The sequence below is a fragment of the Pelecanus crispus genome, chromosome 4, assembly GCF_030463565.1.
Source record: "Pelecanus crispus isolate bPelCri1 chromosome 4, bPelCri1.pri, whole genome shotgun sequence".
NCBI lineage: Eukaryota > Metazoa > Chordata > Aves > Pelecaniformes > Pelecanidae > Pelecanus > Pelecanus crispus.
Window position 1 is genome coordinate 70,108,732 of NC_134646.1, and position 143,403 is coordinate 70,252,134.

Below are 143,403 nucleotides of genomic sequence, written 5' to 3' on the forward strand. Positions count from 1 at the left end.
CTATACGACAAGTCGCAGAAACTGCTGAAGGAGAAGGGGAGTCGAGTCAGTTTGCAGAGGTGAAAGCCATCCAGCTGGCTTTAGATATTGCTGAAAGAGAAAAGTGGCCAATCCTTTATCTCTATACTGACTCATGGATGGTGGCAAATGCCCTGTGGGGGTGGCTGCAGCAATGGAAGCAGAGCAACTGGCAGCGCAGAGGCAAACCAATCTGGGCTGCCGCATTGTGGCAAGATATTGCTGCCCGGATAGAGAACCTGGTTGTAAAAGTTCGTCATGTAGATGCTCATGTACCTAAGAGTCGGGCCACTGAAGAACATCAAAACAACCAGCAAGTAGATCAGGCTGCTAAGATTGAAGTGGCTCAGGTGGATTTGGACTGGCAACATAAGGGTGAATTATTTATAGCTCGGTGGGCCCATGACGCCTCAGGCCATCAAGGAAGGGATGCAACGTATAAATGGGCTCGTGATCGAGGGGTGGACTTAACTATGGACAGTATTGCACAGGTTATTCATGAGTGTGAAACATGCGCTGCAATCAAGCAAGCCAAGCAGTTCAAGCCCCTCGGGTATAGTGAACGATGGCTGAAATATAAATATGGGGAGGCCTGGCAGATTGATTACATCACGCTCCCACAGACCCGCCAAGGCAAGCGCTATGTGCTCACCATGGTGGAAGCAACCACTGGGTGGTTGGAAACATATCCCGTGCCCCATGCCACCGCCCGGAACACCATCCTGGGCCTTGAAAAGCAAGTCCTGTGGCGACATGGCACCCCAGAAAGAATTGAGTCAGACAACGGGACTCATTTCCGAAACAACCTCATAGACACCTGGGCCAAAGAGCACGGCATTGAGTGGGTGTATCACATCCCTTACCATGCACCAGCCTCCGGGAAAATTGAGCGATACAATGGATTGTTAAAGACTACCCTGAGAGCAATGGGTGGTGGGACGTTTAAACATTGGGATACGCATTTAGCAAAAGCCACCTGGTTAGTCAACACCAGGGGATCTGCCAATCGAGCTGGCCCTGCCCAATCAAAACTTTTACGTACTGTAGAAGGAGATAAAGTTCCTGTAGTGCACATGAAAAATATGCTGGGGAAGACAGTCTGGGTTACTTCCCCCTCTGGCAAAGGCAAACCCATTCGTGGGATTGCTTTTGCTCAAGGACCTGGGTGCACTTGGTGGGTGATGCGAAAGGATGGGGAAGCCCAATGTGTACCTCAAGGGAATTTGATTTTGGGTGAAAATAGCCAATGAACTGAATTGTATAATATTAATTGCTTTATAATACTGTATGTTATCTCTTAACTATATGTTATCTCTTAACTGCATGTTAATATAATAATATAGTAGGTTAATATTAAGTATATAATACTATATATTATGATTGCTATATGCCGCATCAATGGTATTGCAGTAAGAATTGCCCAGCTTAATGAAAATGAACTTTGATGAAACCATGTTGGAATGAGAACTGACTTCAGCATGCAACAGTCCAACACTGCACACCACCTCTCCTGCTCTGAAAGACTGTGATAACAGATGGAACCCAAAGTCATGGGCTAAATGAACTCAATGGACATTTTAGAGGGATGGGCCATAGACGAAGGGAATGATATCTGTGTGTATATCAAGATAGGGAAAGCGGTGGTGATTAATTGGAACACATTGGAAAGGGGAGGGCCTGTGCATGACGTAGATGGTATAGAATAAGGGGTGGATACTGTCCTGGTTTCGGCTGGGATAGAGTGAATTTTCTTCCTAGCAGCAGGCATAGTGCTGTGTTTTGGATTTAGTAGGAGAAGAATGTTGATAACATGCTGATGTTTTTAGTTGTTGCTGAGTACTGCTTATGCCAGTCAAGGACTTTTTTCAGCTTCCCATGCTCTGCCAGGCGCACAAGAAACTGGGAGGGGGCACAGCCAGAATAGTTGATCCAAACTGACCAAAGGGCTATTCCATACCATATGACGTCATGCTCAGTATATAAACTGGGGGGGGTTGGCCGGGGAGCAGCGATCGCTGCTCGGGAACTGTCTGGGTATCGGTCGGTGGGTGGTGAGCAATTGCATTGTGCATCACTTGCTTCGTGTATCATTATTATTATTATCATTATTATACTGTTACTATTATCATTACTATTTTACTTTATTTCAATTATTAAACTGTTCTTATCTCAACCCAGGAGTGTTTCTCACTCTTACTCCTCCGATTCTCTCCCCCATCCCATCGGGGTAGGGGGAGTGAGCGAGCGGCTGCGTGGTACTGAGTTGCTGGCTGGGGCTAAACCACGACAAATGTTTAGGCCTGAATTAGGGTCCTTACTTCCCACTTGAGAATTTCTATCTGTACAGGCCTCCCTGGGATCTGAAGCACTGAAGATGGGATCTGTGTGTTGTCTTAGACATTGCTGATCAATGATGCGTCATGGCAGTGTAGAAGTATGCAACGTGGGAAATAAAAGATAAAACGTTTTTGAGATCTTGGGCAAAAGTCTGAAAACTCAGTGATTACTTTCAAGTTGCTCGTGGGTATGACAGAGAATATAGATCAGGGAATGCTAGACTGCATATTAATCCATTGGTGATGGTGCCAATTGATATCTCATAACTAGATTTATCAGAAAATACTGCCCAAATTACCAGAACATAGTATTCGGTGAATTCAGAAGCATAGAAGAACATACTTGACTTGTTGGAGTGTTATTGACAGGAAACCAAGAAGTTAGGGTTAGGACTTCACCTATGTCCTAGTTTTTCTAGTATTTAAATTTATTTTACTGAAGGATTTCCTTGTTTCTTCCCCCATAAATATGCCACTTGTTTTGGAAACTCGTGCTTCCTCTGACCTTTCCCAAGCCCATACTGAGAGATGAGTTTATGTACCCCAAAATGTGTCTTTTTACATGTCTGCATGCAATTTCAGTCTTCTTGAATTCTGCGTGTTTTTCGTTCCCCTCTCCTGGAGGAGTTGTTCTTTTCTTTTCTTCCTTCAGGCTTGCCAGTATTTTGAAACCTTTTTTAAAATGAGGGATATTGTTGTACTAGAATACAGTAACTGCAGCCATGAACATTGTCATTGGTCTGTAGTCAGTTAGAGATGATGGAAGCTGCTGACACAAATATTTTTTTGGCCAGATCGATTCTTGTGTGTTCTTCTGAACATTTCTATTTCTTGTGTCCTAAAACCAGTAGGTAGAACCCCACAGAATATTCAGGGTGCTTAACAAAACAAACCCTTTGGACATGGAGATGACTTGCCCACAAAGAAATTACTGTCATGGTAATTAAAGGGTGTAACAAGCGATGACAGTATCTTCACAGATTTCCGTAATAGTCCTGTCTTCTAAAAAGACTTCTTTGGACTTGCTAATTTGTGGTAACATTATGTTTAGGTTTTATGCCATTTTTCAATAATACAATTTCAGGGAGGTTTTTTAATATGTTAAAAAAATGTCATGCTTCCTGAAGCAAGCTGTACAGGTCATTTCTGGAGATAGGGCACCAAAGCAGGTAAATCATAAGACTCCTGTCTCAAGTTGGACTGCTTTTGTGTTACAGTTCTCACAGTTTTGATAACTGAGCTGATGTATCCTGCTGTTCCCTTTTAAGGTGGCAATGTGAAAGACTAGTAGGAACCTTCTAAATAAGGTGTGATAGTTGTCTTGAAACACTTTTTTTCTACTACTGGACCCAGTATATAGCAATTTGGATATCTGTGGTCTGTAGAAAATGAAATTTGCCTTGCTAATAACTTGAAATGACAGACAGATGTATTGTCTCCATTTTTGCACCAGGAGGTGCTGGTCCTTTTTGAATCCCACAAGAAATGCACAAACTTTATCAAGAAAGATGGTATTTTATTAATGTATTAGAAAAGGTGATAGCAAGTCACAACTTAAATAACTGCTGATGCTGGGAACCCCAAGTTGATGCAGCATCAGACAGACCTCCAGTCAGGCCACAGCATACTGCAGAGATCCTGTCCATGGTGAGGTTCCCAGCATTCCCTCCCCTCAAATCCAAGCAAATAATTTTTGGAAAAGATTGTCTAATCCAAGATTTAATAACTGATAGAACCTCAGAATGAATAGGTATCTATGTATGCAAATAAATGTTTCTTTGGAATTGACACCTTTTTTTCTTTTAAACTAGATATAAAAGAGAGGTTCACCAATTATGTGCTGCTACTAATTGTATGTCTAAGAAATATGGAACAGTTCTCATGGAATCCAGGTGAGTAAACTGGTAGAAAAAATAAATACAAAATGACAAATTCTTGTGCTCTCAACAACTGTATCTCTTGCTTCTTTCCTTAATCTTGAAAGATAAGGGTAACCAGCACTTAATTGAGGAATCTTAATTTGTGAGATACCTTACATTCTCATTTTTCTATTTCTGGCTGTCTTGTAATAGGGAGTCTATCCTTTCTGCTAGAAGTATATCCTGTTATGCTACAAACATAGTTACGTCTCAAGTAGTGTCTTGAATGATTTCTTCCGAGCCCTTCCCTTTCGTTGGAGTACATTGAGGATGAAGGATCCCCTAGAGAGTTTTATTTTGTGAGATTGAAATTTGGTAGAAAATTATGTAAAAAAATTTCATTCATAATTTAATATTGATTATACTTAGGATTGTAATACCATATTGAATAGAATTTGGAGTTTATTTTATTAAAACTTTGTTTTAATAATTTTGACGCCTGATCTGTGTCATGTATTTTCCTTGAATGTTACCAGTCTACCTAAATTTTACCTTAAACATCTAAAACCTCAGGTGCTCTGTCTATTCCTCATACATACACCTACCATCCAGTATGTGCAAAGGTTGTCTTCCTAGTAGAGATAAATCTTTACAAAGTGAAGGCTTTAGAACCTGATCCTGATTGTGGTGTGATTGTATAGTACTGGTAAGTTTCTAGAACAGCAATAGAATGAGCAAGAACTTGCACATTACATGCTGAGTGGTAATGTAAAGTTAGACTCTTCAGGCTCCTGAGGATTTTTCACTGTTGAGCAAAAGCGTTATAATTTTTGTTTTGTATACTGACATAAAATTAAATGGCCTAACTTGTTTCTTCCCAACCTTCAGATCATCTTTGGGTGTTATTCCCAGATGTTTGCATGGTGGTCGCTTCAGAAATTGCGGTGGATATTGTGAAACATGCCTTTATAACAAAATTCAATGACATCACAGCAGATGTAGGTATCCTGTTTGGAATGCTGAGTGCTATTTTAACTTGTAGATTATTTTGCTAATTTTTTTTAAAATATTAAAATTGATTCCAGTGCAGAAAATGTAAAAATTGTTATTTTCGTATTTAGAATATCATTTGGGAGAACTTGGTAATTTCCTGATACAGTATGCTTCTGAGGATATTTATAATGTGGAACAAACACCTCTGCTTCTAAATGAGTAGTTCCAGATCCATAAATTTATTGAAAGTGTTATGTAACAGTTCACATAATAACTACAATTCAAATAACTGGCAGGCCATTTTGTGAAGTGATCACTAGTTAAATTGACAGAAGGTTACTTGTTCTACAGTCTGGACAGAGCGTGTACCTTTTCCTAACAGAATGGATTATAGGTTAAAATTCAGGCTTTAGGAAAAACAGATATTGTGAGGCTGCTGAATCTCTGTTCCTGCATCTATGTTAAAGGTGCAATCTGAAATCAGAGGTACATTTTTCCACTGTCTGTGGAGCACTAATATGAAGTAGGTTTTGTTAGTTTTCCACTCCTGAAATCTCTTAGGCTCTGTGTGTGTATGTATATTATATACTATATTATAATATATTATGCAATCTGTCTTTTAAAGTAGTAGATGAGTTTACTTTTAGTGTGTTGCGGAATGATACGTTGGCCACTTGTCTTGCATGTTGTGTGAATTCACATGCACTTGATAAATTTGAAGAGATGGGTGAGCGTTTTTTCACTATTAAAACCACTTTTCAGGAAATGAGAACTTGGAAGTGCTATCTTTTTTCAGCATCTCTAAAGTAGCTACATGTATGGTGTAGAAACAAGGACCTGGGGGTGTTGGTAGACAGCCAGCTGAACATGAGCCAGCAGTGTGCCCAGGTGGCCAAGAAGGCCAACAGCATCCTGGCTTGTATCAGGAATAGTGTGGCCAGCAGGAGCAGGGAGGTGATTGTCCCCCTGTACTCGGCGCTGGTGAGGCCGCACCTGGAATACTGTGTCCAGTTTTGGGCCCCTCAATACAAGAAAGACATTGAGGTGCTGGAGCATGTTCAGAGAAGGGCAGCGATGCTGCTGAAGGGTCTGGAGCACAGGCCTTATGAGGAGCGGCTGAGGGAACTGGGGTTGTTCAGCCTGGAGAAGAGGAGGCTGAGGGGAGACCTTATCGCTCTCTACAACTACCTGAAAGGAGGTTGTAGTGAGGTGGGTGTTGGTCTCTTCTCCCAAGTAGTTGGCAATAGGACAAGAGGAAATGGGCTCAAGCTGCGCCAGGGGAGGTTTAGATTGGATATTAGGAAAAATTTCTTCACGGAAAGGGTAGTCAAGCATTGGAACAGGCTGCCCAGAGAGGTGGAGGAGTCATGAACCCTGGAGGTGTTCAAAAAACGGGTAGATGTGGCACTCTGGGACATGGTTTAGTGGGCATGGTGGTGTTGGGTTGATGGTTGGACTGATGATCTTAAAGATCCTTTCCAACTTTAATGATTCCTAGTTTTTACTTTCATTAAAAAATAATCCAGCCACCAAGCCAGGAAACATGAAATTATTACTCTGCCCTTAGTTTGTTTAGTGGTGAACTTGGTAGTGTAGATTAATGGTTGGACTGGATGATCTTAAAGGTCTTTTCCAACCTAAACGATTCTATGACACTATGATTCTGAGTTTAATAGATGTACTTAATAAGCTCCCTTATGCCAGAGGCATTTATGCATGCCCTACTTTCATAGAGAGATTGTGGAAAAGAGCAATAACGAAGTCATGATAGCAAAAAATGTAGTATGCTTCAGTGTGCTGGAACAGCTGGAGGATGGGGGTAGTGAGTGACAATTTTGCAAGGTTTATTTAACAAAGTTTGTATTTTTTGTATGAAGTTCTAAAGATCTGTGGTTGCTAGGTTAGACTTTTTTCAGAAGTTTTGAACACCTGCAGTGTAAGTTGCCCTGCCATTTCTCCTTAAAACAGATGCTTTTCTGTCTTAATATGCAGAATTGTTTTAAAGAGAAAGAAAAGCTTCGTTCATCTTCTGATACAATATGCTTTTTTCATGGGATCACTTGCTTAGTATTTAAGTAAGCGCTCTCATTTGTTTAATTTGATCCCAGTGCTACACTTAAAAAAAATTATGAACTGTAGGAAAAAAGTAAACATGATTTCCTCCTTACTTTGTTTCTCACGATCCTCAAGTTCAGTAAATGCTTTATAAAGTCTCATTCAGTTCCTAAACATAGCATGATGTTGTTCATATATATATATGCAAGTTACTTTATTGCAGAAATACAGGCTCATCTGTTGAAGGATGCAGTTAGACCTCAGAAAAACTGGCTTTGACTCCTTCAGCCTGTGCATAAGTGTTTATACTATTTTTACAGAAATATTTCATTAATATCTCTGTTGCTTCTTTAAAGTGTGAGAACAAATTAATCACATATCCAATGTGCTGGATTTTTTCCAGGTCTACAGTGAATACAGAGCCAGTCTTGCATTTGACCTTGTTAGCAGTCGACAGAAAAACGTAAGCCTGAGAATAAAGGCATTTTCTTCTATTAACTAACATAATTGTTATGGGGGGGCCTATTGGAACAAATACTTAAAGAAATACATACAGAACCGTTATCCTCCTACAGCACTGAAATTCTACTCAGCTTTTTTTAATAAGAGATAACAGGAATATTTCCTTCTGACTTCTATTCTTATTTTTATCCAGTTGTTCAGGTCAGTTCAAGTTTTATTTAATACATTGTTGAGAAGTCTCTTCTAAATACACTTATAGTCAGGGGTTGGTTGTAACAACTTTGACATTTTTGAGATATATGGGAAGTACGTAAGCTTAACAAGATGTTCTTGAGATAATTTTAAATTGCTGTTGTTTTTGCTTTAACTGTGGTGGATCAAAATACAGTATTCATTGGGCATTTATATTATTTCTTCACAGACAGCATGCACGGATGTATAGGGATGTTTGTACTATGCATGTTACTGTTGTGGTATGGGTATTTACAGAACACACAGACTGCTTGTGTTTTTCATTAGTACTATTTTTTGGAAGACCATTTACTGCACACCTTTCCTGGATCAGTCTCTAACTATTAGTGAGTGCTCAGGATGAGTGCTCTAACTGTTAAATGAACTTTATTATAATAATTTATGTAGCTTTCTTGGGCATGTTTAATAGCTATTGCTAGGAATGCAGTAGTTATACCTCATGAAGAAGTTACACACCTTCAATTACAAATAATTAATTCTGAATAATTTGTTGATTAAAAAAAACAGTTTATTAGTTCTGAAGACTCCATTACTTTTCCTAAGGATCCTCTGTGGAAAATGGGGTAGCATCATATAGGCACTAACTTCGGCATGACGTTCAATACTGCGTGAAAGCTGTCCTGCAAAGTAGTTGTGTTTTGAGAGTTCAAATGTAAACATATTTTCAAAATGATTTTAACACAGTTATCCTGAGGCTAATTATGGATGTTTGTAGAATGATTTAAAATTGCTAGTGTCATGGATAATAGGTCTTTTATCCCTGTTACGGGTTTTTCTGTACAGTATTTGAGGATCAAAGTCAAATAAATACAAAAAGGTCTCTAAGCTAGTAACAATGTACTGATGAAATATCATAGCGTGTTTGGATTCAGTGTCCTAATTGCTCTTAGTTTAGAGATTTGTATTATATTCCAGTTGGTCTTGATTTAGAACACTGAAGAAACAGCTAATCTTAGTGGTCATGATAATATTACATTTTTGTCTGAGAGTACAGCTATCTGCGTTTGAATTTTAAAATGTGAATAGGTACACTTTATACCAGTATAGTGTTTGTTAGCAGAGACTGATTCTTATCTAGAGGGTGTACCAAGCTGAAATAAGCTCATTCCTTTGCATAAATAGTTCATTATTCTTCCTCTTTTTTTCCTAGGCATATACAGATTATAGTGATTCTGTTTCCAGAAGAATGGGTTTCATTCCTCTTCCACTGGCTGTTTTAGTAAGTTGTATCTTTCCTATCAGTTTTCTGTTAATAAGTTCTCACTTTGAGAATACATGCCTGTGCGATGGCTAGCTAATTTTGAGGTTTTGAGGATGAAAGTACCTTAAGTAACTAAAATGATGCTCCAAGGTTGAGTTAGCATTCAGTATAACCTGTATCACATACTCATTATGACTTCACGCATGTGTTACTGTTTATCAACCTTTCATAAAAATTGAATATGTATTAATTTTGCAGAATTTGTATGGACTTTAATTGTAGCAGTGGAATTAAACTACATCTGTGCTTATTAAACACTTACTCCTTTTGGCAATTATCCTGTTCATTCATTCGGAATAGTTAAAGCAGCTGGTTGCCAGAAGGTTAGCAGTAGTGTACTAGGTTTTTTTGGTTTTTTCATAGGAGTCCTTGTGGTTGTCCCTGTAATGGTATGCGTAATGACTAAGTTTTCTTTTGTATAGGGCACTGAGCTTCTGAGCTGTTGTAGACTGTATGATTCTGAAATAGTTGACCCTGTTACGTGGACATGTTGCTATAAAATGAGTCACTTTATTACTGGAATTGTGTCCACATGCTGTCTGTTCTGAATTAACTATTGCAGAATGTTTTCTGTAAATAGCTGCTCTGACTTTCCCCATAACACACATGTAGATAAGCAGTAGTTACCATAATACTGGGAATGTGTCCTTGCTTTGCCAGCAAAGATGCTAATTTATAATTTTCCTGGAATAATATCAATATGAATTAACTTTTAAATGTAATGTTCTCCCATAGAGATGGGGAAAAATACTATTGACAGGTTTTGCCTAGTTTTTATCCAGAATTTAAAACAAACAAACAAAACAACCAAAAAACCAAAACAACTATGATCATAGTCATGATTTCTTTTATAACTAAGTGAAGTACATCCAGTGAGAATTCGATTGAAATGCATTTTTCAAGTTAATTGTGTTCTGATATGATATCCTGGATACTAATAGGTTTAAAACAAAATTAAGCACTTTGCTAACTTGGAACCCTAACTGTGAAGTTAGGGTTACTGAACTAAAACTGAGGTTTTACTGAAGTAAAACTGAGATGTCGGGATCATTTGTTACTGAAACTTGGGACTCATATGCCCAAGCCACAAAGCAGTTTTGTATTCAAAATGTTAGCATAGTGCAAAACACTGATTCTGTTTTACTGCATCAGCATCTCCTGACATTTTCCTCAAAAACTGTTAACTCAGCTTCCAGCCCTTTTCTGTTGGGGAGGGTTTTTTCGCTTGTTATTTTACTGGGAAGTCAGTGGTGAAGGAAACATTATCAGACTGTGGTTTTGGCAAAGTTGCAACTAATATAATGCTTATTCAAACCAAGATCTTGAATAGTTAGTGCTACCAAGGGGAACATTAGAATAAATTTCCATTAATGTAAATGTTCTACTTTTGTCTTGACTTTACCAAATAAGAAATGTCTGTTAAAATATTCTATTAATAATTGTGTGCTATATGTTTTAACTGTTTAATTTTTATCCTTAAAACAGCTCATGAGAGTCGTAACAAGCTCAATAAAAGTACAAGGAGTCTTAGCTTATGTTTGTGTTGTGCTGTTCTACTGTGGGTAAGTAAATGCACACAATTGTAAAGTATTTACCATTATTTGATCAGATATATGAAAAAAGCTTCTGTTGATACTTCTAGGTATAAGTGTAAACACATTTTATGTTCAGTAGGACATAGATATAAAATGCTTAGGCTCATAAACTGAAATTGAGAGCACAGATTGGTCCCTAAGTACTGTAACTGCATTGGGGGATTATAGCCCTCAATAAGTAACTTCAGTAGTGAAAATAACTAGTGGAAAAATTATTGAAAGAAATTGTCAGACAAGCACCATAACTCTGCATAAAAGGGGAAATTGAATTTTAAGGAATGAAACTTTTTGTGAAAAAAACGAAGATTCAATATGCCAACAAAAATAAGCAGTTTAAGTGCTCTGAGCAGTTCATGAATTCTTCTCTCTGGTAGTTAAATGCAAGGTTTCTTTGTATTAGGAAACTGTGGTATGAAAAAAAAGGAAAGGCAAGGCTCACCTTTCTGGGAAGGGTGGGTTCAGTAAGTAATCTTAGTTAAGGAATATGATGTCCTGTGGTAATTTGTTTTCCAAAACTGATTATTTGCAAGTATTCCTTCACTACCAAGTCAGTTTATACTTGTGTTATCCTTAACTTCTCACCAATCCGTATGTACTTCTGAGATGCGTTTAGTTGTACTTTAAATCCATTCTAGTTTGCCTGTCTTGAGGCATTTGCTGTAGACTATATGGGGATGACCAGTTTCTAGGAAAGCTGCATACTGAACTGTGTCAGCGTTTGTTGTCTCTCAGTACAGATTGATATTGGAGTCCTCCTAAAATGATCATAAAGAAATAAGTGATGCAAATTGCTGCAGCACAGAGAACCTGCTTACAGTAGTGTGGGAATATCTCTTCTAATGCCCTACCATGTTGTGTTTGTAATGTGAAGGCAGCAAGACTTGGGAAGTAAAAGACTTCTGGGTCTGGGGCGGTGGTTCAGCAGGTACACTGGAAGAGAGGAGGCTGCTGTTTCACAATACTTTATGAAAAGAATGGGATTACTACCCATTTTTTTATGAACAGGTAGACTCTCATCTCTAGTCTGACTTCAGGCTGCAAAAAAGTAGAATTTGGTCTGATGTGTCTAGTCCACATCAGCATAGAGACACATCTCTTTAGTGTCGGATAACTAGGACTTTGATATATTGCATATAGGCCAAATATTAAAATGTTAGCGATATTCCTCTGCACCATACTTTGATTTCTTCCCCAGTGTACCACATCTGTGCCCATGTTCTTCCTAAAGCCAGCTCTATATATTTGAAACCACTAGCTTCTGATAATCACATTCAAGCTGTGGTATAGCAAGCTCAGCACCTTCATTCTGCTCGGTGGTTTTTCCCTTTTCCCAATATATGTAATATTTCCCTACGTCTACCATTCCACTGCTGCAGCCCAATCCTGGATTTTTCCCTGTCTCTGTGGCTTGGAGGATGGAGGGCGGGAAGAAGTAATGTGATTAACACAAAGGATTAGATGCTGCTCTTTGATGGCATAGGTCACAAGAGTAAATACATTTTGGTTTATTTTGTTCTTATTGAAAAGTGAGAACAGATTTGTACTTCTGCCATGTAACTCACCTCTTGCGTCTTTAAAGTAATTTGTGTTCTGAACATAAATTTCAGCTTTTCATCAATTGGTATAGCACAGATAGGCGAGAAACAATATGATAAGTATGAAACAGTTAACTGGGCAAAGGATTGAGACTGTAATGTGGAGGACATTGTTTTATATTGATATTTAACAACTGTAATACTGTAAGCTATACTATTAAAGAGTCTTACTCAGCATATGAAACATGAGTTTTCTTTTTCTAGAGTATTGAACAATGGCAAACTGACATTGTTGTTAGAAATTTGAGCCTGGTGTGGACTGGCAGAAAAGAATAAAGGAGAATCGCTAGAAACTCTTGCATAATTATCCATGAGAAGCTGGAACTGATACATTAAAGTGTTGATTTATGGCCTTTTCAACTTCTGGTCTCATTAAATCAGAGTCAAATCATGCTGTAAACACCTGCTCTCTTAGAACGAAAGCATGTAACATAGAAAGTGTAGGAAAAACACCTGTAAAACTTAGTAAAAATGGAGGAGAGCTTCTCAACTTGCAGAAACAAAATCTGTCGCAAGAACCTAATAAAATTGTAGAGAATCACGGCTTTCAACCTGTATAAAATGGTATCTTCTTTGTAGTTGCTTGGATACTAAAATGTCAGTGTCTTCTGAGTACTGAAAGCAGTCTGCTCTCCTCATTCTTCCATTTCTCTAAATTTCTTCTACAAGTAAATGTGTTGCATAGAATTCCCTTAAAAGTGCAGTGTACTTTGGTTTTCTGTTTGACAAGTTCTGATTACATTAATGCAGTGAGAGACAGCGAAGCTGCTGCTGAAGTGTGCTTGGGTCACTTTATGATAAAGCAGTTAGACCCCGCTCCATGGATCTGTGAATGTTCCCTTCAAGTCTTTGTTTTAGTCTGTTAGTGATATACATAATAAACAGATTTTCAGAGAGTAGAGAATGGATTTAGAGTCTGCATTTGGTTTACTTCTGTTACATAGCTTGATTTGTGTAGAGAATATTTATATTCATCCTACAGAGAATAGATCACTTTCTCTTTGTTCTGTAGTGAGCCTTCACCTCTACTTTCACCCCTGGAGTGGACACTGGTCTGCGTGTCATGTAATACTAGTAATGGAACTTAGATTTTACAAAGCTCATTTGAGTTGTAAATCTAAAAGCACTTGATGGTAGATGAGACCTTCCTGTTCTTCAAATGAGAAGACAGGTATAAAAGGGACTTCAGTGATTTGCTGAAGTTTGTGCTGCAAATTAGTGATAACAGAAAAGGAATCTGCCATCAACTGGACTGTGTTATGATGGTAATGCAGGGCTTCCGCTTTGTATTTGTTGAGTTTTATGGACTGTCTTTTGTGATGTTAAAAAAGACTTTTTATCATTAGCCTGTAATTTGTGAAAGCTAGATATGTGCTGTCTTGTGGCTCGAAGTCCACTAGTGATCCTGTGCCAAGGCTGGGCACACTTAAGGCTACTGTTTTAACAGTAGTTATCCTGGTTTCAGCTGGGATAGAGTTAATTTTCTTCCTAGTAGCTCGCATAGTGCTGTGTTTTGGATTTAGTATGAGAATAATGTTGATAACACACTGATGTTTTAGTTGTTGCAAAGTAGTGCTTATGCTAAATCAAGGACTTTTCAGCTTCTCATGTTTTACTGACTGAGAAGGCTGGAGATGCGCAAGAAGCCAGGAGGGGGCAGAGCCAGGACAGCTGATCCAAACTGGCCAAAGGGCTATTCCATACCATATGACGTCATGTCAGTATATAAACTGGGGGAAACCTGGCTGGGGGACGGCCACTGCTCAGGGACAAACTGGGCATTGGACGGTTGGTGGTGAGCAATTGGTTTTCATTTGCATCACTTGTCTGTCTTGGGGCTTTATTTCTCTCTTTCTCTCTGTTATTTTCCTTTTCATTATAGTTGTTGTTGTTGTTATATATTTTATTCCAATTATTAAACTGTTCTTACCTCAACCCACAAGTTTTCTCACTTTTAGTCTTCCAATTGTCTCCCCCATCTCACTGAGGGTGGAGTGAGTGAGCAGCTGTGTGGGGCTCAGTTGCTGGCTGGAGTTAAACCATGACAGTAGTGCATTTAATTCGGACTTGTACTGTTGAGGGCCCTTTTTAGTTCTGTGTTTAAATATTTGATGTATTAAATAGTTATAGTTGCCTAACTGTCCTTGTAGTCCTTTTGTTAAACTATAATAAAATGTGATGTTTTTCTCTAGATGCCTTCTGGGAAAAAAAAAAAGAAAAATTAAAGCATTGAATCTGAAACAAATTGTTAGGAAAAAGTAAATTACCTTTTGATCTTGCTATTGAAGGGATTTAATTTGTTAGCTAATCCTTCCAAGACAGCAGTACCATATGCAATTATTTTAATGTGAATAATTGCAGTATGAATAATATGCATTTATTTTAATATGCTAATGCAAATATGTAAACAAATACTTTCATTTTTTCAGGTTAATATCTCTAAAAGTTCTTAACAGTATTGTATTGCTGGGGAAATCATGTCAATATGTAAAGGAGGCAAAAATGGAGGAGAAATTATTCAATCCTGTCTTGACTGCCACCCCAGGGAAGCCAGCTGGCAAACAGCAAAGCATGTTTAAATCTACCCAAGGTAAGGCTAACTGCCTTGTGTTTTTTTTCAACTGTAATAATAATGGCTTTCAGACTAAACCTAGTATTAAACCAGATGTATGACATTGTTTGCTGCACAGTAACCCTGTTGCTGGACCTTAATTGTGCCATATCACAGCTGTGAAGACAAGTCTGTAAATGTAACAATTTATTGCTTTTAGTTCATGCATCTTTTGGTTATAAATACTTGTCCATCTGGTAAGATCCCACCCACCCTGATATGTGGAGGTGATAGAAACATCAGAACAGTAGCATGCTTTTGTTTGAAAATCATATTCATAGAATGGTTTGAGGTCAAAGGGACCTTTAAAGATCATCTAGTCCAACCCCCTCTGCCATGTCGCTACGTAAATAAGTAAATACTTACACATCATTTCTGGCAGTGCTGCAGTTTAATAAGGAAGCAATCTGTGCATTTCTTATTAAATTAATGTAAAACATGGCACACAATAGATACAATTACTTACAATTGTTCATGAACACATGAATGAAAAGCTTTATGAAGTCCCAATAGGAATTTCAGCTGGCCTCTACTCGCTTCATTTCAAGTCTGTGCAGCGTGTTTTTTTTCTTGTATTGGTCCTCAGCATTAGCGGTTAATACATAATTGGAATGGGGCAGCATTATATTCCTGTGACATGTTATAGGAGGAAACCATAACCTTCGTTGTTCCAGTGAACTGAATTGGACTGTGTATCTTCCTCTGTGAAGAGCTCAATGAGAGCCCTAGAGAACTTAACAGTGAGGCTTTTATTGTGTTCACTCAGTTGCTTGCCAAAGACTTGAACAGCTTGAAATGTAAGGTGCTTATTAGTCGTCATAGTGTCTCGCCAGCAATACTAGAGTTAAGAATCTCTCAGTGTTTCAGTCATAAATCTCTCTCACCTGTGGCAAATCACATCATGTAGAAACTTGGTGCAGACATTTATTTTTAAATAGCTTAAATTCGTGGAGTTGCTTTAGTTTCATCATGAAATAATGTAATATGAATAATTCTGCCTTTTGCATTTCATTAGGCAACTACTGTAATGATAATTTTTTACTAAAAGATTCTAGTACTACACTTGGATATGAGACTTAATAAGCTAGACTTACTTAGATGGACCCTTAAACTTACTCACAGTAAATAAATCCTAAAGACTGTTTTTAGCTGAAGCAGCAGCAGTTTTACCAGGTCAGTCAGCAGAGATGCTTATTTCCTCAAATGTAAGGATTTTGATTAAAAGTAGCAATCAAAAAGCTTTTGCTGATTTTTATTTAGAATATTCTTAACTTCCATTGGTGATGAAAAAGCTCAGTTTTTAACAGTTTTTCAAGGCTTTTTTTATACCTTATAACAGCTTTTTATTTACTAGAAAACTCAATTATGTGAAAGAATGATTTTACCTTCCCCAGCTTCTGTGTGTCTGCATCATTACTGCTGCGCTCTGCAATATCGATTAATCCCTGTGCCCCACTTACCAGCTTTTTTCAATGCAGTCCCTCAACCCATCTCTTACTAGGACGAGGGTGAGGGAATTAATCTGGTCTACTGTCTATCAGCTTATAGTGTAAGTCAATTTATTTTATTAAGAGTTTCCTCTTCGTCCACAGAAACTGTTTAAAATTTTGAAGGATAAAATTTTATACTTGCTATTGAAGGATGGAAGGTCTAATTACTGGTAATCATTTATAGGCTGACCAGCATTCTCTGGAAGCTGCTGGGTTACAAAATACCTACCTCCGTAATGAAGTTCTGCAATTAGCATTACTTGTCTCCTTTCTTGATGCAAGTTTAGTACCTTTGACTTACATAAGACTATAGAGAGTAATCCATGTACCTTTGAGTAGTAGATGGTACACTGTGAAGAGATGCTATACAGAAAGAAGTTTTTGTGGTAATTTGGATAGTGCTGCCATTCTGACAAATAACGTTCCTTTGGGCTGGTCTGCAGTACTGTCCACACTAGTCAGATTTTTTTCAGATTCCTGTAGAAATGATAACTCAGTCTTTATGAGGAGGTAGTAGATAAGAAGAATTTATTTCCTTGTCATTTGCTTCTGCATTTTGATTCTTTAAATGTTTTAACAAAATGTGGAAGCAATACATGGATATTACTTGCAAATATCTTTGGTTAATGGAGCCAGTGTTCAATTGAAGTGAGAGGCAGGAATAAAAATAGACATCTTTAATGGAACTGCTTTAGGAGCCAGTGCTACTAAAGTGTGTAGCAGTGCATGAGTCATTTATTAGCTATCCCTAGAGAAGCCAGGTTTATTGTACATATGTAGAGGATTAGGCACATCTAGTTCCCTCTACAGAGATTCCTTTTCTTCATTTCAGTAGAAAATATTTGTGTGATTCACACAATGACTGTCAAAAAATCTCTTTCCCTAAGCCAACAAAAATGAGTACGTAAACTAGAAGAATGCAGTGTATGTCCTAACATCTGCTGCATATGCTCTTGCTCCTTATCTGAACTTCTGTAGAATTCATTTTCTGTCCTTTTACCAAATTAGAAAAGGAAATCTCTTACAGTAAAACTAAGAAGAGGTAGTGGCTTCCGCAAAGCATTCTTCTGCTGCTTCTGCTGATTTGATGCAGCATACTTTTTCAGGACAGCTTTGGATGAATCTGGATGATATAGATGCTTCATTATTATCTTTGTAATTGTCTTATGTTCCAACAGGAATTTCCACAGATGAAAATGGAGCTACATCAGTTACCAACCAACCTGTGCATCAGAAGGAGAATACGCCATCTTTACTTGTAACAAGCAATTCTGATCAATTTCTGACAACTCCTGATGCAGAAGAAAAAGATATAAGCCAAGACAGTTCAGAATTAAAACACAGGTCTTCAAAGAAAGACTTGTTGGAGATAGACAGGTTTACTATTTGTGGAAACAGAATTGACTAAGATTTTTTTTTTTTTTTTTTAAATCAATGTGCTAAGGATACTGAGCTGTTGGGACAGCAGATGCTACCAGAATGGACAGTTGCCAAAAAAGGCACATAAGTATTTATTTAAAAACTTAAATTATTAATGGCAAAAAAATATTAATTTCTTTCTACAAGTAACTTGGCTTGGTATCTGGTCAGGTCAAGTAAGTGATCTTTAACTTGCCTCTTGGAAAATGTGGTGGATCGTGAGTCTCTAGCCTGGTGGCAGAGCTGCAGTATCACTTTTCTGGAAAACAGACTGGGAAAAAGCATAATCCTGTTCTGCATTATGAAATCATGCTTACAGAAGATACTACTTTTCATGAAGGTTCCTCCAGTGTAAGGATATTCCTGGAAATGTATGACAACTTGACCGGAAGCTTGCCTTTCCAGTTACCTGTTTTATTTAACATCTGCAAGCAGAATTCAAAACTTGTGCTTATATCAACAAACGCATAAAGCATTGGTACATAAAACAGTAAGTCAAGGTAGTTATTATTGTCAACAAAAATCTTTTCAAGATGTATCTTGAAAATCTTGTAATCAGAATAAAATTTTGCCTTTAAATAAAGACTTACTGCATACTATTTTATCGAAATACCAAGGAAAGATCACGGTAATGAAGGTTCTGCTTAACTGGGCAAATATGAAGCATAATCATTTCTTGTGTTGTGTGTCCTGCAAGGCAAATTATTTATAAAATTAAAAGCTGAGGATTTTTTGTTGCTGTAGGAAAAAATAATAAAGGGGCACTTCTATATCTTGAGGAAAGGCAGTGTTAATTGCAGCAAGCAACTGTTGTGTTGGAACTGTATGTATGGCATTAACGCAGCAGAAAAGAATATGACACTGCATTTTGGGTTTAACTCTGAGAAGAATGACATCTGTGTATTAACTTGGCCTGAGAACATGCCTATAAAAGCTCATACTGACAATCAAATCAGAATTATCCATTTTAATTGATTGGTTTTAGCCAAACTTGAGTAGACAGACTAGATCTATAAAAAGCATTTAAGCATTACAATGCATCTTAATTTCTAGTGTGAGATGCAGTCATGGGAGAATTGAGGAAAGATGGTTTGGAATCCTCAGACCAAGAATGGAATACATGTGAGCTCGAAAACTTAGGCTGGAGACTTGATCAGAAGAGACCCTTTAGCTAATGATAAATTCTTGATATATTGTTGAAAGACAGCATTAACTTCAAATGCCTTTCAGATATTTCAGTAAGCGCCAGTTTCACTTTCCAAGGGAAGGTATCATAAAAGTACTTCAGTGCTGAGCAAACGAAGACAAAATTTGCTCTTTGCTAATTTCATAATTTGTCAGAGTGGGAAAGCCAAAGTTTACTTGGTTTATGAACATCTGAAAGTTTAATGTATATGCTAATCCCTGAAACTTGCAGGACTACAGTAATATAGCAAATGGAGACAGCTGGACAGTTACCACGTATCTGAGCAGACTTGGTAATTAGATATCTTTGCCATATAGGTTAGCGTGGTCTGCTCTGGTGGGAACTTCTTGCTGCAGTCTTTCAGCCTCTCCGCTCCCATCAAGAGTATCTGGAGTAACTGCCAAAATCTGTGGTTACTGTTCAGGTATGAGAGTAAAAAGAAGAGGACTCGTGCTGGGGAAAAATCTTGAAATTCTTTAATTTTTCATGTATTTTGTACTAATTGGAGATGTTCACACATTGAAATTCAGATTATCTGTCAATTTGCTGTATCTTATTTTTTAATTATTTAGCAGTTGCTGAAGGAAGCTTGGAATTGCTATCCTTTTTTTCTGTTGAATGACGTTCTGTATCAATTTTATAAGTGCATCTTGTGTGAAACTCAATAAAATTCAATTTTGTAATATTTGTTTAAAAAAGGAAAAGTTCAGTGTCAACATTTCTTTCTTAGTTTTCAGAGTTGGTGAATTTACAGTGTATTTACTGTCTTAAATTCCAATTTCCATAAAGTAAGATTCTTGCAAATGTGGGACATGAATGTGCATAAGAACTGGGTTATCAGTGGCTTTACTTCTGATTTATTTCTGTAGCAGTTGGTTATTGCTGCTTGTAGGAAGAAGGTATTGATGCCAACCTACTATTAATTTGTTTTTTAAAGGCAAAACCCAGGTAAATGAAAAAATATTATGTCTTAAGGGAGTTGTAATTTATGTAGTCAGTTACTACAACCGGACTAGTTATCCCTACCACGGCAAAGCCACGTGTAACTGCAGTATAAGCTTAGGCAAATCCTCTCCTGAGCACATGACAGTAACAGTGAAAGGGTAATGGCTAACTGCGCTTAAGTCCAAGTCCTGGCCCAGATCCTCATCCTGAGGCTGGGAGCCTTTGTTGCTTTGTTTTTACACTTGAATTGTGATAACTAGATCTAAAGCAGTGTATAGATGGGCTTTGGGATATGGCTGTTACATCTCTGTTTGTTGTGTAGGCATAACTTTGTTGATTTACAGATCAGAATAATTCAGAGGTATACCTGAGGCATTGCAAATGCAACACTTCCCATTAAACACTCTGAAAGTCTGGTAGGGGCCCAAGTGGGCATGAAATTTCATTGTTTTCTCTTGCTCCAAGCTCTCTAATTGTTCTCATGTTCTTGTTTGTGATTAATAGGGATTCCTTGAATATCTAGCAGTGCATCTTTAACGAAAGGTCACAGCTTCTCTCACCCTGGGTGGTGCTCTCAGAACTCTAGAGGTGGCTGGAGTAGCGGGGGAGCAAACCACAAAACAAACAAAAAAACCCAGCAAGACCAAATTTCTCATCTGTAGGCACAGTTCTTTATTTCTTTAGGTTTTCTTGAAAAGCTGCTGTCTTAACAGTGCAATAAGCATCAGAGGTTAAGCAGAAAATAAATTGAGTTCTTCAATTAATAAATCACTCCAAAACCAAAATCTAGACAGTTCTGATGCAAGCAGTGATTTTTCAGCTAAAGTCACAGTTGCCAAATTAATTCCAAAAGCACACACTGAGTACAGTGTATATTCATAATTAATATTATTCATTATGGGAGCATTAAGGAACAACCATGTTTTCCACAGGATTATTTAATTAATCTTTTGAAGCCTTTCAGATATTCATCAGCCGAGCAGAATTTCCCCTCAAGCAAAGTAGTTTTAAAATGACAAGTACACTGTTAATTTACTTGCCTCTTAATTTAGAGTGAGTTTGAAACTTTTCAACTTCGTCTTGTTTGATTTTTGTAGTGCAAAACTTTCTATATTCTAAATATTCATTTAGAAGCCAGTTTTTCTAAGTCAGCATAGTTCTTAAGGTCACTTGTTAAAGCCAGTATTTGCCCAGTTGCGGCTGCTACGCCAGCTCAGCTCTTGGGCTACACTTCTGAATCTATTTGGTGGTGGTAAGCAAGGATGAATGCAACTTAATTAATATAATCAAACTCTGTGAAACTCCTGAAACCTTGCAACATTTTGTCTTACAAACTGGGCTACTCCATTGTGAGTAAACTAGGAGTTGTATCAACTGCATCAGCCTTGGGTAATCATGGCTTCAGAAATGCTCTTCACAATTACTAAACAAAGCTTGCTCTTAAAACTTCTTCAGAGAAATTGCTCTTTCTTAGAAATTCGGGCTGTGTTAGTTTTGCTGACTCCAAGGAAGCAAATAGTTTTGTGTGAGTACCAAGCAGCTAGCAAAGGAGGCTGTAACAAACACTGTGAAAGCGGTGCAATGAGGCCATCTTTTATCTCAAGGAAGTTTTTCTGTATATGGTGGTACGAGATGCTTAGAGTATGAAGGCTGTCAAAAACACCCAACGTATCATTCCTGTATGTCTTTTTCTCTAGGAGGATAGTATCTTTCATTGGCCATGCCAACTAAGCCAGAGCCTAGCTAGACTTTTAGGACTTCAGCATCTGTTATACTCTGATTTAGAAAAAAACAGTGCCAACGGGACTTGTAAGAGGGATCATGAATATGTAACACCAAAAACCATGCTTTAGTAAGGTCGCAGCTCTAATAACAGAAAAATCCAAAATTACAATAGTTTTTAAAAATATTTCTCAATTTTGACCAAAACACTATTATCATGTTTGTGATGAAATAAACTCAGATTTTAAAATGTGCCCGTATTGTAGATATGGTGCCCGCCTGTACCTCACCTACTGATTTAGGCTGTGTAGTCTGTCTTTTGTTCCATTCATTACTACCTTGTAGGAGACTTAACGCTGTCAAGCAGAGCAAGGTTTCACCTTTAATTGGAGGCAGTTCTGTCTTACAGCCAGACTGTAGAAAGTGTTGAGCATCTGGGAGAGAGAGAAGAGTCGAGACTGTGAGTACGCAGATGTGAGTTGCAGCAGCACTACCTTGGGTTCTAACTTTTTTAGGGTGACTTTGGTGCAGTTATGTTGTAAACTTTGCTAAATAATTGAATAGGCAAACAGGTTGCATGTATTATACATTATGGTGCGTTTACTACTTTCATGTTTTTATATCAGAATTTTTTTATCAGAAATTACTTCTTAATCTTGGATTGGTGGTATGAGTGTGATGTTGCAAGCTAAGTATATTTTTAATAGAGCAATTTTTGGTGTTCAAGGAAGGCTCAGGTTTTATGTTGGTGTTGCTTCTTCCCATCCATGCTCGGTTTGTTGTACAAAAGCAGTAATAAGTTTCTATGTATGTTGACTACTTTGAATATGAGAAAGAGTGTTTCTGTGGTGCCCAGTCCTGACAGATGCTTATATCTGCTGTTCCTGTTGAAAATAAATTAAGTATCAAGGTAGCTCAGGAATCACTTGTTCGATGCTGACAGTTTAAAACAGGTAATTCAGAGAAGTGGAATTGTGGAGTCTTGGGAAGCGATGCCTCTGATTTATTGAGAAGTGTGGCCGTGAAACTTAAAATCCAGCATTGGACAGCACATTGTTAGGCTCGGTATGCTAAATGAAAATGGGAAGGTATTTGAGTTGATGCTAGCAAGTACAATCCTGGTGACAGGACTGATTGTCAGTCCAAAATTTTCCTGCAGATTTGATTTGAACTTGACATTCTTGTTAAAGGCAGCAGTATAGCCATCGGTCAGCTTTCTATAGCCAAGGCAGCAGGAGGTGTGCTAAACTAGTCTCTCCTGGAAACAGTTCTTGAAGTATCGTGTATATGTATCTAACCTCGAAGCTATGGCACGTTGTTTTCAGGTCAGTTAATACTTTGTGCCCGTTGGACTCCTGCAAGGCTGTAATGTAGCCGTAATGAAAATGAATCTTGCATTGAGGCTTGGCGCTAGCTACTGATTTGAGGCAATGTCCTTACTATGGTAGCAGAGAACCCACCTGTTAGGCTGATCTAAAAATTTGAGTTGTCTTTAGTCACTTGAAACTACTTTTGATGCTGGAGAAGAGCGAATTCTGCTCCACCTGAGGTAATGGTTTATGGTGCTTGTTCTGTCATTTAGTGACCACAGGCTCTTTTGCTTCCATGCGGGCAGGAGTAAATTCTCTAGCTATTTGTGCTAGACCCTCATTTCCTAAAAGCGAGGACCAAAGCCCCAGTGTATATTTAGTAAGTGATTCTTTACAGTAGATGTTCTGCTAATGGCATCAGAGTCATTTTGTGGAATTGATTTGCCTGCTTTGTACATCTTAGGTTCAAAAGGGCAAATTGTGTGAGGTAATCTTCAGCTTCTGATCTGAATACACATGCCATTTCTTTTATTGCTATTTATTCAATCGATTTGACGAATCTAGTTCCTAAAACATTAAAATTCCAGTAGTCCCAATTTTCAGTAATGTGGATTTTTGTCCCAAGGGGCCTGAGGGCAGTAGGTGTGCTAAGCTCTTGGTATGCTAACCAAACTGCAAACCCTAAGAAACAAAAATACAGTGGCTATGTGAAACTATGGAGCTTGTAAGGAGCAGGATAATCTCTGGTTTATCTCTGGCATGACAGCCCATGACAGCAGGAAGAGCACCATGAGTAAGAGAACAATACACAGTATACTCAGTTTGCAGGTCTTACAGTTTTACCTATAAATTCTCCTTACAGTTTAAACACCAAGGAAATGAGCTAGATCTTAAATCTGTTCTCCTTGCTGTCATTTTGGATATGTCAATTTTTCATTGGTTATTCTAGTGTTCATCTAGGCCATAATCTGCAGGTTTTTTGTTGTTGTTGTTAAAGACAAAAGACTGAATAGATCTTGTCTGTAGAGGAAAATATTCTCACTGGAATTTAACTTGAGAAGGGAAGTGCTCTTGGACTATTAAAAAATGTTGGTTGTCTTATTTTTATAGTAATTACCTTTTCTTCCTCTAAGACAATTGCTGGCTTTGGGTTTGCCGTAGTATTCCAAGTAGCTGTCAGCAGCCTGTGGTGAATACTGAGATGGGTATCAAATTATCAGCGTTATGATTTTGCTACTGGATAATACAAGTATGAGGACACCTGGTAACCTTCAAACACAGTCCTGCAATGGCTATAAACCAGAGCTCCCTAATCAACGAGAAGCTGTGGCCTAATTCTGTTTAGCATATTGTGGAGCATTTGAAAGTCTTTCCTAGTGTTCTGAAGAGAAATTGTTCAGGATAATGTTTTTCACAGAAAAAATAAGCAGGGATTTTCTCCTGCCTACTGTGTGGTAATGCTCAGCAGACTGGGGCTTCTAAAGCCTGTGTCATTTACATGGTTGCTAATGACCTATAAAGAAAAAAAATATATATACACACACATGATTTTATTTATTAAAAAAAAAGGAAAGGAGGGAGGGGGCTGATAAATAACTTCAGTGGGGGGAAAAAAAAAAAATGAAGTGTTTGAAAATAGCCTCTGCAGATGCAGAACTTCATACATGAGGTGTAACAGTAGGAATAACATGCATTTGGGTGCACATTTCCAGAGATACGTTTGTGTGTGTTTACGTGGTATGGGCAAAGTAGGGTAAAGTCTTTTTTCGTTGTTATTCCATGCTCCTAAGCTGTGTCATTTTGTCACTTTGACTGTCAGCCTAGCCCCTTCAAATCAGCTGAACGGTCCCTGAACAAAATTCGGCTGTAATGCTAGTTACTGAGTGCTTTTGTTCCCCCAGCTGGCTACCAGGTCTTCAAAGCAGGCAGTTGACTCTGCACAGGTATGTGCTCAGGACTTGGGGAAGGTCTTCCTTTGAGCAGCATTTTCTGAGATGCCAGATGAGAAGCCCTTGTAGAGCAGGATCTGAGTATGTAGATGAGAAGAAGCCCCCTTGTTCATGGATCAGTGGCATCCTTGAGTGACTGAGCTGGAGAGCAGAGGGTGGGGCTGGCTTTGGGCACTTTCTAAGAGCGGGTATTTCCTCTCCTCTGCTACACTGCTCAGGAATTTGGCCAGGTACGGTTTCCTTCTGCTGATGGGTGCCAAGGTGAGGCTATGGCCTGATGTGAACTCTGACAGGCTCCCTTGGATGTAGATTGCACATAGAGAACAGAGCAGAAAATGGAGGCCATTGTCAAAGCCTGCTTTGTAACCATAAATAATGCACCTTTGTACCGTGGTAGAGAAGTTTCCTACTTGACCTCATGTAATAAGTAAACGGTACACTTGCATCCAGAGAGAATCATTTAGAGAGACTTCTCTTGCATCTCAAGGCTGACAGCTGAGCCCCCGGGGGGGTGGTGGTGGTGCTGTTCTGGTGATGATGATGATGGTGTGATTCGACTGGCACAGGAAGAAGGCAGACAGGCTTTGTTCCACTTGCCGCATGTACAATAGGGTGGGTTTGTGTGTGGGCATGCAGCAGTCTGGCATACACTGTGGGAGATGGGGGTAGGAACATCTGAGCTCCAGCCAGCACCTCGTAGAAGGCCATGGAGGCATTGATAAGAGTTATCGTACAAGTACAGCAGCTCCAGCCCTTTTTAAGCTACTTGCCTTATTAGGCCACACATACCACAGTCACAGCTTTTAAAGAATCAGGGAAGACAGTCCAGTACACTAGGCTACAGCAGCTAGAGTATTTTGGGAGGCTAATGTCATAATTTGGATCTTTCTGGTTTTATTCTGCTGTCATTTCCTCCCTGTTCCTCTGTGTTGGTGCTCGTCACATAGTCCAGCACTGATGGCTGGGTTCCTTGCCACGAGAGCAGTGGAGAGCAGCTTGATGCCGGGGCTGAGGCTTGTCCTCTGAGCTGTTCAGCTGGTTTCTCCCTGTTTTGTTCCAGTACTCACTGCTGCACTTCTTCTTTTACTTGTCTATGTTGGGATTGTTTAGTCTGGAGAAGAGGAAGCTGAGGGGGGAGACCTTATCGCTCTCTACAGCTACCTGAAAGGAGGTTGTAGGGAGGTGGGTGTTGGTCTCTTCTCCCAAGTAGTTAGCGATAGGACAAGAGGAAATGGCTTCAAGCTGCATCGGGGGAGGTTTAGATTGGATATTAGGAAAAATGTCTTCACGGAAAGAGTGGTCAAGCATTGGAACAGGCTGCCCAGAGAGGTGGTGGAGTCACCATTCCTGGAGGTGTTCAAAAAACAGGTAGCTGTGCCACTTTGGGACATGGTTTAGTGGGCATGGTGGTGTTGGATTGATGGTTGGACTGATGATCTTAGAGATCCTTTCCAACTTTAATGATTCCTAGTTTTTACTTTCATTAAAAAATAATCCAGCCACCAAGCCAGGAAACATGAAATTATTACTCTACCCTTTATTTGTTTAGTGGTGGACTTGGTAGGGTAGGTTAATGGTTGGACTGGATGATCTTAAAGGTCTTTCCCAACCTAAACGATTCTATGATTCTAACCTTGTTAATCAAGCCTGTTTCACAGTATCAGAAGCTGGATAGAGCTACTCATTCTAGCTTAGGTCCTGTCCAATGCAGCATCCAATTCATGTACCTCCTGATAGATACTTGCTTCACATCTTCTTCCATCTTAAATGACAGAGATTTCACAACCTTCTTGAACAGTAAATATGTACACTGCAAATGCTGTTATTACCTGTATAAAGCTTCTTTTAAGTTTTCCTTACCGAAATTTAACAGCCCCCAACCCACTTTTTGTCCATCCTGGGCATGAGAATAAATTTCACGTCTTCCTCCCTCTCTCTCTTTCTCTCTTACATCCTTGGTAGCTGAGACTGCTTTGTATTTCCCTCCAGACTCCTTTGCTAAACCACCCCAATGAGTTCAGCTTCTCTTTGTGCAGACAGCTTGCCCCATGCTCGTCCTGGGCACAGAACTCCAGCTGATGCCTTCCTACCCAGCTGAGCTGAGCCTCAGGATTACATCAGCCAGATTTTACTTGCCATATTCTGGTATGGGATTTACCTCTTGAAAACAGGATGCCATTTCTGACCCAGGAGAGTTTGTATGCACTGTGAGTGCACAACTATACTTTCTATGGAACTGCCTAATTGTTCCCAAGCCTGCACTTGTGCTGTAGTGTAGTGCTGCCAAAATGTAAAATCCTGTATTAGAGCGGCTTTGGTTTAAGGTTTTTTACCATCTGTTTCTGTGGTTAGTCAAGTTTGTTTTGAACTCTTGTTGTATAGTGTATTCACAGCCCTTCCTTTACCTTTCTCTGGCACCAGTGCAATACTACTGATTAAAAACACTGAATGGCAATGGAGCATGAAGAAACCTCTGCAGAATCTCGCTGCTATGTGATGATGAATTAGTGATAAATACTCCCCAAGCAGGATTTCCCAACAAGCTCTGTCAGCTACTCGAAGCAATTTTAATCTGTACTATTTCCTTAGGTTGAGAATATCATGTAAGGGAGTATCAAAAGCCTCATGAAAATCAACACGTGATATCTGCTGCTTCTCACCTTATGGTGTATTACACTGTTGAAGGGAAATGCACCGGTTTAAAATGATCTGACAAATTTATGCTGGCTTTCATTCATCGTCACGCTACTCTTCAAGCACTAAAAAGAACAAAACCTAAATCTGATTACTTGCCCAGAAAAATTCTGGAAGACTGCAGTTGGTTTGATCTATCATTTCCTTTTTCCCTGTTCTAAGGATTGCTCTTCTAAATCACAAGAAAACTGCTAACAATTCTGTTAGTCGCTTTTTTGAGTTTTTTTGTTTTGGTGCCCAGGATAAGACCCAAGCTGAGTGAAGACATCTGACATACCTCAGTACCGATATGCCAGGATCCCTAAGAATCCCCGTGAAACTGCTGGTGCTATATTGGTAGGGGGAATGGTGGTTTTGTACTGCTGTGCTTTGTCTTCATGTGGTGTTCCCACAAAGAAGGTTGATACGAATCGAGTAAGAAGCTCTCATAATATGTTGTGCAAAGCCTTACTAATGTGACTTCAAGTAGCTATCAGGATAAAAGGCAGAAAGTGCTAACCTGTCACCAGAATCGATGTTTATCAAAGGACCTTAAGGAGGAATAGGGAAGAAATGAGATAAACCTCTGAAGTGTCTTGTGATGTCCTAACATCCGATGGTGAGTCACAAGAAAGCAAAGTCCTGTCGAAGTCAGCCAGGCAAGGCTGTCCCACCATGGCCCTCAAACAGAGGGTGAGAGCTGCAGCTCTGCCTCTGTCCTTGTCCTTTGCTGGCTCGGGGAGAGGGAGCAGTGTGCAGCTCAGGCAGTATTCAGGCATCTGAAGTCTTCAGTGGAGGGATTCCCCCATATTCCTTCTTGTCCTTCCCTTGGGTTTACTATAAGGACCTGATCTCTTCTGGTCCTTAGACTTTAGTCCAGATCAAGCTGTTAACTGCTTACCAACGGGCTCCTGTTACACTTTTCATCCCAAATCTTACTTAAAGCCTCCCCATCCTGGAAAGCTGACAGGCAAAGAGACTTTCCTTGTCAAGAGGGTTCCCATCTTCCTCAACAGCTCATGCAATGTCACCTTGTGGCTGCAGGTGACAAAGCCACCTTGGAAACATCATCTGTGCGCTCATCTCCAGGAAGCATTTGGCTCCACCTGATCCTTGAGCAGAAGGATTAGGATTCACAAGTCTAGAGCAACATCACCGCTACTTTCCTGTTCAAGCCTTTCCTGAAAGTATCCTAGTTGAGCAGCCAGGGTCACTTGGTGACTGACTCTTGGTTGAGTCTGTGCCTCTCCAGTGACTTTGAGGCTTGGGTGCAACAGACCCCCATCTCCTGGGCAGGAGCCCTTCTGTCATGCCCAGCTGAAAGTCACCCGTCCCTGGTGCTTTTCCCTTGCAGTGGTGACTGTGAAACTTGGGGTTTAGGCATTTGTCATTTTCTTTAACAAAGAGCAAATCCTTACTTGCGGGCAGGATATTGGAGCAGCAATTTAAACCATTTGTAATCTGGTGGCTACCTGTTATGAGCAGAAGCAGAGGAAGCCTGCAATATGTTCATTTCCTTTTTCCTTACCCTAGCACACAGAGCGAGCAATGAATCACTTTCTTCATAACAACATATTTAGTGCAGGAGTGTTATCATACGTCTTCTCGATCAGCCTTTTTTTCTAGACAAAAGTAGCTTAATGTTCTTTCCTCTAGACTCTCCATAATTTGTCTGCATCTTTGAAGTGTTGTCCCCAAGAGTGGAGGCAGTCCTCCTGTCGAGGCTTCACTGGGAACAAAAAGGACAGGATAATGATTTCTCTTCCATGTTATGCTCCTATTAATGTACCTTATAGTTGATAAAGCAAATCTTTAATTAAGTTGTCTCTGTCAGCATAAACTTTGGACATTTCCCATGTAGCAGCATAGCCAACTGCACCAAGTCTGGGCTAGACTTTAAAAGGATTTAGATGCTAATGAATTTTATTTAGACACCTGAATACTTTTATAAAACTGATCTCTTGCATATTCTGCTGAGATTGTCACTTCTCTTTATTAAGGTGTAATAGCCATAAATAAGGATTAATGGTTTTGCTTTGGGACCCTGATGCCTTGATTACACATAATCAAAAGTCACTCTTTTTGAAGACCTGAAGCAGGCAATTAAGATGCAATATGGGTTCCACTTACAATGTCACTATCTTGACACGAAATCCTAGATGGAGCACTGTGAAGGACAGATGAAAGATGCAAGCTTTGCCTGATCTCCTTTGCACTTCAGTAGTCTTTACATTTACACTTCCAGTGAGGTGTCAAAGATTTGGATGTTATATTTTTGGATGAGAATTGAAATAAAATACTTCAGGCAAGAAGCCTCTGAGTCTGTGCTCTCAGTGGAATACCAGCAGACCACAAAGAATCAGAGAGACATACTTCACCCTGACAGGCTTCCTGTGCGATGAATGTATTTTATATAGTGCCAATTTAGTGTAAAGACCTCACTCGTGTCTATAATACCTAATTAAAAAAACTAAAGTCAAATACTTGTTTAAAAAACAAAACAAAACCAAAAAGCCGCAAAACCCCACAAAGCCCACCCCACGCTGTCTGTTCAAGGCAAATTACAGCAATTTCGAGTGCATTGCAATTTACATGGGTCTTCAAAATGATGTGGGGCGGCTCCTCGGTTCTAGCTGACTTTTCTACTTAAGACACATTCAACTAGTAATTCCTAGGTTGTAGGTTGAAAGCACCAATATAGCTTGTCCTTCAATGCAGTAACATTTGCAGATACCTTTAATCTGAAGTAATTTGAAGTAATTAATTAGGAAATATACTTTAGTTCCCCCTAGGCAACTCCACTAGCAAACTGGCACTACTTCAAAGCTTGTGTCTGCTTGAAAGTGATATATGTATCAAAACATATAGCCCAAATTCTACAATAGCTTTCACTTAAGCCACAAGCCTTTCTGCTTTTCGAAATGTGCAATAAATCCCTGTGCAAATATAATACCATCCTTTCACATTTCAGCCAATAATCTCACAAACAATAAATCTCAATTAAGCTGCACAGCAGCACATTCTCCCACAGTGGGACATAAAAGACTATTTCTGCTTAAGAAATTCATGAAAAGAAGTAGAGGGAGTCTAGCCCGCTGACCCAAAATCTGTCTCATAGTAAGGCAAAAGGCCAGAAGGACATATAGCGCTGGTCCATCCTAAAGAACAGCATTTCCCTGAACTGAAGGAAACTGTTTGTTTTACTGTCGTTGTGTTGGGCTTCATCAAGGGAATGTGCAAGGGTATTTCAAGCCTAGGCCTCAGGATTATCCATTCTCCATGGATAAAATTCTGAGCAGGTTCACCCCTTTCTGAAGCACCGTAATTGATACACACCATGAGATTTAAAAAACAAAAAGGTGTTGTCCTGGTTTTGGCTGGGATAGAGTTATATATAGAGTTATACTTCCTAGTAGCAGGCATAGTGCTGTGTTTTGGATTCAGTATGAGAATAATGCCAATAACACGCTGATGGTTTAGTTGTTGCTAAGTACTGCTCATGCTAGTCAAGGACTTTTCAGCTTCCCATGCTCTGCCAGGTGCACAAGAAGCTGGGAGGGGGCACAGCCAGGACAGCTGACCCAAACTGACCAAAGGGGTATTCCATACCATATGACGTCATGCTCAGTATAGAAACTGGGGGGGGGGGTTGGCCAGGGAGCAGCGATTGCTGCTCGGGGACTGGCTCGGTATCAGTCAGCGGGTGGTGAGCCATTGCATTGTGCATCACTTGCTTTGTATATTCCTTTATCATTATTATTATTATTTTCTCTTCCTCTGCTGTCCTATTAAACTGTCTTTATCTCAACTCACAGGTTTTACTTTTTTTTTTTCCCTATTCTCTCCCCAATCCCACTGGGGAGGGGGAGCGAGCGGCCATGTGGGGCTTAGTTGCTGACTGGGGTTAAATCACGACAGGTGTGGATACCATCTTCTTCTTCTGGACCTCCAGGACATTTTTTTTCTTTTTTGAAGCTTTTGTCTGTAACCCTAAGAGGTGGAGGCTTTTTCCCTAAAATAAATACATAAATTGCAGATTATTATACAATGAGAAGACCCCAGGAGTTCCAGCCTTAGGAAATACAACAGTGTGAGTATTGCAAGACTGGCAGGACTGAAGTGCAAAAATGAGGCTTGCCACCTTAACTAAACATTTTTGCCCAGGGTGAAATGCTTCTCTATTGCAGAGAACCCGTAGAAGAAGTTTTGTATCATATTACCATATAATTATACGGGCTTATTAAGAGTAATCATAGTAAGAACTGAACAACTCCTAATTCCCATCTCTGTCATGAGCACAGTGGTGAGTGTTGACTGAGCTGCACGTGCAGCTTCATTTCAAGGCAGCAATTAGAACAGGCCCTTTTATGAACAGGGTTAGCTGATATTTGGCTTGCAGAACAATTTACTTTGACTGAAAGGTTGTCACAAGCTGTTGAGTTTACAGTCGTATACAGCTTTCTATAGCTAATAATAATCTGATAATGCAGTGAACGCTTTCTCTCTTTCCTTCTTCGATGCATATCCAGGAATTCTTAAATCTAAGTCTTTTTCATTAAAGAATATGTCTTCCTCTTTCTTGAACCTCACAATTTCTACAGTGTTCTTAAATGGTACAGTTAGAGGTGAGAAGGCAGGTCTGCTCCAGATCTGATGTACCATTGGACCAAATTTAGTATGGAGTCTAAAAAACATTGTACCACTTTGGTGAGGTAAAGTATACATTAATCCTATCTACCAGGTAAGTTCTGATTGTGGCAGCAATACTCTACTGGAGCTCTCCTGTTCATGTGGCAGAAGTGTCACTGGCTGTAGTAGAAAGCTAACAGCAGAATTCAGGTTGGGTAAGTACTGAAAAACCATCTTTTCTCTATTTTCATTCTATTCAAGCAACATTCTCCAAAACACATCAATCTTGTATGTGTGTTGCCCAGTCCTGGCCTAGAAATTGTTCTTAAAAATGTAACGAAATTCAGCACTGGTCACATGCGTGGAGGATGTGCTCTGAATGCATTTCCCTCACTAGCAGGAATATTTGTTATTTGATAACTACAACTGTACTGAGTCAAGGCCAACTGTTGTGCTACAGTTCAGGTCACATTGTGTTAGGTGTCCACTGTCCTGGTTTCAGCTGGGATAGAGTTAATTTTCTTCCTAGTAGCAGGTATAGTGCTGTGTTTTGGATTTAGTAGGAGAATAATGCTGATAACACACTGATGTTTTAGTTGTTGCTGAGTACTGCTTATGCTAGTCAAGGACTTTTCAGCTTCCCATGCTCTGCCAGGTACACAAGAAAACTGGGAGGGGGCACAGCCAGGACAGCTGACCCAAACTGCCCAAAGGGCTATTCCATACCATATGGTGTCATGCTCAGTACATAAACTGGGAGGAGTTGGCCGGGGAGCAGCGATCGCTGCTCGGGAACTGTCTGGGTATCGGTCGGCGGGTGGTGAGCAATTGCATTGTGCATCACTTGCTTTGTATATTATTATTGTTATTATCATTATTATATTGTTATTATTATCATTACTATTTTACTTTATTTCACTTATTAAACTGTTCTTATCTCAACCCAGGAGTGTTTCTCACCCTTACTCCTCCAATTCTCTCCCCCATCCCATCAGGGTAGGGGGAGTGAGCGAGCAGCTGCGTGGTTCCTACTTGCTGGCTGGGGCTAAACCACGACAGTTAGGGGAGCTATAAACACATGTTGGGAATGGCCATCACTCTGTAGACATTTGAAGATAGTACCTGATGACATAGAAATTTGACTTGAGTGAGTACCATTTGTTCCCAGCAGTACTTATCTGCAGAAGTTGACTGGGAGCATGAAAATAAAACAACATAGATATGTCTCTTGTGCTAAACTGGGCAGTTTTCCTATGTTCATTACTCCATTGAAAAATAAGTCAAAACTGTCTAACTCAGCTTTATTTAGGTTGGAGTTTTGATAGGCCAGTTCTCTTCAACAACTTCTTTGAGTAAGTTGTAGTTCCAATTTATTTGTTTTCAAGATAAATCACAAAATATAAATCAAACACTTCTGTTTCAAAATTCAAACGTAATATGCTTGTATGATTCTAGCACATAGAACTGATCAAAGGTTTAGTAACATTGGTTGAAACAAATGCTTTTTCTCAAAAGTTCCTCAATGCAAACACTCTAAAGGTTCCATTAATTTCAGAGAAGTCTATTAAGAGGCTTTCTTAAGAGAGTCTGAAAGCAGAGTAATGCTCATCTTCATTGCCTTGTTCATGATAACGCAATGACAAGCCCTAGAGCAGCAAAGGTCATTGTGCAAATTTCATACAGGAAGTACTTAACAATTTCACTGGTTTCACTCTGGATTGCTGCACAACTCAACCAAGACAGTGAAAGATCAGAAAGGTCTTTCAAACTGTTTTAAGTGCAGGAGGAAACTGAACATGGATGCATCTTTAATGCAATCCTGCTTGTTGACAAAGATTCTGGCGCTGTTTAGCGGAGCATGAGAAAGGTCAAACAGGATGGTGTTTCCTTTCTAACATCTCATTGGCCTTACAGCCACTACGCTGGCCCAGAGCCCTGTCTTCGTAGACTTTCTTTTAGGGTCCTGCTACACGTGCTTTTGTAGCTGTACCTATGGCAGTCCCCACTGGCTTCCTCCGAGTTGTTTTTCCTTCTTTTGTGCTCATGCCTATGCCTACTTAAGCAACACTCAAGTGAGCTTTGTGGCTCAGCTTTGCCCTTAATAAGGGCATTAATAGAGGATTTCCTCTTTGAACAGATACCACTTCCAAAAACACATCAACTTTGCTATAGCAGTCCTTTTCCCTTGTTGGGTATGGTTTAAATGGGGTAAATCCTGGTAACTGATGGAAAGAAATGAGTTCAAATTAGACTGCCAAAGCTTGCTGGGGGGCTTCACACACTCTTTCCTTCCTAAACTGTGACGCTCCTTTTAACATCCAGCCCCTCAACTCGGTGTGTTTGTTTCCTGTTACAAGGCCTTTATAAGACCTGAATAATCTCATTTAACCTAACGGTGTCTTATTAACCCAGTGGTTCCCACTGTGGGTTTACATGAGAACCAACCACGGCAGAAAGCAATGATCAGCAGACAAAAGGATAGTGGTGCCTGAACATACCAACAGCAGCTGCCTTTCCAAAGACGACCCTGTTTCACTGGCAATAGTGAAGAGACAGAGATAAATGCAACTGTGAATTAGTACACAAACAGGGTCATCAAGAATTTCTCGTTTCATCACTTAGGACCGCTTTTTCCAGAGCATCTGGTGTTGGTACTAATAATCTCTCCCTCTTTGATCTTCCCATTTTTTTACTGCTTATTTCTCTCTCGCACAATTAGTGCAAGTTGTTTGTGCCCTTTTATGGCCACCGTATGTTGGAAACCTGAACTCTGGAGGGAGACTCAGTCGGCGCTGTACAAGCTCTGGCAGTGCTTGAACGGGGCTGCTGGAGTTCTGCCAGGGGAGGTTGCTCTGGACCCATCCTGCTGGATTTGTCTGTCTGTTTCCCAGACCCTGTGATATTCCTGATAGCTCTAATGATCACGGAAGACACTTGCGCACACACGAGCAAGAGGTAGTTCCTATAATCCCCACAGATTTTCAACAATTGAGAGACTGAGCTGGAATCTGATATCTGCGAAGGACTCCAGGGAGAATTCTTCCAGGTTTATGTGCTGCTCTGTCCAGTTATTGTTTGATGTCCAACTCAGAAATATAAAACAATACTGTGACCAGAAATTCTTCTGGTGATGAATATCTGAGAGTTATTTCTAGTAGGAAATAGTTGCTCCAAACCACAGGAGGGAGGATGTCATCTTCCCCCTTTAAGCTGGCTACAGACTGGACTGTGAACACCACGAATGCTGAAAACAAGACTTTATTGCAGCGTGATCCAGCTGCCAGCTTGAGGATGGACATTTTCTTTTTTCATGTTCTTCCAAACAGGTAATGGGAGAGGTTTCAGCATTGTCATTTTCTTGGGGAAGAAGTAGTTTTTCCTGCTCAGGAAAGGGAATTGCATGAGTGACACTTATTCCTTTTTTTTTTTTTTTTTCCCCTTTTAAACATTGTTATTTCTGTGCTTTTAAGCAGCTTTGCACTGTGAATCGCATCTATTTTGAAACCTAGAGACTAAGTTTTGTATGAATACCAGTTACAGAACCTGAATCCTTATCAGCAAGACTCAAATCCCATTAGTATTACATTTTGCATAAAATATTAAAAATGAATTCTATATATTTATAGGGCAAAGGAGGAGTAAATTAGTAAATAGGAAAAAAAAATAATTTTATGTAGGAAAGCATGGCCTGAAGTGTGTATCTGAGACTTGGGAAGTTACGAATAATGAATAGGTAAGTGTGCTGTTGAATTTGGATATTTTCTGTAGGTGGATGATGGAAATTGCACAGCACTGATGTGTAAATAATGCACATACACTTAGTAACTCTGACCCGTTGCTTCTGAAACAGATGAGATTGCACCAGGAAGAGCCTGACAATAATGCTCAAAATAAGTCTCTAAGCCACATGAACACATACAGCTCCCAGCAGCCATTACAAAGGCAGACTGACAATTTGGGAATTGTATTTTGATGATTTCTTCTCCCCTCCTGCCCTCATTCATCACAAGGGGTTTTTTGCGACTATATGGATGGGGGCTTCCAATGCATGACTTGTTCAAATACTGAACTTTTCAGTTGCTAGAGGGTAAAGCCACATAAAACGTGTGTCCTCTTTGTGTGCTACTGAAAACAAGTACATACACCGTCTAATTTGTTTATAAAATCTCAGAGATGGACATGTGCTGTAGATGAATCTAAAAGAACAGCTGGCTCAAGCTAGATGCTGTGGATTGGAAATACTAATTAATGTTTTTCTAAAGGCTGTATCTCATACTGCAATTCACCCCAGGACTAGGGGAAAGAAGATATTCACAGCAAGAGACCAAGCTTTGCAAGTGTTTGTATGCTCCTGAAACCTTCACTCAAAAGCAGCACAAATTCACCCTGAGCTCTTCCTCTGCTTCCACATCCCTAAATGTCTCTTTGCAATAGATCATAGCGTTTGTATTGGGGGCAAAATGATCATACATACAGAAAGCAGTAGGCAACTAGTTTTTCTCTATCCTGACATCTTATCTACTGCCTTTCTGCTCTGGTAATTGCAGTGGTCTTGGCGGTCGAGGAAGCCCCAGGTAACACTGCCCAGTGGAAGCATGAAGAACTGTGCCTTCTCAAAGTGGGGCCACATGCTGGGGAGTGTTTCTTCAGACCCTCCCGTAATGTTTTGGTAAGTAAAAGTAACCAGATGGTGTGAAATATGGAGAAAACAACCCCCCTGCATATTTTTCCAACTACAGAGGACAAGAAAACCCCACTCGCCTTGTCTCTGATCTCCATAGATCAACTGGGGGGACTTAGTTGAAGGGCTGGGTCTTCGTCCAGTTGACAGCAGTGTTCTGGTCTTTATTTCAGCCCCCAGCCTCCAAGGCACCAGGACTCCTGCTGTCCTGGCAAGCCTCTCCCAAATAAAATAATGCTGTGGCTTTGGTAGCCTCCCATTAGGCTTTTTATTGCCTCACTGGCCAAGTGTCCCTTCCTTGCTGTTTGTTCAGTTTGTTCAGAGAGCTTCAACAGCCTTTCTCTTACTGCATGTTAGTAAGACCGATGGAAGATCTTTCCACAGTACAGAACCCAGAGCTCTGCCCCTGTCTGAAATGCTGTCTAACAAAAGTGATAAAGGAATTACATCTTCCAGCAAGCATCTCAAATAGAAGTGATATTCGAGTTTGGAGGTGATGTATGTTCTGCTCTGAATACGGAACACTAGCTCCCGTCCAGTGCATTCAGAACGGATAAACAAGTTGTCACGCATAATTTTAATGGTGAAAATAACTTTGCGTGGATGACAGAATGAGGATAAATGCATTTAATATGAAATCTTGTTTTATACATGGACGCATAGGCTGTATTTCTCATACACGATAGTGTATTTTCTAAAGCATTTTTCAGGTTTTTATAGCTCCAGTTCTGCTCAAAAGAAAATTCACCGGACCATGTGGAAACTCTCCCCCTCCTTTAAGTGGCTTAATACATGGGCAAAAAAGGCAGTTGCTGAAGACAGAAGCCTGACAGGGATGGTAAAAACCCTACAAGAGGCAGCCGCTGCCTCCTTTGCCTACAAGAAGGGGAATTGCTGTTGCTGGTGAGGGTCTCAGCTGTGTGGGGCAGGGCTGCTCTGGCAGTGGGACATTCTTCAGTGGGAACTGTATAGGGGAAATGTTCCCAGCTAAGAAGCAGAAGTTCAGCTTTGTCTACTCCATTAAGAAGACTTGCATCGCCTTGTCCCATCCTGACCCGTGTGAAGTTGAACCTCTGTGCAGGATGCGAGCCTGCGTTTGTAACACGACGCTCTGATCTCAGCTGAGCTTCTCCGGTGTTGCAGGGGGAGCAAATAAAAGCATGAAATGGTGGCTAATACATGTTTGGAGTCTTCTGCCCTGATGGCAATGGCCATGATAGCTGTACAGTGTCATGCTGAACGCAGGCTTTCTCTCAATCAAAATACAACAAAAGGAAAAAGCTCTCGATGCCGATGCTGTAATTTCATTTCTAATGGGTATTCTACTATCTGAAACAAAAGCTCAGCACTGCCGGGGGGCTCTTGCATGGATATGGCTAATATAAACAAGTGTTCTTCCTTTGGAAGCTGATCCCATGGTGTATTTACCTAAGCCATTCTCTTCTGGGGGTAGCTTGGTGACACACTTTAAGCATGAGAATCACTAAACTAGATTTAGTCATGCATATTTGAGTCACAGTCTGGTGTTACTTAATTTAGTACAGGCCATTAAATATTTTTACCTCTGTATTAGGGTCAGGACAGGAGAACTAATCGAGTGAGATTCACTGAGGCTTTATATGTCATACAAAGTACTCAAGCTAATCTTCCACACTCAAACTTACTCCCTACCACATGTGACTGAGACAGAAATACACGGGGGTCACATATTTCATGTATATACACACATATTTACTTGTGAGTTTGGTGAGACTAGTGTGAATGTGTGCAAGGGCAATATGAAACATTAAACCCATCTTCATGCAAAAGCAAAGCCTTTCAAGGTGAGAATAAAGATGTTCAAGGTGACAGCCAGAGCAGAGGTGCAGAATCCAGAGCCTGGTCTGACCTGAAGATGTTTTGTTGGTACAGATACACCATGGATGCGTTGCAGTGGCACAAAATACTGCTTGCTTCAGTCTGGCGACCTTGTTGTAGGATATGTTCACTGCGGTTTCAAAGCACAAGATTTATTAATATATTAAAAGATAGTTACACTGGTGGAAACATCCTTGCTACACAGAGGCCTGAAGTAAAAAGACACATTTGGCACAATCATTTTAGAAATCTTAATCTATTTAGCCTCTTTAGTATTCATCTTGTTAACCATGTACAGCACTAAATAAATTGGTGCTACTTAAATATTTATCAGATGTCTCCCTGCCTGTTTAAATAGCAAGCAGGCAGCCAGTCATAAACATCAACATTTTTTTTTACCATCCCTCCAGGGTCATCTACATTTCTTCTTTTCCCCTCAAGGGCTCAGCATCACAATCACCCCTGTGCCATGGAGCAGGGAGAAGCCAGGCAGGGTCCGGCAGGTGGGACGAGAGCGGAGCAGGAGGCTGGGACGGAGCCTGGGACCCCCCTTGGGGCTGAAACACAAATTCCTGGCACAGCAGCGGGTCCCCTTCCCGGGATGCAGGGCCAGTGCTTGGCTCCGCCGCCTCAGTTACCCAGTGCTGTTCACGGCACTGCGCAGACATTTCGGTGCATTTTTATTTGGAACAAATTTTGTTTACCCTCGCAATTCCAAATCTTGCTGCGGCTTCAAGCTGTTGTATTATTGTAACCTTTTGCTGCAAATAAACTTTAAAAAACTGCTTTGCATCATTGCCAGAAAGCTTTAAAGCAGAAAGGAAAGAAGTTAACTATTTCAATACGAATTACAAAATCATAGCAACAACCGTTAACACACCCTATTTCCACTGGTGACTTTGGTACATTTTCATGGTGCAGAAGTTTGTGCCAGGTACACACAGAGAACTGCAAACAGAATTTGTTTCCAGCCGCGTTTCACACAGCGCTGGTGCCAGCCAAGCACAAACACACGTCCTGCTGCCGAACGCTGGAAGAGGAAATCGAAGCAAAGGGTCCTGACAAGAAAACAGCACGCTACAGATCTGGGTTCTGGTACCAAGAGTGTAAGTCCTACAGATTCACTGGACTCAGCGATGTTAGTTTCAGCTAGCATGAGTGATGGCAGGGCCAGATACACAACCATTTATATTCTGCACTTCAATAGCATCTTCCCCCTGAGGAGCCATGCACTTCACAAACATCTTTGTTTCCCTTTTACAGACAAGGGAATCAATGAGAAGAGAGGTTATAGTAACTTTCCACCGTATGTATTAAATTTGGGGATCAAATGAACAAAAGAAGTCAAAACTCTCTGACTCCTAGTTCTGTGCTATTACCACAAATCCATGCTTAACCCTGCTTCGCATGCAACCAAGAAAACCGCTGGCATGTCAATCTTTTCGTCATACACAACAGGGCGGTTAGATATCAATAGTTCAGTGACAGCCTCTGAAGGTCTTTTGAGACCCAGTTCTGTGCCTTCCAATGCTTTTCTCAATGGTACAGATAAGGGAGTGGAGGGTGTCCTTATAAAATATGTAACTGATGCCAATTTGAGACACAGCAAGCATTTTGGAGACAGGATTATTCAAAATAATCTTTATAAACTGGGAAAGTCCTAAATCAAATATATGAAATGAAAGAAAGCAAAGTGAAAAGGAAGAAAAAAATCACACACACACAAAAAAACCCAGGAAATATTTGCCTGGGCAGCAGTACTGCGTAAGAGATTCTGGATATTGCGAGGACTGACACACACACTGAGTACACACCAAGGATGGGATGCTCTTACCAAGAAGGCAGATTCAGCAGTGCATGAAGAAGAGAATTGTATGTATGGCATGGGACGTCATTAGGTTGCTTTTCTCAGGAAGGGAAACATCAGCTGGAGTCCCATGTTTACATAGGGGAACTATATGTTTTAAAGGACATACACAAATTGAAGAGAGGTCACAAGACAGAAGTTAAAACATGACTCTTAGGATAGCTTTGAAGGAACTGGGCTTTGATCCAGAAAACAGACAACCAGGGGAAGGACATGGTAACATGTCCCAGTGCATGTTCCAGTATTTCGAACATGGTAACATGTCCCAGTGCATGTTCCAGTATTTCGAACAATGTTATAAAAACAATGACAATCAATTACTCTCCATGTCCATTGAGGGTAGGATGAACAGAAATGAATCTAATTTGCAGAAAAGAGTATTTAGGTTAGATATTAGGAAAACTTTCTCATTATGAGCATAATTAAGCGTTGGACCAGACTGCCTGAGGGACATAGTGAATCTGCCTTCATGGGAGGTGCTGGAGTGCAGGTTGGGCAAGTGACTCAGGATGCTCTGGGCAGACGTTGCAGCTGAGAGAGGGAACTGGGAACCCTTCCTACTGTGTTTCTACGCCTGCGTGGTATTTCTGAAGTTCTGAGACCCAGTGCCCAAATGAAATGTAATATTCCTGACACTACGATCTGTCTTAGCATTCATCTGGTCTTCGTAGCAGCTTCTAGAGCAAAAGACAGAAGTTCAAAGTTTGCTCCAACTGGTTAAGCAACTCAATTGATAAGACCAAATATAAGTGCTCCAGAGAAATTTTTTTGCTCACAAATAAGTTCAAAATTACTTCATACTATGATCAAAGCACTGCTAAATCTGTGCTAAACCTCTTCTTGCCCACCGAGAAGTGACATTCTGCAGATTTGAAATACGGCAACTGAGGCAGCCTGGATACAAAGGTTAACCTAGACAGATTAATATGAGCTCATATAAAGCTCTTAATGCTATTCCAAATGCTAATAGTGACTGACATTATAGGGTTTCCTGGAACTGATTTAGAAAGACAAGAACTGTTTGCAATAAAAAGCCTGTTTATCTAATAAGAAGAGCAAAAATTCTTTAATTAGACAGCAATTTAACCAGTTATGATCTCATTTAACAGACAAATCATTTCTAAACACGGCATACGTCTGTCTGATTTCCCAAGACACTGTACTGTACTGCACAGTGCTCTTCAAACAGGGCTCCAGAGGCCCTTCTCAAATACACCGACAGAAACCTGTGAAAAAGGCAAGTTTTATTATAACCATTTTGCCAAACGGTAGAGTGAACTGCAGTAAGTCCAATGTTTTTCTCAAGGTGAGAGAGAGGGGGACAGATGGATTCACAGAGAGAGGTTTTAGCTTCACGATGTCCGTCCCCTAGTCTTTTGTTCCAAGCCTTGGGAGACACAGCTCCTGGTTAAGCGGTAAATGATCCTCTACACTCTTCAGCACATAGGTGCTCTACGGAGGTGCTTTGGAAGCTTTTCAGCCATGCACGTGCTTTTGCTTTTTATTTCAGCCATGCACATGCTTTTCCTTTTTTTTTCTTTTTAGTGAAATAACAAATGCGAGACTATTGTGAATCTGGCAAAGGCATAACGGGAATTTTGAGAACCTCGGGGAGCTGAGCCATTTCACTGAGAGTAATGTTAGCTCACAAATAGAACAGCAGCCCCTGGTAGTACTGCAAATCCTGCTTCAGCAGCAAAAACGTCTTAGAATATTTTTTCCCCTCTCTAAAATTGGTGAGAATATGTATACTTAAAATCTTTAAGCATCCAATTATAAAAATACTATCCCACCTTCTCCATCGCAGAACTTCAATATTAAAAAAGAAATGGGGCTTCTCAGTCAAAATCAAAAGACAATATATTTAATTTACTGTCTTTCAGATGTTGCAAAGTGACTGCAGAAAATAAATATCGGAATGATTGTAATATACACAAACTTAGGCTGAAAATTCAACTGGAAGGATTTTTCAAGTGTATGTGGTATGCTGTGTCTCTAAGCACAAATTAATAACATTTGATGCATACCAGAATTCAGATTTGGCTGACGGCTACACACACATATATCTCCTCTTGTCAGGTTAAATGTAAACTGTATTCCCATCCCAGGGCAGACTTTGTTTCCTAGTCTTTCTGGGAATTTCCACAGATTTCACATAGGCAGGAAATATTTTTCATGTGATCTCTCTGCTCTTGCTTTGACAACTCTTGAGCAGAATTACTGTGCACACTTTTTTATAACGTTTTGCTCTGTGTGTTGAGATATTCTGCAAGCTACTTAAATCCAATTACAAAACCACTGCAATGTGTATGTTTGGTAATATGAAACAGCTGCTAAAGAAAGCTTAAAATACATCCAATGTGCAGTTTTTAATTGCATGCCTGTACTGTATCAACTCGCAGATAGCTCATATAGAATACATAAACTAATACGTTTTACTGCAGTGTATTGTGGATTACTTTTTATACGATGATTGCTTCTACAACTGAAGCATGATTTGGGAATTTATTTCTTTTCCTTACTACAAATAGCAGAGGGTAAATACTACAAATCTGCAAAAGCAAATATTTAAGCCTGTACAGTGGCAAATGCTAGGATGAACAAGGTGCACCAGAAACCGAGATCTGGCAGCCTTGAGAAAGCTTTAACAAAATATGGTGAAAATTGCTATTGTTTGGACTTGTAAAGTTAAATACAACAAAAACCCACAAAGTCCTTAAGTTTCTGGGAATAATCTGCCTGGCAGGTCGCTGCCCTTGATTGTCCTGTAAGGTTTTTTGGTGACTGCCTCTTCAGATAGGCAGGATGAACTGCGGAGTTAAATGAAGTGTCCATTTAGTTAGAGGAGTGGGAACAGGAGTTTGCAATCTAAGCTCAGTCTATTAGACCTCCAGCTCTTCAAATGTCTGAAAGACTGCCACAACACGAGTTAGGTTCAGGTTTATAGATAAAGCATTAGAGTAACAAACAATGGCTTCCAGATTTGTCAAAAGACCTTTTCTACCTTAGCAGCTCTGTAGGATTTGCAGGTTTTATATGCTGAAGAGAATACTGCTGCTTTCTCGTTGGAATTGGCACAGAAATCCCCATCTTTTATCTGTCATGTCCATTTTGGACCACTGCCTCTTCCAAGCACAGACCCTCCTTTTCTACACTGTATAGCTTGTACCATACTTGATGGCAGGGAAAATCAACATCCAATCATGGGCACTATTGTAATCAAGGGGCTAGGCAACACCAGTGCTGGTGGGTGTTAAAACACATTCTGTAACACAGTGCCTTCTAATATTTAGTTCAGAAAAGGACAGAAAAGCATAGAAGTTATAGTTAACAAGATTCTCATCAAGAACGGTGCTACACTATCGTTAACAGCTTTAGTTTGTGGCAACAAACAGAGCTGGACTAAGATGTGAAGGGTAGACTTGAAGACTAGTATCACCACTGAGGGGTACCACACCTAATTCTTTGGTATTGCTTGGTGCTGTGGAGCTGCTACATTGTCCATCACCATTACGAGGCTGTTCAAAACAGTAGAAAAGAAATTGGAAGCTGAAACCAGACAACTCAGGTGAAGGCTAAAATTTTAATCTTTAATAATAATGTAGAAGATGGCCATTCAGAGAGCTCACAATCCAACAAAGATATACTGTCACCTGAAACCTAGGTACCTCCCTCCAGAAATCTGCCGCCCCTGATGAGCTTGATGTTGAAACTCGTACGTGAGTCTTCAGGGCTTCATGTATGTTGTGCATATGAATCACATGCAAGGTGATCAGAACAGTCCTCTCTGACTTAAAAAAAAACCCAAAACAAGAAAACCAAACTATGAATCAAGGAGCTTGTGAAACAACACTTGATCATTCATTTCTTCACCAGACACAGAGCAGACCAAAGAGTGCATGACTTGCTGCAGTCCCTTTTATGAAAGCAGGTGATGAGTAAGTATGATGATGAAAGTTGGGCTTTGTTTTGCCCAGATCGTGTGTGCAATGTCTCTGTTTTCTGTGCCTGTGTTGGCCTCCATCCCAAGGCCGAAAGGTGCAGACGCTCCCTGTGGGATGTGCTCAGCTGAACGACCTGCATCCCAGGCTTCACTGTGCCTTGAACCGTGCCAGTCTGGAGACTACACATGAACTAATACTTACGCAGCCAGAGACTGGAAACCTGAGGAAAGAGCAAACCAGCATGACAGCGTGGATGAGCCCCTCCTGTACTCATCAGCACGACGGTGAACTCAAGCACAGAGGGAGGGAAGCTGTAGCCTGCAGCAGGGCAGAACCACGAGGCACACTGCAGCTCTTGGAGCATGAGGCTGATTCTGGCTCTGCTGCCTGCACAAATATAGCTATGTGCTACCTCTTACTCAGGCTAGATTTTAAGACTGTGGTTTAACTTTAAAGCAACAAACCTCCAGTGTCCTCCGATGGTATAAATGTTTCCTTGTTCTCAAATGCTTAGTGTTGACATGAAATACTTATAATATGGAAAATCATTTGGCATTCTGACGTGCAAAAAGGCAAAGGAGCAGAGTTAAAGGTCAGCTTCTCTTTTTTTATGTCTTGCTTGCTTCAACAGCAGAAATACTTTTCCCTTTCTTTGTCTCTCATACTTTAATCAGCAGGGAGGTAGAATGCAGAAAATAATATAATGAGAACATTAGGGGGAAAAAAGCCAATCTCCTCCATAAAATTCTGAAAACATCTTCCTTGAACAAAGAAAACGGCATTTTGCTTGGAGCATGTTATCATCAGGGCTGCAGTCTTTTGCTCAGCTGTAATGAGTTTTTGTGCCACACCCAAGAAGACCAAGGAGGGAGCTGGAGTTGTGAGGTGGCAAAGGGGAGAAGCTGCACTTCTGTTTTGTGTGGTAACAGCTTGTGGATAGTAGGCTGCCGTCACAGCCATTCAGTAGAAAGTGGGAGCTTGGGATGTGGAGGGACAGAAATGGTACTTTTTTTTAAGTGTGCAGTTTAACATGAGGAGAGGGAGGGAAAAGTTCACCACCTAGACCAGAAGCCTGGACAAGGTAACAATGAAAATGGTTCTCTACCCACTCTATAAGAAACTTAGGGATCAGATACTCAGCACATCTCTGTGAAGGGCGTATAAAACCCAGCTCTCTTACTATTCTGGTAATACATTTTCAGCTGAGGTACCATCTGTGTAAGATAAATCGTTATACCTCACATAGTTCATTTGAGGAGACTTGCACTAGGTGTAAAGTTAATAATAGAAACTAGAGCGAAGGGGCCCTGTCAGGTTAATCCTGTGATGTGTGTTGTTTATGCGCTTCCTGCAAGATGTTGTAGGTGGTGGTGTCATTCTCCCTGTAAAAATAATGAACGGATGCCTTCCTTTCTTGTGTTTTGTTGTGCTACAGATTATTTTATACTGATATTAAAAATAACCTTCTTCCAATCTTCTTTAGTCACGTCAGACAGAATTTACTCCAGAGCAAGCAGACAAAAGAAGGTCATTGCAGCAGCTAAGCTCCTAAGGTAGGATTACATTTTGTGGGAAGCACGGGAGAGTTACTCTGTGCTGAGGGGATGTCTGCTTATCACAGGGTCACAAACACAGAAGAAAACTGGTCTTTTTTTTTTCCCCTGTTGAGATCAATGACTTTGCTTCTGTGCTAGCTTTCATGGCTGTACTTGGTTTGGCTGATTAATTACTTCTGTAGTGTTTTGCTCCTACTGACATACAGATACTCTTATTAGATGAATAGCTTGTTTAAACCGTGTATTACAGCCTCTCTTGCCTCTCGGACTGCTCAGGTCCTAGCTCTCAGAAGAGGTGAATAAATGCAATGATTGAACCAAAATGAATCAAATAAGCAAGTCACAAGAGAGAATGAAGAATCTATCAGTCCTAATCTCCAGGTGTTCATGACTGTAGCCCAAGGTGGGGCCGCAGGCTAGGCTCAGTGCTGTACCACACACAGCTGCTGGCCACTTGTGTCACACACACAGGTGACTTCATGAGCCAGGACTCAACTTTGCAACTCTGCCTGTGGGACCCAGCCTGGGTGAAGCCCCTACGTGCCTCCACTAGATACCAGTATACCACAAGAAACAGCCATAGTGGTAGTCAGCAATTAACTGGTCACCAGCAAGAAATTACCAGTAGTTGAGAACAGACGTGCCCCATGGCCATACCTTCATTTCCGAGGGGAAAAGCACCAAACTGTGTGTGCAAGTTTGGTAAACAGGAACATCCTTATTTAAAATCTTTTTTTCTATAAGGTGAAATTACACTTGTGCAGGAGGTTTTCAGGACTTAATTTGAAAGTGTTTATTTAAGGCCATAAGTTGGTTTCTAACAAACTGAAAAGCACTTGCTGACATGGTCACGTCCTCTATGAGACGGCTCATTATGTACAGTTCCCACAGAGGGAGAACCTGGGAGCTGCTGTCCAGGCCCTTTACGTCACCAGAGAAGCATAAGGTGCTGGAGCTGGAACCAAAATCTGGGATGGTAGCTGGCCACTACTCCCCAAGCTGATATCAAACAGCATCAGAACCAAGTCATGCCCCTTTTGTTCCAGTGTCAAAAAGTGGTGTGCCTTTCCCATTTTAATTTCAAGCATTCCTGACATGGTAATTTATCAGGATGTCAAGCATCAAAGCTTGCGAGCAGAAATAAAACACAGAGATGATGGAAAAATAGGGTGGGGGGAGCTCATAAAAGAAGCTACAAGCTCTGAGTACACGCATCATGTAATCCCTGTCATTTCATATCTTTGTTTAGCTGTGAAATCTGTTATAGCAACTACTGGTGGTTTCCTTAGATGAAAAGAGATGAATATAATTTTTAAGTTCTTTGACATGTTGTCGTGCAGATCTATCACAGTTGTGAGAAGGGGGCACAGCAGAGTGTAATGGCAAGACATGTGTAGCTGACAAAACATCAACTCTCTGAAGGCATCCTAAAGTGATATACAGCAGGATAAATCTTCCGTTCAAATGACGGCAATCCTCACTGAAATCATATCCTAAACTGGCATGAATCAAAGGTCTGCAACAAAATGTCATGTTGTTTTCTAAGTTTGAGAATGAATGTGAGTAAGATTGTCCATTTCCTTTTTTTTATTTTCCCTCAGGAGTAAGAAATTAAGCAAATACATGGCAGGCTATAGCACACAGCAATTGTGCTGTTTCCCACCATTGTTATGGATCCTAATCATTCTTTCAAATTTTACGTGTTTTGTGTCTAATACGGCAACACGTTCCTCCTGCATGCTACAACCCCAGTTCCCTGCTTTCCCAGAGCCTGCAGAGCCAGGGCTAATCTGGCTCCAGCCTAGACAAGTTCACAGCTCAGTGTTCAGGCTGTGAACTCGCACAGCCTGTAATCCCTTAAGCCTCGCATCCCACAGGAGAATGAAGGACGAGGAGGGATGCAGCTGTGGATGTTGAAGAGGGCAGAAACAGTGCCGACAGGGAGCTGAGTGGAAGGAGGGCGTGGGGTATGCAGAGAGCTGGTGGGTGCTGCTGGGCAGCATTAGCTAACTGGGAGGGCTGAATCCACGGGGCTAAGCCAGAGCCGAAGGGAAGGGTGGCTTTGGGCGGCTGGAGGGAGGGCAGAGCTAGGCAGAGTGCATGGTGGCAGAGGGCAGGGAAGGACTCAGAGGTTATCACCCACAGAAAACTGGGCAAAGTGGGCAGGCATCGGGCTAAAGGGTAGAGCTGACAAGAAAGATAAGCAGACTGGTTGGATTTTGGGGCGTTGGCATAATTCACGCTTAGGGGCGTTCTTGGCAAAGGGTGTAAATCACTTTTCTCCACAGCTCTGGTGCAGGGAAGGCATGCTGCTCCTCTCCTCCAATTCCATGCACCCTTCTCTCCCTGAACACACACTCAGGGAACAGCCAGAGGAAGACTGAATGCAATATAAGAGGTTTTCTACCTCGACCTTTTTCTTTTTTGGGAGGTGGAAAGGTTAGAGTTATGATTTTAGATCTCTTCAGGCAATACTATGCCTAACTTAACTCCAACTAATGAAAAAGGCTATTTATCTAATAGACCTTTAATCATGAGCTCTACTTAAAAATCAATTACATGATACAACCATTATAGTTAAGCTCTAAATCTCATGTATCTTCCTGTTATCTGAGGATTTTCCTCTGAGATAACAGAGATGATTGATACGCAGCCAGATTTTCAAATGCTCACCACAGAGAACAGGCCAGGTTTTTTCATCCAGCTGTTCCTGTTTTGAATGCTTATAATGCAGGTTTTCAAAGGCCTTAGCACCTACTGCGCTGTGGCTTGAAACACCGCTTCCTCATTTATGTGAGCAATTAGGGGTTTAGCTGTCTCGGGAACCTGACCGCAGCTCTGAGTGGTGAGGTCATTTGAAAGTTTTGGCCACAAAGAATAAACCTAGAAGGCATCTTGATTAATTTTAGCCCAATGGCCCTAAGGCACAAAGGACCACAGATAAAAGATGGTGCAGTCCCTGAAGGACAAGTTTTCTTGATGCTTTCTGAGCCTGCTAAGACTCCACACTATTTTTACACATTCTGCTTCTCTAATGTGACTGCGTTACACCGTGCATGCAAACCACGTACCAGCACACCGTTTGCAGTGCACGCAGCCAAACGTCAAGCAGGTAAGCGTGCAGCTGAGCAAGCCCAGACACAGTTGTGATTTGGATGGCAGGGAGACAGGGAGTGAAGGAAAGGGCTGCAAACTGGTGCAATATTTCCCACTTTACAGTTGTCTGCCTCTACCTGACATGCAGTTAGCAGAGAAGAAACATCAAGGAAAGGTCAACAGCTGCTCAGAGCACTTTCAGGTCAGACGTATACTTGGGGTTGCCAGCAATGTACTGGCAGGCAGCTGAAGAGGTCGTGCTTCCATTTACCATCTCACAGTGACAAGCTCTGACATTTTAACTAGGTGCTACTCAGAGAACACATTTTCAGTACCTAATACGATATAAATTATCTTAACTCAGTCACTTCCGGAGACCTTAGGCAAACTCCTTGTATCAGGCTGGATACCAATACTACAAAGAAACGCAGACGTGACTGGAAAGCTTTCTTATGTCGATGGCATCATCCATAAAAAAGCAGGAAAGCTGTTACACATGGATAATACTAATCAGAAAACACGTGTTGGTTCAGTCTACTGAAGAAATGCCTCCATTAATAGTGTTTGGTTTCAATTTAGTTTCAGTTCTTCTCTGAAAGCTAGTGCCTTTTTCCTGTAACTGTAGTTGCATGCCCTTGTTTATGCAAACTACAGACATTACTCACCTAGAAGTCCTGCCGTAGCCTACCATAAATAGTAGTAAACCTATAAATGGTATAAATTAGTAATCCAAAAGCAAATCTTAGCATCTTTGGCTCCAGCAAGGCAGGATTTCCTGAAACTTCATTCCATGCTGTTCTCTTCCACCTTTCCACATTCTCTTCAAGTTTCTACAGACTGCTCCACACTTGCAGTTATCACTGTAGCCATACGCCTTCACTCTGCAGTTCAAAATCAGTCAGTGAGTCAATGAGGCCGGTGAGATTTGGCCTTTCTGTTTTAACACTGTATGGAAGCAAAGGACTCAAATCCACCAGATCATCTCATTAACAGCGTTGGACACTCACAGTCCATTATTTGGAAGGAATATTCTCTTCTCTTTAGAACAATTTTCATCAAAAGCTTAAGACAGGAGCTGTACTTCTGGATTTGAGGACTATCTGGCTAATTTAACACATTTGTCCTTTGGTCAAGATGTTCTGCGTTTTCCCCAAGACTATAGCATTGCCCCTCTTTGACACACGGCTTAGGGTGCATATGAGAACTATATGAAGAACTAGGTCAAGAGCCTTTCTTTGAGCTCTGTGCCACTCCATTTTGGGTTGTACCGCTACGTATCCTCCTGCTGAAAGACTCCAGGATTAGCTATGGTGAGAATAATGGTTCTTTCTACGTGCAGCCAGCGTAGCAGCTTGTTCTTTGATGTGCATTGTTGTCAAATGCCCTGAGCTGAAATACAGGTAGAGTTCAGCAACCCCAAATGCCATTTGTGGGAAAACTGTTCCATGTTTGGCCAAAGTTGCATTAGCAACAAAAGACTGCTGCCACAGCCATAGCCTTGTGCTCCCTCCCCCACAGCCAAAAAGGAGACTAACCACCTTGTCCATCAGTGTTTTAAGGACTTTCAAGGAACCAGCATGACCTTGGATCTCCAGCACAAATTTTTGCTTTGCCTTGATCTGTGATGCTGAATGGAGGGTCTAGTAAGAGAGGCAAGAATCATGTTTACGTTTTAGTATTGCAATGGTGGAGCCATATTGAAATATCAAAGATGTAAATAAAAATCACAAAGGGCAGAAGGAAAGTGCAGGAGCCTTTGAAAGTGTTAGTGTATTGCAACCTGTAGGAAAGGTGCTTCTTCTCTTACCAATAAATCACTGGTCCTCACAAACAAAACCCACTTAGGAGCACGGATACCAGCCCTAAAAGAAATTATAACCCCACCAGGAAATAAGGACCCCGCTCGGGAAGGGTGAACCGAGACGTTTTTCCAAAAGCCAATGGTGTAAATTCACCTTGACGGGAAGAGCAAACCCGCCTGAAGCCAACGCAAGCCCCAGAAATCGCCAGAGAGGGAGGGCACGGCCGCCCCCGGCGGGGAGGAAGGATGCGCCTCGGCGGAGGCGGCCGCGGCCGGCAGGAGGGCGGGGGCCGTGGAATCATGGAATGCTTTGGGTTGGAAGGGACCTTGAGAGATCATCGAGCCCAACCCCCGAACCTGTGAACTTGGCGTTATTAGCACCATGTTCTAACCAGCTGAGCTAACCCCATGTCCCGCCTGGGAGCCGCTCCAGCCCGGCCCGGGGAGCAACAGGCGGCGATGGCTGCGCGCTCCCGCCCGCCCGGGCGCGGGTTCCGCCTGAGCCGCTCGGCCGCCTTTGAACGGCCACGGCCGCGGCACGAAGCCTCTCCCCCCTCCCCAGCTCCCGCTCGCCCGGCGGCTCCCGCCGGGGTTAAACCCCTCACGCTCCTCCTCTTCCTCCCCCCTCCAGCCCCAGCCCGCCGGGGTGGTCCCGCAGCCCCGGCCCGGGGCAGAGCCCGCCCTCCATAATCCATGCGCGGGCGGCACCGCCACCACCGCCGCCGCGGCGCTCTGAGGCGGCAGGCGGAGCGGAGCGGAGCGGGCCCCGCCGCCCCCGTCTCGCGTCCCCCGCCTGGGCGGTGAGTGCTGCCGGCCGGGCGCTACGTGGGGAGGGGTCCCGGGGCAGCGCTCCCCCGCCGCCGCTCTGCCCGCGGCGGGGCCGGGGGAGGGAGCGGCTGGGGGTGGGGCTCCTCGGCGGCGGCCGCTGCGGGCGGCAGAAGGTCCTGGCCGGGGGTGCGGCCGCGGGGGGAGGGCCCTTCCCCGGCGGGAGGAGAGGTGTCGGCGGGCGGGGGACGGACGTGTGGCCGTCGGGGCAGGCGGGTGGGCGAGGGAGCGGGGCTGCCTGCGGGGAGGGGGTCGGTGGGGATCGCCGGGGGCTCGGTCGGGGCTGGGAGGGCGACCCGCGGGAGCGGCGGGGTGGAGGCGCTGGGGCGGGGAGCCTGGCCCTGAGGGCGCGGGGTGAGGCGGGGGCAGAGGCGCCGGCCGACGGGCAGGCTGTGCTGAGGGCAGCCGGGGGAGCGGGCTTGCGGGCACGGGCGCCGCGGGAGGGACGGGCTTGGCCGGGGGGAAGGGGCTGCGGCACGGCGGGGCGGCGTGTGCCGGTCGGCGGGGAGCGAGGGCGGCTCCGCCCGCTGAGGAGAGCGGGGCGGCGGGCGCGGCCGCGGCGGGGGAAGCGGGTTTGCTGCCCGGGGGGCCGAGCGCGGCGGGGTCGGGGCACGGCTGAGAGGCTCTGGCCGCCGGAGAGAGGGGAGTGGCGGGAGCGGGGCGGGGAGAGCCCCGGAGGGCTCCGGGGAGGGGGGCGAGCCGCTGCGCGGGGAGGAGGGCGGCCGCAGAGGGCACCTGCCCGGGGGGAAGCGGGCGGTGGGGCCTGAGCGGTGGAGGGGGCCGGGGGCACCGTGCCGCCCTCGAAATCGGCTCGCCAGGGGCGGAGGAGGCAGGGAGGCGAAGCGCTGCCTGGGCTCGCCGGTGAGAGCGCGGGTGTGAGCGGAGAGGGGCCCGCCGGCTCCCCGGGCCGCTGCTCGGCGGGGCAGCGCGCTGCGGCGATGCCGCCTCGGGGGAGGTAATGGAGGCGGTGCCGCCGGCGGCTTGCGGCTCGGTGCGCACCTGGGCGGATCGCGCCGGCCCGCCCCGCACGGCCGGAGCGTTTTCTGGGCAGGGGTGAGCCCCGCTGAGAGCTGGGGACCTCCTCCGAGAGCGGGGGCGGAGGGGCGGTTGTGCTAAACGCGGGCCGTGCCTGCCTCCGCACGCACATGCAGGGGAGCGACTGGGGAAACTACCAAATCGGTCGGCATTCCGGCAGAGGCAGAGCTGCGGTACCCGCGCTACTCTGCAGTTTGCAGATCAGGGACTAAGCAGCGTGGCAGAGGAAGAGCTCTCTACAGTTTGAGTAATTGGAAAGAAGACAAAGGAAAGACCTGGTCTCAGCTGCCGGTGGGAGGACGTGGGGTCTGTCGTTGCAGCGCCTTGGTGTCGGGACATGTACTCAGCCCTCATCGGTTCACATGTGCCAAAAAACTGCCTGTTTATGGGCTGGCTTTACAGTGTTTTAAAATTTTCTATGTGATGCTGAAAAGTGCTCTCACAAGGAGTGCTCTATGAATACTAGGGTAAATGCAGCACTTGACATCAAGTTAATTTTTTTTTTTTTTTTTGTGGTGGTGGTTGTTCAGTTAGTGAAGATACACTGTAAACATTTAGGCAGCCAGCTAAAAATCAGACCTGCTGATGTTCTGGGGAAGATCTCACTTGGCATTTTTACACATCCGTTTCTGTTGTTTGCAAACGGCTATAACTTGTAAAACAGCAGGAGTTTTCAGTGTTGCTTTTCTATTTATTTATTTATTTTCAAATTATTAATTAGCCACTCAAAGTGAACTGGGTTCTGAATATCCAGTTTTTCCTGACTTGAGCACTTACTCATTTTGAGCATATAGCAACCATGTCAGATGCATACTAAGGCTACCTTGCGTGGAAGATTCTATTCGTTTGGTTTTTGTCAGTGCTGCCAGACTCTGTTCTGCAGTCCCTAGTGCTTATTAGGTTTATTTGCTTCGTACTCCTCCTATGGCAACAGGTTGTAATTGTTGGTAGGCTTAGGACAGATTTTGTAACAGAAAACTGCACTTCTTTAACCTGCCAGCATCTAACTTGGCTTGCTGTGTTATGTCTCTTGAATGGGAACGTGGTGGTGTGGAGGGTTTTTTTTTTTAATGCATACTTAGGAGTTTTAGTCTACCTGTAACTGTTCTGTGGCTGGTTTAATTCTTATTTCGCTCTTCAGGTGGTTGCTCTCACTGGAGCAACCTCACTCAAGGTGATTATGGACTTGGATTTTCAAATTATTAATTAAGAAAGGTAACAAACATAGCCAGATCCTTTGTGTAGGCTTCCTGTGGACAACTGCATCTTCCACCATCCCATCCCGTCGTGGTTCACTGCCAGCAGGCTCCTACACGGAGCTTTAGCAGTCTAGCCTCTGGTTGATTGAATTTCAGTTCACAGGGTTAATCATCTGCATCACTGCACTGCAGCGTTGTATTTGCATGGATTGCAGTGTTAAACAGAAGGAGGCCAGTCCTCTTGAAACAAAGAGCTGGACATCGTGCTGTTTCTGAGCTCTGCTATTTAGAGTTGATGTATCATGGAAGCAGTTGCTGAACTTCTGCATCTCTTGCTCTGTCTGCTCTCCCCCTCTTAATTGTACAGTGGAGTTGCTGAAGCTTTATTGGTTTTGGAACATTTTACAATATTTTTAATAGTAAGATATATCAGAGATACGATAATACAGCAGTGTAGTTGGTAAAAGGTTGATGGTGTTCTCCACAGGCAGTGGTTACAACCCTGGGAATTATGTTTAGTAACTTGTACATGTAGAACATTAGTGACAACTGCAGAAGAAAAAGCAAAAGCTTTAGTCTTTCAAAGAGACACTTGCAAACCACGCAGAAAATAAATTAAATGCTTTCATTATTTTATATCCTATTAAGTACTTAACAGGGTTTGTGGTTTTTTTAATCAAAACATAGTAATGAAATGGGTATCTTATTTGATAATTAATGTAAGCACTTCAAAGGTTCACACAGCTTCTTTTCATTGGCTATTTATTTGAACTTGGGGAGAGTTGTACTGGCAGTTACTGTAGGTCACAGACTGCAGTGATGCCCCGCTGTTTCTGAGGAAATCAGATGGTCACGTGCTGCAATGAAGAGTACCATAAGCTGCTGTGTAATTCTCTTTTTATGTGTCACTCGTGTATGTCATTCTTGCAGTTCTTGGAATCACAAATTTCATGGATAGATTTTTCTTCTTAGTCCTGTTTGTCTAGTATATTTAACTATTAGTATGCTCCCAGCTAAGTTTCTTTTAGATGTCAAGGATAACTGCTGGGAGCTTATTACATCTGAGTTATTTTTAGGTAGGTTGGCTACATATTGAATGCTCAGAGGTATCCTGAGTGACACGTTTAATAGTGTTTCTGCAAGTTCCTGATCATTATTAATGTAACTTTAAAAATATATTAGTGTTTCATGTAGTATAGAGAAGATTTGGTGTCAGCCTGGAGGAACTGCTCAGTAAGAGTCTCTATGTACTAAGTTTATTGTCATATATTTGCCAACAAAGGGACAGTATGGTCAGAATTCTGCAGATTCTTTGATTTGCAAGAAACCCACCTGCTTTGCTGAAAAATTTTGAGTTTTATAAAAGCTTAACTGAAAATTATGTGGAGTTGGAGACTTCAGTAGTGTCTTTGGAATTGAAAGCTGGTTATGTGTCTCCACTTAGCAGGGTATTGTTTGTATCTGCAGTACAGGTAGTGTCCTTGCAATTTCAGTGGTGTCCTTGTCTTAAAACTGCCAACTTTCTGTCTTGGTTAATACATGACTTCACATTTCTAGCAGGTGTAGTGATTATATTCCTATATTGGGAGGGCATTTTGGTAGTGCTTTATTTGCCTGTTTGTACAATGAGATAAACTTTAATTTGTCCTTGACCAAAAATCTGACTTAAAAAAAAAAAAGTTGTATGTATTTTCTCTTCTTCTGCCCTCTCTCTAGTATAAGAGAACGCACTACAGAGAACATGCCCTGTCTTCTAGCTTTGCCTTAAAAGACCAGCTGGGGAGGCCATCTTCCTCTGAATTTCATCTTTCACAAACGCACCTAACGTTTTCCTGTATTGTACGCTTTTGTATTCATTTCCTAAATTCTTGGAATCAAGGCTCAGTCACCATGTGTGAACGTTTTCTCCTGACTCATTGAAGTGTTGCAACTGTACTTGAGAAATCCCTGGAAAACTAAATTGTACTTAGAAAAAGTGTTCAAACCTTTTTTTTTTTTCCCAAAGAAAACTAAGTTGAACTGTGTTGTATCAAACTTTCACAATCTTCACTGTTCTGTCATTAAGGCAAGATATTTTTATTCACTTGTTCTGATCTTGTGGTATTACGTCCCATAGAGTTTCTGTGGATTTGATAATAAACTGCAGCCTAAGCAATTTTCAGTTTCTGACCATTTCTACATTCAGCCCTAGAGTAATAGGTGCATAAAAGAAAATTCCACTGAAAAATATCTTTTAGGCTGAAGGAAACTAGTCTCAAGAAAAAATTAAAGGAGGAAAAATAGTATTTTGGAGCTGGGCTTCCCCCCCCCCCCCTTTGTTATTCTTTAACAAAACATTCTTTTCCAAGTAGGAAAATACTCATGGTTCGATGTGTTCTAAGTTCCTATGTTCCTCTGTTGAGCATCATATTTCAGAGTGGTTGCTAACATTGTCTTTTTGAATAAGGCTTGGATAATTCTGCTATTCATAGCATTATTACTGTTCATTCTTGGTTTTCACTAGCCATGAGAGGGAAAGGTAGCTTTGAGGTTTTATTCTTAACTAGACAGGACTTCAGGGAAACAAAACTGTCTCTAGTTCTTTGATCTGGTCTGGTATTCCCTTGTTCTGTATTTTTCTTGATCTAGCCTTCGAATGCAGCACAGACTACTAAGCAAGCCTGCAACACAGTTTCTTGCAAGTCAGTACTGGTTTACAGAAAGGTAGATTGTGTTTTACCAGAGACTGTAAAGCATGGGAAATACTGGTCTCACCTTACTACCAATTTTTAAGTCTTTTTGTCTTCAGAATCTCTTTGACCTGGAAGCACCGTGGAGGTCAAGGTATTGCTGTAGGATTGGGCTGTCCGAGGCTATGAGGTGTTTTTGTTATTTTGCTGGTCATTCTTGCAAGTGAATGGTCTGAACACCAAGGTGGAGATTAAAAACGTTTGTGTCAGGTAATACTGCTGAAAAAGGCAACAGAGGCACAACTGTGCTAAGCAAAGGCAGTTTATGCTGAGTGCTCCCCAGTTTGAAGTGGGTGGCTTGTCATGGGCTGTGTGTTCCCAGGCGTCCCCACCAGTGGCACTCTGGTAGATCACCAAAGACACAGTCTGATGGGTGGGAAAGCCAGTGCGGTGATTGCTGGCACACTCACCAAGTACGTGAGACTTCCAAAGTCAGAAAGGCGCAGAAGTTTTTCCTGTTGCCTTTTATTTGTTGTTTTTTTTTCTTTTTTTTGCTTTTTTTTTTTTCTTTTTTGTCTGTTTCCTTGGAGGCCACCATGGCCCATGCTGAAGTGAAGGAGTCTTACCTAGGCCCAGGTGGATGAAGATGTGGTCAGTTGTTTTGCTGGAAACCCGAGGGGGTTTCTGTTTACATTTCTTAAGTGGTAGTTGATTAAACTGCAGTGATTTTCTAAGTTCAGAATGTTCTTAAACATGTGCAAGTTCCCAAGTCATCTTAATGCTGCTCAGCTTTAGCAAGCTATGACTGAAAATTGTTGAGTTGACTTCTTTAGTTCCTAAGGAGAACTTTGAGATAGTTTGAGTTAATAGAAAGTAATTACTGACACACATTGTCCCCTGTCAGGAGGGTGAAGTTTTGTTGTGTTTTTACTCACTTTCTGGTGATGAATAATTTCTTTCCTCGGTCTTGGATGACAATTAGGAGTGGCTGGCATCTTCAGTTCTTCCTTGAGGTGGAATCTGTGGCCTTAACTGTGAAACTGGTGTCAGAAGGGTGCCATCTGCTAGGTCATGCACGGTGAAGGAAAGCAGTGTCCTATGAACTGGAACGTTATAGATTAAAACTGGCAGGTTTTACTGAAAGGTTGAGATTAAAGAAGCTACAGGATATGCCTTGTAATAATTGCCATCAACTATGGTAGCATCAGGTGGCTGATCAAATGCGTTCTGTAACTGTTGTGACATGGCATATTGTATGTAGTCAGAAGTGCAATTCATACATAGTTCCTTTAGTTTTGTTTCCCTTGGAGCTGTCCCAGTGCTCTGCTTTGTTTTTGAAAACTCACTGACCTGGAACTGTGCGTAATTGTTTTTCCCCCCTCTTTCAAGTACAGTGTATGCAGTAGACCTTATTATTCACAGACCTCAATCTTCCCCCCGCCTTCCTATCCTGTTTGGCTTGCTTTTACAATAATTGATGTGTTCAATTTCCACAGAAGATTGCAGGTTATCTTGCACTTTCCTATTTGCTTGCACACACCTTAACAAGCTCTTTCTTGTTTTTGCCAGAGATGGTGCGCTGAGTCATTTCCATGAGAGGCTTCTGTACCACTCCGAAGCAAGAATACATTAAAGAACAAAAGGTGTGAAGGTGTACCAGTGTTTTCCTGGCTAGAAAGCTAACCCCCAAGTGAATGTATTGAAGATTTCTAGACTTGGTGGGACAAATATCTCTACCTCCAGTTTTATGAATACTGCTAGCTATGGCTGTGGAACTCTGTTTGCTGCTGCTGCTGTTTTGTGGAAGTACTATTTCAGAGGTACAGCCTATATACAAACCGCCTCCTGGGACTCTGGATTTTGGATTTGTACCAGCCAAGACCTATGATACAGGTGCATACCATGAACCTGGGCCAATAGGAATTTTGTTTAAAATAGTACATGCATTCCTGTACTTAGTGCAGCCAAATTCTTTTCCTCAAGGTAAGTAGATAATTTTTTTTTTTTTTTTGGTAAATAAAGATTTGTTATTGATATATTCATCCTATTGTAGATACCAAGACCATCATCTGGAACTAAATGATATGAAAGGCTTTGTTAGTAGCATGTGTTATGGTCTGGAAATGTGTACAGTTTCATTTTTCTGCTAAGCATAGCATGTGTGTGGAGTTGTTAATGAAAATGAAATGTTGATGAAATTTCACAGAACTTTGCTTGCATATCTCAAAGCTGTTGCTGACATATTTGAGGCTTTTTTTTCCTTAAGTGAAACTTTTTCTTATGTATGCTTAGAAGCATGGGATAGGAGTAAAGCATACACTGCTTTGTATTTAGTATTAAATCCATAAGAGACATCTCTGAGATTTGCATATTATGATAAACAGTCAGGTGTTTATGAGATTTAGCTTGGGAAATGGAAACTTAGCAACTTGAAATAAATTTCATTTGTTTCCATATCTGTGCATCCACAGTCAAGTTTTATATAAGGGTAGTTCCATTACACAGCCACCTGTAACTTCTTGTTCCTTTTGTGAGCTGAAGTTAAGACTTGAACCTGCATTTGTTTTTTTGAGATACTTTTTTGCATTCCTTTCCTACTAAGTTGTCTCTTCCTCTAAAGGAAAAGTTAAGACATCAGAGAAGTGTGTGCTTATTGAGGTTGCATTGATTAAAAGGTGCTTTTGGGAATTCTGTGTGTTCATGGATGTGGTTGTATCAATTTAACTTTACAACATGCTTTTTGTTTCATTTAGCTCCTAAAAGAAAATGCTAATGTGTTTGAATAGTATTGGCATTTAAAATTATATTGAGGTGAAGTTTTGATAAAATCTTAAGAATGGCTTTGGTTTGTTATTGATTCCTTTTGGTGGTTTAGCTGTAACTATGTGTAAACAGTTTATATTATTTTGTAGTACATCTTTCAATTTATATATTGAAACCTTTAATTTAAAATCGTAAAGTCTTTGGCCATGTACCCATATGATACCTGTGAACTATTATTTGCTTGTATTTTTGACTTCTCTTCAATAACTGTAGAAGAATGAGCTCAAATGAACTTGAACGAATGAATTCTCTTTAGACAAGTGCCCAGAGTCCCAGGTTTTAACCTGGAGAGCAAACTGGCCTGTTCCCTGCAGGATCTGTCTTCTGAGCAGGTCTTAAACAAGGTGTAATGAGGGCTATTGCATGAAGCTGACAGTAATGTCACCTTTTGTTGGTGACATGGACAGTGGCATTGAGTGCACCCTCAGCAAGTTTGCCAGTGACACCAAGCTGAGTGGTGCGGTCGACACTGGAGGCAAGGGATGCCATCCAGAGGGACCTTGACAGGCTTGAGAGGTGGGCCTGTGCGGCCCTCATGGAGTTCAACAAGGCCAAGTGCAAGGTCCTGCACACAGGTCGGGGCAATCCCAAGCACGAATACAGGCTGGGTGGAAAATGGATTGAGAGCAGCCCTGAGGAGAAGGACTTGGGGGTGTTGGTTGACGAGCAGCTCAACATGACCCAGCAATGTCCATTTGCAGCCCAGAAAGCCAACTGTATCCTGGGCTGCATCAAAAGAAGCGTGGCCAGCAGGTCGAGGGAGGTGATTCTGCCCCTCTACTCCACTCTCGTGAGACCCCACCTGGAGTACTGCGTCCAGCTCTGGGGCCCTCAGCACAAAAAGGACATGGACCTGTTGGAGCGGGTCCAGAGGAGGGCCACAAAGGTGATCCGAGGGCTGGAGCACCTCTCCTATGAAGACAACCTGAGAGAGTTGGGGTTGTTCAGCCTGGAGAAGAGAAGGCTCTGGAGAGACCTCATAGCAGCCTTTCAGCACCTGAAGGGGGCCTGCAAGAAAGCTGGAGAGGGACTTTTTACAAGGGCATGTAGTGATAGGACAAGGCTAATGGCTTTAAACTGAGAGGGGGTTGATTTTAGGTTAGATCTAAGGAAGAAATTCTTCACTATGAGGGTGGTGAGGCACTGGAGCAGGTTGCCCAGAGAAGTTGTGGATGCTCCATCCCTGGAAGTGTTCAAAGCCCAGTTGGATGGGCCTTTGAGCAACCTGGTCTAGTGGAAGGTGTCCCTGCCCATGGCAGGGGTGTTGGAACTAGATGATCTTTAAGGTCCCTTCCAACCCCAACCATTCCATGATTCTTCTGGAGGGACTGTTTCCAGATACCTCTGCTTTTGTGGCCTCTTTCCTTTCATTAAATAAGCAGATGAACTATTTGCCTCTCTGTGAGACCTGATACGTTAGGATTGTCATCTGCATTCAGCTCGTAGAAACAGGCCTTTCTTCTGCCTACAGACTATCTTACTCTCTTACGATTGTGGAAACTTGATTTCAGTGAGATGTTTACTGTGTTTTTTATATTAACAGGAATTTGGTCTGTAACCTTGTATGTCAAATTTAATATTATGTGTCCTAAGCATGTAAATAGTCATTGAGAATAGAATTTGTGATCAAGATTATAGTCCTGTGGGACTGCTTGTAGTAAGTTCTGCATCAAGTAGGTGTTGTGAAATCCAGTATTAAAGAGAAAGGAGACATCCAGAAGTAAATCACTTGTTCTTAGCTTGTAAGCTTTGAATGTCTCATACCTCTCCTTCCGCCCTCACAGATACTTTTTGCCAAATCAGGTATTTTTAGAAGTTTGGCTTTCAGTGTTTGCATTAGGTGAAGTCCTTTTCCCATGCCCTCTTATACCTCACTGCAAAATACAGATTTGATGGATTATGTTGGTTTGAGTCATACCATTTACTTGGTTAATCCCCATAATCTCTTTTGCCATATGCTGTTCTGTTTTCACATTCAGTGTATTAATAATGTAGTTACATATTTGAACATTTTTAAACTGCCAACTTGAAACTGTCAACTTGAGTTAATTCTGATTCAGAGATGAAAATAAACATAATCACAAATGGGCACAGAAAGCAAGCCTTCTGATGTTTCTAATGCAAAACTTCATAATTCTGATTGGGCTGGTGCTTCAGAAGAGTCAGCTCCAGGTTGATGCCCCAGTGTATTGCATATAGTCATACATAGAGAAGTGTGATTCGTGTGCAGGGCTTGCCATCAACCACTTAGACCTTTGATCTTAGTAGTTTTATATTTATTTTCCTAATACTTGGAAGTGCTTGATGTTTGGCTTTCCAATCTACTGTTAGTACTCTTAGCTGGGAGGAAAAAAAGTGACAGGATTGTCTAATTGCATGTAGATATTCCTGCCTTTGCAAGACATTTTTGTGCTCACAGTAGTGCTCCAGTGGAGCTGAACAAGTTACAGTATAACATTCATACTCCTTCAGTCCCAAGTATGCCTTTTAGGAAGAAAGCTAGTATGATAAAGCAAAGTATGAAGGATATCAGAGTCTTTGGGAAATGTTCTTAAAGTATTTGCATGCTGCTAAGCCTTAACATTTATTTAAACATTCTTATATGTTACTTAAAAGTTGAAAGAGATCACTTAATTTAAAGAAAAAAAATCAGTCAAGGAATATTTTGTAAGTTTGGTGGTTTTTTTAGTTAAATCTAAGTGAGTAATTATTTAAATTTGTTCATGCCATCCAGTTTGTGGACATACAACTTACTCTTAGTTTAGATTTAATAGGTAAGTTATTAACAGGATTAAATATAGTGCTCACGTAAAGCATAGTAACAGAACCAGGGCAAGGAACTGTAACTTCTTAATTTTTTTTTTTAAATTGCAGAATCTTTAAGACAGCATTGTGCTTTTTGGATATGGCAAGAAACTAGTTTAAAAAAGGGAACTAGGATATCTGATTGCAGTGCTTCAGTGAGCGTAAATAGATTCTGCTTTCAACTCCACCAGTCAAATACTTTTGTCCTCACTAGATGATGTACTGGTGTATATGGGAGTGAATTTACTCCCAAGCATAAACTGTTATGCGGGGAAGCAGCCTCCACTTTGAGTTAATGATACACTGGAGTGGAAAAGACTGTGTTTGATCACTAGTTTCTACTGGAGGCTCAGTAGGTCACTTTAATCTTGCTGTGCCTTGGTTTCTCCATTTGTAGAATGGAGGTGGTGGTGCTACTACTCCTTTTGTTGAGGACTGTGTAGGATAGAGCATCATTATTCTTTCCTGTTAATAGCACCACTTACAATAAATAGATGATAATAGGAAAATTACAAGTTGCTGCTATCACTCGGCTAAGAGGACATCTAACAAAACAAGTTGTCAGTTTTTCTTGCACTTAGAATTTTTCATAAACTGAAGTGTTAATTTATGAATAAAGTTAAGTCAGTTCATGGTTGTGATATGGTGCACGTCACCTGTTGTGTTGGAGACCTTCAGATGTGAACTTGGCGTAGACACGGCATGGTCAGTATGATCCTCTGGCTGCTATGAATATCTTATCATGGCTTTGTCTTTGTCCCCATACAAACGAGTTGTTAGATGGAGTAAGATGATGTTAATCTGAGATTCCACTTGCTAGCAGGATGTGCACAACAAATCTTTGGCTTCACAGCTTCTGTCTTGCAGCGAAAATCTGAAGAGTTCACAAAGGGAGTAAAGCTCTTGCTCCTATTTTTAGGTGAAATAAGACAAAACCTTACAGGCTTGTTCACCTTACTGTAGTCTACCTGAATGTATTGCAGGATGACTGTGCCACTTATGTTGAGTTACAGCTGCTTTGTTCCAGCTTCTGCTTTTTATTATGGATCACCCTGTTTCTGCTGAAGCAGGAATAAAACTTCAACTTCAAAACCAACTGTTGAATGCAGGTACTTCCTGGGCAAAACACAGTATGAAGAGTTAAATGTATTATTTGCCTGTGGGGAACAAGGACAAACTGGTTTTTAGACCTGGACTACACCTCTTGATTCTTTCTCTTTGTGGAGTCTCACTTGTTGAAGAGTTTGAGCATAAGACTGAGGCTCAGAACTTGACTATTTTAATGCACATTCCTGTCTCTGACCCCTTTTGGTCTTCCTTTCTCCTCACCTGGTAAGCCCTTAAAGCAGCTGCAAATTGCGGAGTTCAGCAAGTTAGTATTGTGTTCCCTGGCTCTGCAATTTGTGTCTCACATGAGAGTATTCAGCAATTAAAACATTTTAACTTTTTTTTTTTTTAAAAAATCACATAACTTGGTGTGAAAATAAACAGTGCATCTCTAGCTAGTATAGCTGTAACAGAAAATGCATATGCAAAATCCTGTTGCAGTAGGTAGGTTTGAGCTCCTAGGGTATTGATTTTTTAATATATTAGGTGTGTTGCATGTGAGGTTCTAAAGCAAATGATCAAAACACTTTATCACCCCCTCAGTTAAAAACTCAGTAAGTCAGAATTTTATTATTTTGTGTGTAAAACTAACTTCTTTGCCTTTTGTAGCTATTTAGTTCTTGGTTGTCCGTTTCTACTTTAGTTTTGCTTCCTGTTAGTAATAAATCTTCCACAGCTCCCCTGCAACATAAGATAATGCTCAGGTACCCAAAGCAATTATGACCTTTTGTAAAAACTTAAATTACAATATCCTTTTTCCAGTTGTGTGAAGTCTCAATTTTAGTTTGGGTGTGAAACTGCACTGATGTGATAGACTGCTTTTTGAGCTAGTGTTTGACAGCTGCCCCCCTGTGCATGTGGGTTGGTTTTCTTAAAGCTTATGTCCTGGAGCTGGCTTGGGAGCACGGATGCAATTGCTGGTGCAGGAACTGAGAAGAAGGGAGGAAGAGCAAGACCTGCCCTTTAGTTAAGTTAGCTGTTAGCTTGGCTAAGCTGTGTTGTGAAATGACAATTTCAGTAAGCTGTGGAGTCAGTGCCTTCACCACATCCCTGTAACTGGTTGGTTTTTTTTTTTTTTTTTTCCCCAGCAGTGTGGCTAGAGCTGTGATGTGAATTTAGAGTAACAGCTGAAGTGTGTATATCAAAAATGCAGGTTTCATTGACAGAGGTTATATGTAGCAAGTAGTGGTGGTGTCATTTGGGTAGAACTGGGATGAGAAGGGGGGCTTGTAGTTCTCCTTTGTTTGGTAATATGGTGTATACATTGAAAGAAATGTCTCGTGTCTAACATTTTTTGGAAATACTGGGGAAGATGGAGCAGCAGGAAGATACAAGATAAATTAGCATCTTTTCTCTGCCCACTCATATACATTTAAGGAAATAGTGTTTAAAAAAATCATTGCTCATTTCATGCTGGGAAGTTAAGAGATGCTCTACTTGATGACATACCCATGTAAACAAGGAACACTGAGAAAATTTCTGAAGCAGATTTAAGGCCTGCTTTTTTTATTTTCTTAGGAGTCAGAAGAGTAATTCCTTTTCCCCTGAACTATTCCCAGCTGCAGACTGTCTGACAGATTGCTTGTCAAAAGGATTTTTTTGTGGACAGGGAGGAGACAGAGATTTTAAGGAGGGGAGGCTTATACCGATTATCTGCTAGAGGCTACCACAGAAAACTACAGTTGCAGACATTAACGCTTCTCTGATGTCTTCCTGCCCACTTCTTTTGGATTATGTAAACAAGGAATCTCTTTTGCAGACAGGTATTATGTGGAATATATGCAAGTCATTTTTTAATCAGTGTACCATAGCTGATCATCTGAAAATCTTGCACTATACACACATCTGGAATAATTTCTCTGCAGTATCCTCAATGCTTGCCCCAGTATGTTTTAATGCTGCCTGCCAGCTGTGCCTAGGAAAAAATACGTGCCTTGACAGCAATTGGAAAATGACAATCCAGCTTCACAATTTCAACACTGTTAGGACAGAAGGGAGAAACTAATGAAAATGAACCTCAAGAGGAGTCTGAGGGAGTCGGGTTACTTTCTGTGGGGAGGGTGTTCAGAAGTGGCATTACCACAGACAGCTGGAGGGCACCTCAAGCAGTAGTGTAGTACCTCTTGGAGGCTAGATTATAAAAACAAATAAAATGGGCCTGCAGTTGTGTGGTATTGAGACTCAGCTCATATTTCCCAAACCTAAACTGCCTTCCACCCCTTCCAAATTAGACAGCTATGTCCTTTCTGTCTGTTGGGAACGTTTCCTGGCAAGTGGGTTGGGGATTTTCTGGGTGAGGTACTGAGTTGGCTCAGGAAACCTGCTAACAGTTACAGCATGGGCAATGCCAGGCCAGTGCTTTAAACTTTCCCAACCCTGTTCTGTTTGTCTGTGGACATCAATGGGAGACACAAGGTATAACCAAAGAGCTGATCAGCAACATTCCCTGCCTCAGTGTGCGGGGGATGCATTCTGGGCACAGCTAAATCCAGGGGTGCCGACTACAAGAAAGGGAAGGGTTGGGAGGTACAGGATGGTATTGACAGAACGTAGCCTTGTTGTTTGTTATCATTCTAGGTGAAGAAGCTTCATTGATAGGGTTTGTGTATTTTGAAAGAAAGAAGCAAAGGTACCATGTCCTAAAGATGCATGTATCTAGATAATTAGTACTACTGGGTGGTGTGTGTATTGGGGGTAGTAATGTTAGATATGTTGAATGTAGCATGGTGTCTGTGTACTAGCAATTACAGTAAAACACTGAATTAAGCTCTGTGTGCATTCATTAATTTCTCTAAAAGATTGCCCATCCCGTTTAGTATCTCATAGCAAAGAGAGAAGCAACTTGGACATCACCTTGGTCAAAGCCTAAGTTTTGCCTTTCAGATGCCAGTGCACAGTCACAGTCAGAGTACACCGTGTGAAGGTGGCAGTTCTTTGTGTCCCTCCCTCTGTTAACAGGAAATCTAAACCCCTAAAAGCATGAAAGCTTATTTGAGACTTCAAGAGCATACCTGCAGCATCTTGTATGGTGAGAAGTGGGATGGAGCCGGTTTTGGGTCAGCCACATTCCCTGGTAACAGGTATCATGTGTGAACATCTGAAAATTATCTGTGACTGCAGACATCTTACCGGTTTTCAGGCCACTCTGCTGAGGCTCCATGATTTTCCTAGCTTAACAATGGCAACTACTCTGCTGTCCATCCTCCCCCTCCATTTAATTTTTACAAGCTTATCTATCTGCATAGTGTTAAACCTCATTCTCTTTTCTAACTTGTACTTTATGGAACTGACAGGGAGAGAGAGGGGGGATATGACTGAACTTACTGGAATAACGTGTTCACAAGCCTCTAAGGGACCTCTCAATTCCTTCATCATCTTGGCTGTTATGAAGCACTTTGAGTTAATCATGTCAGATACTGTATGGATACTGCCTGTTACTGGAAAAGTAGTCATTTGACTTTCTTTTGTCTTTGTTATCTAATTATGATGGTCTATAACATTAGCCTAGCCCTCTCATTTTTTTGTCTGACAATTTGTTTAGGTTGTCGTTTACAGAGCAGCAGACTCCTGGGTCTTGTTCAATGATGGCTTTTTCTTGAATGATGTCAGTCAGTGTAATAAGAATTTGATAGATCTTTGCAACAAACCTTCTTTCCACAGTCCTCATATTCAGTGTTTAATTACATTGAAAATTATGAGAATTAGAATTTTTTCCTCTGCCTTTTTCTCACTGTATTTTTTTTTGCTTCTCAACATGCTTTGTGTAACTTTTAGATCTTAACAAAAGCGATGCTTTTATCTAAGTGAATATGTACTATTCAAAAGTTGCTGGAGCAAAATAAATGTGTAACTATTAATTTTAGTGGTTTTTCATATCCTTTTAACAGTATTAAATCTTTCCATATTGGTATTAAAGCTTTTGAGTATACTTCTTCCTTTTCTACAAGTGAGTTACCTTCTTGTTAGAAGGGAAATCAGCTGCCATGAATGTCAGCTATTGTAGTGTAAGCTGAGTAATCTGTCAGTATATACATCTTAGTGTAAGCCTACCAGTTACAAAAAAAACCCTACAAACCTGCTTTGACACTTTTTTGCAATATGCAGATATATTTCATCTAAAACCAGTTCTGTGATTAAATTATGACCTGTATTGCATTGTAACATAATCAAGATCTTTCTTTTCTCTGAAAATATACCAAATTATTTTATTTTTGTGAACTTTAAACAATAATAACTGTTGTGAATGTGAGTATTCTTACTACTACTAAGTATTGCCTTGGCTGTTTAGCTCAGCTGAAAGATGCCTGGGTGTACCTGTACAGAACAAATACAAACTTGAGGCCTAATTAACTTTCTTCAGAGTAGCAGCCTTTACTTTTGCTTTCATTTTTGAGTGAAGTAGTGATCTCTGTAGTACTTTGAACAAATATGCGTGCCACACTTATTGAACATATGTGGAAAATTGTGGCCGTTGCAGAAATGGGAAAACGGAGAGAGGGAATTCTGAGGAATCTCAGTGAAGCTGCCAGAACGCCAGTCACTGAGGTAATTAAAAGCTGCTACCAGCAGGGCTCCAGCGTGTCATTCGCAATTATCTGTGTTCATATTTCCAATAATTCAAGTTATGCACTGAGAGTGGATTTTCTGTGCTTTCCTCGGTTTACAGCAACTTGTGAGGAGAGAAGGGAGTAGGAAAAATGCTGTTGTTCATGCAGTCTAAATATTTACTACCTCAATCAAAGTTACAAGTCCAATATGTCTACACAACCCACACTATCAAGAAGTTGCTCAGTCTCTGCAGTGTGCTAAAACAGACAAGCATACACAGTGCACCAAGTTAAATCTTTGCCCGTAATCTGTTGTAAATCCTTACCAGATGGTGGCCTAGAGAGAACTTTAGGTAGCTACTGCAAACAAAGTGGCAAAAAATAGCTGCCGTGGCACAAACAATGTGCTATAGGAGTTCTGTTGCCCTCAGAAAATGAGAGAATGCAGTTTCTGTGTGGAATACTTCTTCAAAGCTTTCTACTTGACTTTGTGTCTGCATGATATATGCAAATTTATTGCAGCCTCCTAAGTAAAGATTTTTCTAAAGGCTTCTCTCTCTTTGTTCTTTTTCCAAAAATTCAGCAAGAACAGAACTTGCTTTGTAGCAAAGAACAACTAGAAAGGCCCTGCAAAGATTATTTTCAAAGGAGAAATCATTCTAGGTGTCTTGTAACAGTCAATATTGTGGCAATTTCTCTTTTTCTTTAAACCTTTTGCTGACCACACTCTTTAACATTGTCTGTGCATGTTGATGGAAAGCAGAATGTGCCTAAACAGAAAATGCGACTGCACTAAAGGAATAAACTCAAGTTTGGGGGAGCTGTAAGGTGTGAGGATTTTCTGTGGAAGACTTAAATTACCCATTTGGTCTTCCTGACTAATAACAACCTTGAGAAAGCTAAACTTATAAAACTTCCATTGTTTCATCCATATTTTTGGGAAATTGGGGAACTTTTTGTGTGCATGAATGAAGTTCATTGACTTACTGTTATCTGATCCACTGCTGTATAATTTCTTCAGTGGATCAATGGTATTTTCTGTCAGGAAGGATGCAAAGGGGCTCTCCTTAATTTGACATCCTGGTTCCTTCAGCAGCTGTTGCTGCCCTGCAGTTCCTCATCTTCAGCAGTTGCACCGTGCTTAGGTCCACCTGTGCTCTGGTTAAAGCTCACCCTGTTTAGACCACTCCTACAGCTTCAGTCCTTCTCATAGCTGTCCATCTCTTCACGACCTACTTCATATTGCAGCTCTACCCCCTCTCACATTGCCCCTTCATGCATCCGGTATAAGCTAAGGCTCATTTCTAGGTGGTCTAGTAGCTTGCCCTTTCAACTACAAATAAAGCAGTATGTGCTTTACGAGTCTGCTGAGACCTTAAAAAATGCATTTACTATGTTTTTGCTTCTGTCATGCTGTGTGTTGCTGGATTTTGAGACTGAGCCAGAGTACTGTAGGGTAAGTGTATTTCTCTTGCTTTTGATGAATATGTAATTAAAGAATGCAGAGTCGGAGAATGGGAAGGGACAACAGTTGTGTTGATGAGAGGAAACAGCATACTGAAGGCAGAAGGGGGTGAAAAGGCAGATTGCCATAGCAGATGAGAAGTTAAAATACTTCAGCAATTTAGTATATATTTGTCATTTTTTACCTCCATTCAAACAAGTTCTTCCAGCCATTGTAGAGTAACAGGTTCTAGGGTTTCATTTTGCATGTCAGTGGTGAGGTACAGCAGCAAGGTTCCTTTCTTATTTGCCTTTTTTTCTTGTCCAAAGGCTGGCTGATGGTTTAAGGTTATGGGTTTTGCACATGATTTCTTTAATGTAGGTGAATAAACAGATGATTGAACAGAGAATTTCCTTTCACCATCTCTGTAGTGTGAGTAGGTGGGTTTGTGTGTGGGCTTCAGAAGTGAGGGAATGTAGGTGTCACCCAGGAGTTGTGCTCAGAGAGAAGGTGGCCGGAATGGCCTCATGCGAGGAGCAGGAGGGTGGAAGCTGAACCACCATCATGTTCCCAGTAACTCAAGGTAAAAATACCTAGGAATTGTATAGAGAGAGAGAGCATGCCTAAAAGTTGTGGGGAGAATTTATCTGAGAAGGCTGGGGTTTTTTCTTAGTCTGGGGACAAGGTTATGGCCCAAACCTGTCTGAGGGAGATGCTGTGAAGGAGGGAGGGGAGTGAACCTTCTGAATCTGGAGTCTAGTCTATCTTGAGTGAATGCATGGATTAGACTCCTCATCCGTGGACTAAAGTGGTCTCTTACTGTGTGGGAAGTGGGAAGATGTCACCTCTGAGGCCTCCCACTTGGCCTACAGAGTGAGTTTTCATCTTGCTCTGCAGGAAGAGGACAAACTGCGCGGAGTGAGCAATGCAGCAGGACCCTCTCTGCGGTCTCCACACCAGCGTGCGTGGTGGATTCTTTGGCCACCAACATTACTGAGCTCCCGCCTCGCCCTGCGGTGGAACCAGAGCCAAATGGTCGCTGGGCGATGAGGGACCGTGCGAGTGAGCAGAGCTGTTAGGTAGTTATGTGGCAGTAAAGGGGAGGACCCTGGGTTATCTGCTGAAGGAGACCTCTTCAATGGGAGCTGAATCTGACCGTAGTAAAGGCTAATAGCTAGAGGCTTTCTAATTTTGGGGAAGCAACCAAAGCCCCACTCATATCAAGGAAGTATTTTAAAATATCGGTAAAGTGAACTTGCAGTAAAACTTGCTGTAAGATACCTGAAAGATTTTTATCTCTGATGGTAAGTCTGAAAGGCTAATATAGCTTACCTGGTTTTCTTGGACTTGCAAGAGTTATTCATTAGTCTGACTCATAACTAGAGAGGAAAAACCCCAAGCTTTAAGTCATTTTAATTCATTAATTTCAGACTAATTATTGCTGCTTATTTGTGACACTAAATGTGGTCAAACTGACTCATATTCAGAGAGGTGCTGTACTGTTCAGTGTGTGTTCAATCAATTGACTCTCTTATAGATGAAGGGGAATGTGGTGCAATACTATGATATGCATTAGAATGAGATAGCATTAAAGCAGTTATTAATATATCATGTATATTATCTATGTAATTCTCCCCTGTTGTTCTGAAAAATCTACATTCAGTGTGACATGAATGCTTCAGTCATGGTTCTTTGCTTGAAGTCCTTTTCAGAAGAGAAGCCTAATCTGTTATATTATGCATAAAAAGATAAATTAATTTCTGGCATAATTTGATTAATGCTGGAGTTGCACTATAACTGGATGGGCTCAGTGGAATTGTTTGAGGGAAGATGAAGCATAGCATTCCCAAAGGTTTTACTCCAGCTGTTTTCCTGTCATTTAGATTTGAAAAGCTTTCTTGGCAGAAGAATTTGTAACTAATTTATGTTGGTACTTAATAGCCAGACAGCTTATTTTTAAATATCTATTATTTTTACTATCCCTTTCCTTAGATCAGTTCTAAGAAGCAAGCCCTAGTGCTAACCTAATTTTCTTGTCTGGGTAATGAGATATTGAGTGTATGTACACAATATGCGTGCAATGCAGGAGTTGGTGATTATGTTTCCTTAACCAGGGCTTCTCAGAGGTGCTTAATATTTCATTACAAATTGCATTGGTAAATTAATAGTTCATCTGGCTAGTTAGATTTACTAGGGCAGATGCCATTTCACATGTGTGATGAGAACAGGAAGGAGACAGCAAAGCAGTAATGTAATTAGCCGTGTAAATGAGCCTCGCAAGGTAAATCTCTTTAACCCCAGTGATAAAATGTGTTCTGTGCTAAAGCCTCGGATTACTGGTCCTGTGAAACAATGTGTGCAGCTGGTCAAGCCAAGATTTCAGAAGTAATCCCATTAATTTGAAAATAGAGGACACCACTTTTTATCATACCTTCCTAGCACTTTTATTTTTGAAACAGGTATCAGCCTCAAGGTGGTACTCTGCCAGTAATGCAGAAGAGAGTCGTGTGGAGTTACTTTAGTTCAATTTTAAATAAAAACTTACTTGAATGCTAGAGATGAGATGTTCTAGCTAGGGAGGAAAGGTGCTTCAGAAAAGCAAACCAAAATTACAGACTGAATTAAATGTGAGCTGAGGTGTCTCTTCACTGTGCTACAGTGAGCAGTGTAGCCATATGTGAAAGCATGATGCTTGTATTTACACAGTACCTGGCACAGGACACATTCCCCTGCTTAACCCTTAAGTGCTGCAGCAGTAACCATGATTACTATCAATGTGCGTAAAACCTAATGGGAGATTCTGGTTCTGCAAAAACCACTAAGGCAAGTTTGTGCTTACAGATGTGTGGGTGGGTAAGTAACCACGGGTAATCTCACATTCAGTTATTGCCAAAATTATATTTTTATGGGATTATATATGACTTCTGCATTTCATTCGAAACGAATTAACTGGGAATGTGTCTCATCCACTTGATACTGAAGGCTGTTGAAATAGTAAATTCATGGCAAAGACTGGTCAATCACTGTGTGCTGCCTGGTGAGAAAAACACCCTGAAGCTTCATGTTACTTCTAAAAAATCATTACAAAGTAATATAAGTAGTAAATCTCTGTTCAGCAGGGAAATCTCACATTCTGGAAAATTAAGGGAAAAAATGTGCTGTATAATACTGGCTATTGTGCTAGGTATGAAACTGGTGATATTCTCACTATTTCACTTATTCAATCCATGTCAGAACTTTTTGTACCTATTTTCAGGCTTTCTTGTTTATTATAAGCCTAAAGGTGTTTTAGTTTCTGATGAAAAGGCTTTAGAGCCTCTAAATTTCAAAAACACATTGAAAATGCTGTTTTCTGCATCGGTGTGTGATAGTGTATTCAGGTTGATTTCTGTCTTTTTTTTTTTTTTTTTTTCTTTTGTTTTTGAATGGCAGGCTATAAATTATGGAAACAGTATAAATAAAAACTGTGAATCAGGAACTTTCTGAGCAAGTAATCGAGCAGTTTGGGTAGGGGGGAGTGTTTTGGTTATTTTAAGTATTGGATGTTCTCCTTGGAGATACTGAAAACCTGACTGGACATGGCCCTGAGTAACCTGCGGTGGGTGACTCTGCTGAGCCAGCGGGTTCCTTTCAGCCTCAACTGTCCTCTCTTTCTCTTGAGTAGTTTTACATATGCATATACATATGCATACAGATGTCTGTAAATATATATGTGTGTATAGATGTATGTAAAACTTGATGTAAAATGTTTTTTTGTTTAATTTTCCTTTTAATTTATGGCAGGGACAGACACTGAACTAGAAGAATGGGTAAAAACTTCCAACTTTTATTTAACAGGAAAGGCTTACGCTTTTAAAATTTTATCTTGTACCGATTCCCAACAGTAGGAAATGTATCAAAGGAAGTTTTTGTCAATAATAAAATCTAGCTTTCTTACATGCTTCCTGGCAGTGCTTTCACTCCTCCATTAAATATTTTATAATAAGAAGTCAGCATGATTGTAGGATAACTTTGGAATAATTTAGATCAGAAGGGACCTCCAGAGGTCATCAGGTCCAACCCTCTTCCAAAGCAAGATGAACCTCCAAGTCAGGAGCAGCCTGGAAGTGAGGGCAGGTTGCTGGGGGCTCTCCTGCTTGGCTTCGGAGTAGCAGGAAGGAGGGCGATGCCGCAGGGTCCTGGGCAGTCAGCTCCCATGTTTGACCGCCCACCTGCCCGCAGACGGTCAGTACGGCTTCATGCCACTGAGGATCAAAGAAATTGTTCTGTTCTTCTTTCTTCCTTCCCATTGCATTCTGATTGAAGTTGGTAGAAATTTCTCTTTAGCGGCTGTTCTGCAGTGTGTTGTCACATAATGCTAAATGGTTGGATAAATGTGTAAACAAGAGGGTTATTTTAGCCATTTTCTTCTCCTGCTTGCTAAAAGGCATCTAGCTGTAGAGAAAGTTCATTGCCTTACGTATTTTATGCACCAGTGCTTCTTAAATTTACTTACTTGGTAGGTATATAGATATAAACAAGAAGAAAGAAATGTTGCCTCTGTTGAAGAAGAAAAATATCTAACAGCCTGTGTGAATGACGTTTTTGGGGTTTGCACAGTTCTGCCTCACTTGGCTGTATACCTCCTTGCCTCTGGAAGTCCCTGAGAAACTGATGGTGCCTGGGATACCTCCTTGCCTCTGGAACTCCCTGAGAAGCTGATGGTGCCTGGGGATGGGCTCAATACAGGGAGGACTCTGCTGGTCCCAGTGTGCGTGATGTCTCGGAGCTGCAGCAGTGGATCAGTTGTGTGTTGCCATTGCAGTGGTGGAGAGAACTTTCTTTCCATGGTCTCTTGACTCTCAAGGTGCAGAGCTTGAAAGGATTTGCAGGAATTATAACTTTCTTGTTCTTCCTGGGTGCATATTCTATGTATATTTTGGGCTTACTTCTGTTACTGTGGGATTCAGCCTTATCTTCTAGCATATGTATGGTCTTTCCAAAATGAGGTTGCATCACCGTAGAGAGTCCTTAACCATCTACTGCTGGCACTCTTTCTGCATTTTAGAATACAATTCCCATCTGTGGATAATTTGCAGCTTGACACTCCTGTGATGTGTTAACAGATTGGGGGGTTTTTTATTATTTTTTAATTGGCAGACTTGCTGGCTGCAGCTTCTTTGCAGAGAATACCAGAGGGTACAGCAGTAGTTGCCTTGCTGTTGTGTGTTTTCTTTCCTTGGGCACAGTTTTCTGCAAGGAACTCTTCAGGATCTCTTCAGCTTACAGATCAGTCGAGTCCATGCTCCCTCTGCAGGGTGCTGGGGAGGGAGCGCTATGGGCGATGTTAGCTTAGGGGTTTGTTTTCCCGAGCCGCATGAAGGATTAGAGAGGCGTGAGATCACAGCCCCCGTGAACTCACTGAACATATTTCATGAGTGCTACAATAAATTCTGAGAGGGCTTGGATTTTCGGGGGAGGTGAACAGTCAGTTTTGAACCTACAGGTCTTTTATTGATCTTCAGGATAGCTAACTTACTGGAGGTTTTTCTCAAGTATGTTCAGTTGCATACGGGGAGACTGACAACAGGGCAATTGTGCCACGAAGTGCAGCTCTGTATGAACATGTGGGGCAGAGTGCTCCTCTTCGAGGTGTAGTGTGCTGCTTCTTAATGTGTTTCCTCTTCGTCAGAGGAGACCATAAGTTCAGTCACTCATTTCTCCCAAACATCCAAAAGCTGCTGCTTTTGCACAATGTAGCATGGAGCATACCTAGAGCCGCTGATGCCCCTCTGAGGCAGAGGGTCTGCAGAACTAGGGGTGCCCCTCTTCAAGCGCAGGATGTCATGGAAATGGCTGGGAGCCGCAGTTCCCAGCATAGTTCCCATAGGGTTGGCAAAACCTCGATAAGGGTAGGCTGGTGCTGTCCCAAAAAGAGGATCCATTCATTGCAGCTGCTGGTGTTTACTGAAAGAAACTGGTGTGGTGAAATGATATTTATAATGTTAAGTGGCACTATTTGTGTTAAATTCCTACATTCTTTTTTTGGTGGTTGCTGTATTTTGTCTATATTGTGAACAAGTTAGAAATTAGTGTGTTAGATGGAGCGGCACGTGCAGTAAGTTGGCACGTGTTGGCTTTCTGATCTGTTTTGGTGGTGTTGCATATTCTCATGCAAAGTCTGTTGGTCCAGAGAGAAAAAATAAAAAGAAAGAAAGAAAAAAAAAGTTGGGATAATGTTGGCAAGAATAAGGGTCATCTTCCTTGTACTGTTCAGTCAAGAAGTCATCGTTAACATGCTTGTTTTGCACATTATCTAATTCCATATATGTGTGTGTATATGTATATGCATGCGTGTATGTACGTTGTCATAAACATGAAGCAAAGCTGATACCTGAACATTGTCCAAGTAATCGGTAAGTTTGGGATTCACTTTTAATGATACTGTGGTACAGAGGATGGCCTTGGAAAAACACGCACAGTATTTCAGTAGGAATTCATTAATTGAGAGATAATCTAGGTATCTTCCTGTGAGCTCATAAAATATACAGTTGGTTAAAAATGTTGTTACTAGACAGGTTTATGGAAACACTTATGTGCTTCCCTGTCCTGTTGATGTCTCTTCTTAATTTCATCTTGCCTACCTAAGTTGAATTCATACCATCCTCTTTCCCCTGTTTTTATTATTTATGTTTTTTAAAACTCTGGAATATTCTTGCTTATTTTCAGATCTCATCAGAAAACTAGCACAGCAGAAGTTTGGAAATACACAGGGCGATTATCAAAAGGTAAATAGTCTATGTGTATCTGCATAAAATAATGAAAATTACTTTGAAATTCAGTTTTGTTTCTAAAACAGGAAATAGTATTTTAAAGCTATAAGAACAGGATGCAAGAATGAAATTTTGAATGATGTGTATGATGGTTTCATACAAAATTTGGGACCAAATTTTTTCAAAAAATATTACAAAGAAAATCTCATAAGCCACTGTAAAGAAGCTATGCATAGTTATGTCTCACTTATAAATTGCAGCTGTAATGTGATTGTGGTGTCTGTTGCACAAAGATTGAAGGCTCTTTGTATTGAAAAATACTGCTTTTATTTAAAAACACTTAGAGAGAATCATTACTGTTCAGCTCTCATGTTAGCTTCAGCTATTGTCCTCAAAAAGCTCAATTTATATGCTGGTTCTGGTGCCTTTGTAAAACAAAGTTTCCATAGACTACTTATAAAATATATTTTAGTTTACATAGTGTGCTGATTACATCAAGGATATTTTCCATTCTCTCTTTAGGTTTCTGATTATCCTGTAACAGTTGAAATTCGTAGGGTACTTGGTAGCAAGAGAAGATAGAGTGTAGCATGGATCTGATTTTAGGCTGTTCTCAAGGACAGTACCCCATCTTTGAAGCAATGTCACAGGTTGAGTGCCTGCAGTAGGAACCTTAATCAGGCCCACACAATGGACATGTTACTTTGTGTGAGCTGCTTGCTTGTAGTCATGGCAGTATGGTGTACCTGTCAGGAAGATGAGCATGGAACTTTGCTTATGGGCACTGAGCTATTGCCTCGAATCAGGTTGACCTGAATGATCTTGGGATTCGAAGGGGGAAAGCGTTGTGCTTCCATGTCTTCCCAACAATGAACCTATCACTCCAGTAGCTTGATAACCTCTGCATGACATCTGAGTGTGTGGGTGTTGCCATATGCTGCATCAAGCAACTCTTGCCGATCCCATACGCTCATTTGGTGGGGCTTTGTGAGAGGAGGAACAGAGGGTGGACTTGGTTGGCAGAGTCTTTGGACAAAACCATTAGACCATAGGTGGTATACATGAGTGCAAGTATAGTATTTAGTAACTACTATGTAAGTCATGAGAAATTTGAGACTAATGACAGCTGTAATCCTGCATGGTGGAGACACTTGTTAAAATACTGTGTGATTATAGGGTGGCAAATATAATATTAGGTGTTTTTAGGAAGTATAACAGATATAGGCCGTTTATAGGTCCTAATTTTGACCTGAATACAATGCAAAACTCTAAAACAAATTTGGAAAAGGAAAATCTATCAAGGCAAGTAGAGAGTCCCTCAGAAGATATAAGCATCAATGAGAGGCAGCTGTGAAGAGGCCAGCATGGCTGTAGATGTGCCCCTGGAGGAATTTGCAGTGGGGACAGGGACGTGTGAATATCACTGACGGGTGCAGGTAGGTAGTTAGAAATGTTGCCTGTGGTTTTGATCACTCAGTTTCATGGAGAATGAACTCAGAGTAGGATGGGTTCGGAAAGTGTGTATTAGGATGATCTGGGAAACACGTAGGTCTTCAGAGGAGACTGGAAGAGTTTGCTTCGCTTAGCAAAATAATTGATGAGGGGGGTGATTACTCCTTATAAAATATATGGGGAGAAAACACCAGGAAGAAAAAACTGCTATTTGGGCAAAAGATGGTGCTGTCGCAGAAGCAAATGGGCAGAAATGGGCCATGTGTACATCCATGTAAGAAGACTCACTAGTTCACCAAGTGTTGGGAACAGTTCTTCAGTAGTGAGAACAGGAAATCTGGTTCTGATATTTATCCTGTTAAATTTCTACTGTTGTTCCTCTGTATCTTTTTTTTTTTTTTTTTAACCTATTTGTAGAGTGTGTTAGTGACCCAGGAGGCCCTTCCCACTTCTGTGCTGCGTGTCCCTGTGTTCCCAGGTGGACTCTTACCGTCGATGTTTCCCTGTCCCCTGTCAAGGACAGCATTTCTTGACAGACATTTCTTGAATGCTTTTTCTTTTTTACTTTTGAATAACTTAAAATAAACCTCTACATAATTAGTTAAAAGTGAGGGTGAATTTTGTGTGTACTATGTTAAGGTCCCAAAACTTCTACAAAAACTGCTGTTTATAAAAACAGCCAAAAAAAAAGCATTGAAAAGAAAGTTAGTCAGGAATATCAGCTGTGGCAGGTGGAATTCGTGAAGAAATTGCTAAACCGCAAAGTAACACAATCTTCTGTTGTGTGAGATGTGTTGGGAATTATATGAAACAGATGCTCAGTGTCAAAATAACTGGTCTGTTGTTGTTTTAAGATGGAAATATTTGTTGGACGATTTCTAGAACCCTTTCACTTACCAAGGAAACCAGAAATTATCTGCTATGTATTTTATTGTAAATAATTTCCATAATTATTTAATGGTGATTCTATGCATTATTTTACTTTAGTGGCTTTTTATTATCGTTTCTGTGTTGTTAATTGTTTTGGTCCTGGTTAATTGTTCATTATTCACGTGATTTGTTTTTGTGCATGCTGCCTGTGTATTCTACACATTCTGCATTTGTTTTGACTTCCACAGCCAGAAAACGTTGTCCTGACTCTTCAGGTAAAGTCTTATGGTAGATGTACAGCTTTGAAAAGAAACTAACCATGTCTGTGTGCACTACTTCTATTAAAACATCCATAACTATTTTTAATGTTATTTAAATGTGTTTTTCCATCTAACCTATTTTAAAAATTTCTGAAGTATTCAGCTAACTAGAAAATGGTAATTCTTTTGCAAAATCTAGCCAAGTTCTTCCAAGCATTGAGTTTGTATTCTTCAGAAGGGATAACAGCTTTTAACCAGCAGTTAATAACAATAATAATAATAATAATTTAAAAAAAAAGGTTTAATCCTAGAATTGGTAATTAGGTCAGAAATTTGCAACTCTGCTAATGGTGATGGTTGCTGTGTAGGGATCAGCTGGTAATTGGTGATTGTGAGGAAGGGCGTCAGCAAAGCTGGAACTGGAGCATGATTGATAGCTTGGGAGTAACTTATTTTGCAGGATGATACACAGCCTCAATTTCATCCTTTTACTGCCAAGTTGCCCTTGTGCTGGCGGATTAGTAAAACAGAAGGGGACTCAAAGTACTAGCGTGAGAATTAATTCCCCTAAAATTGGGAAAGGAAAGGAGAAGAGAGATTTATCAGGGAAGGCAGACCACTGGGGCATGCCCACACCATGCTGTCTACCTCTGTGTGCAGACACATGCCCGATGTGGTTCTGGATGTGTTGGCTTGTGCTCGCAGCAGAGGGAAACAGCATGGCCAGCTCGCAGCTTGTCCCCTGGAAGCCACGTCGCCGTGCTGTGGGGCTGTGCCAGCGCTGCCTGGCCCAGCTTCTTGGTCCTGGGGCACTTGCACTGCTTCCAGCATAAAAGCTAGTTAGGGTATTGCATTGCATCGTTCTCTTTCACTCCTTCCAGCTTTTGAAAGCGTCCTTTTAGTTGCTGCTGCTTTGCTGTTTGGCAGAAGAATAAATGTCTTTACCTAAGAGAGCTTAAAATCCACTCCTTCGTGTTTTCCAGTCCCTAAGCAGTTTTTACTTTAGCAGTTTGGAGAAACCTCTGCCATTGCAATCGATCATCCATTGAAGTACTTTCCTTTGCAGTTCCTATGAATCTTTATGATCGTAACTGATTAAAAAGGAGAACAAGCTAAGCCTCCCTTCCCCCTCCCAGATGAAGTGTTGATCTAGTCAGCCTGGCTGACATTTGTGGAGCCTTTTTGGAAACAGATGTGAGAAACAGTAAATTTGCGGTCTGGGAAATCAAATGTGTTCATTTTTAACCTATTTCAATTGCATCGATTCCCATTTGTTTCTTGTGAGCATATTTCTCTCTTAGCACTCCCTCCTGTAGTTCACCTAGCTAATAGTCTAGCTAAATAATTATTAGCTATCAGTACCTACAATGTTATGTATCTTTTTGTTAGAAAAGTTGTCAATTATTGACAAAATACACCAAGTACATAACCTTGGTAACTTAGTAGATGGTTTAGTCTGTAGTTTGATTTTTTTAATTATTTGCTCTATATTGATTGCAGTTACTGTGTGATATCTGCTATTACCACTATTTTTGTCTGAATTACAGGCCATCTACTATGAAATCGGTTTTATAGTCTCCGCAGCCTTGGGATTGCTATTTATTTTGTTACTGCCTCTTGTGGGACTTTGCTTCTGTATGTGTCGTTGCTGTGACAACTGTGGTGGGGAAATGCATCAAAGACAGAAGAAAAATGCTGACTGTCAGAGGAGCTGTTTTGCAACATTTCTTTTTGTTGCTTCTTTAATAATAAGGCAAGTGTAACAAAGAGAACAATATGAAGCTTGGTATAGCACTAATTTTGCAGTGTCATATGACAAATTGTGTTACTGTATTAGCTTACAGGTGCAGAAATGATTTTATTAGACTAAGTAATATTATTGCTTATTAAAGAAAATGTGACTGCATTATAAAAATGCTGCTACCATTGCTATCCACAGGTCATTATGTACTCACTTGAGAGGAGTGTAGGTGTGAAACAAAAAAAAAATTAAGCTTGAATTTGGCAAATGAAGTTTTTGCCAGTCTCAAAATGGCAATTGCAGAATGTTACGTTAAACTTACGAACATAAGATACTGTGTCCTATGTACAATTACCATCCCGTAGAGAACTTGAGGTACAACATACTGCTTTGTTCTTGATAGTGTAGTAGTGGTGAGAAAAGCAATTGTGTGACCTCCTTCAGTATTTGCTGTCCTCAAGATTTTCTTATTAGTTCAAAATAATGGGTTTTCTTTTGGGCACTGAGTTGTTTAAACCATGCATGCACTCACTGTAAAATCCTGGATTTTGGAGACATTTTTTCATTATTAGTGTTAGGAGTGTACTCCTGTTTGTGCTGGCTGTGTAACAGGTGGTGAGGGACTACAATCCAGACTTTTCTTTTCCCTTTAGATGCTTTCAAAATAAGTCGTTTGTTTTCAGGTTTTTTTTATTTTCCTTCAACTTCTTGATATTTTCACCTGCCTACTATCTTATTCTGTGATTATATTAAAAAAAAAAAAAAATCAAGTGTTTTGATCTGTACTGTGTGACTGTTCAGTCAGGTGGGACTTACTTTGTCACTTCACTGTAATCTAGAATTTTTTTTTCTTTTTACTACTGTTTGTCATGACAAATTGAGACCTTGCTTATCCTCAAATGTAGACCATGCTGATACCAGGTATGGGAACATGTTCTTTTCTCCCAGGCGTCACTAACAAACATGACATTTAAGTATTCTGAACACCAGAAAGCTGAATGGTATTGTAGGTGATAGGTGCATCCCTGCCAGGATGACAGGACGAAAGTTCTTCATAGTACAATGGTGCCTCAAAGAAAGCAAGTTATTAAATTACCTGTCAGCCTGCTGAAACTGAAGGTAGCTCACAGAGCTTGTTAGCTATCTTTACACCATGTTGCAGGACGCTGTGTTGCAGGACACTACGTTCTGGTTACAATGGCTGAGGAATGTTGCCTTTTAGCACAGAAATTGAGATCATCCCCCTTGTTGGTCTCTAACTTGTGCATTTGCTGCCAGCTATTCTTGTGGTTTTAAGCATACCCAACACTGGCAAATGCTTCTTCCCAGGTCATGGCTGGGAGATCAGTGATCCCTAGTAACATGCTTTCCAGGACAAGGGAAACTGCCTCTTCAACTCTTCCTGTTTTTTTCCTGTTCTATAAGACATCAGGAGTATCAGATGCTTACCCTAAGGAGGGGTTGGCCTGAGCTCTGTCTGCAGGTTTCCACAGGTGGAGATAACCTCATACGACTCCCTGGCTAAGTCTCTAATGCTGTTGAGTGCTGTGCAAGGCAAGATAGGACTTTACAGGGCTAATATTACTGACCCCTGTCTGATTGAGTGCTCAGGTCTCCAGTGTGCCTGTGTACAAAGCAGGATTCTGCTGCTCTTGGATTGTCTTTCACAAGGGAAGAGAAGATGCCATGCTTGGGTCTATTTAAACCCACATCAGCTTGCTTACTGCTGTGCTGAAACACAAAAGGACAGTCTTGCTGGTAGCCATTGCCCCAACAAAAAAAAAAGGAGAAAGCCTGAGATTTATTTACAACTCTCTCTGTTTCTTATACTGTACTCAGACTAAGTGTCCTTGTGGATTTATTCTCTACCTTTCCCCCAGGTTACCATGCAATTTCAGCTTAGGTGGAAGATTTACCTGTAGTTGTTCTTCCCAAACCCACACATCTCAAGGACTGTGCCACAGCTGCATGCCTCAGCTGTGACAATAATCAAAAGAGTTTAGTCCTGTGCAAGTAAAATGCTTATGGCTACTTGCACACAGAGCCAAAAGAACAAAAACTTGATGATCTCCACTAATACAGTATTACATCAAGATGTGCCGTGCAATCACTAACGTGGGTCCTCTCATTGTTTGGGTATAAAGTTCATGCAGCGCTGGGGACCTCCTTTGGGAGTATGTCTCCCAAACCCCTGCCAGGTGACTGGAATGGCGTAGACTCCTTCACCAAGTGCTGTGCCGCTTCAGAAGATGCATTTAGCAAGGCATGCATCCATCAGAGTACCCTGAACCCACATCTCTGCCAGCGGAGCTTTGCTTTAAAGGCCCTCCAGTGGAACGTATGTGCAGACAGATGCTGGAGGGAACAGGAAGGATTTCTAGGGGATGGACTTCTTCAGGATGTACCATCTAAGTGTATGCTCTGTATCTTCTTTCCCTCTTTCTTGCAGTGCCAGCTGTTCTGGGATTCTCTCAGATCAGAAATTTGAAGAGCGGGAAACATAAGCCTCTGGTTTTGGGGGTTTGTTTTGTTTTGTTTTTTTTTTAATTTTATTTTTTTCAGTCCTTGGTATGGAAAGACACGTCCAAGCTATCTTTCTTTGGCTGGGAAAGACAGGTCAAGTGCATGGTAGAGAGTATTAGTAGGGGAAAGACGCCAAACATGGAACTTGCAGTGGATTGTGTGTACATAGGCAACAACTCTTGAAAACTCTAGTAACGTGGGGATGGCTTTTCTGTGTGTCAGCATGGAAGTTCACACTGACACATGTATGCTGGTAATGTAGATTTTAGAAGATTTCAGCTAGTATATTTTACTCATGAGAAATGTTATTTCTTCTCACTTTTCCACTGATACAGTGCTCTGGTAATTAGGATGAGGTTTTAATACTAAGTTTACTGGAATAATATGTAAAGGAAACACAAAGGTGGCAGATTTTTTTTTTTTTTTAAATTTAAAAAAAAAAAAGTTCTACCTAGATGTGCTCTCTGAAGGTGAGGCATACATGGAACATCTGCTTTCCTCAAGGAAAGGTATAAGAAGCAAGTCAGAAGTCTTGTGATTACGTATACAGTTGTTTATCTTGAAAGGAATAGGCCTTAAGTGTGTCATTTCCAGTAGATGAATTTTGTGTTTGATAGTTTTTATAGATTTTGGTAGAATGAGTCAGAAATGCATGTAGTGTTTTTTGGGAATTCTCAGGTTTTATACAAGAATGTTGTCATACAAAGCAGGATTCTATTGCTGAAGAGCACAGGATGTAGAAATAATCTGCCAAATAGGTAGCTGAGTAGGTTTGATAGTCTAAATTTATTTTTAAAATAATTATGTGCTTTTCTTCAGAGGGTAGCTGAGAGTTTAGGCACAGAGGGCTGCTATTTCATTTTATTTCCTGGTCATCGGCAAGCTTAGGCAAACACACGTTTTCTCTGGGAAAGAAATGTAATTTCATTAATTCTTCTACATCGTAAAGACAGGGAAGGGACATTGGATTTTTTAAGAAAGCGTACATTGCAATACCAAATGCGATACTGGTGATAGAAAGTGTCCTGACCAGTAGATAGAAAAATACATAGTCAGTTTTCTGTCCTTTCAAGAGAGCTTGTGTTATCCACAACTTCAAGAAAGAAGTTATGTTACTGTGTATGAAGCTAGGGAAAGCCATCTGAAGGAAGGGAATGATACTTGGTTCCTTGGCAAGTACCTCATGCAGACTTCATAGAAGGTGTCTTGGCGTTGCGAGATTGGTAATGCATGTTGTTCAGAACCTGGGAATCAGCATTATCTGAAAGACTTGGTGAAAAAGTTGGTACAGAAATCTCTAGCCCATTATTTTCTGAAATTCATTACCTAGTAGTGAGGCAGGTGGCATTTCCCCAGTATTAAATCTGTTCAGTGTTTCTGTTCTGTGACTCGAAATTTTTTGCAAGCACAGCTGAAGGAAAAGCTTGGGTCCCCCCCTGCAACTGGGTTAGTAACATTTGTATTGGTCTGTGAAACCTTACAATAAGTTGAGTGTGGATTATCTGACTCCTGAAGAGACTGTTTAAACAATGCTCCAATCTGTTACAGAAAAGGCTTGTCCTTTTTATTCCTGCTTTATGCCTCTCTCCTTGTAGCTGCTTACTGAATGTTGACTCAAGGCTCAGTTATATAATAAATAGATTTTTCCTCTCTCATGTTGTGTATTTGTTCAGTTACATTCAGAATGTATTCGCAATTTTTCTGAGTGCCTTGTCTGCTTAAAGCATCTCTACTCTCTTGTTTCCTCCCACTCCTTCTACTTAGGAGACTGAAGAGAAAAATGATCATGCTCAAATCTTACAAAGTACTGTTTTGTTAGCTTCCAGTTGACCTTTCTGCTCTGTGAGCATAGCATTGAAAGGATGTAAAAATGCTGGCTGTCCAAAGAGCAAGGATGTTGTTATAAACTCCAAACCTCAGAGTGATATACAAGTGTTTACCTTTCCTGATAGCTTGAGATAGTTTGTCTTCTGATTTAAAAAAAAAAAAAAAATTTTAAAAACAATTACCATCACTCTGCAGAGTGAAAAGAAATAATATATTGCGTGTGTCCAAATGAAACCACTTACTTTGCTTATGTTGAAAGTTACTCAGTTTCTTGGCTTTTTATGCATTCTGAGTTCTCATTCCATAGGTGGTAGCTGATGATAATGGCTGTTTGAGTGTTGGTCATAATGGAAATAAAACTATGGCGTTTGCTGTTATTTAAACTAGTAGTAAGATAAATGTTGGTGTCCCTTTGTTCATTAGTGACTTCTGGGAAGGTAGTTAACAGCCAGTTTTGAAGACATAGCTGTGAAATTTTAGGTAGAGAAGCAACCTCTGTATGTCAAACTCTGTCATCGTGTTCTGAATTTTTCTGGATATTGAGAAAAATGTTAGTGAAGCAATCCTAATAGACCAGCACCTGTGGCATATAGTCTTGCCATCTCTCCCTGTATCATGCTCTGAAATCAGAATTTTCCTACTGAGACTATTTGTCAGAGCAGCAAAAATTCTTGTACTTGAGACCAGTTTTACTGGGAGAATGAGCCTTTACCTCATTGGGAAAGCTAAAACAAGAAAAGCAAAATAAAGATGAAGGTCTGGTTTTGGATCACTGATAAGAGGAGATGAGCATCATCAGGGTGTTTGCTCCTGTCTTGCCAGGATATGCTTGCCAGGATATGCAAATCGCATTATTCTAGGTACCCATTTGCTCTCCACCATCTCATTTCTCATTTATGTGGCTGTATTATGGCTTCCTTTGAACATAACATTCTTTGGAGCAAGAATTATACTTACCATATATATTTTGCCTAGTAGGGAGCCTGGTATGGATTTTCTCTAAGTCTTATTTAAAAATATTAGTATTTAGGTCTTCTTGACACCCCAACTCAGAAAGTTTGACCGCCTGGGAGGAGTACAGTACCATTTGTGTTAGTGGCTCCTTTCTCCTGAGGCCTGGATGTCCGTAATGGCCTTTCAGGATGCTGCCCTTCTAGTACTGAGCTGTTGTACTACAATGCAAAGTAAGAGAGTGAACAAATGTGCCATCCAGGAATTCCCTGCAATGCACCTGACTGCAGCCTCTAGGCAATGTTTGCCCTTTGGGGATGTCGTGCCTGTGGTGAGTGGATCTGTGCTGTCTACCAGTTAAATCTGTGGAAAGTTAGTGCTTAACCCATCAAGTGGGTTTGTAGTCAGCCTGCTCTTGACGCTATTACCACTCTGGTGGTTACTCTTGATTTTTCTGATGCTTGTCTGAAAGGTTAGCTGTTGTGAATGTGAGATGTTTAAAACCAAAAAGTCATCCTTCTGTTTAAGTCTATTTTACACCTAAACTAAACAAAAGCTAAGGTTCATGAGAGAGCTTTTGAAGCCTCTCATGGGACTTTTAATTGTCTTTTGACTTGCTGTTTGTGCAGATCTGCCATGCTGTAATTAGAATTTTACAGTGGGGAATGATCAAATAGAAAACGATCAGCAGCAGGGCTGACTGGAAGCCTAGCTCACTTTCCACCTTTTGTTTTACTATCAGGAAATGCTTATATATTATTTTAGCATTAATAGGGACTATTCTTGTGCTTTGAAAAGATCTATGCAGTTATGTAAATAAATCAGGCCATTATGAATGAATGCTGCTGAAGTTTTTGAGGTCATGTTGGATGAGGCTCTGAGCAACCTGATCTAGTTAGAGCTGTCGCTGCTCACTGTAGGGGGGTTGGGCTAGATGACCTCTAAAGGTCCCTTCCAACCCAAAGCATTCTGTGATTCTATGACTCTGTAAGTTTTCAAATGTAAAATATTTCTTTTTCAGTTACTTTATAAGCATTTGCTTGTAGCTGTGTCAAGGTTAATGATACTTGTAAAAGAGCCTTTCTAAGTCTCGTACAATTTACCTAGGCTATACACGTTTTCTGACAGTATCAATGCAAAGGGATAGGTAGCTGTACATTAATAACTTCTAAAGACTTTGGGTTAACATTGGTTTTTTCCCTTTTTTTGAATTAGTAGTACAATATTGGCCTGTACGGCTAATTCCTCTACTCTGCTTCATGGTGCATGTGAGAACTTGTAGTAAGAAAAAGACAGTCTTTAAATTTATGGAGACCTTTATTTTGATAATGTTGACCTTTTTTGCTGTAATTTTTTGGTTCTGTGTTATGTCAAAATGGGCATTTACAGTAATAAAGAAATATCTATTATTTTTTTTGTAGTGTTGGAGTGCTCTGTGCGTACGCTGCCAACCAGCATTTAACTAACCAAGTCCGAGAAGCAAAGAAACTGGTTAACAGTAATTTTAAAGACCTGAAAATTTTCCTTAATGACACTCCAGCGGTAAAGAATTTTTTGTTTATGGGGAATGGGGGTGGGAGGGAAGAGGCGTAAATAAGAAGTATCGCAGAAAATAATTATTTCTGTCTGTTTGGTATAAATCACATCTGCAGTATTTTGTTTATTCTTTGTGTGTCAAGTCGCAAGGAGTAGATTAAATGATGCAAGGTAAGACATTTTCACGTAGCAGTAAATGTTTGGGAGTTATCCTGATGGATCAGCATTCTTTGAGCAACTTTTGAGCTGTACTCCTGGAGTATGCTGCAACGATGCTTTTAGGCCCCTTTCTTCCTACTGAGCTAGTGTAGGTCGCTAGCAGAAGGTGAATCATTTGGAAAAAATATGGTTTTAAAAGGAATACATTTTAAAAAGAAAGAGATTACATGAAAACTTGGATTCTTTGTTGCTCTTTCCTGTTTCCTTGTATTTTGAACTTACTTGTATGTGCTCTGGGAGTGAGCTGCAGTAACTTCTTTTCCAGAAGTATTTTTGACAGTTTTTTCTTTAAAGCAGTGTCATACTGTGCTATACTGAACGGGAAAGATTCTCTCCTTTCTACTTTCAGCGTTTCCTTAAAGCCCCAAAAGCAGTCTTCTGCGTATCTTTTTTGCATTGAAAGAAAAAAAGAAATGCTAGTAAGGAAGACTTGTAAACTTTCCTGTGTACAAATAAATTTCAATTCTTTATGGATTAGGAGGGAAAAAAGTCCAACAGTCCTATTATCTTGGCTTTCATTAATTTTAATTAAATTAAATTAAATTTCATTCATCTGTTTTACTTGCACATGACTGATGAATTAGAGATAGGTGGAATTCACACAATTGTGTGGGATCCATGAGTGTGGTCAGTGGGTCCCAGTCGCAGTAACTCTGGGCTCCCATAACCTGTGAGCTGTTTTTCTGCTGACAGGACTGTGTGAGAACAGGAGACATCTGGAGTTAGTTGTTCCCTGTACAGTTTCTCATTTGCGCGTGCTGTTGTGACAGTCGGTGATGGAGGTATATGGCAGGAAGCGGAGGTCATGCCAACAATCTCTTTTGAAACAGAGTGCCTTTCGTCAGTCTGGAGCTGACTCGGAGCACAGAAGGATGCAATGCAGTTGCATCAGAAACCGCTAGACTCCCCTTCAGAGCACATTGAGTGCTGACAACAGGCAGTGTCAGAGTAGAAAATCTGTAACGTAGAAGTAACTATATTAATACAGGAAAAAAATAGACACTAGCTAAAAAGTTAATAAAAACACCTGAATTACTGAATTTAAGTGTCAGGACTTGAACATTTGTGCCAGGTGTTCCTCAAAGTCTCAGTTAGGTAGTAGGTTTTTAGTTTCTGTGCAGGATTATTAATTTTTCTTTTTTAGGCTTGATGGCACTTAATGATGCAGTCATCAGATATATCTTCTAAGTAATTTTGACAGACAAGGTACATGGGTATCATGTATACACACACATTTGTAAGAATTTCTTGAGGATTGGAGAAGGACTTCAGCTTCTTGAAAATGTTGTAGAATCCAACTAATTGGCTATAAAGCTCCGAAACCTTAACTGATGTCCTTGACTCATCAGTATGAGGTGTACAGCATATAAGAGCATTTGTAAAAAGAAGTCACATGTTAAGAGTTCATGTCATAGAAGATTTGCAGACTATGAGTATTAGCAGAGTAGTAGAGATAACACTATTAGTTACACAGAATTGCCTTTTGTCTGTGACATTGCTGGAGACAATGCAAAACCCGTAGCCCTGCAAAATTTTATTCCTCAGGTTAGCCTAGGAAGACAAAACAAACAAACGAACAAAAATATACCTACAGCCTTCTTAGTAAGAAACTCTCAGTCTTTTTCTCGTTTTTTAGAGAAAGGAGGTCTGCCTTATACTTTGTCATTTAACTACATCCAGTGCTGTATGATCAATAGGTTGGTTTGAGGGTGGATTTTTGTCTTTTTTTTTTTTTTTTTTCCTTTACTCCACAGAAAGTTTGAGACTGTAAGCCAGATACACTTTGATACACATTTAAGTCACATTTCAAATTGGAAACCCTATTTGTCAAGTGTGTTAACATTTACATTAACTCAATTGAGGTAGGATTAGTGATGCATTATTTTAAACATGCAGAAATCAATGAAGGTTGTTTAATGTCTTTTCAAAATTACTATAGTAAGATTTCCAGTTGGGATGGTTCTTTGGTAGCATTTTCTCCAAACCCAGGATCTGGTGATAACTAATTTGCTGTTTCATATTGTTACGGTGTCTTGGTAGAGCCCAAGTTGTGACTGGGCCAAATCCATCTGGGGGTAAGGAAAACCATTTGCGTTAAGACCGAGCAGTCAGCTCCTTTCCACAAGAGAAGCTCTGAGAGGCTGCCCAGATACATGCCAGTCTGGTTGGTGAATTGCTTCAAAATTACCACCCCATCAACTTGCCACTTTGCCTCTCCATGAAGGAGGAACTAACACCGCTAGAAAATCAAATAACAGAGATGAAGACATGCAAAACCTTATTGGCCTGACTGACTTGAAGCCTTTATAAGGACGTAGTTCCTGCTACTTCACACTTTCAAGCTGAACCATTTACCCCAGAGATGTTCCAGTTAAGTAGATTTCCCAGTTAAACACATCTTTTATTACGTGCAGTTCTGCTAAGCAAGGTTTTAAAATACTTAGTTAACTGAAAACAGTAGGGAGCCAGGATTTGGGGGGTTTGCACAAATATTTTGGTTGTTTCAAAGTGGCAGTTTGACTCATTATTTAAAATCATTACTACTTTCCAATTGTTTTAATAGGTTTTTTATCACCTTCTTTTCAGCAAATTGACTACTTGGTGAGCCAGTACAACACAACTAAGGATAAAGCACTCTCTGACCTAAATAGTAAGTACTTTGATTTAAAGGGGGTTAGCGATGTGTATTTAAAGACTTCAATAAGATGATGTAAGTAGCTCATAATGCAAAGTGAAATTTTATTTATGAGAATATGGTTTTCAAGCAGAAGTGCTGTTCTCAGTGGTAAATGAGACTAAAACCTAAAATTTTTTTCACATGAAGTCTTGGAGATAGTGTAATGCATATTATTTCCTGAAATAAAAGTCTTTTATTAAATTGCTTATACAGTAAGTCAGGCTAATATTTTATTTTCCTTTTTATAGTTCAGTAACCACTAATATTTAATGGTTTTTTAGAATATTATTCCTCAGTTTTTAACTGTGAAGCCGAATGTCAAGGAATAGAGCTACTAGCTGTTTTGATGGCTCCAGTGAGTGAGAGATCTCTGTATTTGTTTATTTTTGTTGTTATACCTTTGTCCTCTACTCAGCTAGAAGTTCAGGTATAAGCTAAGCTTCTTTCTAAAGCTGCTTAACGTATTTGCCATTTCAGAATGAGCAGTTGAAGAGCAGGAGGTAAAACTTGAAATATAACTGCTGCACTTTCCCCTTCAGCGCAGTTAAAATATGAGATGTCACCTTTTAAAGCTCTCAGTAAAAAACAACTAAACCACTGATTTCCCCCCCGCCCCCCACCTCGGAATTTAATCATCACTTTCCGAAACTCATAATAATAGAAAGGGCTGACTATGTTCAGTGCAGATTAGGATTCAAGATGCACTGTTAGCAGGTCTCAATAAATGTGTACAGGTCTACATTTCAGACTGAAGTGAAATACAGAAATACCAAAACTGATTTTAAACAGGATTGTTGCTGGGATCAAACTATGCAACTGTGGCAGCATGCCACTTACCATGAATTGACTTATCATGCCCAGAATCTATGCTTCTGTCTAGGTTTAAAACATATTTTAAAGGTAGTTTTCAATGCAGCCAGCTTAGCATACCCTGAGGTCAATGTATCTTGTCTATATGAGGCTACTAAAGCACATTGAATCTGGCTGCGAAAATAGTAGTAGTAGTCTTCCTGCTTAATTCTAGGCAGGAACACTCTGATCTAAAGAAATGTGTGTCATCTGTAAGTCAATAATAATAATAATAACAATTGACATCTGCATTTCAAGTACTAGCTTGTAGCTTTCCTAGGCACTCCAAATGAAATTTCAAATTAAATATTTATTTGTTCTCAATGCCAATTTAATATGTTAGTTAACAGGAACATAGCTGGATTTGTGATGAGAGTGCTTATCAATAAATAAAGATAGCTTTTATTTTCTTGAAATACCAGAATTAAGTGTGTGGCACCTGGAGACAAAAGGACTTCATTCTAAGGGAATCAACAGTAGCATAAACCTCAAGAGAAATGTAGATGAGTTCAGTTTGCCTCCCCCTAAGGAAATGCTGAAAAGTTTTTTTCTGCTTGATAAAAATTCTCATCCCAAGCCAGATATGACAGTGCTGACAGTAACGGATGCTTCTGTACCATGAGGTATTCCCATCTCATCAAGAGCAAAAAACTCAAAAAGCTGTTTACCATCATCTGAAAATGGAGGAGACCCAGTGACTACCTAAAGGACGTTAGATTAAGATGCTTCACCAAACTCTGCTCGACATTTGTCTGTCTTATTGCTGAACTAAGCTTCATTGCTGTTTGTGGGCAGTGAGGCAGGAGGGTTTGGAGGTGGGGATAGCAGTGGGTAAGCATGAAGCCAGCGCTGTGAGCATCAGTGCTGAATGCGCTGTGTGAGGGGGCAGGGATTGGCAGACATGTGCTTAACACGCTTAAGGGATTTCAACGGAGATGGCTGGCAAGTCTGTGTTGCGGATGACCTTGACGTTGCTGGATACATGAGGAACAGGAGAAAGGAGAAGAATTTGTTTTCTTGTTTCTCTTGCACTACGAAAACATAGCATGTAGTGAAAGAGTATGCCACAAAATTCCTGTCCAGATTTTGGACCTCTTTAAGATAGATTGTGGAAAAAACATCTGCTTCAGAAAAAGTAGTAAATGCAATGAAATACGTATTTTGGAGTGTTGTTGAAATGTTATGCGTCTTTACCTATATGGTTAAGTGCTAGTGAATATTCTCCGCCATATTTTGATTTACTGCTTTCATTTATAGGCCTATAGCTATCTAAAGGAGAATTGTGTACCTGCGTTACCTTCTGTTGCTAAGTTCTGACTGTCAAGCCTTAGAGAAATTTTAATAATATATGTATATTTTGTTAAGTAAGAGTCTGATAGCACCTATGCTAAGAGGTAGTTTAAATTGAACTAGTGTGTAATGGGTTTTTTATCTCTCCATACTACAGATGTTGGACCTTTGCTTGGAAGTAGAGTTCAAGAACAGCTGGGAAAAGAAGTGCGTCCCGCACTTGATGCAGTTCTAACAATGGCAGGAGGTAAAGATGTGCATATTGTTGTATTAATGTTCTGTTGCCATGGTAAGACAGGCATCATCTTTCTAGTGCACAGCACAAGATGGCTTTATGCAGTACCATGATTCAACTTCCCTTTTTTCTACATGCCTTGATGTTTCTTTTAAACTGAGGATTTCAGATATTTTAAGGTTTATAAATATATTTAAAAAACAAATCAAGATTTATGTGCCATTGTTGATACCTAGTTTTAGCAGTCATTGAAGAGAGATGAAATCTTAATTCCTGCTCCAGGTGGTCATCCCTTTCCATTGAATATAAGGGAGACTAGGAAAACTGCCTTAAGAGCTGTCCATAGGTCTTTGCAGGTTAGTCTTTGACAGGTCAGGGAAAGAACATATAATGGCCCCGTCCTATACACTGCGAAGCCTGTTATGAGAGTGCTAACCATCATTTCTTCATTGTATAGCGTTGCTCATGCTTAGTTCTGTCTCCCTTTAAAGAAAATATTCTATTATTATTTTTTCTAGTTAAGGGTTTCTTTCAGGAATCAGATACAGCTTATAGAGCAAAGGGAAAGGCATCTGTGAACTTGAGTCATTTTGGTTTTTTTTACCCATGAATTCTTTCTCATTCACTCGTCATCGTTCTCCTTTTTTTGCTTTATTTCTCATATTTGTCTTGAAGTCAAAGTGGAAAGGGCTATCAAAGGTAAAAAATACAATAAAACCTTGTGTTGTGTGATGTGCACTTTATTTTTGTAACGTGTATTTTTAGTTGTACCTGTGTGGTTTTTTTGTCTACTAAACACCTGTTCAGTGGTTGTTTTTTTGGTTTGTGTGATTGGGATGAAATCTAAAGCCAGACAGTGTTGAACACTCATTAATGGGTGCCGATGCAACATGATCTCTTTTGCCTTTCATCTTGCAGCTACGTAATTTGTGAGTTGGATTATAACCAAAATACTGAAAATACTGTTTTGTGGATATGGGCTTTATTTTAATTTCTAATGACCAAGTGTTAAAGTTCTTTACTGAAACCACTGGGTAAGGAGAGGTAGGAAAAGGGTAGAAAAGAGTAATCTGGGAAGTGGATAGAATCTCAATAAAAGTAGCCTGAGCACATTCATTTGTTTGTAGGAAAACGTAATGATGTATTTTTACGTGCAATAAATATGTATTCTGTGCTAGATTTTTCTGGGAGGGAGGCAGGGTTATTTAAATCAGTATTGTTAAGAATATTGTAGCATTTACGCATGTGCGCTTTCTCTTCATATCTGTGTCTATAGGCTGGTTTCTAACTAAAGTTTTTTTAAAACTTTACATCCTTGCAGCCATCAGAGAAACGAAGGAAGCACTGGAAAATGTGAGCGTCTCTGTAGAGGTTTTGCAGGAGGGAACAGAGAGGCTTCATGCAAACTTGACAAATGTTAAAACGCATCTAAGCAACACCCTCAATGATTCTGCATGCTCTGTGGCTCAGGCTGCCTCAACTTGCAATATCATCAGGAATTCATTACATCAACTGAACATCAATGCCAATTTTAGTGGGGTAAGAGAATATCTTTGAGACTTCTACAGTGCCTTGAATAAGCCCAGTAGTATCTCTGCAACTTAATGGCTCGGTGTGTGCTGTCATTTGTGAGATAAGTGACATTCCCTTATTCTGTGTTTCTGGGTAATTCCAGTCACAGTTTTCATCCTCTGTGTAGAATAAGACAAAGTGCGTGTCAAGCAGCTACATTAAAGTGCTGCTCTGGGCAGTGAAATAATCTGCCCTCCCAAAAATACTGAGGTTAAGCTTTACTTTTGTACAGCAAAGGTTTCAGGAGTGTGCCAGAAAGATTCTACTACAAATCGTCTTTCTAGTTTCTTTATCCTTTCTCCCATCTTTGAAATATTTAGTAAGATTTAGCAAGACTGTTACTTTGACGTGACTTAAGAATCCTTTTTGCTTCCTAGTTGCCGGGAGTGAGCTCACAGCTTGCCAAGGTCAATGATGTCCTTAAAATAGACCTTTCTAGTCTGGTTCAAAAGGTATGTTTCTTGACAGGCTTGTAAACTGTTAAGTAATAAACTGTGCTGCTTATGTATGACTTGTTTTCTCTTGGCTTTCTCAAGCAGAATTCTCTTGTTCCCACCTCATCCTGCCTCATGGTGGATATCTCTCCTTATTATTCCATTGTTTGGCCAAGATTTAATATTTGAAAGTATGAATGTAGTGCTTTATATCCCCAGGATACTACAGATCAAAAATGTATTGCTAATTGCTTGAAAGAACAATCCTTAAAAAACAAAAAGGCAGAAACATGGATCTACTAGCATGCACTATATTTTTTGGTTCAAACTAAAGAAAAAAAAAAAATCCACCCTCTCCTAATTAGTTGTATTGTATTCCAGCAATTCTGAAATATGTCTTTCAAATTATGTGCCTATTTGATATTAAATCTGGTGCAATGGACCTAATGTAGTTACTGTTAGTATTTTTGCAAGACTATCCACAAAATACCATGATTTTCACCTAGAAATAATGGCTTAGTTTGAGCAGTTTAAAAATCTAGCAATCTGAAAACATTTGCTATAAACAGAAGGCATTTTCTGAAACCAAAGGCTGTGCGTAGGGGGCTCAGACCCCTGCCTGCTTCTGAAGTGATCAGGCCTGCAGGAAGTAAGACTTCAAGAACCCGCTGCAGTGGCGTCTCCTTTCTGTCCAGATGAGCTACTGAGCTTCGTCCCCGCGGTTTGACCCTTTCTTTCCCCTTCTCACTAAAGAAAGCATTGCAGTGTCTTTAGAGGCGGGTGGATTTCATTGTTTGTAACATGTGTTTCATGTTAAGAAGGCATACAATTGCAAAGAGGTGTTTGACTGGTACGCAGTAACTCCTTTCACTTACTGAGTCTTCATATGTGCGTTCTCAGTTTTGTATGAGATAGATCTGACTGGCAACAGTACTATAAAGTTTGAGATGATTGTGACCTGAGGCATGTGTATTTAAATGTAGATTCCCTGCCCCCCCCCCCAAGGAATGGAGAGCAAACAGAATCTGAAATATACTTGAGTTCCTGTTTTGCTTTGACCTTTTCTAATGTGCAGTGATAAAGATGTATTTTTCATAGTATTACCACATACATTGTAGCATGTGTATACTTTACTCCTTGTATAAAAAAAAAAATTGCAAGTAATTTGGCAATGAGAAACTTAATATATTCTTCCAACTTTTATTCTTAGGGTTATGCAGCATTTAATGATACTCCAGACTTAGTGGTGAATCAAACCAGGAACATTTTATCAGGTGAGGACAAACTATCTTTTCACTTTGATTGTTTAATGTTGATGTTTTTACATCACTTACTTTTCTTTGTTTTACAAAAACACTTTGTTTTCTTTTAGTGATAATATATTTTCTGGGCTGAAGATCATTAAAAATGGAAATGTAAAACTTAACATTTTTTAATTTTAAATCTAAAAATAGACCATATGGCATTTTATGGAGGAGTTTTATTTGTTAGACATTTTACTGCGCAAGTAATGAGAAATCTTGGGATCTGTCATGGCTTAGCCCCAGCCAGCAACTAAGCACCACGCAGCCACTCGCTCACTCCCCCTGCCCCGGTGGGATCACACCAACTGGCCACTGACACTTTATCTTTATTTGGTTGAAAAGCTGATTTTCCTTGACCGATGTGGCTATGACGTATTTAGGAGTGTGATGTTAAAAAAACTAAACCTGCCTGCTGCTGTATTAAAATGTATTGGATGGCGAAGGGGAGGTACAAATATGCCTTAAGGATAGTTTAAATGTCTGTCTGAATTGTTTTGTTACTTGGGCTTTAAACTGTTACTCTTTGACAGTACCTGGACACTTGACATTTGAATAAAATGTAGTATAGTGTATGTATACTAATCTGTTTTAATTTTTGTTCTTGCATTGTGGACCTGTTCTGCATATATAAGCAGCTGTTCCTTGTAAGTTTTTCTTTTTTTTTTTTTTTTTTTGCACCCCCCTCCTGCCCCAGGCAAAATGAAACACAGTATGTATACAAGCATAGTGTACTGTGTGAAGTTGCCTAAAATGAGCCAGTTTTCTAAAAATTATGTTATAGGAAATCTAGTGCAGATGTACTCATTTTTGGTGTCTGCTGATATGCATAAACACAGACAAACCATCTTAATTTATCTATTTATAAATTGTTGGGGTTTTGTTCTTATAAAAACTGAGTTTGAGTTACAAATCAAGTAAAAAAAATAGTTTTACTAGAAAAAAATTGCATTTATTTGTAAACTTTTAGAAGAAGAGTGTTTTGGTACCTGGTTAAATTTAGAAGAGTAAACATTGAAACAAACAGCCAAAAACTTGTCCAGCTGTTGTTTGAGGATGGTGTTGCCTACTACCCAATAGCAACCTATAGTTATGCATCCTGCTGTTTCAAGTATGTTCCTAGTTGAAAGAAGGGGAAGAGTAAACAGAAACTGCATTTTACAAACAGACAATATGTATAAGTGAATTAATCATGTTTTGTGTATCTAAATAGTGTGTATGTAAACTGTAAGTATAGGGTAGCATGTTTTTTCATAATTTGGTGGAAAAAAATGGTGTAACTGGTCATTATCTCAAGAGTGTTGCTAACTAATTGGAATGAATTTATTTAATCTTTTTTAATAAGATTGAAAATAACTAATATAGATTCTTAATATAGGCAGTCTAATTTCTTTCACAGTGTTGTATTCCCAAGGGATGAAGTTTAAATAGATTTTGATCTCCTTCGTAAACTTAGTGGCTAATTGTCTTGCTTAGTGTTACCATTTGCAATATTGCATGAAAAGCAAGAGGTAAGCTGGCTACATAAAAAGTGACACATTCATCATAATGAAAGGAAAGAGGGAACTCTGGCTTGACATCTACATCTTTCATCATTAAACTGAATGCTGAAAATAAAGTGTGCATTTTAAAATGCCATTGTGTTACTTTGAAGCTCAATGTTTTTGTTGCCTGCTTGTCTCTTCCTCACACTTGTCTTCATGGCTTGCTTGTTACATGTGGCAAATGGCTTAATAGTATTTTCTAATGCATACGTGTAATGTAAATTTCTTCTATGAATCTGTAACAGTGCAATGTGTTTATTCTTTTAGATATCAAAAATGTGCTGGAATCCATTGGTTCAAATATCACTACCTTCACAAAAACACTTCCTGTTCAGAAGATTTTAGCAGATTTGACAATATATCTTACACAGAGTGAAGCATACGTTCAAGATTATTTTCCAGTAGTGGAGCAGTACGATTTCTACAGGTGTGTATAGGTGATATAAGGCAGGAGTGAAGTGCTACCTGTTGTTAATACTTTGTAATGTTTTAATGTTCTGTAAAGGCAATTAAACTATTAATGATGAACACAGTGAAACAAAGATGCTATAAGGCAATTGTTTGTTACTGGCATTTCGGTAGAAGCCAAAGCTGCAGCCAGTCAACAACTGGGTGCTGTTCCACTACAGAGCAAGAGGTAGTTTCCACTTTGTAGGCCTTCAGGTCTTTTTCAGGAAGGACAGACAGATGTAGGTTAGATGTTGAAGATGTAATGCGTAAAGGAATGGATTGTTTCACAGTGCCAGGTGACTATTTAGGGCTTCTTTTTGTTGAGTTGCAGGTAAGTTGGGAGACCACAGGACGGGAGAGGCCTTGAAGCCAATCCCTTTTTATTGCACCCTTTCTGCCACAGGGGAGGAGTAGCAGGGGTTCTGCTTCACGCCTTGTAAATCTCTGCGCACCCCTGCTTGTTCCTTGTGGATGCATGGGTTGATTGTACCTTGAGAAAAACACATTCTTCCTGTTTGAGACTTATGTGACTCTTACAACTGAGTAATAATCTCATATTTTGAAGCATAAAGCTTTTCATTTCATACCATTTAACTTTGTCCAGTTTCAGTCATTTCAGTCCTCAAGCTCATAGAGTTCTCCCTACATTCTGACACTTCAGTTGATCTATATTGACAATTACTTCTATCTTTTTGTGTCGTAATCAGTTTCAGTGCCACACAATGTATGTGCTAATGGCTTTAATGCAATACTAAATAAAAGTGAGCAGAAGACTGAACTCTAAGAACCTTACTTAGAACCTTACTTAGAACCTTACCTTTAGCCCATTCCTTACCCAGCAGTTTTGTGGTAAGCCTTTATTTGACAAATTTATCAATATTTTCTTTGAAACTCAGATTGCATTTAGCCAAATAAATACATTGCTTCAGTATGCTCTACGTGCTGCTACAGTATGCCTCTGTTAATCTTGTATTTAGATTCAGAAGAGTGGAGAAATATATCTCACCTACTTGGCACTTAAATACCTGTTCTTGTCAAACCTAACACAGTAGTACTTAAAGTACAAATGAAACCAAGAAGCTGTAGTTGTCCAAATTATTGTCCATCTATCCCTTTCTTAATTACAGGTGCATTATTTGTAGTTCCTAATAAGGGTTCTTCTATGAATGTGCCTGTCAGCATTAATGTTTTTCTTTCCCTTTATTGGTTGTGCATATTCATTATGATATTCCTGTCTCTGATTTTTCTGGTTCCTGCTTTCTTTTCACAAAGGTACAGGAAGGAGAAAAGGGAACTTAAGAAATACAAGCTGGGAGAAGTGACAACAAAAGGGAAAAGGAAGAGCAGAGGGAATTAGGAGAGGGTGAATGGCTTGAATGACATATAAAATGTGTGAATAAATGGATGTTCTCCGAATATGTGGAGAGATAGAACTGCTACATGATTTATTTAATAAAAATGAAAGTTCAATTCCTATCCAAGATCTTTCTCCCCATCAAATTCCATTAACTGCTCTATACATTGAAAGCATTCCAGACACGCAAAGCCTGGGTTTTAATAGCCTTAAATATAGTTATTTACAATTGCAAGCCTAACACACTGTGTGCAAAAAGCAGTAGGCCTTGCAGTAGGAGCTGTTATGTATTTCGTGGCCAATGGCCAGTCCACATTCATAAATTTCTCTGTTGCTTCTTGAATAAATTACTGTTTGAGCATCTACCTCCTCTGAGTCATTGTTTGCTCCAGTTGGAGCACTTTGACACTTTGGTACAGTCCACCTGCAGTAACTGGAGTTGGGAACACCTTGTTCCTGTGATGTTTGTTCCCCACCCTTTCAGTAGCAGCTGTCTATAATCTAACAGTGATTATGTTCTGGCCCAAAATATATGCTTGTGCAGGAAGAGTATTTTTTCATTGCTAACATTTGTTGCTCAAACAGAATCAAGAGTGGGCCAGCTGGGAATACAGTATTGCCTGATGTATTCTGCAGGTCTCCAGCGTATTCTTTGTATGCTAATAACCAAGCACTCTGGCTTCTATTCCTTAGGTGGCTGGGTTGTCTCATTCTGTGCTGCATGGTGGTCCTGATTCTGGTCTTTTACTATCTTGGGCTGCTATGTGGCACCTGTGGTTATGATAAACATGCTTCTCCAACAACCAGAGGCTGCATCTCCAACACTGGAGGAAACTTTCTTATGGCGTAAGTTTCTCTTATTGGTGAAAAATAAAATTAAGGTACCTGTAGAAGGTTGTTTTTATTGATTTTGAAGGACATATGTATAAAAATAATTTGTTTTGTTACTTGTGTATATGTGCTGAAGAAAAATAGAACAAAAATTAGTATTTATCTCACATACTTCCACTGAGGGACTTGGGGATTTTGGGTTGCTCTTTCATTCAGGATCATAGCTGAAGGATAAAACCTCTGAATCCGCTGTTTTAAGGCGAGTGCTGTAGCTAATGAATCTCTATGTAAGCCCATTTGGAAACTCCAAAAACTGGGAACAGATAATTGAACATATAACGGGAATTTGTGGCTTTTTAGCACTTGCTCAAAAGGGGGGGGGGGGGGGGGGGGGGGAAGCCATGTGAGGAGACAAGAAACTCTTGACTTCCTCAGAGCACTTGAGGAGGTTTGGGGTTGCTCTTGGAAGTTCCCAGTAGTGGTTTAATGTAATCTCTGTTAGGTGCAAGAGAAGGTTGCATCTGAAATCTGTCTAAAACTCTTCTTAGAGCATAAGGCTAGAGAGTTGAATTTAAAAAAGAAAATGGTATGGTTTTGTGGCTCTTAAACTTAACTGTTAAAAGAGTTGCATACCCAAGGCAAATGTGAGAATTTTAAATACACTTTAGCTGAAGATTTTACAGGGCTGAAATGTATAAGATGTTTCAGAGGGCAAGAACATATTTGGAAAACAGAAGTATTTCAACCATCTACCAATTTTTATATCTCTGTTATAGCTGCTAACTATTGGCTTCACGGTTGCCTGAGGTATATATACTTTGTTCTTAAAAAGCAAAAACTTACTCGACTTATTTCTTTTTCAGTGGTGTTGGATTCAGTTTTCTTTTCTCCTGGGTGCTGATGATTGTAGTGGTGCTCACTTTTGTCACAGGTGGAAATGTAGAAAAACTGGTCTGTGAGCCCTTTGAAGATAGAACTTTATTCAAGGTGAAGTTACTCAAGTTATTAAACAATGAGTAGAATCCCCATGAGTCCCGATGGTCTTGTCAGTTATGGATGGCATATTATTTTTTATGCGACACTTCAAGTGAGTTTGGATCTTGTTTTGCTTTCCCCTCACACACCAAATAGAGACATTCATCCTTTCTTGGTTTAATTTGCTTTGCAGTGTAAATACTGCATGCCTGTCTTCCTATGGAGATAAATTTTTCTGTGATTCAGCATTTCTTGGTGACATGGAGCTTTAATATTCACTTTCTGCCCCAGAGAGGTTCAATTTGCTGTTTTGATTGTATTTCCATTAGTGGATGATAAGTTTAAATGTGGCTGTGTGTCAAAAGATCGCATATGAATGAATTAATGAATCAAAAACTCGGAATGATAGTAATGTTATTGAATTTTGTCTTCTAGGTTTTGGATACTCCCTACTTACTAAATCAACACTGGAAAAACTATCTTTCTGGCATACTGTTTAAAAACCCAAATATTAACTTGACCTTTGAAAAAGTGTACAGGTATTAAAGTTATGGTCAAGACTTAATTCAATTTATACATACTGGTTTTGTGGTATCTTCCATGCTTCATATTTCAAGCACGTGCAGAAATCGCATGTGTTCCAGAAGACATTCTGATTTTCTAGTCAAATCACTAGCAAAAGCAGTTTTCTCCTCTATATGAGTTATTAGAGGTAGTCTTAGAGTAACATAGTATAACAATACTAGTTGAGCTCTTTGAAAAAAAATATTTGCATCTTTGAGACTAGCAGAAATTGTTAATTACTTGCTTTCCTATAGACTGAGCTTCAAAAAAAAATAGCCAGAACTTTTTTTTTAAAGGGCTGATTTTCTTAGAATATGAAACCATTGTTACTCATTCTCTTAACACTTGGTCCTCAGGGTGGTTTTTAGGCTGATGTATGTATTTTTATTTCTATAGTGATTGCAAGGAAAACAAAGGAATTTATACTTCCCTTCACCTAGAACACCTGTTCAATATCAATGAATTTCTAAATATTAGTATGGTAAGTAAAGAAAGCATGAGTGAGTGCATGATTATTTTTGAAGGCTGGAGAGGTGCTTGCTCTTAAACACAGTATAAGCATGTCTGGGGTTTATGGGATTTTGGGTTTCTATACAATACATCCTGCAAGGAGGCAAGAACTGTGCAGGCTAATTTGAAAGAACAAACTCTATTTACAAATAAGATGTTCTTTAGCAGTCCCAGTGGGCCATGGAAGGCTTTCTGATGTGTTTTTTTTATGGGTGCTGATGATAATGTTGGTTTTAATTTTGAAATTTGCATAGAAGGTTCAAGTCTAGCATCTTCCAAAGACTACTTACAGTCTTTAATGAGAGTCTTGTTCTTTATATAAATGCCTTTCTTGGTGTATTCTCTTCTGATTCCAGTCAGATTTATGTTGATCCAGGATATGATATGCTGTGCTCCTAAGAATGGTTCTGATTTCTGTGGTAAGGGGTTGGGATAAAATAAAATCTTTTCAGTTAAGCTGTGATAATACATGACACTACTAATTTTGGGGTTTCCTATAATAATGATCTTCATTACAGCAACCCCTTGGGAACCCTTGTTCTGTTCTGCCTGGCACTGTACCCACACTTAATAGATACAGCCCCCACCCCAAATAATATACAATTAAAATGAACAAGAAAGATTCACTAAGAGGGAAAATTAATTTGAATTTCCGCAACAAACTAATGGGGGAGGCTGGGAAGAATGTCAGGTTTCCAGATTCCTCATGTGCTGGTCTGTGGCCTGTGCAGGACAGGTAACATCTTAGATTTATGTGCAGTGCAGGAAGATTTCAGGTAACAATATGCAAGTCATCTTTAGTCACCACTAAATATATTTAGAGGAGTCTCATCCAGTCCTGTGGCCAATACAGCAGACAGTGTCTGTCATGGCCACAGCTGAGATACTGAATTCTCTAGGTTTCCTTGATTAAGGCTAGGGATAGGACTTAAAATTTTTAAAGATAACATTTCCTGGAGGGGAAAGAGAATTCTGTTTAATCTCAGTCTCCTCTTAGGAGGGGCTAACATCTATTCAGAGGAGCCTGCCTAGAACATAATGGGAGGCGAGTAATTCATTGGTATGAAAGATGCATAGGTGGGTTAGAACATGGCATGGCTAGACTGTGTGGATACTGCAGGGAAGGGAAGAACATTACCTGGTGGATTCTATTCAAGTTAATTGAATTAAACTGATGCAAACAAAAATCAATGTGTGCTTCTTCATGGAAGTGGTGAGTCAGCAAAAGCAAGATGCATTGCGGGGGGAGGCTATAGAGGTAATGCACTGGGTGCAAACTATTTCTGTGCTTTATTGTTTCCCCTCAGTATACAGAAGATGTAGCACTTAAAATTGAACATATTCAGATAAACCTCAGCAAAATCGTTCTGCTGGATGAAATTGGGAAGGAGAATCTTCTGAATTTCAGCTCTTCAGGAATAGAAGGGATAAACTTTGCAGCATATTTGACAGAGGTGAGACTGTAGTAAACTAGAGACAAGACTGGGACAAAGCATAAAATGAAATGTTTTTTTAACAATGGGCAAGCTGGAGAAAAATCTCCTTTTATGTGAAAGGGCATGTTTTGAAGAATCACAAAACTTGGAGCAAAAGCACTTCAGAAGTTAAGGTCAGTAAATATTTAAAGAAATAAAGGGTGGACAAAGTAGGTGGTGTGGTTAAGTGCAAACAGTCTGTATATGCAATAATAACATATTCTTTTTCTTTCCCCACTGTTCACATCTTGTTTCAGATCAACAAAAGTGTTACCAAGGTTGATCTTCTGTCATTCGCTAATGACTTAGAAGCAAGAGCGGACCAGCTGGTAAGTTTAGTTCACTAATACAGTAATACATAAAATGTGTTGTGTATGTACTATGTAGGGTATAAATATATAATCAAGTATGTAGACTTCCTATGGGAGAATTCTTGTACTTTGGACGCTTACATACATGATGCAGTCACGTAAGGAAAAACTTTCAAGAACTATGTTGCCTATGAGATGTATTTTAAATATTGCTAGTCATTGATTTTTTTTGTATGCCAGCTGTTGTACAATTTCTGCTTTGGAAGGGTAATTTCTTAAATTCTACTGTTTGCTTAAGAAATGAGCAGAATACTCGGTTCGAGTATTTCCTGTGATGCTGTCTACATTTTAGGGTCCCCGTTGGAAGAAAAATCGGTTGGATCATGATGGAAAAGATGATTTGAATTCATTTGCTTTCAGTTAGTGAGCAGAAGACTTTGCAGTTAGCAATAAAATTTATACTGTGGCAGCTCATAAGGGCCCTAATGAGAACTGGGGCTCCTTTGTGGAGGGATAATGCACAGAAGAGATCCTGTCTGCTCTGAAGGGCTTTTTGAACACCAACACATGGACAGTGATCAGAGGGTATAGCTACAACACTGCCTGCAAATGAATCTGAAGAATGATACAGCTGTGTTAACAGATAGTGAATATTCAGTTGATATGTTTGTGTGCATGTCAAGGTCATTTTATGTTTATTTTTCAAAATGAGAGTCATAGTTTGGACACTAGATTGGACACTGGCCTGAGACAGATTCCTGCATTGTGATGTGGGAGAAAGAGTCATGTTGCACACATGCTACAGTCGCTTCGATCACTAAGGGACATGGACAGCAGAGTAAGACCATGCTGTTTGGAACTTATCAGATATCCATTCCTCCTCCAGGGAGAGGGGGGCACCAGTAGAGGCACCTGGTGTGTTTACTTCGGCTTTTTGCATAGTTTGCTCACACCTGCTGCTTTTTCTTTTTTCTTTTCCTGCCACACGTGCACTCATGTCAAGGTTAGGCTGCTCATGGGGTTTTTTTTGTACTGTAGTTAGCATCCTTTCCAAGCACTGTGAGCAAACCGCACATTGCCTGTTTACTCACGTGGGTTGTCTGTTAACTTAGACGGATGCCAGTAGCTTTGGCCACACTTCACTTCCATTTTCAATTTTTACTGTGCCATTTTGAAGGTTATACAGGTGGGGAGTTTTTGCTGTTGTTCTGGGGCTATTTTCTAAGTGAACGTTGAGGTTCTTCAAACATGTTATATCTCACATAGAATTGCCTCTGAGATGTCTCTTTAAAGGTATATTCTACATAGCTCCATAAAGGAAAATATATTGTGCTGGTAGATTGGTTTTTCATTATTTTTTGTAATAGAATCTAAAGAAAGCATTGGAACTGAGAAGAGATCAGGCAGAGTCATTTCTTCATATGAAACCCAAGGAAAAATACAATATTAAATGTGTTCGCTGTCACAGTGTATGTGTTTATTTCTTCCTTGTGATGCTATTTAGTGTAATCTATGAAACATCTAAAAAAAGAAAAAAACAAAAAAAAAACCAACCAGCCAACCCCCCCCCCCCACGCCCCCACCAAAACCCCACAACAATATGAAGTATTACAAAAGTCACATTATTTCAAAATTGATACTGGTTTTCAAGGTTATTTTATAATCCCACTTTGTTATTAGTGATAGCTCTTAAAGTTTACAAGAGCAATCAATTAAAAAATAAACTAAAAACTTTTGGAATTCATTAGCTTTGGTTGTATAGTTTGCACTTTCTGGCACCTTACACAAAATTGAATGTATGTTTTTACACTGGAAGGAGCAAGTGGAATAAAACTTATATCAAACCAAGGGATCAGGGTATGGAGGAGGGAGCAATAGTACTCACTAGTGTTATTAGGTAACTGGATTCAGCTTGTCGGTACAGCAGAGGAAGCATGCTGAAGCTGCTCAGTGACCACAGCTGGCCGCTTACGTGCACACTTCACAGGAAGCAAACACATTTCTGAGCATTGAGGTCTGCCATTATTACACTTCCAAAACGGAGTTAGCAGTGCGTATTCAGTATGTATGCAGGGAGCCAAGTGATTTTGTCACCAAAAGGAAGTGGAAAAGAAATGTATTTCTGAGAGTAAAATCAAATTTTGTGGTATTTTGCAACAAGTGTGAGCTCCAGACAGGTATTTGGACGTGAAAATGGGAGCATAAACTCATACCTTCGGACTGAAAGGCAGGAGGAAAAATACCCTTTACAGGCACTTTTCCGAGTTATTGGCTGAAAATATTTAAACTTCTGTGCCCCTCAGAAAGCAGAGTGCCTCAGGGTGATGTCCACAGTGCCCAAAACAAAAGCAAGTACCCATGACTGGGAAATGCTCGTCCCAGCTGGGGTGCCATGCCACAGGGTTCTTGCGATGAAGTTTGTGGCAAGTGACAGGGGAATGTGCTCACTCTTCTGTATTTAAAATGACTTAGTACACCATGTGAAAATTCTCTTGTTAAATCTGTGCTGATCATGTTATAGCCAGAAAAGCAGTATAATATATCTGGTTTGGTTGCTGAGGTTTGAATTATTAATACAGTAATTCTTTCCCTCCTTGTGTTGAAGAATTCAATTTGCCATATCCCATTGTTAGCATCAGCTGTTCTGCAGTGGATGAGTATAATATGCAACTTTCATTGTTTTTTGCTTTGTTGGAAAGCTTTGAGACTACTGAACAATACTGCATAATTGCATTTTTTGCAGCCAAAAGGAGCACTGGAAAATGCCTTAAAAGGACATGCAAACAACATTCGAATGATTCATAACCAGCAAGTCGTTCCGCTAGAACAAGCTATGGTAAAATATGAAAGTAATATTAAAACATATTTGTAGAAAATATGAATCTCTAAATCTCTTAAATACAGTTCAGAACGCTGGACTTCTGCTATTATATAAGCACAGATCACATTTGCCTTGTGTCACTGAAGAGTAATCTGGTTAAAGTATGTGTTTAATAAATAGTTTTCCTGCTTATAATACTACTACTTTAATGCTGTCTAAAATAATGACCTTTTTCTTCCCCATTTTTTTTCTGTATCTATTCGTGATTATATATGAATAAAAGAGGAAGCAGGGGAGAACTTTAAAAAATTCTACCCCTAAATCACTCATTTTCTTTTTTGCTTACCATTTGTCTTCAGTAATAAAAGCAGTTTTCACCTTCACACTTTATTTCTTGGAGATAGCAATCACCTAAGAGTATTGGAATTGGAAACTCCTGACAGTAGTATTTAGAGCCAAAGAAGAATCTTTTTTATTGATGCTGTAGAAGATGTGAAAGGGCTTCTTCTGCCTGATTTTGCCAGGCACTGATTTGTATAGTATCAAGCTGTGAATCTCATGCATGCTAGGTGTTGCTTTTTCCTCTACATAACATGAAGACTTTTAGTTTATCCTAGCAGCTGATACAGTATTTCTGCCCCTATCAAAGCCCTCTTGTAGAAAATCATTAGGTCTTCTGTTCCATTCTGATTCTATGCTGTTCTTTCCTAATTAACTCCTAATTATTCTCATCTCTTTTTCCTTTTACAAAACTGACTGTCAAGAAATACGTTAAAGCTAGGGTAAGTGCTTTTTCCCTTCTGAAATTGCACAGTATAGAATTCTCTGAACACTTGGTTCTGATTTTAACTGTTCTGTCTTTCCTCCAAATAAATCTTACTCAGTTTATTGCTACTAACGTTAGTTAAATCTGAAGTCTTCCAGTACATAATTCATAACTACTTAGTGCTGTCAGTGAAATACTGATTCAATGATTAAAACCACAATATATTAGTTTTAATACAACTATTGTTACTATACATAATGTGATATGTTGTATTAGTAACAAAATAATCTATAGACGATCAAAGCATGCATATAATGTTAAAACAGATGGGCTCTTACCTGTAGTAAAGACTTGAATCTTCCCCCCCTCCCTGCTTTCTCTCTAACAGAGCACTTTAAATCAGAGCGTTAGGTTACTGAAGAGGACATCATCTGAACTTACGGTAAGCTTTTTTTTCTGGCAACAGGAACATTGTAATGTGTTTTAAATCCATCTGCCACATATGCAGGGCATATATTTTCAGTGCAACTTTTTCTATTTCTAGCTGTTCTGTTATTGTAAGAGATTGTAATGCATTGAGGTAGTAACAGGGATTTAGATCTCTCTTCTGCACAGCTTTTTCTACCCTAGCTTTCCCTTCCTTCAGAAGGAGGAAAAAAAGAAAAAAAAAAAAAAAGTTTGGGGTATTTTTTGAAGTATGAATTGTAAACTTAATTGTCACGTGATAAAACAGATTTCAGTACAGTTCCATATATTGTGTTATTCATGTTCCTAAAAATGTAGTTGTTTTTTCTAGAATCCTTGAATGCAAGACTTGGGGCGGACGCCCAAGAAACAAAGTGCAAAAGTACAACTGAGAAAAGAGAGCTTTGTGATTCACATCCTTAACCACCTCTTGTCCAGTGTCCAGCTCCCACTGGGGCCTGTTTCTGCAGCATTGTACTTGTTACCTTCCTGCTTCTGCAGCATCAGCCTCCCTGTGGGAACCTGGCTCTGTGTGGAGGCTGCCCCAGGGCACCCCCGTTTCCCCGTCAGCAGCAGCTAGTGCCTGCACCACAATGAGACCAGCTGCCTTCACGCTTTGCCGGACTCAGGAGAATGAGCAACAGGATGTTTACTTTTCTGGTAGCAAAGCTTTCTGTCACCACCAGCCTGCCTTGGCCCTGGTAGCAAGAATCCAGCCACACTAGCTAGCACTTAGGAATCATAGTCACAACAGCTTGATGGTCCATACCTACCTCAGTTCTTCCCATTAAGGTTTTCACCCATCCACACCAGCAGACCAGCTAGATTTCTTTTAGAATCTGTGATTTGAACCTGGATGGGGAGGTAAGAAGCCATGAAATAAAAGTGTTGATAAGAAAAGGATGATGTTTGACCCTTAAGTATATTTAAGAAACATTTCTACGGTTTCAGGCTGTATGTACATTATCCTCTGTGTGTGTTCTTTGAGAGACTTTATGGGGTTGTACATCTATTGAAGAAGTGTCTCAATCGTTTTGGATATTGATTAGTGGCGTATTCTAGCTGTATAGAACCATACTCTAGTATAATCAAGAGTTGCGGTAGTATATGACCCACTTTTCTTCCTGTGCACTGTGTGTGTCTGTAGTGTGTATATATTGATGAAAGTATTTCTACACTTAAGGAAAGGAAAGAGAATGGAAGAGAAAGGTGATCTAGTATATAAATGAGTTACACAGGTTCCAGGAAAAGATACTGTTAGTAACCACTGATGCTTTCCTTTTTTAGTAGTGAGAGTATTTTGTCAGATGATCATGAATCCTTAGGCAGGCTCATGTTCTGTCTGGAATTGCATGTTTTGACAGGACAGTGACACCGGTTTATCAAGAGCATAGGTTCCTGACAATGGCTGTAGAGCCATTGTAACAGCCTGAAAGAGATTTATTTACATTAAAACTCCATCTCTTCCTCTCCAGGTTAAGGTGAAAAATGTTGTTAGTGCTGTTAATGCTGCCCAGCTTCTCATAAATAACAATGCTTCTCTAATTATTGTCCAGGTAAGCTTTATTTGATAAAAGTACATTAATTAATGACATCATGGAGACAGAGGTTCACTTCTTTCATTCACTTACTTTTGTATTTTCCTAGGAGACAAAAAAGTACATGGATACCATAGTTGGCTACTTTGAGCAATATGTTGAGTGGGTCAAGGAGTCGGTAAGGTGCATTTATTTCATTGAGAGAAGTTGTGTTTAAAAAAAAAAAAAGCTAAATAATAATAATAATTAAAATGTTGCTTTGATAGTATGTTTTATAGCTTCAGTTTGTAAGATATTTGTGCTTATTATGAAGGGGAAAACTTGTCTTCCATAAATAGTTTTGTTGTGTTCGAAGTAGAATAGAAATCATTAGTTGTGTTGATTGGAATAAAATGCAAATTTAACATAGTATCATTTTCTAGGACTGAAATCTACCATTTGTGCTAATACTGCACTGAGCCTGACCCTGCTTAGTTCAAACTGATGTCATTAGCATCTTGTTTTATTTTTCTCTCTTCAGCTGCAGCCTTTGAGAAAGCAAGCTGATGTTTTAAAGATGTGTATGTTCAGTTGATAGCATATCCCACAGGAATTTATTTTGAATTTGGATAGGGTGAGAGATAACAATTTAGTAAACAGTAACTGTAAGCAAGTTTTGAGATTCTTATTTATTTCTCTTAGATACTTCAAAGTGTATGGTTTTTTTAATCTGTCTTTCAGATTGCCATGGAGGTAGCAGCATGCAAGCCTATTGCCAATGTGATAGATACAGCAGTAGATATTTTTTTATGCAGCTATATAACTGATTCTGTGGTAAGAAATATTTTCTGTTACTCAGAATTGGGGCATCGAGTGGGAAATTCTTTGAACATAAATCTGCATTTAATTATTCTGGCTAGACTATTCTGAAGTATGATAATAAAGTATCACATCCAAAGTTATGCAGGGAAAAAATGTTCTGATCTGGATCAAGTCCAAACCCAAACCAGTGCTGGACTTGTTTTAGGTTCCCATTAAACTTAGGCTTCTGTTAGCAAGAATTCTGTGAAATTAACTGTTCTTACTAAATTTCTTCCAACTTGAATTGCAAAGTAAATACAGTACTGCCGGTTTGGCATAAAAATTCTGGAAACTGGAAATTTCTGTTTGATTGCTTGATTCTAAACCACCTTGAAATGGAAAAGCATAAAGATCTGAAGTTTCAGCTGTAACCATTTCTAACTTAAGGGGATGAGGCAGGAGGAAGAAGGGAGTGAGAACTACCAAGGAAAAACTTTCTCAAGTATCTTTCCTGGAATCTAGAAAACCTGAATGAGGTTTTGCTGCTTCACTTGTAGCAGACAGATCTTGATTCATTCCTGTACAGCGGAGACTTTGAGCGTGACTGGTAACAGTATATAAGGGCAATATTAGCTTTTTCATCTTGCCAAAAGAGCTTGGAAAGAGGACAGCATGTATTAAAAATAGAATAAGAAACCACATGCCTGGAAACCACCTAAAACATCTCCTAGCTATTATTTAGCTTTATGGCACTTTTAGCTAGGTCCTAATCATACCAACAGTAAATGCATGTAATCAATGAAAGCCAAAGCACTCTAACCTTGATAATACTTAACCATGAAAACCTCCTAACCTGCCAGAATCATGTTGTACTCATTGATTATTTCATGTTACAGAGCTTCTGTTCTCCTTTGTGTAGCCACTAACCATCTGGTGGGAGATGGACCGTGATTTTCCTGATGACAGAACTTAGCTGAGTCACTTATAAGCCAAAATGCCTCTAGCCAATACAAATCAAATTTGAAAAATCATCAGCTTAACATCTGATGATAACTCAGTTCAACTGTATGGTAATGGAATTAGTTACACAAACAGGCTGCAGTTAGCAAGTTAAAAAGTACCTTGAGAACATGCTGGAAACTCAGATTTTGGCAAGAACCACAAGAAAGACAAATACTTTAAAATATCAAGAAAGGAAAAAGAAATCATGTGGCTAGTAAATTAATACTGAGACACGAAATTACTTTCTAGCTCAAGGCTGACTACATTGAAATAACTTCCTAGGGCACTATGTCTGTGTAACTTTGAGCAACTTTGGACATATTTCTGTTTGGTTACATTTGTAAGATGGTGGTGTTCTTACTTTAATTCACATTGACAGTCAAGAGTGCTTAACGTGCCCTGTTCCACATTAGTATAAGGAGCCTCAGGTAGTCCACAAGACCAGTGCCACTAATTTCTACTGTGTTCTTCCAGTAACAATGCTTAGAATATCAAGCAAGGATTCAGTACTTATCTAATAAATTTTCTCTGTGATCTTTTTTTCCTGGATTTTGCTTTGTTTCAGAATACCTTCTGGTTTGGTTTGGGAGGCTGTTCAATTTTTTTAATTCCTGCCATAATTTTTGCTGTAAAACTCTCCAAATACTATCGTAGAATGGATACAGAGGATGTATATGATGAGTAAGTATATACTCCTAAGTAAGCTAAATGGCAAATGGATTAAAATGTTTTTTCTAGCGTCTCACATGAAGATGCTATGATCCTTAAACCTCGTGTGCTGTCAGATTAGAACTGAAACAGGTTTGAGTTGGTGCCTGCAAAGTGCTTCATGCAGGTGGGCTTTGGTTGCCTTGGCTTGCCATGATTCTGTGCAGATATTGCCAGCTCTGACTTTGAGCAACTTATTTCAGAATGAGGTCTTCAGAGCTTCGTATAGAGCATTTGTATAAATACCTTCTAAATGTGCAGGTGATTAGCTTTGCTAAGTAACCTGTTAAGGTGAACTATGCCTGCTTTGTAATCTCCTTGAATTAATTATTTGCTTTCTTACTGTCTTAGTTATTCCTAACCAGTCTTTCCTTTTTCAATTGCAGTTCCTCTGTCTCAGGGACTTGGCATTTTACTTTATGATAACTGTTCTTACATATTTTCCCATCAGTTTTGTTTTTACTGTTTTCTTTTCTACTCTTTGTTTTGCTCATTATTCAGTTAGCCTGTGCACTGCATTTCTCAGATTTCACACTGGTCATTTTTCATTACACATTCACAAGTCAGGAGAGCAGAAACAGGCACATACAGCTAAAATTACTCAGTCATTAGCGTCTAGTTAATTACTCCTCCTTTTCTGTGTTTTTTAGTGTCGAAACTATACCCATGAAAACGTAAGACATTTTTGCTGGTATTTGTTAAAATTATTTTATTCAGGGGGGAGGGTTTATATTTTTAATGTAACTTGTTACTTCAAAAGAGGTAACGTTCTGTTTCACCACACTTCATAGTTTATATTAGAGTATCCAACTCAGCAAGAATAGCAAAATAATTAACTTTTGGAGAATATAAAAAATATTAAAAATGTAAAATTATAATTATGCCATAACTCCTGAATGTTACAAAGGAAAAAGTTATCTTCTATTGTACAGACACAGTTTATCTTTGCATATAATACCATCATCCATGTACATGTCTTAGAAGCCATACTGTACATAGTGCATCTTACAGTTAACATGGTTTTTCTTGGTGTATTTATTTTATTACAGTACAGAAAATGGTAATAATGGTTATCATAAAGAGCATTTATATGGTATACACAATCCTGTTTTTACAAGGTAAACCAAGTCTGAAAATGCATGCCGTCATGTATCTTTACTTAATCTACTATATTAATCATCTATGCAATTTTCTGCATGTTTTAAAGTGAATCACTTAATTCCCTATTTATGTTTTTTTGCATGATTACTCCCTATGGCAATGCTGTATGATTTATATTTCTCAAATATTCTTTACATAACAGCAGATATTGTAGTAATTGCCAGCAACTTAACAAAGCAATTGCCTAAATTTGATCTTAAAATCCAGGTAATTAGGTGTTTATCTAGTGAAGTGGGTGGTCCTAAATTGATAAACATTAAAATACTCTGATAGCAGTTGAAAGTGATAGGGTGGGATGCATTCTTACTCCTGAGTTGTTTTGGTTTTTAGATGGTGAGAAGAGCTTTTCCTGTGCAAAAGGCAGGTGATCCAGGGTATTCAGAAAACATGAACAGAGAAAATGGGTGTTTCTGCATGGGTAGAACTAGTGTAACATCACAAAAACAGAAATTCAAATTATGTTTAAAAAGGAGGAGATTTGGGTTCTTTTCGGTCTCTACAACTTTTGTGCTGTAAAACCTTAGCTAGTTGTGAGACTTCCAGTTTCCACAGGGATAACATAGGATGTCCCACAACTTCAATATTTGGGTTTCCAAAACATCCGAGTTGCTTAAGGAAGGATCTAATTTTTGATTGAAATCTGTAACTCACTGTGCCTTAACTTGCAACTTCATGACTGAAAGTATAGCTTGAGTATTGGCAGAGAAGTAAGGTATCACCAGTCTTTCAGTAACGGGTAAATATCAAGAGAGCTCAAAATTTGGAAGTCTTGTCAGTTTTAAAAAACTGTTGTATCAGTTGTAAATTATTATTTATTAGAACTGTATTTTACAATAATTACTTACTGACCAAATCTTGATTCCACATTTCCTTATGAAGGAAGTATTTATGTATAATGATGTTTTTAGTGATATTTATGATCACAATTGTCATGGTCTGTTCTGCATCTGAAGGGCACTCCCTAAATTAACCTACAAGGTGTTTAATTCAAAAGTACTCTCCACTGGCATATCTAAGGACTCTCAGTTTTAAGGACTTTCAATATTTTACATAAGAGGAAACGAATAATTCATCAGGCCGTAGAAGTCCCTTTCTGATCTTTGAATCTTTAATACGAATGTTAATATTCTTGAGGTTCATAGCATGTTTTCTGTGATATTTCACTGATTGATGAATAGTTTAATACAGTGTTCCTGAATAAGCTAAAAATTACTAACATAAAATAATCTTTTAAACAAAGACCCAGTAGTTCAGTCCTGACTTCCTTTTCCTAAATTTTAAGTTACTCAAAATGGGCTTCCGTAATAAAATGTAAGGATTCAGTTTGAAGAAATGCTGTCTTCTGATGTGCTGAGATAATTTGAAAAACTGCTAATTATATGAGATACATGCTTTGAATCTGAGTCTGGGATTCCCATAGCAATAGAGGCTTGTTTTTCATTTTCATTTCAGCAAACTCTTTGCTTTTATACTATCCTTGCTTTTTCTGATTTCCTACAAATTATTTTCAGAGATACTCTGAGAGATAGGACTTTGAACAGATCTCTGTACACCTATACTTCTCGGCGTAAAGAATCCCATAGGTTGTGGGTTTTTTTTGTCCTTCAAAATCACCTGGATTATTTTGCTGGAAAGAGGTGCAGATGTCTGTCTTTATATATATAAAGATATGTAAATACCAATATGACATCTATATGAGGTATATTTATATTTATAAGATATGTAAATACCAATATGACATCTATATGAGGTATATTTATATTTGTATAGGTATCTCACACAGGTGTGTTTACATATATGTCGAAGATACAAATAACCTCAAATGTGGCCACCATTTTTGTGAGAGCAAAATTGGAGGCTGGATTAAATTCTCAGAGGAGTGGTGTCGAATAGGTAATCCAAGCATTTCTTTCTATCATGAAACAAAGACAATGAGAAAGTTTGGTGGAGAATCTGTTTCCTCTTGTTTGAAAAATGTTGAATAAATGGGTAAAAGTTTGAGAACAGTTTGTGCCAACTGAGCTTGTGTCACCTTAGTTAGAAATGGTATTTCTGTTGCATTTGTGGGCAGAAGAAAATTACGGTGTCGGTTTGTGTTTTTTCTTGTATAGCTCTGTGGAACAGTGGTAACACATACTGGAAACACTAAGGGGTAAGTAATAAGCTTTTTAAGTCAATTCTAGGTCTATTACTACTTTACTGTTTTTAAGAAGGCCGCTCTGCTTTCAGTAACATCAGTGCTGTAAGGTTTAAAAATAATAAATTACTGAACGATATTGATGTTCATATCGAAGTCTATGCCTTCATTCTACTTAAATTACTTTACACTTCTGTCTTCATCAAATTTTCCTGAATTGTTTCTGTGATTATTTCCAGGCTATATAAATGAGAGTCAAGATTCTTCTGCGGGAATATATCATTATTCTTCCAAGTGTATTGGCATTTGCATTCATCTTCCAAATCCTGAGCCAGTTGTTTTATGTCACCTGTACTGTAAATCCCAAATGTACTATTGAATGTTATGCCATAAACTACTGTACAGAATATTTTGTGATCAGGGCACTGCCTCTCAAATACCACTGTTCAAGGCTTGAATTAAAATGTTTTTTGTTTTTACTTTTTTACACTGGGCTTTCTACCTTACATCATAGTATATAAATTAATTAGATTAACAGCCTTGGCCTAGCAATCCTCTGACAGTTGGTCAAGTTCTTATCTTAAATTGTTGATTTGTGTTAAATACAGTACGTATACGTTTACATAAAAATACATTTTGTATACAGAGACTTTTGTATATACGTTTTTCTTAAAACTTATAAGTGTTTAGTTAAGATTTTAATATTGTGTAATACTCTTCACAAATGAATTTACCAGCATGATCAGTGTTGCTATTTGGTGCTCTTGAATGACCACTTTGGACAAAATTTGAAGTGTAATGGGATTCACAGTGTCTCCTTCCGTCTCTGGAAAGTTCAGTTGCAGTTTTGTTTCCTCCATTTTTTTTTGATTATTTAATACTTAGTGGTTTTTGCAGTATAGACCTAAAAGGGACTTTTTGGAGAAGTTTGTTTTGAAACTCTTTGGGTGGGAGGGTTGGGAGTGTGCGTGATGCATAATATAGTGAAAAAGCTAAGCTTTCTAGAGTTCAGTAGTACTCAAAAAGAGCATGAGAGAAGTCGTATGTTGGTGATTTTTAGAATGCTTTACTTTCTGTCTCCCTTTTCCTCATTCACACTCAACTTCTGTAACGTCCTTAATAGTATCACTGTTAAGCTGTGACTCCTTCAGGAGGCAGTGATACTATTTTTGCTAAATAATTTCAAAATATGATTTCCAATATTGAAATTCAAATGTGTTTAGCAATCGTTTGTACTGTTAGAGTTATTGCCTTGAATTTAAGCATACAGTTGCATTGCTGAATTAGTTAACAGCAGAATTCATCAACAAGGCCAAAGGTATCTGTTACTAGTCTAAAACATTTCAGCGGGTGAAGTAGTTGGGTATATTGATCTAAAATAGTGTCTCTTCATATATCAGTATTGTTAACTTTGTTTCCAACAAGGTTCATTGTCTTGAAGTAGGGATAATCTTGTAAATCATTCATATAATTTTAAAGAAATGCTGAAAAGTGATACCGGTATTTAATCTGGAATAACCTTAAATTTTTCATTTTTAGGTCATAAATGGAAACATTTCTAATTGACAGTATGTAGCATATGTGTATATGTAATGTTCAGAACTGCAGATTTCTAAAAGTTTCTATTTTTAATTTGAGAAAATATTCCCAGTTCATTTAAATAAAAAAAGAACTTGCTTAACTACCTGAAGTTTGAGTCTCAGTTGTTCTGTTGTGTAGACCTGTCTCAGAAGAGTTGCACTGAGTTAAAATCTTACAAAAATGAATTTTTTTACTCTGATTAAAAATTTCTGCTATATTTGACTTTTGATGACTTTAGTTTAAGCAAGATGAGAGACCAAGAATTGGAGCAGGAAGGACTGAAAGAACATTGACTCTGGGTGAGGGAACTTCCAACTTCCACAAAGGATGTGATTTATGCAAAGATGGTAGGATTCGAGCTAATGAGTTGTGAAGGTTATCCACATACCCTGCAAGTGCTCAAGGTGTTACCGCTTGCCTCTGTTGTTTCTGTAGCACTGACAGCAGAATTAAACGTTTGCCAGTTATTCAGCTCCCATAGTTCACTGCTGGCATCCTAGCTTAACTTGTAAAAGGACAGTTGTTTTCCACTGATATAACAGACCATGAGCTGTTTCATATGAAGCACAGGCAGACAGAGAGCACAAATGTCAGATGGGAGTGAGACAAACACTTGGCAGTAACATTAATACGTAAATATACCAGAGCTCTTGAGTCCAAGCTTTGGTATTTATCCTTATCCTTGTAGTTCAATTTGTTTTCATGATTACACTTTAAAAACTTTCAGGACAAGAGATCTGAAACTGGTATAAATTCAATTCTAAGTCATTTTGAACTCTTTAACAATTATTAGAACAAGAGAGATAAATGCCTTCTAATCTAGAAATCCGAATCTAGGAACTGTCAGTGCTGTTGTGCATAACCAAACGTAAATTATACATTTGTTTGTCAGTTATTAGGAGGTCTTTGAGTGTTTTCAGTAGGGATTTGAAATTCTTGAAATGAGGTGTGAGGTGGGCATCTGGCTGGCTGGATGATGGGTGAAAAGACTCCCCAGAAAACAACAGAAAAGTGAATTCTAAATTTTAAGTAGGCTTGTACCTTTGCTGTTTCTCCCAAGATTTGACTGGAGAGCCACGCCACTGTGCTTTGAAAGAGGCAGTCAGGAGGAACAAAAAGCTAGAAATGAGACCTCTACTCAGAAATGTTTTTTTAATAGCCTTAGCGAAGGGATGAAAAGAAAAGAAAATATTGTGTTCTCCATCAAATGGTATTTAGTCATGGGGAACTTCGTGACACGTTCTCTGGAAGAACAAGGTTCAGGCTACCTAGAATGGCTGTTCCAGGTGGCTCCATCTTCAAGCAGGCAGCTCTCAGACTAGCTGAGGTGCCACAGCAGCTAGGGACTCTATTTTCAAATATTAGAGAAGCATTTTTTGCAATTTTATTTTTTTGTTCTGCTTCATTGTCTGTGTTTTAAATGAATGGTTTTGCCTTGGTATTTTCTTCAGTGATACCAATTGAGTGGCTAGATATACAAAATGGTATTCTATTCCATTATGTATGGCCATTCTTAAACCCAGGGTTTCTAACACCCCACAGTTATTCAGGCATACCTAAATAATACAATACCCCTTCCAGAAGCTGTTCAGGTTGGGCTTCGGAAGAAGTGCATAGCGGTGTCTTACTAGCCAGAAAAGTACTGTGGCTTGCAACAGTATGGGAGGGATTTTTCTTCATGATCTCCTGAATGCCAAGGGAGTTACCATGATTTTCTGTAGCTCTGCTTTTAGTTACTGCAGCAGAAACTGTTAGTACAGAATTCTGCGCTAAAATATTTCTATTCTGTTGCCTTTGGTTTATGGCATTTTTACAGCTCATTTATTACGAACAGGAAAATATCTATTTTAAAAAAAAAGTGAAAGGTGATAAAGGACAGATATCTGTCTGACATGATCTGGGGTCCATTCCCTGCTGCTGAGACCCATGATAAGCTAGCTGTGTTATCTTGATCTGTTGGCTGAAAATAACCCATGGTGTGACAATGGTGATAAAACTTCCAAATGTTTGGTTTATGTTTAGGCCTATAATACCTTATTTTGCTAAGCTTTATTCCTTACCTTGCTTAAATATTGCAAGTCTGAAAATCTTTCATGGCTCAAAGAATGTGCAGTTGATTCTTCCATGTGTCCCCACTGCATGTGATGTGCTGACAAAATGAAGTACTAAAGTTGCATCCTTACTGTGCAAATCCACAGAAAACCTGTTCCACAGATCAGCCTTTATTAGAAAGACACACTGATAATCACCCAGATGTAGCTGCATAGGTTGCTTTGGCACTTGTTGTACTTCAATATGATCTTACGAGCTCTGGCATGAAGATAGCTGTAAAACAGCTGGAGAATGGAAAATATCTGTTAAAAATCAAATATGACATGTTCATCCTGGATAGGAATGTGCTTCTCGGTTATACAACTATCGTTCTGTATTTAACTGCATTTACAAGATTTGTCTTGTTACCTTCTTGGGAGTTCACAGGTTATTCGACACTCCCTCAGGCTACAAATTATGGGCACATGCCTACTGACGTTTGATTTATTATTTTTATTTAAAAAAAAAAAAACAAACCACCAAACCTTACATCCCACATCTCGCTGCAAAGAGGCTTCTTTGTGCACCGAGCCTTTAAATTGTGAGCAGCCACTTACTGCTTTCACTTTTTTGGATAGTGTTGCTCAAGGATCTCGGTCAACTCTTCTCACCATGAAGAGTTTTGCTCTTTTTTTCCTAGTAGTGATCTGTGGCATGGGAGGATTGGGACAGAAGCTGAAGCCAAAGAAAAGAAGCAATGGTGAAGAAATCAGTTTTCGGACTAAAACCAAAGATGTTTGCACAATGAGCATGAGTGGAAACGAGGAGATGGAACTTAGAATTGAATGCAAAAGCCAAGGCATGTCCTACTGGTGTGAATACACTGGCAAGCCATCAGTCTGTCGTGCTTTCAGAAATAATCCAAAGATTTACTGGAATCAGATCGCCATGGAACTTAGAAAGCTCCCGCACGCTTGTGAATCCACACAAGTGTTGAAGACCACCATGTGCCAAAAGGCTCCCGCAGAGGCTCTCATGAAGCAAATAGCTGCTGGTATGGAGCCAGAAGATCTAGCAAACTGGGACAAATCAGTCCAAAAACCTTCCACTTCTATGAGGGGAGCAGGGAAAAGCTCTGTTAAGAAAATAGGGAAACCTCCAATACTACCTTTTATAAAACCAACGCAACATGGTCAAGGGTCTGAAAATGAAACAGAAGCAATGAAACTGGCACGGGAACATTGCTGGGAACCCCTGCATGGTTTCTGCTCCTACATTATTGGCATCTTTAGAGGTTAAGGATTTGCTTCAGGTAAAATTCCCATCTTGAAGCACAGCAGAATATACCTAAGAGTAATCCTGTTGTAGTTCTGGTTTATTTTGGTCTTGGGGGGGTCTCTCAGGGGTGTGGACAGAGAGGTTCTAGGCTCGCTCACTAAAATCTAACGTGGCAAAGTCTGTACTGTGGCTTCTGAGGGGCTAGACAGCTTAAACTCCCAGTGATGTACTGAGATGTTTGTCCTATCTGTTATTAATCCTATGGTATTTCAGTTCTAACTGTTTGATTTGGGCTTGTTTCCTGCCTTCTGTCATTCTTTCCTTCTTGTGCTGACTTTTGGATTTGAGCCAGTGAAGTAAAATAACAAATGCATCAGATCCAATAAAAAAATGCATTGCCTAGAACAATTTAAAACTACATTCAGAAATTGAGAGGATAAAGCTTGTTCATCAAAACTGCTAATTAATAATTAACCATTTTAATTTTAAAAATTAGTTCATAAACAACTTGCAGAAATGGGTAAAACCAAATGGACTGTCTTGGTTTGAGGGTCTGTTTCTGTAGTGGCAGTAGGGGATCACATGCAGGCACTTGTCTGGTAAGTCTTAGGTTTTCGGCCGGGATTTGAAAAGGCCAAGCCCTCGCAGAAGTCATTGGTTTTATACCCACTTCCATGTCGGCTCAGGGAGAAAGCCAGGAGCTGGTGACTAAACCTGGCAAACTTTTGACGGAAATAGGAATATATGCAGCATGAGCCAGCAAGTGTTTAGGCTGCTAATGATCTTTCTTGTGCTTAATACAGCAAAGTGACTAATTTTTTTTTTCTTTTTTGTTTTGCAGAACAGATTTTTTACAGCTGAAGAAGGGTCCTTGCTGTAGTTTAATAATTTAGATATAAGAATTTTAGTTTAAAAATGTGTCATCTCTATAAATCTTGTACCTGTTTTCTGTTTGCACCCCTAGAATGAAACTTTTTAACAGCCCTGAAAAATGCATGAAACTGGAGTGACCATACTTAAAGTGTTAGGATGAACTAACTGTTCCTAGGTCTGTTACACCCCAAGGTGTACTGCATTTATGTAACCAAGGTTCCACTTTAAGAGTGCTGACCTTGAATAGGTTTTTGTGTGTGCTGATACGCTTCAATTTGTTAGAGGTGAAAGCTGTAAATGATGCTACAGTTAGTGCAAACAATAAAAATAAGATTTTTGAAAACATACTCAGTGTGCTTTCTTAAAATTTTAAATGGTGCTACTTGTATGAAGTCATGGTATTTGGTCCTTGTTTCTTAAGAGATTGTTGGTAGAATGCGTAAGAGAAGTTACAGGTCTGAGTCATTACTTTCCCACTGTGAACATGTTTTCATTAATATTCATATTTTCAATGTTATTACATTTATATTAGAATAATAAGTTTCAGCCAGCAGGGAAAAAAGATTAGGGAAATAAAAGAGTAATCTAAGAATACATTTCTAAACATAGCAGATTAGAAGTGTTCAGCTGTGATGCATCTGCAGAGTTCAGTGTTATTAGGATCTGTTAGTGGTAATATTAATGTTTGGGTTCAGTAAATATTCTGAAAGGTAACTCATATCTATGCACTTGGGCACTTGCATAAATCTCATCGAAACACAAAGCAAGACTTAATAGCCTCTTGTCAGAGATTACAGATTATTTTTTAACAATGATCCCTTTTGTTCCCAAGTGAGCTTTGCAGCAGGGGTATAACTGGAAAAACTGTACCACAGAAATTAGTAGTGCTCTATATTTGCCATTAAACAGTTTCTGCAAGGCATTGTTACACTGAAGTACTTCTCCAGCTTTACTCACGGATTTGTAAATCTCGCTTCATAATTCCCAATCATGACTGTCCAATCACTAAACTTTGTATCAAAAAAACTTGAAATACATGGAAAGGAATGGCAAGTAATGAACACAGGATCAGTGCAGAAGGTTGTATGTACAAGGCAGAAATATAGCTTGAATGCTGATAAAATGCAAGCTCGAGCAAGTCTGCATTTTTGTCAGCCATAAATCTAGTGTGGTTATTCTTCATTCGTAACTTCAGTTGCCCTTGCCAGGCTCTTGTGCTGTGAGTAAAAAATGTAGTAGTACACCTACTCACTTATTTCTGTCATAGAAATTAATATAATTGTTTGATTTGCAAACATGCGAAATGCATCAAAGTGATATTTGAGAACTATTTGGAAATGTTAAGGGGAGGCTGAGGGGTTTCTTGAGGTGTGTTTTTTAAATATTTTAAAACTCCTCTTTTGTATGATGCAAAATTCACACTGCAGAGTGAATATTTTGCAGCAGTATCCACTGCAACAGTAATGATGTCAAAAACGAGACAATGTCTTGCACTGAGAGAAGTCTGGGAGGATCAGCCACCCCCCATACTGATAGCAGGAGAAAAGAGGAGGTTTCATCAGTTCACTGAAAGAAAACTTGCCCCTTTATGCTCTCTTCTATGTATATGTACTGAGCACAGAAGGTAGCGAAGTTGTCTGACGCTTTGTAGAACTCTTGATGATACAGTCTAAAATATATGGCCATCATGGATTCTGCTTAGTAGATGACAAATGTCATATATACTTGCTAGTGCACTATTTCCTAGGGAACTTGTATCTCGTCTCAGTAGAGCAGAGCTCTGCTGCACCGGGCTCCGTGCTTGGCACTGTTTTGTCTGGAGTGACCACCTGAAGCTTCACGGTTGAAGTGGAAACCAGAAATCAAATAGTCTTGCACCAAAGGGCCCTCTTTCATGAAATGCTTCTTGGAAAATATCCAGGATCCAAAATACATAGTTAAGCACAAAATTTTATGAAACGGTGAAGATTTTGGTACCAAGGTGGTGCGAGGCTTGGATTACATTTCATTAGGCAACACTATGCACCCTCAGCAAGTCAGTTAACTGTAACGATCTTGCTTTCAAATGCTTAAAAATTGGACATTAACTGAAATACCTCACCTGAGTGTAACAGTGCCGTGATTGTATCAGCTACATTACCATTTAATTGTGTTTAGCAGTAGAAACGTACAGTTGTGACGTTTCAGTTACCTTCTTGGTATGAAAGTGCTATTCATTGATGAAAGGATGAATTGAGAAGTGTTTGTGGTGAGTTTAATGCAATCTTCAAGTACCTTGTGAATGAATGAAACCTGCTGTTTCATTCATTTTAGGTTAACCTCTTAGTCCCCATATGCATAAGTACCTCAGGAAATCTGCTCAAGTGGAGATGGAATTTGTCTTTATTTTCTTGACAGAGGAAGAGCAGGCAAAAATGTTTATCTGGATTCCTGCAACCAGGGAGATCCCTGATATCCAGCCCCGTTGCTTGTGCTGCTAATTCAGTGCAATGGGAGGTAGTCCACCTGCCTCAAGATCCTCATGTTTAGGTTCCCACAGAAGCATCATGAGCATTCGCTACTTTGACAAGGTAAGCCTCCAAGAAAAGCAAAACGATGCATTTGGATAACCTGTGAATAAAAGGATGTGTATTTAACACACATAGTTAAGATCCAAGAAAGACTGGGGTGAGTCTAATAGCCACCAAGATGGTCGGGACTGGAGCACGCTCCTGTGAGGAGAGGCCAAGGGAGTGGGTCTTGTTCAGCCTGGAGAAAGCTTTAGGGGGGACCTAATAGCCACCCCCCGACACATATAGAGGATATCGAGCTAGGCTCTTTGCTGACTTGTGTGATAGGAGAAAAAGAGATTATGGCCACAAATTGATACAGGCAAGTTCTGACTTGGTGTAAGGAAAAACATTGACTCTAAGGAGGATAAACACAGGAGCAGGTTCCCCAGAGTGGCTCTGGAATCTCCATCTGTGGAGCTTTTCAAGACCAACTGGACGAAGTTTAAGCAACGTAGTCTGAATTCACTGTGACCATGCTTTGAGCAGGAGGTTGGACTACAAACCTCCCAAGTTGCTTCCTGCCCTGACTGATTCTATGATTTACAATGGAAACAGAAGAAAGCTTAAAAGTTCTGGTTATTCAATAATGAACACCTCTGTTAGCATCCATGTCTCCTTAAAGTGCAAAAAATGCTCTTGGATCAGCCATTCTAACTATATTGAATTGAACAAGAGAGATGATTTTGTTAAGTATGTTCTGGTGGCAGATATGATTGTTAAGTCAAATGCATTGTCTTGAGTAACTCCATGTTCCGTGCCTTAAAATGAAGTAACGGAAAATAAGAAAATCACCATTTGCAGTGTGTAGGTTATTTGTGTTAAAGTAGACCAAATCCACACCTCAATAATAATGTTGCTCAGTCTGCCTGTAAATCATCTCAACTATGCAGTAGTGCACTCTGGTGTTTTCTGAGAGAATTGTTTAGGTATGTTTCTGGTCATTCTTGCATGGTTTGCAGTCTTACGTTTTGCATTCTTCATTTTTCAATAGGTGTCGTAGTTGATACGGCATGGATTTTAGACACACAGATGTTCCACAAAAATAAGACAACAAAGGAAAAACTAAAATTTCCCAGTGTTGCCCATTGCCATTTCTGCTTCTTTAGGAGCTTTATGGTCGTTGATTTCTGTTTTCCGTTTCTCTTGCTGCTACTTTTCCCAATCTCTTGCTTTCTTCTCTGAAGTGGAGTCAGATGCAGCATAGATTTCTTTTGTCTCTCTCTACTTTTCCCCTTAACGAACAAGAGAATTGCTCTCATCAGACTTCACAGATCATTTTACAGTGAGGAAAAAGTATGTGATACGTATACAAGAACAGGAATACGAAAACAAAGCTGAAGAGATGCAGTCAGTATGATGGCAAGACATTGGTGTTGTCTCATGGACACGCCATATCAGACATACTGAGATCTATTTATTTCACTTTCACATCTTTGTATACAAAGTTAACTGCATAAACATTAGGCAGGAGGCCAGGTGCTGAAATTCCAGAGTAGCTTTGTTAGAGTATGTACAGAGCAAGAAAAAAACGTTTAGCCGATGCCTGATTTGGAGTGGAAGTTCATGTTCCCCTCCCTCTCCGCAGCAGGTTATAAAACTGCTCGCGTAACCAGCTGCTCGCCATCGGCTTCCAGCCCATGGTACGCTCCCGCTGCCTCCGGGCTTACAATGATTGTAGTCAGGAGGGGAAACAGAGCTGTCCTTTTAGGTCTGCTGGCTGCAGATGTAAAAAACTGCACGGCGCTCTCGCTGCCGCCCGTAAAAATTAACATGCAAATAGTGAAACGGGTTGCCCCTTTATTTGTCTTACCAGCGTAACGTGGTGTGCAAGGGGGCAAATGAGGCTGTAATAAAATTAAGCATTTGCCTAGGAACTGAAGAGGGCTAGAAACTTCCTGTTGCAGGAAATGGTGGGCAAAATTTAGGCCCTGAGCTCTGACAGAGGGGCCTCGCCATTTCCTCTGCCAAAAGAGCCCGGCAGGCAGGAGTGCTGCCCGCCGTTCTCCCCTCTCGCCCCCGCTTCAAGACAGGCGCAGGTCGCGTGGGTGCTGTCACCAAGGTACTGAGATGACCCAGAAATTTAATGCGGGAATCCACAAACTTGTGTCTGCAGCTGGGGGAGGCTGCCTGACGCCCTTGCGGTCACGCGAGAGCGCTGGCCAGCGTGGGAAGGTGGCAGGAGGCAAGGGTGGGGTAGGGTTTCCACATCTGTGTGCAGAAAACCTTACCCGAGGCTATCGTGGCTCTTTGGTGCCTCAGATGGCACAACCGAAGCTGAAGCTCAAGTGTTTGAGCAGCACCTGTTTTTGCATGGGGAAAAAAGTTGCATGGGCTCTGTGAGGGCCGTCTTCTGAGCGAGCTGCTTGCGGCCTGGGTGCGAACAGGCGGTGCAGGCCCTGGGGCACGGTGTACTGCGGGCTTGGGGGCCATGTTGCGGCATTGGGGTTGGGCTGTGGCTCTGGGGCCCCGAGTGGTGCGGAGGAGGGTGGCTTGCTGGCAGATGTAGGCATTTTGGCTGTTCTGCAGGGTCCAGCTGGGAGCAGCGGTGCTCAGGGGAGGTGTGGCTGGCAGGACCCTGCCAGGGGCTGGAGGCCAGGGCGGGAGAGACACTAATGTCTTTCAAGTCGTGTTGGTGAACTTGGGCTGTGGGGTGGTGGATTTGCCTCAAGGGGGGATGCCGGAGCAGACAGTGGAGACGTGGTTTGTCAGGACAAGATCTCCGTCTTTCCCCAGGACCTGCCTCAAATGCTGACATCCCCAGGGATCCATCCTGCACCACTTTCTCTCATCAGAAAGGTGTTCCAAGACCTGTCGTTAAAACCTGTCCGTAGAAATCTGTGTTGCATCTGCCATGAAGTTAAGCTACGCCAGGAGATATTTTTCACAATATACCAGACAAGAAAAGGTAAGAGCCGTTGAGTAGCACCAACGAGGAACATCATCTGTAGCCATCTGCTTTCCTTGCCTTCTTGAGCCTGAAATGTTTTACATAGTTGGAATCAACTCAGTAGCCTTTGGTTTTGCTTCACACTGATCGCATGGCGTCTGGACATCTTGGCTCAGGGTGAGTCAACAGCTGAAAGAAATCAGAAACACTGTTTGCTTTCAGCTTATGGAACTATAAAACTTTTTATAGAACATTACATATTTCACCGCAGCAACAGCAGCGTCCTTTGGCAGGAACATACTTCATTTGAAGTACAATCGATCAATCACAGTGATTTGACGGAACAGGCAAACATTTTTTTTCTTCCCCATTATTAATCATTTTTTGTGGAGGATTGTGTCATAAGTGTTTCTGACTTTGAAAGAATCCAGGATCCAAAATTAAAGATTACCTTAAATCCTTACCACCAGACAAATTATTCTTCTGGGTATATCATGGCCCTTTTTAAACATCTACATGTTAGTTGAACTCGAATAGCAAAGAGCAGTATACGACTACTTTGCAGCTTCCACATAATTTACGTGAGCAAAGAAAACATACTGTCAAGGACTAGAAAGCAGTGTAGAAAACTGACTGCCTTCAGTATCTGTGAGAAGAAAGGCATGTTGTAAATATCTGAGAGGAAGAAACCCATCTGAGAAGGAAATCCTCAGATAATTAATTTTCCATGTCATCATCATGTCTATGTTTTCTCCTGCGTTATCTAAAAGTTTTTCAAAACAAAAAAAATTTTTGCTATTTCAAGAGACGTGTAACAATCTATTGCTAATGTGCTTTCTACAGCAGCTCTGTGTAGTGCATCACTTGTCAGCCTGTAGACCTGGAAAGGAAAACTGAATACAACAGAATACTGAACTCAGCTAGAAGTTAGTTTCTCAGTTGTAGAAATTGTTTAGAACATTAATATATTTTATTTCCACATTGCCTTCTATTGGTACATTTCAGGATGTTTACAAAAAAAAAAGAAATATAAAGGTAACTTTCTTGCCTCTCTCTGACAGACAAGTATCGTTATCCATCTTCAAAAGGTTAGGAAACAGAGATATGTAAGGGGGCCTCTCACAGCAGATGTTTCGACAGAAGCTGGTTTGTTAAACAGTACTAGGTGTCTATTTAAGCAGAAACAAAAATTGAACACACATTTTTGTAATTCTACTAGATGAGTACACACATGGGAACAAAATCTATCCCTCACATGCCCCAGCTTTGGATCTTGAACATGCAGTGAGGGCTCTCAAAAAGAGCCAGCCCGTTACACAGTTTTACTGAGGCTGTAATCAGTAGGTTATGCATATGGATACAATAATGATGTTCTGCACTGCAGATTCTACCTCTTTCTCAGGTCTCGCTACCTTCTATTTTATCTGCTTGCATATCTGTTTGTCTGCATCTCATTAGTTCTTCCAACTGTAAATCTGTCATGCTGCAAAGTGCAGATTAATATATATATAGTATGCCTGGTGAATACAGACCTGCCTATGTGTGCCAGCACATAGTTTAATGTAAATCTCCCATCTGAATGCAACAGTGTCTCTCTGGTCTAGTTATGTTTGTACTTAATTAAAATTATTACTCTTTGGTTCTTTCTGTTCATTACCTTAAATATAATGATTCAGAGAAGGGAGAAAGAGCTGATAAGGAGAACAAAAAAAAATAGTATTTAAAACTTAGTCTGTGTTTTTATATTAAAACAAGCTTTGTACAAATAGTAAGCAACTGGTCTGGGGTAGCTGGAGGAACAGAGTACATATTGATGGGTCAACAGAAAAGAGCCTTTGAGAATGCCAAGTTCTCATTGATTATTCCAAAACTAAAATTCACAAGTCTCTAGATGGTGAGAAGGCAGCAATGAAAAAGGTTGCTTTTGCCCTTTGTAGTAATTTTATTTTATGCCATCCTTAAAATAAATTATGGTTTTGAAATGATTTTGTGAGATCATTTCATAAATTTTGTTCATCTTGAAAAATATCTTTTTGTTCTTTCAGAGCAGAAAATGTCCAAATGTTATTGTTTTTCTTCTTGATTGGCTAGCTCCATTTATTTTAAGATCTGAGGTCAAAACCTGACCAGAGCTAACAGAAAGAATCCCACAACCGTCCCTACCTATTCTGAGGCCTGGCTTAAGGAAACACTTTGTAAAAGCATCAGGAAAGACTGCTTTACCATGCTTGAGATGCACTCTTGTACTAATCAATAGTGGATGTAAGTTCAGACCACTGGACATTTATTAAAAGGGTGGTTTGCAGGCCAAATCTAGCAGCACCTGAAGTCTCTCTTCTTTCCGTATTTTCTTCCATTTCCTATTCAACCTCACGCGTTCAATCAAAAGTGTTAAACGATAAGTTTTTGTAAGTTATAGGCATACATCAGGTATCCTTGTGATGACTGAAAGCTATCTGAACAACCTTTGAGAACACTGGCCATTTCCAGTTCAGCTGTGAGAATGGGCAGGGGAGGTACAGTCTCTCTTCATACCACCTTTGTTCCTCCTGGAGGGGTGCAAGGGGATGGTGAGTGCCAGCACCTACTCTCCAGAATTCCTGCAGAGTATCAGGTGGTTCTCTTTTTTTATCTTTTCAGTTTGCCCCAAGCCTAATGCCTATTAGTGTTTAATGAAGTCATTTGGACTGTGTCATCATCAACACGCAGATAATATTCACTATCTATTAAATAAATGTTTTAAATATTGCATTAAATAATCTAAGATTCAGTTTCAGAAGGCTGTGGACAGGCAGTGTGGGAAATGGTTATGGGAAGGCTGTTCTTTACTAGATACAGCCTTCGGTCCTGCTCCCAACCAGCAGGTTAGTTAACTGGGATTTAGATCCTCTTTACTAACATACAGAAGAAAAATCCCCAAATTCCCTGAGAGCATGAAGTAGGACATAGATCTGAGATTCCTATACAGGCACACAGGAACAAATAGACTTAAACGTGAGTAAAAAGTTAGTTTGTGTAATTCATGTGATAACAGAGGGGAAAAGGGTAACAAACTAGAATTGGAATTGTAACATCACAGCATTCTGTACATTCTGATGTACAGAATTACTGCACTGCTTTTCATCCATTTTCAGAAAATGGGTTTCTGGCTGAACAGGGTTGAATACCTCTAAAAAATGTCCTAAATACTTAGAATACTGCTAGTCCTCTGCAAACCCATTAAAAAAAGTATTAATACCTAGTGTTTAGGATTATTAATTTCTTGTTAATGATCTCCACATGGAGGAGCTGTAGAGTTAAAAATGATCCAAGAAAAAATACCAACTTTTGAAAGAACAATATAGTCAGAGACATCATATCTTCTCTTGGTTAACTGAGCAAACCCCAAATCTATCATAAATGCTGAGGGATGTGTGTTCTTTCAGCTTCTGCTAACCATAACAAGTTGCACTAGAACTTGGAAAGATGGGTCAAGAAACCTCCTCCTTTGTTAATGGCTTCTATCCACTATATACCCAAACGTGCTGATCTCAATAAATGAAAATGGCAGGTAAGATCCATCCGTTTGCTTTGTCCTTTCTCTGGGCCTTCAGAGCCTTACATCAGATGTGAAAAGGCCGAGAGCCACCAGCCCACATGGTAGCTGTGAAATACAGACCTTTATAGTCATTCTTCTGACTTGCTGAGCTTTCAGCAGGACGTTTCAGAGCCCCTTCCAGATGTGAGCTCTTGAGCCTTACAGCCCAAGAGCGCTTAAAGGATGCTTGTACTATGTTTCAAAGACAACCCAAAGATTATGGAGGATAGACTTTATGGCTAATCCTGTCAGTGCATAGGTCGGACTATGGTGGCTGATGTGACCTGTGGAGGCATAGTTTGTGTTAGCCCAAGATCACTTTTCCCATGTAGCTGAAATAGTTCATTCAAATGTAGTGATCTAAGTCAGCAAAGGAGTTGTCACAACTGTGGCTGTGCCTTCTTGTTGTCTTTGCTGTGGTAACTGTGGTGGTTTAGAGGCATGGAGCCAAGGCGCTATCAGTGTAGCTCGGCCATCAGTATTTTTAGCGAACGGGAAGTTCTGCGCATAGACTGAAGGCTCTGTTGGTTTCTTTCCAACTGGAATCCACTGAAATAAAAATTTCTTTTAGTTATTTGCAGGATTGAAGGCTCTGTGGTGTGTTGACCCCAAACAGCAATGAAGCACCCACCAGCCACTCCCTCCCCCCGCCCAGTGGGATGGAGGAGAGAAATGGAAGAGCAAAAGACAGAAAAAAATGTGGGTCGAGATAAAGACAGCTTAATAAGTTAAGGGAAGAGGGGAAAAAACCCACCAAGTCATGCAAAGACATTCTACATCTTTTACAAGCAGGCTGATGCCCAGGCAGTCTCCGAACAATGGCTACTCTAGAAAGACTACCCCCAGTTTTATTGCTACGTGCAATGTCATATGGTATGGAATATCCCTTAGGTCTTTTTGGTCAGCTGGGGTCAGCTGTCCTGGCTGTGTCCCCTCCCAATCTCTTGTCCACCCCCAGCCTACTTGCTGGAGAGGGGGCAGAGTGAGAAACAGAGAAGACCTTGATGCTGTTTAGTGATAGCGAAAACATCGGTGTGTTATTAGCACAGTTCTAGTCACAAATTTAAAACACAGCACCATATGGGCTGCTATAAAAAATTAATTCTATCCCAGCCAGACCCAGCACAGTCTCCTACACCATAAAGTCCCTGGTTTTCCATTCCTGGTTTCCTTTTCCTGGAACAATTTCTTGGTTCCTGTTTCCATTTTCCCTCTATATTTAAAAAGTGTACTTGAACGTTTATTCCATAACATCTTGCTGTGCTTGGAACCAGTGCTGAAACCCACAGAATTATCAGGCAGTGATAAACTCATAAGAGTTTATGCAATATACTTTCTTAGTCAGGGTAGATCCATCTAGTGTCTCTCCACACACATACATACACCCCTTATTTCAACAAATATGTAAGTAAACCCACTAAGATTAATGGACTAGAATTCAATGCTTATGTTATATATACATCTCTGTATATTTGCACATGTATATTTATTGGTACAGCTTAATTTGTTTACAGAACAGCTTTAAGCTTTATGGAAAGGATCCTGAGAACAAAGACCAGAGTTATCACGGGTATCAAAACAGACTTTTGAAAGCCCATCTATTCTCACCAGGACTGCATTAGAGAAAAACTAGAAAGGAAATCTAAGTTGTTTTGATTTCTTAAAGTAAAAGGTAGAAAAGATAATTGTTGCATCTTCCTTGAAAAAAATACTGTTGATTATATCAGTTTAGATCAGATATGGTTTACAGAAGCCCAGACACAACCTCAAAAAAAATGGTCAGCAGCTAGGAAAGAATGTCTTTCTAGTATACTACATCTTAGCCCGTACATACTCTGTCTTCAACTCCATTCGTATTCATCCTGTATCATTCTGCAACCACACCCAAGGTGTGAAAGAATTTTACCACTGATCTGGTCAATATTTGACAAGTTCTAAACCACACCATAACCTTCAGCTGATCTTGGTTCCCTTCACCTACGCAGGATCAATTAGTATTTTTGCTGCCTATAAAGGAACTAATTCAGTGGAGACTGCTGTGTGTACATCAGAAAAAAACTAAAACAAGTGCCTAAGTCATTTCAAATTTCCACTAAAAAAAAAAAAAACCCTTAACTTTATGAGAAGGTGGATTAGAACTAGAAGAGGGCTGAATCTCATTTCTTACCCTCGTCTGCCTTTAGTAAGTCCACCCATAGTGGCTTAATGCAAAGGCTTCTTTCAGCTATTCATCTGAATAAGCATATGGGGAATTTTTTACTGCAATGCTTTATCAAGAGATAAGGCATTTGTGACAGCTGAAAGAATTTTTTGGTTGGAGCGTTAAGCTCAGTGCTTATGGTAAACAGTGCTGCTCATAAGACCTTGTGTTCTAGCGATACGTGTCTGATGATTTCAAGTAACGTGTCAAATTCTTCCTTCTCATATATATGCATGACTTGCCATTACCCCGAGTAGACCCCAGTCCAATGGCAGGCAGTAATTTACAATGGCATCTTTTTATTATTTTGCTCATTTTATCTTTCTGTAGGAGAGCAATCCTTTGTCTGATTGTATTTCTGAAGCTGTTCTGGTCAGACAGACAGGCTCTTGCATTGCTCTAAGCTATAAAAATCTTAGCAGGCTAAATAGTTCAGATGGCAATTAGTCAATAGTTGTTTCCCCTGGCTGCCAAAACAACTTGAGCATGTCCTGAATATAGTCAATCTATGCTAATAAATCAAGCAGCCAGCCTGCTCAAATAAAATCACAGGACAATGAAATGATTGTGCTTGGAGAGTCTTTAGCTGTGATTGAGATAGAGAAATGAAAACTTCCATTAGAGCCAAAATTAAATGAAAATATATAAAATTCAGATTTTGAGGTTAAGTGCTTCCTGATATTGGAAAAATCAGTATGAAATGCCCACTTCAGTATAGTATCCCTCTATTTTACATTATTTTTCTTCCAAGTTTTTTTTTCTTTATAAAATATAGCCTCTGTATCCTGTGAAAACTAAATTCTAAAGAAGAGGAAAAACCAGAGTTTTTCGTATCTATCTAATCCTGTCTCTTCTTCGGTGATCCTGTAGCATTATCAGATGCAAATATGCAGGGACCAATATCTTAGGATCTGCTTAGATTGGGATATGTTTTCCACTAACTCTTGTTTAGTAACAGTCATGTTTATCATGGTATCAGTATTTAACATCCTGTATAGAAGAGGGTAATCATGTTTAGTTAGCAATGGCAATTATTTACACTTCTTTGTCTTCTAATTGTTTCAAAATCAAGGCAAAATTTCTCAAAGGTTGGTTCAACATACTTTCACAATAAAATTAAGGGAGAAGAGGCATCTAAAATTTTTTTTATCCTTGTTTGAATTTGGAAAACCTCCTCCTACCAAGGTGAAACAGTGTCAACCCAGTTTGGCATCCAAGTTTTCTGTCTCCTGTGTACATGTGGTCCACAAGAGTTTTCCTCTGTTTTATCTAATGAAGCAAGAGGGATTTCCTCATCATTTCAGAAACACATTCCTTAATGGTCATGCTCCATCACTGCCTTGGATCTCCTTGGGTTGGTTAAAACCACTTATATTTTTTCTGAAAACACCACTGTCCTTGCCTACCAAGATAAAGCAATACTCCACAGGTCTGAAAACAAGCTCTCCCTTTTCTGACTGCATGTCAGACTGCATTCAATGAGCAGCTAGGTAATAGATGAACAACTGCTGACTGCCAGGTATGAGCTGGGAGCCAAGAGGGTTAGAGCTCTGCTGAAGAGAAACTACACCTTGGCAGTAATGAATTTCAGGATATTTTAATCAAAATGTTGCCAACATAGTGCAGCAAGTAAATGAAGAATAACACTGCAGGTAAGAACTAGTGAATTCATAGAAGAGGAAGGTAATTAGGAATCATAGAATCATAGAATGCTTTGGGTTGGAAGGGACCTTTAGAGGTCATCTAGCCCAACCCCCCTGCCGTGAGCAGGGACAACTTTAACTAGATCAGGTTGCTCAGAGCCCCGTCCAACCTGACCTTGAATGTTGCCAGGGATGGGGCATCCACTACCTCTCTGGGCAACCTGTGCCAGTGCTTGACCACCCTCATTGTAAAAAATTTCTTTCTTATGTCTAGTCTAAATCTATTCTTCTTTAGTTTAAATCTATTATTCCTTGTTCTGTCACAACGGGCCTTGCTAAAAAGATTCTCCCCATCCTTCCTGTAGGCCCCCTTTAAGTACTGGAAGGTCGCAATAAGGTGTCCTCAGCTTTCTCTTCTCCGGGCTGAACAACCCCAACTCTCTCAGCCTGGCCTCATAGGAGAGGTGTTCCAGCCCTCGGATCATTTTGGTGGCCCTCTTCTGGACCCGCTCCAGCAGGTCCATGTCTTTCTTGTGCTGATGGCCCCAGAGCTGGACGCAGTACTCCAGGTGAGGTCTCACCAGAGCAGAGTAGAGGGGCAGAATCACCTCCCTCAACCTGCTGGCTACGCTTCTTTTGATGCAGCCCAGGATACAGTTGGCTTTCTGGGCTGCAAGTGCACATTGCCGGCTCATGTCCAGCTTTTCATCCACCAGTACCCCCAAGTCCTCCTCCGCAGGGCTGCTCTCAATCTCTTCATCCCCCAGCCTGTATTGACATCAGGGGTTGCCCCGTCCCAGGTGCAAGACCTTGCATTTGGCCTTGTTGAACCTCATGAGGTTCACACAGGCCCACCTCTCCAGCTTGTCCAGGTCCCTTTGGATGACATCTCGTCCTCCTGGTGTGTCAGCCGCACAACTCAGCTTGGTGTCGTCTGCAAACTTGCTGAGGGTGCGCTCGATCCCACTGTCTATGTCATTGATGAAGATGTTAAACAGCACTGGTCCCAGTACGGACCCCTGAGGGACTCCACTTGTCTCCGGTCTCCATGTGGACATCGAGCTGTTGACCACGACCCCCTGGGTGCAACCATCCAGCCAATTCCTTATCCATCAAACAGTCCACCCATCAAACCCATATCTCTCCAATTTAGAGAGAAGGATGTTGTGGGGGACTGTGTCGAACACTTCACAGAAATCCAAGTAGATGACATCCATTGCTTTTCCCTTGTCTACTGATGCAGTCACTCCTTCATAGAAAGCCACTAGGTTGGTCTTGGTGACAAGTCCACTAGTTGGACTTGCCCTTGGTGAAGCTGTGCTGGCTGTCTTGAATTGCCTTCCCGTCCTCCATGTGCTTGAGCATATCTTCTAGGAGGATCTGCTCCATGATCTTCCCAGGCACAGAGGTGAGGCTGACAGGTCGGTAGTTGCCAGGGTCCTCCTTTCTTCCCTTTTTAAAAATGGGTACAACATTCCCCTTCTTCCAGTCACCAGGGACTTCACCTGACTGCCATGACTTTTCAAATATCATGGAGAGTGGCTTGGCAACTCCATCAGCCAGTTCCCTCAGGACTCTGGGATGCATCTCATCAGGTCCCATAGACTTGTGTACACTGAGGTTCTTCAGGTGGTCTTGAACCTGATCTTCCCTTACAGTGGGAGGGGCTTTACCCCCCTGCTCCCCATCTTTTGGTCCATCGATTTGGGAGGGGTGAGGAGAGAGGTTGCCGGTGAAGACTGAGGCAAAGTAGTTGTTGAGTAACTCAGCCTTCTCCTCGTCCATTGATACAAGTTCGCCTTTCTTGTTCATCGGGGGGGTATGCTTTCTTTAACCTTCCTTTTCTGGTTGATATACCTGTAGAAGCTCTTCTTTTTATTTTTTACGTCCCTTGCCAAATTCAGCTCCATCCTCGCCTTGGCCTTCCTGACCTCCTCCCTACACAACTGGGCCGTTTCCCTGTAATCCCCTCAGGACACCTGTCCCTGCTTCCACTGCCTGTGCAGTTTCCTCTTACTCTTTAGTTTGACCAGCACGTCTTGAGTCAGCCATGCTGGTGTCTTCCCTTCCTTGCCTGATTTTTTACACTTGGGGACTGATAGCTCTTGTGCTCTATGGAAGGTGTCCTTAAAGATCTGCCAACTCTGTTCTGTTCCCCTGTCCCTGAGGACCGTCTCCCAGGGGGTCCTTCTGACTAACTCCTTGAAGAGCTGGAATTTTGCTCTGCTAAAATTTAGGGTCCTGACTGTACTCCTTGCTTTTCCCATGCCCCTCAGGAGCGTGAACTCCACCAATGCGTGATCACTGCAGCCCAAGCTGCCTCCAGTCTTGACATCACCGATGAGCTCACTTGCGTTGGTGACCATCAGGTCCAGTATCGCGTCCCCTCGGGTAGGGATGTCTATTACCTTAGGAAGTTGTCGTCTATGCATTCTAGGAATCTCCTGGATTGCCTACAGGTCGCCGTATTGCTTTTCCAGCAAATGTCAGGGTGGTTGAAGTCCCCCAGCAGGACAAGAGTCTGCAAGCGTGAAGCCTCCTTGAGCTGGAGGAAGAAGGCTTCGTCAGCAGGCTCCCCTTGATCAGGCGGCCTGTAGTAGACACCAACCACAAGGTTGCCTTTGTTGCCTCTGTCTCTGATTCTTACCCATAAGCTTTCGACCTGCTCGAGGCTATTCTTCAGGGACAGCTCTTCACATTGTATTGATTTCTTTACATAGAGGGCAATGCCTCCGCACCTCCTTCCTCGCCTGTCCCTTCTGAACAGCCTGTAGCCATCGATAGCCACATTCCAGTCGTGGGATTTGTCCCACCAAGTTTCGGTTATGGCAATCAGGTTGTAGCTTTCTAGTAGCACAGCAGCTTCCAACTCTTCCTGTTTGTTCCCCATGCTGTGTGCGTTCATGTAGAGGCATTTCATCTGGGCTGTTGGCCGTGTCACCTTCTTAGTGGAACATCCCTTGTTTCTTTTGGGGTGTTTCATGAAGGTTTCCTTGTGAGCTCTATCTATCTCAGGAGCCCCCGGCTCATCTCTGCAAGACTTCAACTGTGCTCCAGCATCCCCATCATGCCTCTGGGCAACAGGTTGAGGGCTCACAGTAGCACCCTGTCCCTCTAACCATTGTGTACCGTCCCACAGCTTGTCACAGGCAAGCCTGATATATTCCCCCTTCCCCTTCACATCTAGTTTAAAGCCCTGTCAATGAGCCCTGCAAGCTCCTGAGCAAAGTCCCTCTTTCCCCTTTGAGAAAGGAGGCTCCCATTTGTCGCCAGCAAGCCTGGTGCCATGTAGGCTGTCCCATCGTCGAAGAACCCAAAGTTGTGATGGTGGCACCAGCCACGGAGCCATGTGTTAAGAGATTGGATCCGCCTCTTCCTACCAATGTCACCTCCCACAACTGGAAGGAGGGAGGAAAAGATAACCTGTGCCCCCAATTCCCTCACTAAGCGTCCCAAGGCCCTGAAATCTCTTTTAATCATCCTTGGGCTGTGCACTGCAACTTCATCACCACCCATGTGGAAGAGCAGTAAGGGGTAGTAGTCCAAGGGCCATACCAGGCTGGGAAGTCTCCTGGTGATATCTCTGACCCGGGCTCCTGGCAGGGAGCAGACTTCCCTATGATGAGGGTCCACCTGGCATATGGGACCCTCCGTTCCCCTCAGGAGGGAGTCTCCTACAACTATGACACATCTTTTCTTTCTTGTGGAGGTGGTAGTAATATGGGGGGGTAGGTCTTTGTAGTCTTGGGTACTCTTCTGGTGTAGATGGATTGATGCCCACATCGTCCACTGACTGGTCCTCCACATCTAGAGCCTCATACCTATTGTGCAGAGGCACCTGGGGGGTCACGGTGGGCAAGGAGAGGGTTCGCTTGCCGCCCCGATTGTGGACTTGTTTCCACTCGCCGCTTCCCTCTAAGACCCTGCCTACATCCTGGTGGGGGGAGGATACTGGCTCCCTTTCGTCACAGGCTTTTTCTGGAGGCTGTCCCTGGTCAGGTTTCCAGGAGCTTGGAGTGTGATTCCACGTGTCTAATACTAATGTCATTCTTTCTTCCACCTGTCTAATACTAGGGCTACTAATGATGGATAAAATGATTAAGCTGTTCATTTCACTCACAGATAGCCACTGTATGAAGGAGCAGTGTTCACTTAATTTACTAGTGTTTCAGGAATTTATTTCTTAATGGAAATGCCTGAGCATCTGCAAATAGGAGCCTCAGCATGAACTGGAGTTTGCTGTATCAGAACCTTACCTTTTAGTCTTGTAAGATGTTCTTCTTTTTATTAGCTTATAATTAATATACGGCAGTCATACAGTTTCTGTTGTTCTGTGATTAACTTAAAGTTAACACTTGTTTGAATTAGCTAGTTTTTGTTTCTTTCTTATTTGGGTTTCATGATATCAGTTTTCACGTGGATGCTGTTCTGTCAAATTCACTTGTCAGTTTTGGCCAGTTTGTGAAACAATTGGATGCTGTTAAAGACTCAATGAAGAGAGAATCTGGTGCTGCTTTTTCATGCTTATTTAACTAATATGAATTAAACCCCAGGTCAGAAGTAACTGAAAATTATTGTTAACTGATGAGTTTTCTTCAACATCCTTTCAAATAATTATGCCTCCATGTAAAATAGTTAATACACAGATCTCAGTGCACTGAAACCATCACCACATTTTAAATTAACTAGCCTCTTCCAGAGCAATGCCAATAGGCTATGGAATATTCTGAAGTGTTGGGTACAGGCAGTGAGATACAGAAAGGCTGGCATTGGTGCTACTGCCCATGGGACAATTTTTTGTTGCTATGTAAGAGGGCTTCAGCATTTAGGGCTGTCAGCTTACTGGTTTTGTAGATACTAGATTAATAGGTTTTAAAAAGGAAATAAAGTTACCATTTCCTTGCCTGAAGCTTGTTTACCTAGAGATGGAAGTAAGGTGCCAGAGAACAACCCACCGCTACAGTAAAAAGGGTATTGCACTTGGAGGTAGGGGTGTGACTGCCACATTTGTTAACATATTTAGTCTTTCAGCAGGTATTTTCAGCAACATGGTGTACACCTACAGCCTGCGCATGATTATATTTCATTAGTAAACAGTACATGAACAGGCTAGTTTGTTTTAATTATAGTAAGAACTGCATATTAAAAATGTGTGCCTATACACTGAAAATGTCTGATTTATATGCATTGGTGGTGTTCATTTACTTACAGGGAACACCTGGAATGCTAGTCACATTAAAAACAAACAAACCAACCCCCCACACCACACACCCCCCACCCCAACAGTAACTGCAGCTTAACATCATCCATTTAGTCAGGCTGGTAATTTTTAAAGGAACTCTAGATGTAGAGTGCTTAATGTCATTCTTCAGGTCTTGCAGCAAATATATATTCACTTCTAGTATATATGTGAAAGTAGAAAGTGAGGTTTATAACACACATGCCTGATCCTGTTCTTTTAACAAAGTTTGCAAACTTACTCTAGAGAATCACTGTGAGGTTCATCATGCCAGGTGACAGTTTTCAAGGAAGCCTGTGCACAAACTGGTTAAGCTAAAAGGAAAATTGTGACAGAGGGACTGATTCTACACATGTCCCTGGCATCCCCTTAAAATCAGGTCCTCCTTTTATATCTTTGGAACATCTCCTGATGCAGTGAGTCACTCTCCATCATCAGGATTGCTTGAATGCTGCAGAACATAATACGGACATTAATTTGAAATGTAAGCAGATGTTCACTTCACTGATGCTGGATCTATTTTAATTCACTCTGCCTGAGCATTTGTGCAGAGAACAACATCCTGATGTCTACACATGTGACTGACAAATAGCTGATATGCTTATATGGAGCCGTATTTGTAGGTGGTCAAGGGAATTCATTGATCATTTACAATTTGTAATTTAAATTAACTTTTTACTCTTTGTATATAAAATTAACTTTTTATTCTGTGGGGAAAAAAGCTATAAATGAACAGAAGCCTCACAATGTCACATAGATGACACCACAAGGAAATTGCAGTTTGCAAATAATGCACCAATGCAACTAATAGTTCAAATTATAATAATTTCCTATATAAAAATACATATCTTTGTGGATAATATATAAGCAGCAATAAGGACTAACTTAGAAAATACTGCACTTCTTCCACGTCAATGAATCATAGTTAGGAATAAGGATAAAACCTCTTCCTCTCTTTGCTTGAACAGCAGAAAAACACCAGCTAGATTTAATTATAACAGTTTTAATGAAAATTTAAAAATGCTGGTTAATGGTCCCAAGTTTCAGTCAAAAGATGGCAGAAATACGTCTGGATTAAGATTTTCTATACAAAACTCACACTGGGATTTGGGTATCCATATTTGTAATTCTCGATTACTTTTTTTTGCTAGTGTTGCCAGATGTTTTCTGTGCCTTTCTATTTTGATAACTAAACAGCTCCCCATAAATATGATCTTGTCAAATTAGCTGTTCAGGTTTGCCATATGTTGCATGGATCAAATTGTCTTTCGATTTCTAGCCTGTACTCTTTCTTCTGCAGCAAAACTGCCTGCGGTTTACAAGCAAATGGCGTTTCAGCTCAGCAGAGGGCAAGACTAAGGTATAGTTTAAAATATGCATGACAGAAAGAAAAAAAAAACACACTTCCTTGGAAATCCTAAATTCTTGGAAAACCTAAATACTAATACTCCAGATGATACTGTGGATACTATGTGGGTCAGGATTCCTGAGCAAGATAGTCCCTCTCTTACTTATCTTTTACATTATCCTTGTTCTCTAATTCCCATCCAACCTGACACTGTTAAACATTTTCTGATCCATGAGTCATCCTTACGCCTATTCCTTAGCCCTTGCCAGTGCTAAAACCATAAATCTTTCACATTTAGTGGGCTGTTGTGAGTAGTTTCATAGTAACACATGGCAATCAAAGGTGCACAAGGCAGATCTAATGGCTGAACTAGATAAGAAAACGTCCAAGGTAGCTGAACATACATAGATAGATTAGGAATAGTCCTAGCACACAGATCAGACCCTTGGTATTTTAAGTAAATGAATCCCATTCCCCACATTTCTGTCCTGCACTCATTGCAGAATTACACTTCTGATTTTTTTACAGGAAGTTAACAGTCTCCTCATCACCAAAACACTCCAACAATGCCGTGCCTATAACTTTGTCCCTTTGTCTCATGCCATTTATATCTAACGGGAAAGAGTCAGAGGAAGACCTGCCTTACACCAATTTCTACTTTTATCTCTTCTTGTGTCCCACCTTGTATTCTTGTAAGTATTTCCCAAGCATGTATTACAAACGTTACTTTTCTCCAGTAAAACCACCTGAAGCAACCCAGCTACAAAGGCACTAGCTACTCTATCCATTCTTTAAGGGACGCCTATTCCCAACTCTGAATGCATTTTTATATTTGTCCAATGCTTGTTCTTTCACTGTCATCATCTTTTTCAGTCTAATATGTATTAGACATGGTCCCATAATGAAATCTTGTGATATAACCCACTTCTTTACACACACAAAAGCTGGGCAGAGAGGGAGGAGCATAGATCAGTGCTGTGCAATTGATCCCTGCCCTTAGATCCCATACAGTCACTAATTCTGAGGGAACTTGTATTTGTTTCTGAACTTTGTGATTATGACTATCTCACCATAATGAATGCTGTCCTTGATGCAGAATAATTACTTATTTTGATTTTTAAATGATCTCAAATATATTTTTGTGACAGGAGGTAATGAGATGTTCAAAAGTTAATTTTCAAATGCTTTGTGGAATCGTTTTCATTTCACAAAGTATCACTGAACACTACCCAAATTCTGCTAAATACAATAATGGTAGTGCAACTTGTTGAGGGCATTGTAGGGATACATCCCTCAATGGCTGGAAAAAGCTCTTTTAGAGAAGCTCATGATCTAATGAATTTCTTATCATTGTTCATAAAGAGGGAAGGACTTGGCTAAAGTAACATCTGATTTACACAAACACACCTTGTCACCCCACCGTGACTGCTGTGGGTGGTTGTTTGGGGTTTTTTTTGTGCTAAGAATGAGAAGTGGCACTTTTCCAAGGAGGTGTGTCACAGGTAAATGAACACAGCACTGAAGTATCCTATTGTGTTGTAACAGTCTTGCTGGAGACCTAAAGGTGTGTCTCTACCTTTATAAATACCACGCCGCTTTTACAACTAGCTCTGATCCTTTTGAAAGAGACAAGTTGCATCAGGAGTTGCGTTTGGATATCTCCAAGCCCTGCACAAGGTATGCCTTTTAGTTATCTTTTGCACTGTTCCACTTGCAACAGAAGGTTACTGTCACATCTTTATTCATTTTAATGCTATTAGTTGCTGTATTTGCAGCAGAACTGTACATACTACCTGATGTTCCCTGAAGAGGGTTTTATGGAGTGAAAATCTCTGTGTATGTATGTAGTATGCTTCATAAGGCATGAAGCAAGTCAAGTAAGAACTATGCAGAAGTAGGACCTGCTCACATCTGCTGCTACCTATATATTCTAGATTCTAAATTTATGTAACTAAAGATATTTTCAGATAGCTGAATGTTGAAACAGGTTCCTTATTAGCGTGCCTACACATGAGCTTCTGCTTTCTAACACGGAAACTTGGCCACAGAAACAGCTATGATGGAAACATTGGAAAAAAACATTTAGGGATTTAATCAACTAAATGTCAGATTTAAACCCTCTACTATTATGGTAGGCTCTGATCCTGAAAGCTGCTTCATAAAGAGAAACACCTACAGACGTACATGTGCTCTGTGCAGACGCAGGGATCAGCTCATAATAATTTGCTAACTAGCTACATTTCAAAACTGAAGTTGCATATTTGTCCCTTGAATTTCATAGCTTTAGACACAGCTGCAGGTATCTTCAAAAGCAAAGAGATAGTTCTGTTTGTTTAGCAGTCAAAGCAGCAAAGAATGCATCAATAGTTACTTTTTGATGTCTGGAAAGACTGCTATAATTATTCTTTTTTCAACAGAAAACTGAAATACTGGTGTAACCAGTGAATTAAGACAATTTTCAGGATGCCTAAGAAATAATTTTGCTCAGGTTGAACCAAATGGTTTCCTTTCTGTCTGGCATATTTTTGAAGAATAGCCAGAGGTTGGAGTCAAAATCACTTATGTGCCATTTACAAAATGGGACATCATGGGAACAACAGCTTTATATGTTATAACTTAAGATATCCATCTGAGATTGACAAATCCCAGGTTCAAATTCTTTCACTGAGTGCAGAAGAGAGTTTAATTAAAGTACCT

At 40.2% G+C, this 143,403-nt stretch overlaps 4 protein-coding genes across 13 annotated transcripts in view; all 4 read left to right on the forward strand.

Annotated features, from left to right (window-relative positions):
* Positions 1-19,827, forward strand: part of TAPT1 (transmembrane anterior posterior transformation 1) — a 58,599-nt gene extending 38,772 nt beyond the window's left edge. For all 6 annotated transcript variants that reach the window (XM_075709901.1, XM_075709902.1, XM_075709903.1 and 3 more), the window contains 7 exons: positions 4,166-4,246; positions 5,102-5,211; positions 7,665-7,724; positions 9,126-9,194; positions 10,722-10,798; positions 14,856-15,016; positions 17,706-19,827. In XM_075709901.1, the coding sequence (XP_075566016.1) occupies positions 4,166-4,246; positions 5,102-5,211; positions 7,665-7,724; positions 9,126-9,194; positions 10,722-10,798; positions 14,856-15,016; positions 17,706-17,935 (788 nt within the window). In that variant the 3' untranslated portion in view covers positions 17,936-19,827. The remainder of the gene's footprint in view (positions 1-4,165; positions 4,247-5,101; positions 5,212-7,664; positions 7,725-9,125; positions 9,195-10,721; positions 10,799-14,855; positions 15,017-17,705) is intronic.
* A 38,826-nt stretch (positions 19,828-58,653) lies between these two features.
* PROM1 (prominin 1) lies at positions 58,654-115,490 on the forward strand. 5 transcript variants are annotated; one of them, XM_009485820.2, is made up of 26 exons: positions 58,654-58,873; positions 76,325-76,383; positions 78,939-78,965; positions 80,498-80,703; positions 87,414-87,534; positions 90,334-90,397; positions 92,721-92,810; positions 94,120-94,337; positions 94,748-94,822; positions 96,015-96,078; positions 96,744-96,752; positions 97,917-98,076; positions 100,147-100,299; positions 101,148-101,271; positions 101,695-101,798; positions 102,220-102,304; positions 103,641-103,787; positions 104,066-104,137; positions 106,863-106,955; positions 108,095-108,148; positions 109,647-109,727; positions 109,819-109,887; positions 110,430-110,522; positions 112,057-112,172; positions 113,249-113,317; positions 115,472-115,490. In XM_009485820.2, the coding sequence occupies exons 1-26, from the start codon at positions 58,654-58,656 to the stop codon at positions 115,488-115,490; spliced, it is 2,592 nt and encodes an 863-aa protein (XP_009484095.1). The 5 variants fall into 5 exon arrangements, with proteins under 5 accessions (XP_009484095.1, XP_075565102.1, XP_009484098.1 ...); XM_075708987.1 differs by lacking the exon at positions 96,744-96,752 and adding an exon at positions 112,850-112,873; XM_009485823.2 differs by lacking the exons at positions 96,744-96,752; positions 113,249-113,317.
* Positions 115,491-119,781: 4,291 nt separating this feature from the next.
* Positions 119,782-120,408, forward strand: FGFBP2 (fibroblast growth factor binding protein 2). Its single transcript, XM_009485825.2, has one exon. The coding sequence runs from the start codon at positions 119,782-119,784 to the stop codon at positions 120,406-120,408; it is 627 nt and encodes a 208-aa protein (XP_009484100.1).
* A 16,536-nt stretch (positions 120,409-136,944) lies between these two features.
* Positions 136,945-143,403, forward strand: part of FGFBP1 (fibroblast growth factor binding protein 1) — a 7,465-nt gene continuing 1,006 nt past the window's right edge. Inside the window, exons 1-2 of the mRNA XM_075709774.1 lie at positions 136,945-136,955; positions 142,231-142,383. Of these exons, the coding sequence (XP_075565889.1) occupies positions 136,945-136,955; positions 142,231-142,383 (164 nt within the window). The remainder of the gene's footprint in view (positions 136,956-142,230; positions 142,384-143,403) is intronic.

Excerpts from the sequence above, each read along its gene's own strand:
- PROM1 (XM_075708987.1), top strand. The coding sequence starts at position 58,654 with ATGGCTGTGGAACTCTGTTTGCTGCTGCTGCTGTTTTGTGGAAGTACT. Across the intron at positions 58,874-76,324 it reads GCCAAATTCTTTTCCTCAAG|ATCTCATCAGAAAACTAGCA; the intron begins GTAAGTAGATAA and ends GCTTATTTTCAG. Across the intron at positions 102,305-103,640 it reads AATTTCTAAATATTAGTATG|TATACAGAAGATGTAGCACT; the intron begins GTAAGTAAAGAA and ends GTTTCCCCTCAG.
- FGFBP2 (XM_009485825.2), top strand. The coding sequence starts at position 119,782 with ATGAAGAGTTTTGCTCTTTTTTTCCTAGTAGTGATCTGTGGCATGGGA.